This window comes from Nycticebus coucang, chromosome 19 (assembly GCF_027406575.1).
Source record: "Nycticebus coucang isolate mNycCou1 chromosome 19, mNycCou1.pri, whole genome shotgun sequence".
Lineage (NCBI taxonomy): Eukaryota > Metazoa > Chordata > Mammalia > Primates > Lorisidae > Nycticebus > Nycticebus coucang.
Genome location: NC_069798.1, coordinates 42,898,015 through 43,042,193, shown reverse-complemented (window position 1 = coordinate 43,042,193; position 144,179 = coordinate 42,898,015). Strand labels below are relative to the sequence as shown.

Sequence of the window (144,179 nt, the reverse complement as noted above, 5' to 3'; positions counted from 1 at the left end):
ATGTCATCGGACATGAGCTCTCTCAATTTCCCATTCCCACCTACCAAAATGACTACCTCACTTTTCTCTCCTTCAGTTTCATAGGCGATTTCCCCTTAACCAGTTCAAATCTTAACTCTTCTGATTTAATCCTAGACCTGCACTTGGATTTGGGGAATCTGAATTGAAGACATTTGGAGTGAGTAGCTGGCAACAGGAGGGCAGAAGCCAAAATGCACATGGAGAAAACAAAGCAATAAACAGAAGCCATGAATGAGTCAGAGTAATTAAAGCAGCAACTGAGAGGAAGCTGAGACTGAGCGAGAGAAACGGCCCCTCAATTGTATCTAATATCTCTGAGCATCATTCCTCATATATCTTGGTTTCTCCCTCCACCCTCACACCCCAATTATCTTTCCTGACTGTGTACATGGTTGACTCAACAAAGACTAATAAGGGAATATTTATAAAGAGGGAGCTTTTCTTTAATAAACCACATAAATAACAACAGACATAGAAAGCCCTTGGGAGACACTAATTAATTCTCAGAACTCCTAAGAGGTTTCTTTCCTTTAACATTAAGTAACAAGGAAAGAAAAATCTTGGCAACAACAGATGGATCTTCATCTTCTGGAACAGAACTTTTTATTCTTAACTCTGAATAAGCCAAGACTGATTGATCTATGTAGCTGATCCCAAACCAAACTGAATCGGGATAGTATTCTTAAACCTCCAAAAGCTTAAAATTAATATTAAAGAGAGAAATACAGTCTGTTTTTTACCATCACTTTTATCTTGAAAAATTGTTGATGCTACCTATTGTCTGCAAAATGAAACTCAAATCCTTATCTGTTGTTCAAAGCTCTACATAATTTGGACCCAGTCTATGTTTGCCGTCTCCTATCAAGATTCCTTGCCTACATTGTCCCCCTATTCTCTACCTTCTTGCCTTTACTGACCCCATTTTCCCACTAAGAAGGCCCTCCTTCCTTCCTATTTTCTTGCCTAAATTCTGCCCAACCCTTAAGATTTAGCTCAAGTCCACTCCTGGCCCTGGTTCTCCAAACCCTCAGATTTTTTTCCTTCTCTGAATTCTGTAAAGGTACTCGGTTTTCTGCACCAGTCCCTTGGCTGTCTTGTGTGCTGCCTTCTGTTTTTTATTGCTCTCTATATCTTCTGTGTGCCCAGTGAGACTGCAAACTCCTTTAGGGCGGGAACAACCAGTCCCTGTCCTACTTTGTACTCTTCTTAACTCAATAAAAGCAGCTGCTCCTCAAAGTGTTTTCTAATGCAAATGATTTGGATGCCTTAAATGTTCTAAATTTGTACACAGGTTTGTAGAGAACTATCAGGACTTGGGGAAGAATCAATATAGGAAAATGTGGCTGACCAAGCTAATCTTTCCTGAGCCAGCTCCACTCGTTGTCAGCACCCCTCCCCTTCACAGTCTGTCTCTCCTTTGCTTAGACACACAGATGCTTCTTGACTTTCAAATGTCCTTTTATTGTGTAGCTTTGCTCTAGGTCCAAAATAGGTTAGTTCCAGCACCAAGAGATGACTTGGGCAGTCATTTGTATGGTGCCACTGGGTTTAGGAATAAATGAACCTCAGGCATTGTGGCAGGCGCCTATAGTTCCAGCTCCTCAGAGGCTGAGGCGAGAGAATCGCCTAAGCCCAGGAGTTGGAGGTTGCTGTAAGCGGTGTGACGCCACAGCATTCTACCAAGGGTGACAAAGTGGCTCAGTCAGTAAAAAAAAAAGCTCGGCACCTGTAGCTCCAGTGGCTAAGGTGCCAGCCACAAACACAAGAGCTGGTGGGTTCAAATCCACCCCAGGCCTACCAAACAACAATGACAACTACAACCAAAAAATAGCTGGGTGTTGTGGTGGACACCTGTAGTCCTAGCTACTTGGGAGGCTGAGGCAAGACAATTGCTTAAACCCAGGAATTGGAGGTTGCTGTGAGCTGTGATGCCACAGCACTCTACCTAGGATGATAGCTTGAGGCTCTGTCTCAAAATAAATAAATAAATCTATTAAAGTCTTTCTTGAACTCTGCCTTTTCCTCAAGCTATTGCCCCTTCCTTTCTCCTTCTTGTCAATGCCAATCCCTTTTTTTTTTAATTTTTAGTTTCTCCTAGATTTATTTTCTATTTGGATCTCAGCTTCTGCCCTAATAGGGCACCATATTTAACTTGATTTTATATTGAATCAATGTTTGTTGTTTTGCATTTTATTTTGTTGAGTCCAAGTTACATATCTAGTTTCTTATTGAGACAAAGAGGTGCCTTTAAAAACAAATCACATTTTGTAGTTAGGGTAGATTAAGAAATGTTGCAGTAACAAAGAAAATCCTGAAAACTCACGCAGAAGCTTAACATTGTAAAAGTTTCTTTCTGGAGCATGTCACAGTCCAACATAGGTGAGGAGAAAGTTCTCTTCTGCGCTGTGGTTCTAAAAATCTTGATGTCTTCTACGATCTCCATTGGATCCACTCCAGTCAGACAACAATGCAAGCAAGAGGGAGTAGAGAACATTCCTTGCTGCTGGTGCTTCTTTTTTTTTTGAGTCAGAGTCTCACTTTATCACCCTCTGTAGAGTACTCTAACATCACAGCTCACAGCAACCTCAGACTCTTAGGTTCAAGCAATTCTGGCGCCTGTTACAACACCTGGCTATTTTTTGAGGTGGGGATCTCACTCTGGCTCAGGCTGGTCTCGAACCTGTGAGCTCAGGCAAGCCACCCACCTCGGCCTCCCAGAGTGCTAGGATTACAGGTATGAGCCATAGCGCCCAGTCTCATTTCCTGCTTCTTACTGCCTTAGCCTAAAAATGAAATTTACATTCTATTGGCCAGAACTTAAAAACTCAGAGAAATGTAGACATCTATTATACCTTAGGAAGGATCTGGAAATTGCTGAACATTAATAATTACCACCATATTATATCACTATGTCTTATAATTGCTTTTTCATTTTATCTATGTCATGGGATGTCCTTCTTTTTTTCTATAAGAGATTCTTTACAAAGCATGCTTGCTTTAATTTGGATCAATGCTTTTTAGGACTGTGGCTCTAATTTGGATCAATGCTTTTTAGGACTTCTTGCTCTAATTTAGATCAATGCTTTTTAGGACTGTGGCTCGCCTCTTAGATTTTTTTTGTTGACCGCTTAGTTCTGTCATTTCTTATAACTTGCCTTCTTTTTGTTTTTTACTACTGTATTTCTGGAGTGCATCTTTAAATAACTTTCTCTAAAAGGATACATGAAACCTATTTTCATTACAATAGAGGTTTCTTGAGGCCAGGGCTTCTGTCGTGTTTATTGTTATAGTACTATTGACAAAATAGTCACTCAATAAATATTTGCTGATTGAGTCTTCTACATGCTTGTAACTTGTTTTAAAAAATAATTTTTGTTTGGAAAAATGATAATTTTGTGTTTCTTTTTAAAATCTTTATTTTTATCCTCATCATTAGTAGACATTGGCTACAGAAGTTTTTTAATTTATTAAAATTTTTTTATTACAATGGATTTAGGGGTTCAAGTGGTTTTTGTTGCATTCATTAATTATATAGCTGTGAAGTCTGGGATTTTAGTGTACCTGTCACCCAAATGGTATACATTGTACCCAATAGGTAATTTTTTATCCCTTACCCTCTTCTACCTTCCCCCCTTGTGAGTCCCCAATGTCCCTTATACCATTCTGTGCGACTTTGTGCATCCATAGCTTAGCTCCCACGTATAATTGAAAACATACAGTGTTTGATTTTCCTGGCTGTAGAGTTTTAGGTTCAAAATTATTTTCCTTCTAAACTTTGAAAGAAGTATGCCTTTGTCTCCTACATTTGGTTCTAATTGGTATTTTATTTATTTATAGATAACATTGTTCCTCCCTTGAAGCTTTTTGAATCATCTCATTAATAACATGCACTCAAAGTTCATGATGGGTCCAGGTAATGGAATGTTCACGTTTTTTCAAGTCTTTGAATGCTCTTGTTTTTTTCATCTCTGGAAATTTTTGTTTCTTTCATTTCCTGTCCTGATTTTCTGTCCTTTTGAAATTCCTATTTTCCTGTTTTCTATCTTTCTGTCTCATATTTTCTGTTTTTATATTCTTTCCTATATTCTTGGAGATTTCCCCAACTTCCCATGAACTTTTTTGGAGGGCTATCAAGTTTTAATTTTGAGAATTCTTTCTTTTGCTTTGATTGTTCCTTTTAAAAAATCTCTGGGGGAATACTCCCTCTACTTAAATGCCTCTTAAATCACTTTTATTATCACTAATTAGGCTTCTTTTTTGCTGAATTATCTCTGTCCTCTTCTGAAGTCAGTTTGGTTTGGTTTTCATATTAGCTTTTCATTTCCCTGTTGCTCGTTTTCATTATGTCTTGGTTGGCTGCTTATATCTAATAACAGTGAACTTGAGTTCTGTGTATTTGTGAAAGTATGAAACCAACAGATTGAACCAGTAGGAAGCCAGTAGTCAAGCTAACAGCCTGCCTAACATAACAATAGAAAAGCCCTACCTCTCCTCAGTTAACTTGCCTAAGAGGAAAGTCCTTTCAGTATTACCCAGGGGCAAATGCCAGAGTATCTGCCATGTTGTCCAAGCAGGTTAGCAATCAGTACTGGAAGGCTACTACTGCATGTACAGATAATCAATTGACTCAGTTGACTCAATCAATTGCTTTCAACCCTGCTTCTCCTTCTGCATCTCTGTAGTATCGGCCAACTCTGAATTGGAAGTGTTTGTAAAATTCTTCAGGACAATGACTTCTACCTCCACTGCAACCCCTTGGGTTCATTCTGGTTCATAGCTTTATCCACTCTGTATCAATTGTTGGTATGCTTCCCGCCATTTGTTTGTTTTTCAGATATTATTGAAATTTACAGTCCTCCTTACCTTTCCTATTACAAAGTTATTTTTTATGCCTCTATAATTTAATGGAGCTTCAGGGAGAAATAAAGAGAAATACATGTATTTGGTGCACCATCTTGAACTGGAAGACAATCATACACGTTTAAAAACACCTGGATGATTCTATGATTTTCTGATCACCTATGATCAGTTGATTTGGAAACACTGACCTGAACTATCATCTGTTCTCACTTGCCCTTTATTTTAACCACTGAGTGGTTACTTGTGCATTTTTCCTACTAGTTGATGGGGGATTTTCTTCTGAGCAGAAACATGTCAATTATTTGTGCTCAGCCCACTGCACTTCATCCAATCCCTTGCATAATATAAGGCACGTCTTAGAACTATGATGTATTCTCTCTGAATAAAGGCATGAGCAAGTGAATGAATGAGGGAAGGAATAATATGCACTTGAGTGAGTGGTTTCTGTAGTTTTTATTCTGACTTTATTTACTTAGCATTTTTTGAAATAGAAGCAGTCAGCTATATATAGCCATTTGGGATCAATCCCCTTTCAAAATAGATAGAGGGACTCATTTTTATTTTTTAAAGAAACTTTCTATTTCCAAGAGCCCTATTTCCAGAAACATATCATAATGCACAAGCTTTCAGCTTGTGATCATTTAAGTCTCATACCAGGAATAGCTTATATGAATCCGTAAGAATGAATGAAGCTCTTCTTGTGGGATTTTCCTATCTTGGTCCCATGCTTATGTCAAACAGAACCCATTTGGATGAATTCTGCTGTCATAAACCCATTTAAACTCAAGTTGCTGTCGTAAACAGCAGGATTAAAAAGAAACATACCTCAGTCATCACGGATTCATATCTCAGACATAGACAACAAAATAAATATATCTATTAAATTGTATTATCAGGATAAAAATGTTAAAAACCATAATTCATTTCTGTCAGTATTAAAAAAAACTCCAAACTTTTAATAAATAACATGTGTCAGCATTATCCTGATGAACTATTTTTTAATGAATGCAAGATTAGAGATGCTGAGATTTAAGAAGCAGAGAGAGAGCAGAGAATTATTCTAAGATCTGACTTGTGAAAAATTTTTTTCTTGACCCCATACCTGATTTTTTAAATTGAGTTAGTAAAAGATTTTAGTCAGCTTAAATAGTGACTACTTTCTTCAATTAACAAATGTTTTTATTTTGTGTGAATGATTTGGGAATTGCAGATAGCATTTATGTCAGTCAGAATCATGGAGATACGATCAGCAATCCAAAGTGTGAGAAGTTCAACAGGACAAACGACACAGTTCTCTCAACAAATAAATTGCTTTCATTATTTGTCTTTCAAAGAGTGATTGGGCTGAGGAAGGAATAAACTGCAGAGAGGCAAAAGCAAAGCACACAGGCTTGTTGGGAGGATATTGCACTAATCTACGTAAGAGATGATGGTGGCTTAGAACAGGATTTTAGTGGATGAGAATTAATTATATTTGAAAATATAGTAGAATCTCCATAGTTGACCACCTCCCTACATTGATCACCTCCTTAAATTGACCTAATTTTCATAGACTAGACGAGTATGTATAAGTATAGTAGGCTTAGATTTTTATGTTGACCACCCTCTGTATGTTGACCAGTTTGTTACAGTCCCTTGGGTGGTCAACTTACAGAGGTTCTACTGAAGTTAGGTTCTATTGAAGTTAAAGTCAACAAGATTTGCTGATAGATTATATGCAGGATATGAGAGAAAAACATAAAGCCAATGGTGATTCAAGGTTTTTTCTCTGAATCACTGGCATTGCCATTAACTGAAATGGGACGACTGTAGGAACTGTAAGTTTCAGAAGGAGAATTAGGAGTTTGGTTTTGGGCAAGGTAAGTTTGAGGCATCTGTTAGATCCCAGGTAGTAGCTGGAAATACCAGCCAAAGTTCATGGGTGATTTCTGGGTAGGACTTGATTGGTAGTCTTGATTTGGTAGTCTTCAAGTATATAAACATTTTAAACCATTAGAATAAATTAGATCACCAAGTGAGTTACTTAAGATGAGAAGACATGGTGGTTCACACCTGTAACCCTAGTACTCGTGGAAGGCCTAGGTGGGAGGATAAGTTGAGGTCAGGAGTTCCAGAACAACTTAAGTAAGAGTGAGATCCTGTCTCTACTAAAAATAGAAAAAATTAGCCAAGTATTGTGGTGCATGCCTATAGTTCCAGCTACTTGGGAGGTTGAGGCAGGAGGATTGCTTGAGTCCTTGAGTTGGAGGTTGCTGTGAGTTAGGCTGACACTATGGCTATTAGCCTGGAACAACAGAGACTCTGTTTCAGGAAAAAAAAATATTGTGGAACAAACAATCCCCATATTTAGTGATTTAAATCAACACTGATTTATTCTCACAGGTCTGTGGATGGATAAGGGTTGGTTGAACTAGGCTGAGCTTTATGGTAATTTGGTTCTGCTTCACATTCATACTTTCCCCACAACCATGGACTAATCCAATCATGTTTTTTTCCCCCTATATTTCCATTCAAAAAAGTATGAATGGAAATCTCAGAGACACAAGAAAGAAAGCAAAATCATATAAGGCCTTGTTAGGAATCAGCTCAGAGCTAGCACAGCATCACTTCCTTTTTGTTTTATTGGCCAAAGCAAGTCATATAGCAGAACCCAAAGTTGAGGATCAACAAAATTATAAGGTATAGGCATTGATACAGAGAAAGATAAAAAGTTCAAGTTCAATAGTGCAATCTGTCATATGTCCAAGGAGTGAGTCCTAGTGCTTAGGATTTTAACTTAAAAGGGTTTTTAACTTGATTTTAACTTGAATCTTATATCTATCCTGCTCCCCGCATCTAATCTGGGGCCAAACATAAAATTTTCCTAGGTATATATATATATAATCTTAACCATTGTTCTCCTTTGCCTAAAGGAACTTTATTAAAGTACCACTTCTTTGATTCCTGCCAAAGGAATGAAAACATTGACTCTATATTCATAGTTACAAAGCAGGTCTGCAGTAACGTAGTCCAAGATGCCAAAGTGTGCCGTCTGTCAGTCCAAAGAGTAAATGTAATAAAACGAAACAAAAAACACCTTAAAGATGACAATTATAAGGAAATATAAACATCTGAAATTGGAAAAACAAAGTTCATCCTCAACAGTAGTGTCTGATAAGGAACTAACATGAATACATGAAGTCACATGAAATAGAAATCAGAAGTTCAGCACCAAACACCAGGTTCTAATTTTAAATAGGCCATAACTAGTAATTTTTTTCAAGCAGCTAAGATGCTTGAAAAAACTGATGCTTACTGTTTTTTGTTTAGGAACAGATTTTTTTTTTTTTTTTTACTATAGCAACCATTTTATAAATACATAATAAAATTTCCAGGCTTTTAAATTTCTTTAGAAGTAAGGACATCAAAGGAACAATTCTTGTTAAGCATATAATCTGCTGTTATCAGCTTAGGCTGCAAGCCTGGATTTTTTAAAAATAATGAATCAGATAATATAGTACTATTATTTGTATACTACTTTATATTTTAAGCTACTTTTATTAGATCCAGAGATTTTTGGAGCTCAAGGGGCCTCAGAGATGATAATCACCTAATTTTATAGATAAAGTAACAGAGACCCAGAGAGGTTAACCTGATTCTTTTGACAATGAAAGAATTGGATCAAGTGAGTTATAACCCAGTGGTGCCACTGGAATTAGTGGGGGGTAGGCATGGGGGGGCTCCACTCCATCCATGCATAAGTCTCCTGTCATCCTCCCTCCTGTATTCCTCTAGTAGATGATCTATTAAAAACTATGATACACTAAGCAACCAAAACTTCCGAACAAGTTCCCTCAAGCACCTCATATTCCTACCTTGCCTGAGGTAGAAATCCTAGAGTGGTCACTCTCCACCTTCAGGAATAACCATTCTTCATTATTTGGGGCTAAATGCTGTGTCTTCTCCCCCCCAACCCCCCGCAAATTTATATGCTAAAACTCTACACCCCAATGTGATATTAGGAGATGAGGTATTTGGGAGCTAATTAGGGTTAGATGAGGTCATAAGGGTGGGGCCTCCCAAAGGAGATTAATATCTTTATGGGTGCTAAGTGCCAAGAAAGCTTGCTTCCTCTCTCTCCATCATGTGAGGATACAAGAAGTCAACCATCTGCAACCTAGAAAATGGCTCTCACCAGAATCTGACCATGCAAGTGCTCTGATATTGGGCTTTCAGCCTGTGTAAGAAGTAAATTTCTGTTTATAAGCCACCCAGTCTAGATATATTGTTATAGCAGCTTGAAAGGACTAAGACATTCACCATGGGTCTTGATATTTATGGGCCTTGAAGAACAGGGTTGTTGGCATGCTATTGTTTCTTTTATTCCCTTTATTTTATTTATTTATTTATTGAGATAGAGCCTCATTATGTCACCCTCGGTAGAGTGCTATGGTGTCACAGCTCACAGCAACCTCAAATTCTTGGGCTTAAGCAATTCTCTTGCCTCAGCCTCCCAAGTAGCTGGGACTACAGGCACCCGCCACAATGCCTGGTTATTTTTTTTTTTTTGGTTGCAGTTGTCATTGTTGTTTAGACAGCCTCAGTGCATGTGGCCAGCGTCCTACTCCCTGAACTATGGGAACGGAGCCCCTTTATTTTATTTTTATATGTCTCTCTCTACCTGGCTTGCATTTAGGGCCAGATTTTGGAGACAGTGTTTCTGTACATCCGTGGGAAACAATACATCTCTTCTTCCCTGTACTCACTAACTAGCTGGCCTATTTAAGCTTAATTTCTTCTTTGGAGTTAGCTAATTATTCTTTGTGGGCCAGTGTCTTTCCAGCAGCAGCAACTCAGGACCTTCCAAAGTCTTTTCTGGGACTAAATGTGGTGCTTTTCCTTCTTTTATCTTAGAGAACCTTACGAAGTTCAGGAAATGATTATTTTGTGTACTTGCTCTCAAAGAATATCTAAAACTTAACATGGTCTAACTCAGCTTCACACTAATGTCAAAGATAAACAAATGCAGACAATTAAAGTGGTAACGACAGATTGTAATCAGCAAAATACTATTGCAATATAGAAGAGGGTCCAGTGCGAACTGAACTCAACTTCAATTCATACAGAAGTGACTGGGCATTTTAAAAGGAAAATGAAGGAGAAAGAGAGGGAGTTGAGTGGAGCCTCAGTAGAGTCAGGGAAGTAAAAATTACAAAGGACTGGTCAGTGAAAATACAATTAGGCCAGCCCTGTCTGTTAGCTGTCTTCCCTCAGACTGGGATATAGAGGCCCTTTCCTTCCTGTTGACTAAGTTTTTAAGGAATGGCCTTCAGGTCCTAAAGAAAGACACTCTTGTGTTGTAGAAGATATATACACACCTCAAAAGAACAGGGGAAGGATTCACAACTGTGACCCTTATGTTTGATGGTAAAGCTCCAAGAAAGGGAGGATCAGACCTATTCTATTCAGCTGGTTACAACAAAGAGTAAATTCTTTCCACAGCTTTGAGCTTTCTCAGACAAGCACACTGACAGGTTTGGGTCATTCTGTGGATGCAATTGTGAGCTTTTAGAAACTTCTTAGTGTTTAAGTCTTTTTAATGTGTGGGTAAAGGGTCAGACAAAAGTCATTTGTGTTGAGTCTACAGTTTTTCCAAGCCGAAGCTGAGGCCTGATGAAGGAGAAGACTCAGAGGATCCTGGCTGGAGTTTGGTCAAGGAAGAAATATTACTTGTAAGACATGTTATTTTATTTTAATTAAAAAAATTAATTTGTCAAAGCCCTTGTTCGTTCCTTCATCTGTAAAATGGGAATATAAACATCTCATACACCTTTAGGAGCATCTAATAACACTGTCCAGTACAAATATAGAATAAGTCTCATGTCATTTTCAATGTCTTTATAGCCATTTTAAACCAAAAAAAGTAAAAATAAACAGGAAAAACTAATATTAGCAGTATATCTTATTTACCCCAATATATTCAAAATACAATCATTAAGTCTTTGAAATCCAGTCTGTATTTCAGACTTGCCGCCCTTCAGCCTTCCAAGGGCCACCGGCGCCTACTGGGTAGGACCGCAGCGGTTTAGCGTGGGCGGTTCATAGCTGGAAGGGGCGGAGCTTCTCGGAAAGCGCTTTTTGGGCCCCTTCGGCTCCCGTAGGAAAGCGCCGGCTGTGGCAGCGCCACGTCCTCAGGGGTAGTGGTGGTGGCGGCGAGAGAGGAATCGGGGAATTAAGCTTTGGGCAGCTCCGGACAACCATGGCCTTCACCCTATACTCCCTGCTGCAGGCAGCCCTACTCTGCGTCAACGCCATCGCCGTGCTGCACGAGGAGCGATTCCTCAAGAACAGTGAGTGGGGGAACCCGGGCGCTGGCTGAAGTGGCGGTGGCAGAGCCGCCGGGGGTGCGGAACCAAACCGAGTAAGGGGACATCCTGGGGCAGGGACAGACGAACGGCTGGGGGTTTGCTTCCGAGTGAGGAGGGGGGCACTTTCTTAGACCGGAAGCTGAGTCCTCTCTCCAGCTTCGTACTCAACTGCGGTTGAACGTTCAGCAGAAGACCACTGTGTGCAGGCCCTGGGGGCCGGTGTGGGGCAGTACGGAGGTGCCCGAGGGACGCTCCTGCCTGCCATTAGGTTAGGCTAGGTCAGTAACTTAATTGTATTTTCCTCGTGAGGGCTTTTAAAGATCGAAAATCCGGGGCTTGAGCTTCGAGTTAAACAATTGGGGGGCGTGGCTCATTTTGGAGCACAGGTAAGTAGAAGAGTAAACTTAGTGGAGGCCCATAAGGGTTCCGGACTTTATGGAGATAATACAAAAGGGAAAGTGTTGGAGTTACCAGGACATCTAGCCATCTATGTTCCAAGAAAAGTTAATTCAGTCAGCTTACTGAGTGTCTACAATGTGCTAGACTCTCGGAATACAGAAATGAAGATACAAGTTACGCCTACCAGTACCAGTGATCTTCGTTTCTTTCCAGGCGAGCTGGTTTTCCTGTGTGAGGCACGACACTGCACGATGTGAATCATTTGTCACAGCATATCAAATATGTTTCTGTGAATCACTGAAACTCAAACCCGCAAGCAAGAGTGATTCATTTTATTGGTTGCTTCAGAAGAGATTTACTGAGCACCAATTATATGCCAAGCCCATACATTAGTGACAGCAGTGTCCTGCCCTTCTCATTGAAGTTAATCTAAATAATAACAACGAGTAACAAGTATGCAGAATATTATGAAAGAGAAATCAGGGAGATAGAGCCTGTGAATCTGCAAAAGCTTTGTGGAAGAAGTGTGTCTTATTTGAAATCTGATAAGTGAGTAAACATTAACTAGGTGAGGGTTAAAGGTTAGAAGTTGGAAGGTTAAGAATCTTGCAAATCCTTAAACAGTGGGCCTTAAATAGTATAGAACTGGTGTGAAAACTGTGAGGCAACTGAAAACATTGTCATAAGCAAGGCAATGACATGATCAGATTTGCGCTATTTTCAAGATCCTTCTGGAGAACAGATCACAGAAGAGAGAGGAGTGGATGTGGAAAGAACTGCCCTAAATAGGGCAAGTAGAGTTAGTTAGGTTTAAAAACAGTAGTAATAACTAATAATTAGCACTTATCAAGTGCCTTACATATATTAACTGATGTAATCCTCACAGCAAACCTGTGAGATAGGTACATTTCAGTGGGGAACCAGAAGTATAAAGACAGTAGGTAAATAGGTAGCTTTTCTAAGATTACACAGATAGAAAGTGGTAGAGCTAGGATTCAAACTTAGTCTGACTCCAGAGTCTCTTCACCAGTATATTATACAGAAAAAAGAAGAGATTTTGTGAGTTGAATTTTGTCCCCCAAAAGTTTGGTTGAGGTATCCTGGTACCTATGAATGTGATCTTATTTGGAGATGAATCTTTGCAGTTACAATCAAGTTAAGATTAGGTCATACTAAATTAAGTTGGGCCTTTATAAGAAGAGAGAGATACAGAGACACATGAATGGACACAGAGAAGAAGACCGTGTGACAGCTGACGCAGAGATTGGACCAATGTAGCTATAAGCCAAGAAATAAGGATTTTCAGCAACTATCACATGTTACAAGAGAGGCATGGACAAGATTACTCCTCAGAGCCCGCAGAAGGAACCAACCCTCTCACACTTTGACTTCAGACTTTTGGCCTCCAGAATTAAGAGAAAATTTTCCTCTTGGTTGGTGGTACTTTGGCATAGCAGCCCTAAGAAGCTAATCAGAAGATATTTTAAAAATAGAAAAGGTAGATCTTACTGTTGAACATTGGGAATGAAAGATAAAGTCAAAGATGTCTTGGTTCTCTGCCTTAAGCCACTGAGTAAAAGGATAGATACTACCTTTACTGAGTTAGAGAGTATTAAAGGAAAATTAGGGGTTGATAGTGAGAGACAAGGAGGTGAAGTGATAATAAGTTTTGGATATTGTGAGTTTGAGATATCTCTGAGATATACAAGTGCAAATGTAAAATAGTCAATTGGATTAAAGTCCTTAGAAGCACAAACCAGGGTGGAGACTGAAATTTGAATTTGTCAAGCATAGATGATAAATGAAGCCATGCGAGATGAAATTACTCAGGGAAAGAGTAGAGTACAATAAGAATTGGTGCCTGGGGCAGTCCTAGAATCTTCTGCAGTATTTTATGTTTAGGTAGAGATGGAAGAGCTGAGAACAGGCTAAGAGAACTTGATAAGTGAGCAAAACAGAGAGAAAGAGAAACATAGGTCAAGGATGTTCAAAGAAGGAGGGAAAGTACAATAGTGGGATGTTGCTGAGACGCTAAGTACAGCAGTCTCCCATTTATACGTGTGTGGTTTGGCTTCTGAGTTTCAATTAATTACCTACAGTTAACTGTGGTCTGAAAATAATAAATGCAAAATTCAGAAATAAACAATTCATAAGAAATTATAAGCTGTTCTAAGTAGTTTGATGAAAATCTTGCACTGTGTGGATATGAACCCTCACTTTGTCTATGTATCCATGTTGTATACGCTACTCATCTGTTAGTCACTTCATAGCCATTTCAGTTATCAGAACAAAAAAAATATATATAGGGTTTGGTACTATCCATTATTATTATTTTTTTTTTTTGTAGAGACAGAGTTTCACTTTATTGCCCTTGGTAGAGTGCCGTGGCGTCACACAGCTCACAGCAACCTCCAACTCCTGGGCTTAGGCGATTCTCCTGCCTCAGCCTCCAGAGCAGCTGGGACTACAGGCGCCCACCACAACGCCCGGCTATTTTTGTGTTGCAGTTTGGCCGGGGCTGGGTTTGAACCCGCCACCCTCGGTATATGGGGCCGGTGCCCTACTCACTGAGCCACAGGCGCTGCCCGGTACTATCCATTATTTAAGGCATCCACTAGGGCAAGGATGTCCAACCTTCTGGCTTCTCTGGGCCACATTAGGAGAATAAGAGTTGTCTTTAAATATTCAAACACTGACAAAAGCCAATGACCAAAAGAAGGTCTATGCATAATTTTCGTGATATCCACCACCATGGATATGCAAAAAGTCCTCACATAATAATCCTAATTATGCAGTGGCCTGTTCAGAGAGTCTTTTAAAATAATTGGGCAGGTCCCAAGTTTGTGATCACTAGTATAGAAAATGTATATATCTAAATAATAAAATGTCTTTGGTTTTTTTGGGTACTTTTTATTATAAAAGTGGGCAACATAAAACTAGTGGAATATTATACATTGTATTTGAGAAATTAATGCTACTCTTAATGTGCTTCATTCTTGAAAATAGTTGCTTATAAATGTAGGTACTGCCAAAAAGTGATAACATGAATAAGGCGTGATTGTGAAATGAGGGATATTTGTCTCTGGGAAGATAGGACCTATAAAGGTCCAGTAAAGAGACATGATCAAATTTTTTTTTTTTTTTTTTTTTTTGCAGTTTTTGGCCGAGGCTGGGTTTGAACCTGCCACCTCTGGCATATGGGGCTGGCGCCCTACTCCTTTGAGCCACAGGTGCCACCCCTGACTTGATCAAATTTTTAAGTTGAATGTCAGATTGCAGTTCTATGCATGCCATTTGAAAATTGATAGGTAACATATTTATGTTGAATGAAAATAGAATTGCAGGCTAGGAGCCTGTAGCTCAGCGGCTAGGGCACCAGCCACATACACTGAGGGTGGTGGGTTCGAATCCAGCCCAGGCCTGCCAAACAACAATGACAACTACAACAAAAATATAGCTGGGCGTTGTGGTAGGCACCTGTAGTCCCAGCTGTTTGGGAGCCTGAGGCGAGAGAATCACTTAAGCCCAGGAGTTTGAGGTTGCTGTGAGCTCTGACCCTACGGAACTCTACTGAGGGTGACAGTGAAAGTCTGTCTCAAAAAAAAGAAAAGAAAATAGAGTTACAAATGCACCAAAATACTAATTATTTTCCTGGAAATCTTGAAATCTGTTTTCAAATTCTTGCATCAAATCAAAAAAGAAGGCTGCATATTTTTTGCTGTTCACTAACAGCTAACATATGGAAATGCATAAAATTGTTTGCTTTAATTTGAGTTGCTGTAATTTCGGTTTCATCTGAAATGCTGTTATGGTTTGAAACATTGTATTGATAAGTTGGTTTTCACCTTGAATGTACACGTTTAACTGATTTAACCAAGCAGTTAAATCCACCAAAAATGCTAAATCTGTAAGCCAGTTTTCATTGTCACATTTTGGCACAAATTTGGTTTTTGATACCAAAACAACATGTCACAAATCATAAATTTTTTTCAGCATTTGGCCTTGACTTCCGAAAAGTAAATGAAGTTACCATAGTCAACGTCAGTACTTTTAAGGAACTCCTGAAATTGATGATGATTCAATCCCTTATGCCTATGAAATTCAAAGTCAATGATGATTTGCATGATGTTATCCATTTTAAAGCTTTTGCATATAAATTTTCTTGATGTACCATGCAATGACATTTCATTAAATGTGAGTTTTGGGTAGCAATTGTATAGCCTTCTATTAATTTTACAAGTCCCTCTTTTTACCTGCCATCATAGGTAAAAGGGGCATCATCAGTAAACTACACCAGATATGTTGACAGTGGAGAAAGAAAATTGCTTTAACATATTTTTTACTGCTTTGTGTAAGTCTCTTGATTCTGTTGTGTCTTTTAATGGCACTAAAGAAGCCATTTTGTCAGTGACATTATATTCATCATCAACACCTCTAATGAAAATGGCAAATTGAGCTGTATTTGTAGCATCAGTGCCATCCATTGCCAAAGCATAAAATATTTCAGGACTGAACTTTAAATGTTGTTTCTTTAGAAACTAACACTGTCCTGATTTACCAAGGAGGCATTTCCATGGTATATACCCATCGTGTGGACTCCCTCTAAGGTTTTCTCTGCTAAATCAGAGTTTTTCCATTAAATTTTTTATTGTCCAAATTTTGATTGACTTGTCTGGAGACTTTTCTCATTAACCTATACCTTTATTGTCCTTTTTAGTAGAATTTCCAGAGAAAGCTAAGTAAAAGTACATATTCATTATGTTTAACCAAAACCAGGCTTCTTGCTTTATTGTGCAGAGATGTTATGTTAGGTTTGTATGAGTGAGGCTGTAAACTAGTTAGAAGATTACCCCAGTCATTCTGCTTCCCCATAGAAATTTTCCTATAGCAGTTATACAGTTTGAAACACACACAACTCATATGGTCATTTCGTGTGTCATGTATGGCTAGAGAGGCCAGTACGAAATAATTTTAACCATGCTATCAGTAGTTAGGGGTTGATACTACACTTTGAACTTAGAAGACCAAAAGAGGACTGCCATATAGGGGAGAGTGCTGATTGAATTACCTGAAAGAGTGAGACAGATACATGGAAGAAAGAAATTAAAATAAAACGTGTAATACAGTTAAAGCAAACATTGATGAAGTAGCATGAATATTTATTTTTTAATTTTTTTTAGAGTTTGGGGTCTTGCTCTGTTGCCCAGACTGGAGTGTAGTGGCATGATGGTAGCTTACTGCAGACTCGAGCTCCTGGGCTCAAGTAGTCCTCCTGCCTCAGCCTCCAGAGTAGCTGGGACTACAAGTGTGTGCCACTGTGCCTGACTAATTTTTTTTATTTTTTTGTAGAAATCTTGCCCAGGCAGGTCTTGAACTCCTGGCCTCAAGTGATCCTCCCATTTTGGTCTCCCACAGAGCTGGGATTATAGGTGTGAGCCACCCACCTACCCAGCATAAGTATATTTCCCTGCCAGAAAGAGTGAAAAGGACAAAAAAGTAGATCCAGTGATGTTGCCTGGGTAAGATGGAAGGTGGCGGGTTCAAACTCAGCCCTAGCCAAAAAAAAAAAAAAAAACAGCTCTGTTGTGAACTTGAATTTTAAAGTAGTTTTATACCACAGCATACTTTAGTGGCTAAATAAATAAAAATAAAACACCAAGCAACTGCTATTTAGCCTTTTTTTTTCTTTTTTTTAGAGACAGGTCTGACTTTGTCACCCTCAGTAGAGTGCTATGACATCACAACTCACAGTAACCTCCAGCTCTTGGGCTTAGGTGATTCTCTTGCCTCAGCCTCCTGAGTAGCTGGGACTACAGGTGCCCGCCACAACGCCCGGCTATTTTTTTATTGCAGTTTGGCCCGGCCGGGTTTGAACCCTTCATCCTTGGTATATGGGGCCGGTGCCCTACTCACTGAGCCACAGGTGCTTCCCTATTTAGCCTTTATATCAACCAAATAAAAGATGGTTAAACAAAGTAGAATCTTATTTCCTGATATTTGGTTCTTTCATGTATAAAATAAAAACTTGTTCTCTGTATTCAAATTTAAGAGTAAGCATGTCAGAAATTAATTAAGTCCTGTAATATGAGATAGTGAAAGGTGGATCTGAAATGGGGCCAAAAGAACAAATTATAAAATGAGGACATGTGAGTCTTTTGAAGAATGTGTAAGGCAGGAGAAAAAGAACTACCATGTAAAGGTAAATAAATGATTTATTATATAATATCATAGAGAAATGACATAGTATAAAAGTTAAAAGTCTTTATATTAATGATGATTTGGCCAATCATGACTACTTTGTTATTTCTTCTTTTGGTTTTCTTTCTGTGCATCAATGTGCTTGAGAAATCTTCATTTCCTAATCTTTCCTCATTCTTGTTTCTATCTTCAATGTTTACCACTTGTTAAATATTTACAATTTATTGTTCATTCAAAAGGAAAATAGATAATGCCATATGTATATAACTAATAAAGCATTATTGTTACATGAAAAAAAAGTCTCTTTTATGGAGAATAAAGGAAGGAAAGGGCTAAATTTGTAACTTCAAAAAAAGGGGGAAAGGCTCAGCACCTGTAGCTCAAGTGACCAAGGCCCCAGTCACATACACCGGAGCTGGCAGGGTTGGGTTCAGCCGGACCCACCAAAAACAACAATGACAACGATAACCAAAAAATAGGCTTTGTTGGCGGGCACCTGTAGTCTCAGCTACTTGGAAGGCTGAGGCAAGAGGATCGCTTCAGCACAAGAGTTTGAGGTTGCTGTGAGCTGTGATGCTATGGCACTCTACCCAGGGCTACAGCTTGAGACTCTGTCTAAAAAAAAAGGAGGGGGTGCTGAACATGTGCCCTGCTGGCAGGCTAGAGCATGCTGAGGCCTAATTACGCTGTTCCAGGTTTGGATTATAACCCCAAGAGACATACTCCCAAACACCATAATTGCAAATGTTTAAATCCCGAGAGATCAAGATCCTTAAAGTTCAAGCCCAAAAGATCACAATCTTCAATATCTAAAATCCTGGAAGTCACAGTCCCAAGAGATTAAAATCCCAAATGCTGAAATCCCCCAAACCAAATTCTTTTGGAAAGAATCAGTGCGATTTCGTTTATATGCAGAAGGATAGGTACCGGTAACATTGTTACTTCCATTACGTTAGGTGGAATTATAGCCTTTTTTTTTCTTTATTTGCGTTTTGCAGAAAATTCAGAGGAGTAGATTGGCAATAAGATGTGGCAATGATGAAAACTTCATTTAAAAAATGTCATTTTCCTGTATTGGCATTCCTTCCAGTGACATTCCAGCAGTTTTTAATGAATTGAATCCTCATTGGCATGAGAAAGCCAGCAAAGTTACTGACTGGTTCAGAAATAATTATGCACGTGAGAGGATAGGAAGACACCAAATAGTGTTGCTGTTCGGTCACCAGTATCGTGGTCTGTGTATGAGCACATGTGGAATGCATTTCAGAATACCCAAAATGACACAGAATCATGACACAGAAGATGGAAAAATGTAATAGGGACTGCACATATTGGTATATATCAAATCATAAAATAATTTCAAAAAGAGCTTTCTTTTGAATTTGAATATGAATGCTTTCTCAGACAAGAGCTATGTCCTAAAACAAAAAAGTAGCTTTTTTTTTTTTTTTTTTTTTTTGAGACAGGGCCTTACTGTTTTGGCCAGGCTAGAGTGCAGTAGCATCATTATAACTCATTGCAACCTCAAACTTCTGGGCTTAGGAGTTCCTCCTACCTCAGCCTCCCAAGTAGCTGGAACTATAGGCATTTAGGTGTATAAATTTTTTAGTAGAGACATTATCTCATTATTGCTCAAGCTAGTCTTGAACTACCAGCTTCCAGGGATTCTCCTGTCTCCATCTCTTAAAGTGTTAGTATTACAGGCATGAGCCACCACCCCTTGACTATTCATTAGAATGTAAGACTTCAAATTAATGAACATGAAAACTGGCCAGCTTTTATGAATTATTTCCATGCAATTGCCCATACTCTACCCTTGTAAACTTACTCCTATAATATGTTTTCATATGTTAAATTTCTTTTTCTTTTCTTTTTCTTCTTTTAGATTTTTTTTCACTATCTTAAATTTTTGGCATTTTTTTTTATAATTCCTTATGCTATATATTTCATCTTTGTATTGTTTCCAGTATTGGAGTTATAAATTTTATGGAGATTTTTTAGAGAGTTCTAATTCATTTTATGTATTTTTTGTAAGCTTGACTCCATGAAAGTGTGTTATCACAATGTTAAATATATGTGTAAGCATTGTGCACATATATAAAAATGTTGCAATTTCCTCAGTAAATGAAGAGATGTTCTTTTTGTACATATGCATTTATGAAAAGTAAAATTTCTTGAGATCTCAGCTATTTGGATAACTACTTAATGGTGCAATAACCCATAGCAATTTTTGATCAAGCTCATGTAAAGGGTTAGTTAGGTTGTTTGTCCTGATACTTCAGATGACCACAGTTATAAAGCTGGGTGCACACAATCACCAACCATAGTGATGTACATTTATAATCTCTTTTGACCTATTTATAAATACAGTTCATATGCTCATAACTTATAACCATGCAAACTGTAATTAGTACATTTGAGTTGTGTTCTGTTCTTGCTTGCAAAAATGTGTCATTATTGACTATTTTATTGTGTAACATGGTCTATAAAGTGTTTTGTTGTGTTTTTATATGTTTCTCAAACAAGTACACTGTAAAAAATGTAAATAAATACCTTTTAAACTATTAAAAACAATTATTTTTCCCACATTTTGATCTTTCTGGATTGTGATTTTTGGGATTTTAGATGTTAGGGGTTTTGGTCTTTGGGATTTGATTAGCTTCCACTGTTAACCAGGATTACATTAAAGTTTCCCCATATAGGCCAGGTGTGGTGGCTCACACCTGTAATCCTAGCACCCTGAGAGGCCGAGGCAGGTGGATCACCTGAGCTTATGGGTTTGAGACCAGCCTGAGCAAGAGCGAGACCCTGTCTCTAAAAATAGCCAAGCATTGTGGCAGGTGCCAGTAACCCCAGCTAGTTGAGAGGCTAAGTAAGGCAAGAGAATCGCTTGAGCTTAAGAGTTTGAGATTGCTGTGAGCTATGACTCTATAGTACTTTACTGAGGGTGACAATGTAAGACTCTAAGAAAAGAAAAAGCCCAGTCCAGAAATAAATGGAAGAAATGAACATTTAAAAAACAATAAGAAAAAAAAATAAAAGTTTCCCCAAATGGGTGGTGCCTGTGGCTCAAAGGAGTAGGGCACCACCCATATGCTGGAGGTAAAAAAAAAAAGTTTCCCCAAATAAGGTGGACAATGATTCTCAGCTATAGAGTTTTTTTTTTTTTTAGAGACAGAGTCTCACTTTATCACCCTTGGTAGAGTGCCATGGCATCACAGCTCACAGCAACCTCCAACTCCTGGGTTTAGGCAATTCTCTTGCCTCAGCCTCCCAAGTAGCTGGGACTACAGGCACCCGCCACAACACCCAGCTATTTTTTTGTTGCAGTTTGGCCGAGGCTGGGTTTGAACCCACCACCCTTGGTATATGGGGCTGGCGCCCTACTCACTGAGCCACAGCGCCACCCATCAGCTATAGAGTTTTAATAATAAAGATTATGTTGGGTTTTATAAATTCTGAACTGAGTTCATTAATTACAGAGTTTGACAATATGCTTTGTTTTTCATTTGTGACCTGATAAATATTTTGTTTGGTAGTTTTTAAAAGGAGGGAAAAAAACCTACCAGAGTATCATAGTATCTTCCCTAAACTAGATGCCATGAAATAATTTAGACTGTAGTTTATTTTATAAAATCAGAGCACAAATGAAATAAGGTCATTGCTGCTATTAAAAGTAAAAAGAAAAAAACCCAAATATTTAACTCAGTTTTTTCTTTCTTTTCTTTTTTTTTTTTTTTTTAACATTTCAGATTAACATGAGGGTACAAATGATTAGGTTACATGTTTGCATTTGTTAGGTGAGGTCCCAGTTGTAGTTGTGTCCTGCACCCAGGAGGTGTGCCATATATCCTTACATTGTACCCATTAGGTGGGAGCACACCATTCCTCCTCTTTCTTACCCCTTTCCCACAACTTGAATTGAGTTTTTCCTCAATATTGTTTTAACTTTTCTTATAAGTCATATGACTTTATATTTTATGTCAAGGGCTCAAACTAATCTTTTAAAGATGACTAATGGAGAAAAGGTGAATGTATAAATTTTAACACAGTTAATCATTTTTATATTATACAGTTGGCTGGGGAACAGACCAGGGAATTGGTGGATTCGGAGAGGAGCCAGGAATTAAATCTCAGCTAGTGAACCTTATTCGGTCTGTAAGAACCGTGATGAGAGGTAAGAAATACCAGCAGAGCACTCTTAAAGTTTAATCTTATGCTTCAGAATAAGAAGCAAAGCTTCTAAGTATGAATACTATCACATACCCTCTTTGTAGTGGGAATTTTTTTTTCTCTTTAATGTGGCTGTACTGCTTGAAATATACTGGTGTTTTTCCTTAATTTGCCTCTTATTTCTGTGTAAGTCAGTAGGTGCAGATGGAATGCTTTGTGGTATCTGTGTGTTATCTGTCAGAGCTGAAAGACAAAATGATATTCTTGCCTTTTGGAAATTGTGGTGCCTTCAAGTTACAAGGGTCATATAGAGCATTGAAAGGCTTTTAAGAGAAAAATAAAGGACTCAAGACTATCAATCTGTTGGAAAATATTTTCCAGCAATTGAAGAAAGAAAATTTAAGGCCATTAAGTTATGGCCTCTTCTCTCTTTAATCACAATCTTGGATACAATGTTAAATAAATCCACTTGTAATTTAATAACAAAGCTACAGAATCTTCATTATACTGTATTTTTAATCTCAAGTGTCACTGGCAGCCTTGTGGGCCTGCTTCTGCCTGGGTCCAGTGTGCTTCTGTGTTCCCTGAGCTGCGCCAGCACCATCCAAAGACATTTCATATTGATGTAGTTGTGTGAGTGTGACCCTCATTCCCAGTTACATAAGCTCTCTCTTTAAATAAATTTTGGATTTTTATGATCTAGTGTATTTTTGAATGTTCTTCTGTTGTAACTATTTACAACATGATTGTGTTGTTATTCTGATATTTCAATGCTTCCTGGATGCTAGTAACTATTGCTTAACTTTTTCTCTCATTTTGCTTTATAGTAACAGATTGTTTTTCTTTTTTTCTTTTTTTCCCTTTGCAGTGCCATTGATAATAGTAAACTCAATTGCAATTGTATTACTTTTATTATTTGGGTAAGCATCAGTGGAGGAAATGGAGACTCAGAAGAAGTGTCGGCAGAAGTTACTACTTCAGTCATTGGAATATTCGTATCTTAGCAGGCTGACCTTGCACTTGACAAAAATGTAAAGCAGACAATAAAACCAGAGTTCCTTTTTATCTTTTTTTTTTTTTTTGATGTTGCACTTGTATTTTCGTTATAAAAAGATCAGATCATCAGGTGCAGTAACTTTTGAGGACTGGAATACATTTGGTTGCTGACTGTTAGTAATAGTTAATGCTCTGGTAAAGATTACTAAAAGGGTGCAGGACTGTTGCTTCTGTTTTGTTTAGATATTTTTCTATCTCTCACTTCTCAGGGATAAATTTTTTTCTTCAAAGTTTTGAGGTTCCTTATGACTTAGCCATGACATGAGAGTGATTATCTGCTTGGATAAAATTTAAAGGTTTTTTAAAAAAGCAATTTACTATATATGAAATGATAAGTAGGTAATTTGGATAGTTTTATTTTAAATTCTTGGGTTGACCATTTTGTCTATATATTGTCTCAGCTATCAAGAATTCAAATTTATAAACACTATTGAGGAGTAATATTTCTGACTTCAGGGAGAATTCTCATTTTGTAAGTCAGTCAGTCACATGATGATTAGTTTTTATTTAAGTTATTTTCATGCGTTTGTTATTTATTAATTGGCCTGAATACTGAGACCAGACCAGTGTCTAGAAAAGTCTGTACCCTTTTTACAATGATGACTTTTCAAAAGAATTAGCATAAATATTAGCCTGCAAGAACAATCCTAAACAATCACAAACTATATTAGAAAAGAAGATGATTTATCATGAAGCATTTACCTCCCCTAAAATTATCACATTTCCATTTCTTGGTGGAGTGTCACATTGAAAGATGTAATTCTTCATTCTCTCTGTCAATAGCATGTTCATGCTGGATAAGTTGTTTATTTTGTTTTGTTTTTATGCCTTAGACCATCTTGTGAGATTACTTGCCCATCCCATAATACAGTTTTATGCAGAAAGGTTGAAACTATGTAAATGGATTTTGTGGAAATTTTCAGTTATAATATTTTAAAGGGGTTGAATGGCATCTTTGTTTATTTGTAAAGAAAATTGGATTTCCAAGTCAAGCACTTGTGTACCTTAGAATAAACCTGTTAATGTTTACTGCCTTAATCTACATTTGGTGTGTAACATCTCTCATATATGTTCTTTGCTATAAAATTGCTGAGTATAGATTTAATGAAAGTAAACATTCATATTCACTTTTTTCTTTAGTAAATTAACTGAATTGCTGATATACAGAGGATTCATGAGCAATTTTTATTCCGTGATTTAAGTTACTTCTAAAACCATGAAGCAGGTATTGAATACCTGTTGGCCAGGCCTGAGTTAGAGATGGATGATCTTTGGGCTGTAGGCTTAAAGTTGGGCCAAGGAAGTATACCTGGAATTCTACTTGATTACGTGGCTCATGTGGGTAACATATTTTGGTATTTAAAGGGAGTGTGGGTTTTTTGATCTCAGAGTCGATGCAGTAGTTCAAGTTTGAGCCACTGCACAGATTCAGAAGAAGCCATTAATGGAGGGCACTACCATGTTTTTACATGTACAAGCCATATGACATTTTAAAAAGAAAGAAGAGACCTTGTCTGAGGTCATTTTTCATGTAAGATATTACAGCACTCCTTCATGTTAATTTAATTTTGGAATACTAAGTCCACTCTGGGGAGCAGTCATAGAAGGACAGGCTCAAAGTATTCTGTAGCAAAGTGAAGGAATGAACATCAAAATATTTCAGACCTGGAAGCCACTAACACAATTCCAGTCTTAATGTGGCGGAAAAGAGGTCTGGGAGCTTTCACAGGTTACCCCTCGTTTCCCAGAGCAGTTTTGATTCAGTAACCACAGTGTCTTATTTTAGAGTCTGATTGCCCACATCCTCCCCTTTATTCATTCTCCAGGTTAAAAATTTGTAATCATTCTGGACTCAACTATTTATGATGTTTATGGTCCGTATGTATTCTGGCCCTACCTCTGCATGCCTCTCAACTCTTGTGAAGGGTCTTGGCTCTAGTCTATAAAAGCCAAATTTGTACCCTAATCCCTAATCAAGTTCAGTGGTTTTCAAACATTGATTAACACCAGAACCAGACTGTCAAAGGAATTCTAACATAGAATTGTAATACTATCTACAACAGATAAATGTAGGCCATTTATGTATTTAATTAAAGCAGGAATGGGACCCAAAGGCTCACTGTTCAGCCTCTACCCCACGCTTGTCAAGCTTCTTAGGTGTTTCCACAAAACAGTAACTTTTCAAAATCATGACTACAAAGTATGTTGTAAAATCCCTGCTTTATGGAGCTGGGTGCAGTGGCTCACGCCTGTAATCCTAGCACTCTGGGATGCCAATGCAGGTGGATTGCTTGAGCTCAGGAGTTCATGACCAGCCTGAGCAAGACTGAGACCCCCGTCTCTAAAAATAGCTGGGTGTTGTGCCTATAATCCCAGCTACTTGAGAGGCTGAGCGAGGCAAGAGAATCCCTCCAGCCCAGGAGTTTGAGGTTGCAGTGAGCTATGATGCCACCACACTATCAAGGGCGTTAAAGCGAGACTCTATCTCAAAAAAAAAAATCCCTGCTTTATATACAGTAAGAATGGGCAATATGATTGTGCTCTGCAGGTGTATAAGGTTACTTGTGTTTATATCTGTATATACTCATGAAATGGAGAGAAAGCAATGTGTCTGAATAGTAAAAAGTAGGAGGCACGGTATAATTTACCAAACAAAACCTTTATTACGTCACTTAAGGCAAATAAACTTCCTAAGACCTCAGTAGGTTTTGATTACCTTAAAATTGGTCAATGACTTTCAGAACACAAATCTGGTCCAATGATTTACATACATTTTTTCAAATCATTAACCTTTGGTTCTAGATGTATCACAATCAAAGAGATGCTCTCCTGTAATAAAATCACTTTCTCATTGATTTATTATTCGCAACATAGATTTTGGTACTAACAAAAATGGAATTCTTTTTTGATAAAATTGTCCACTATCCCTCACTGGATTAGAGGTCAGATATTGTGAAAACATAGTGGGTAATGCCCAAGGGAATTAATAATCAATATAAATTCTAGAACCCTACTATTAGTGTTAGATTTTCACTCTTCCTTTGGGTTTTTTTGCACCATGTTTTTTCCAAATTTAGCCTCTCCCTTTTGAGGTTCCAGTCCTTCTGTATTCATTTTGCCCTGGGGCCAACATAATCATTTGATGAGTCTTTTTGTGAGGAGAAAGCCATTCTTTAGTCCTGTTTCATTACTCCACATAATAGTGAATTATACCATCAGTTACACTACCCAATTGTCCAAACCTGGAATCTAGTTAGTCTATCTTTTTCTTCTTTTGAGATAGTCTTGTGCCATTCCCAGGCTAGAGTACAGTGGCATGGTCAACTCATTGCAACCTCAAAATCCTGGGCTCAAGTGATCCCCCTGCCTTAGCCTTCGAAGTGGCTAGGACTACAGGCATGTACCATCACCATTAGCTGATGTCAGCTAATTCTTTCAGTTTTTGTAAAGATGGTACCAATGCATTGTCCAGGCTCGTCTCAGACTCCTGGCCTTAAGGGATCCTCCCAAAGCAATGGCATGAACCACCATCCCCTGTCCTACTAATTATCTTGATGCCTTTCTCTCCCTTACCCCAATCTGTCACCAATTTCAGACTCTTACCTCCTAAAGATCTCTTGCATTTGTCCTCTGCTTTGTTTCAGACATAGTTAAAGCATCTCTTCCTGTACCCCTATAGTAGTCTGTTCTAGATTTCATCCATTCTGGCACCTTTCCCATCTACTCTCCATACTCCAATACAAAGTATTCAGAAAAAAATGTATGTCTTATATTACTCACTTGCTTAAAATCTTTTGGTGGTGTTTTAATCTGGTCAAAGACTCAACTGGTTCAGAAAGGAAAACTAGAACTACTCAAGTAAGTGCCTTTTCCTTCAATGTGACCTTGTCGCATAAAAACAAAGCATAACAAAACAACCTTATACTTAGCAAAGATAAGTAAGAAAGAAAGACCCAAGTGGGGAGAAAAAGCAAAAGGCCCCAGTCCAGAGAACAGAAAGGATTACAGCTCACACCATGGCTGACTGCAGCACTGGGCCAAGGGGATATTGGAAGGTGTTCCCATAGAATGTGGGTCCTCAGTCAAGGGCAGAACAGCGATTTTATTAACGAGTTCCATCTGTGTAACCAGAATGTGTATCCTATTAAATCAGACTGCTCCGTGAGTTTGTTCCTTTAGTCATTTTCTGAGTGAGTACATAAGGGTGGCCATCTCTGCATTCAGTTTATTTAAGTCCAAATAATTTACCTGGATCAAGAGGAAACAAATACAGACCCCTAACATGTGTGAAAGGGTGGAGGTGGGAGGGATGGTTCTACTGCACCAAGATATAGCTCCCCCAGGAACAGTCAGGCAAAACATGCGGTACCTCTACCACAGGGAAAGAGGCCGGGTGGGGAACCACAGCGTGAAGTTTTGGAATAGCTAATGAGCGAAAAGAGGGTCGTAGTCTTCGAGGTAGCGGTCAATGAAGAAAAGCAGTTCTTTAGTCAAGTAGCTACGGAGGAAATGACTTCCGAGATTCAGAGATTTCAAGGAAAGTGTGATTCTGAGTTACCTACCGAGAATGAACAAGAAGTGGTGGAGGAAAAGAAAGCTCGGTTCAACAATACTGTGGAATGGACAAAGGTGGGGATTTTAGTTCTTCCTCGTGCACCTGGGCCCAGCAGGCAGAGTCCTTGCGGGAAAGTTTCAGGAACTTCCCTTTCTCCTCAGTGGCAGCGCAGTTGCAGGACTGGACTGGGTAGTGGGTGTACCAACCCTAAGCCGGCAGGGAACCCCGGGCAATGGTAGCACCGGAAAAGGCGGGGCTTCCGGTGCGGCTCAGGGCCATTTCCGGCGTCCATCTGGCAGCTGCCGGGCGCTCTAGGCCGGCTGCAGGGAACCGTGAGGCTTGCCGACTTTTCTAAGGACGGCGTGCGGAACGCGGGTGAGAAACCGCTCTAGGGCAGAAGAGGAAAAAGCAGAATTGGGGACGGGCTTGGTTGCCATCTTTTGTAACAGGTTTCGCGGCAATACGGGCGGCGTCCCTACACCACCCTTCCTGCGGTGGGCATGGGCAAACCCACGCGCTTGCTCTGTGAGGGTTGCCCCCCCACCTCGGCCAAGGCGCCACTGCGCGTGCGCGGAGCAGGGAGCTAGGCTCCGCTGGGCACCCGCTTGGGTATTGTTTTGGGTTTCCCGTGGGTGGGTGGTGAGTCCAGCGTATCAGTCATTTCTGGAAGCGTGCCCCTGCACTGTATTTCGAAGCTAGCGTCTCTTCTGGTTAGTTTGGCGTTTGCCAGACTGTGGAACTTGGTCTCGGACAGAGTACAGTGACCATTCGTGAAGGTGGAGGGATCGAAGTTGAGTGGGTGCAGATTTTGTTCTTGCATCCTTTCTACTTTCGAGACTGGGATCATGAGTTTAGTTAATTCAGAGCCTTTCTTTCTTTTTTTCTTTTTTTTTGTAGAGACAGAGTCTCACTTTACTGCCCTCGGTAGAGTGCCATGGCGTCACACAGCTCACAGCAACCTCCAGCTCTTGGGCTTACGTGATTCTCTTGCCTCAGCCTCCCAAGTAGCTGGGACTACAGGCGCCCGCCACAACACCCAGCTATTATTTTGTTGCAGTTTGGCCGGGGCTGGGTTTGAACCCACCAACCTCGGTATATGGGGCCGGCGCCCTACTTACTGAGCCACAGGCGCCGCCCTCAGAGCCTTTCTTGAACGCAAAGGCAACACCTGCCTTTCATCCACAAAGTCGAGAGTTTAGTAGAACAGAGGCGGTTAGGTCACCAGGACAGTGATAAGTCTAATGGGAGCACATTACCTCAGGGAAGGCACGCCAGAGGAAAAGATGCTTATCAGAAATTGAGGACTGGAGTTGATCAGGGGACAGGAGAGTGTAAGGGGTGAGAGTGTTAGAATACAGAGAGCAGAAGTGGTTTAAGACAAAAATCCCGCAGTGAGGGAAATTAAGTACAAGGACGCTTGGTTGACTACAGTGCCATGGAATTGGGTGCCAGTAGAGACAGGTGAGTTCGGGAGGTAAACTGGAACTGTTCTCTAGCTGTGTTCATTGTTCAGATTATTCAGAGAGCAGTGGGAAGCCACTGGAAGAATTTTAACTGGGAAGTGACTGAATAGTATCATTTATTGAGTTAAGGCAGTGGTTCCAGAAAAGTCTGGAAATTCTCTGGAAAGAGAATCTGTACACCCCAAGGGAGGTGAATAGGCATATTCTCATTCTGAAGAGCCTCGATCTTCCAATAGAAATTTTGTGTTTTATCCTAAGTATTTATAGCATATTTTGAATTGTATTCCACAATGTATCTTTATTTTGGTACACTTTCTTAAATCCTCAAGTTATATTAATATTTTAGGACTTTGCATCATATGTATCCTGTGATTTATTTATTTATTTATTTATTTTGGTCCTTCACACATCCATCATGTACTTGTCCGTCTTTTCCTCCCCAAATTTGCCCCCAGCAACCAATACATAGCCAAGCCTTTCTGTGAGTACAACACTGTTCATGATGTTTTACCTGTGTTACTTTCTTTAATCCAATCAATCATTAGAGGTGAGTGTTACTACTTCTACTTTAGTTATTTAGTTATTTAGTTATTTATTTATTGAGACAGAGCCTCAAGCTGTTGCCCTGGGTAGAGTACCATGGAATCACAGCTCACAGCAACCTCCAACACCTGGGCTCAAGGGATTCTCCTGCCTCCGCCTCCCAAGTAGCTGGGACTACAGGCGCCGCCACAACACCCCGCTATTTTTCTTTCTTTTTTTTTGGTTGCAGCCGTCATTGTTGTTTGGCAGGCCTGGGCTGGATTCCAACCTGCCAGCTCAAGTGTATGTGGCTAGCGCCCTAGCTGCTTGAGCCATAGGCACAGAGCCACTACTTCTACTTTGGCAATGAAAAAAACAGGCTAAGAGGTTAAAATTTCCCAAGTTCGCATAGCTAGTAAGTAAGGATTCATCCCAAGCATGTAGAACTCCTTTGTTCTTGCACTTAACCACTGCACTATTGCATTTCCGTGAATGGGTTTGGGGCTTTTCCAAATGGAATAGTCGTAAGAGATGATGATTTCAAAACTAAGATAGTTTTAGTAGTGATGAAGGTAAGTGAGTGGATTCAAGACTGTAAAGGAGGTGGAACTGATATAATTTGGCATCTGGATTGATAATGCTGCCAATCACTCATAAGGATCGTGGGACAAAAAACAACTTTGAGGGTGAAAGGACTTGTTGAATTGAGACGCTGGTGGGATAGTCAAGGATGGATGTCCCCTGAAGTATCTGGAAGAGTTCCTCTTGGGGTGAGAGAGGGAATTTGCTATTCTTCTTTACACTGACTATGTATCAGTTCTTTTTTTTTTTTTTGTAGAGATAGTCTCACTTTATCACCCTCGGTAGAGCGCCATGGCATCACACAGCTCACAGCAACCTCCAACTCCTGGGCTCAAGCGATTCTCCTGCCTCAGCCTCCTGAGTAGCTGGGACTACAGGCGCCCGCCACAACGCCCAGACATTTTTTGGTTTGCAGTTCAGCCGGGGCCGGGCTTGAACCCGCCACCCTCGGTATATGGGGCCGGCGCCTTACCGACTGAGCCACAGGCGCCGCCCTGTACCAGTTCTTTTTATGGTTCTTCTAACTTGCTCAGATTATGGGAGATGGTGGGATGGATTACTTTGCAGCCTTTATAGTTGTTTTGAGATGGTATTAGTATTTTACAATTGTATTTTATCAAATACCAGCTTGTAGTTCAGGTAACAAGTATTACAAAGGTTCAGACAAGAAGAGAGATCATGGCAGAAATGGACAAGTTAGTGGAACTAACTGAAGAATAACTATATTTTGAGATGTGAATGGGCATCTCATTTTTCTTTTAGGCCTCAGTCAATAACCTTGAACTATGCGATGTTCCCAAAGAGCATGTTAGAGGTTAAAAGGTATGTTCTCTGGAACTGACAAAAGCAAAGAACATAGGCTTTTTTAATGTTTTGGTAACATTAAGCCCATGTGCATGCTTCAGTACGGATTAAAATGATCAGTATTTAATATGACAGTTCCCTGGCTCCAAGCAGTACAGTTCTTTCTTTTGTTTTTCTAGTCTTGTTTATATTTTGTTTGTTAACCACTTTCAGAGGTAACATTTTTAATTTAGTATAGATGTCTCTCAAGAAGTTGGGTTTTGAGAGAAACAATCTTAGGTTCCTCTATATATAGAAAGAAAATGCTTTATATGCCTTTGTCCATCCTTTTGTGGTGTAGTTAGTGTATTTTAAAGTAAATAATTCTTGAAGTATTACACATCCAAATAAAGTCCCTAGGAACAGTCTAGACTTTTGATTAACAAGTTGTTTCTCCTCTTAGGCAGGTAATAGTTGATGCTGTGTTGATGTAATCCTTCATTTCAAGGTCATAGTAAAGATCAGAAATAGAACAACATGAGGACTCTTACAAAAGTGATCAGTTGAACCTTGATTAACTAGAGCTCTTAATGTCTTTTTTTTTTGTTTTTTAACCTCTGCACTTTTTTTTTCACCAGCAGTTGCAAGATAAACGACAAACAGAATCAGGGATTTACTTGAAGAACAAGTGCCTCAGGCTTGGGGGTTTTTACGATGAATGTATAGTAATTGTGTAGACTAACTTAATTTTTTATAACTATATTGCACATAAGAAAAATGACTGAAATTTAGCAAGACTGATATTTGCTATGAAATATGTAACACACAAAAGTATGTGAAATGTATGCTATATGTAAGTTTTTAATATATCCTATAGGTAAAGAATAGAGCATTACTGGGAAAGGATATTTGCATATTTTGAATCAGACAAACGCTTAATAACCAGGATCTGTACAGAACTTTAATTAATCCACAAGAAAAAAACCAACAATCCCATACATCAATGGGGAAGAGAGATGAATAGAATCTTCTCCAAAGACGACAGACGAATGGCAAGCAAACATATGAAAAAATGCTCATCATCCCTAATTATTAGAGAAATGCAAATTAAAACCACCCTGAGATATCACCTAACCCAGCGAGACTGGTCTATATCACAAAATCTCAAAACTGCAGATGCTGGCGTGGATGTGGAGAGAAAGGAACACTTACTTTTACACTGCTGGTTGGACTGCAAACTAATACAGCCTTTTTGGAAGGAAGAATGGAGAAACTTCAAAGAACTCAACCTAGACCTCCCATTTGATCCTGCAATCCAATTACTGGGCATCTATCCAGAAGGAAAAAAAAAACCTTTTATTATAAAGACACTTGTACTCGCAGCCCAATTTACAATTGCCAAAATGTGGAAACAACCTAAATGTCCTTCAACGCAGGAATAGATCGGTAGGCTGTGGTATATGTATACCATGGAATATTACTCAGCTATAAAAAAGTGGAGATTTTGCAGCATTTGTACCAATCTGGATGGAGGTGGAACACATTATTCTTAATGAAGCATCACAGGAATGGAGAAGTATGAATTCTATCTATTCAATTTTGATATGAAGACAATTAACGACAATGACACGGTGGAATATGGGGCAAGGGGAGAGCAGACAGAGAAGGAGGGAGGAGGTGAGGGAAAAGAAAAAGAAAACAAAAGAAAATAGTGACTAATTCTCACAAATTGGATTTAATTTTAACCAAAGTACATTACTTAAACATTAATTTTTATTTTTTTTATTTTTTTGTAGAGACAGAGTCTCACTGTACCACCCTCGGGTAGAGAGCCGTGGCATCACACGGCTCACAGCAACCTCTAACTCTTGGGCTTACGCGATTCTCTTGCCTCAGCCTCCCGAGCAGCTGGGACTACAGGCGCCTGCCACAACGCCCAGCTATTTTTTTGTTGCAGTTTGGCCGGGGCTGGATTTGAACCCGCCACCCTCGGCACATGGGGCTGGCGCCCTACTCACTGAGCCACAGGCGCTGCCCAAACATTAATTTTTAATTCAACTTGTTAATATGTTGTTTAGGATATTGCATCCTCATAAGTAACATATGTTTGTAATTTCCCCTTTATGATAATATGTTTTCTCCAATTTTAATATCAGATGTACCCAGATTAAGTAGTATGATTTTGTAGTATTTCTTCTTTTTCTATTGTCTGTAAGATTTGGCATGATCTATTTTTCGAAATTATCTTTTATTTATAAATATTAGTTGTCTATTTTTTGAGACTTAAAAAAAAGTAAGAAGTTAACTGATGATTCCATACTGAATCTCAGAGTCAAAGCCTTCTGTAATAGACATACTCTTACTTGACAATGCGAATATTACTTTCTTTGCATTATTATTATTATTATTGCTTAATATTTCAATGTAGCAATTGTCTGATTCCTTTTCTTTTCTTTTCTTTTTTTATTAAATCATAGCTGTGTACATTAATGCGATCATGGGGCACCATACACTGGTTTTATAAACCGTTTGACACATTTTCATCACACTGGTTAACATAGCCTTCCTGGCATTTTCTTAGTTATTGTATACATTCTACATTTACTGAGTTTCACATATACCCTTGTAAGATGCACCACAGGTGTAATCCCACCAATCACCCTCCCTCTGCCCACCTCCCCTCTCCCTCCCCTCCCTTTCCCCCTATTCTTGGGTTATAACTGGGTTATACTTTTCATGTGAAAGCCATAAATTAGTTTCATAGTAGGGCTGAGTACATTGGATACTTTTTCTTCCATTCTTGAGATACTTTACTAAGAAGAATATATTACAGCTCCATCCATGTAAACACGAAAGAGGTAAAGTCTCCATCTTTCTTTAAGGCTGCATAATATTCCATGGTGTACATATACCAATTTATTAATCCATTCATGGATCGATGGGCACTTGGGCTTTTTCCATGACTTAGCAATTATGAATTGGGCTGCAATAAACATTCTGGTACAGATGTCTTTGTTATATTGTGACTTTTGGTCTTCTGGGTATAAACCTAGTAAAGGAATTATAGCATCAAATGGCAGGTCTATTTTAGGTCTCTAAGTATTCTCCAAACATCCTTCCAGAAGGAACATATTAGTGGGCATTCCCACCAGCAGTGTAGAAGTGTGCCCTTTCCTCCACATCCACGCCCACATTTCTGGTTTTGGGATTTTGTTATGTGGGCTACTCTTACTGGACTTAGGTGATATCTCAGAGTAGTTTTGATTTGCATTTCTCTGATGATTAAGGATGATGAGCTTTTTTTCATGTGTTTGTAGATCTTGCATCGGTCTTCTTTAGAGAAGATTCTCTTCAAGTCCCTTGCCCACCCTGAGATGGGGTCACGTGTTCTTTCTTGTTAATACGTTTGAGTTCTCTGTGCATTCTGGTTATTAGACCTTTATTGGAGGTATAACCTGCAAATATTTTCTCCCATTCTGAGGGCTGTCTGCTTGCTTTACTCACTATGTTCTTGGCTGTGCAGAAGCTTTTTAGTTTGATCAGGTCCCAGTAGTGTATTTTTGATACTGCTTCAATTGCCTGGGGAGTCCTCCTCATAAAATATTCACCCAGGCCCATTCCTTCAAGAGTTTTCCATGCACTTTCTTTGTGTATTTTTATAGTTTCATGTCTTAAGTTTAAATCTTTTATCCAGTGAGAGTCTATCTTAGTTAATGGTGAAAGGTGTGGGTCCAGTTTCAATCTTCTACGGGTTGTCAGCCAGTTTACCCAGCACCATTTGTTAAATAGGGAATCTTTTCCCCACTGAATGTTTTTAATTGGCTTGTCAAAGATCAAATAATGGTAAGTAGCTGGATCCATCTCTTGGTTCTCTATTTTGTTCCAGACATCTACTTCTCTGCTTTTGTGCCAGTACCATGCTGTTTTGATCACTATGGATTTATAGTACAGTTTCAGGTCTGGTAGCATGATTCCTCCTGCTTCGTTTTTATTGCTCAGTAATGTTTTGGCTATTTGAGGTTTTTTCTGATTCCATATAAAAGGAAGTATTATTTTTTCAAGATCTTTAAAGTATGACAATGGAGCTTTAATAGGAATTGCATTAAAGTTATATATTGCTTTGGGCAGTATGGACATTTTAACAATGTTGATTCTTCCCAGCCATGAGCATGGTATGTTTTTCCATCTGTTAACATCTTCAGCTATTTCTTTTCTTAGAGTTTCATAGTTCTCTTTGTAGAGATCTTTCGCGTCCTTTGTTAGGTATACTCCCAAATATTTCATCTTCTTTGGCACTACTGTGAAAGGAATAGAGTCCTTGACTGTTTGTTCGGCTTGGTTATTGTTGGTATATATAAAGGCTACAGATTTATGGGTGTTGATTTTGTAGCCTGAGACATTGCTATATTCCTTGATCACTTCTAAAAGTTTTGTAGTAGAATCCCTAGTGTTTTCCAGATATACGATCATATCATCTGCGAAGAGTGAAAGTTTGATCTCTTCTGACCCTATGTGGATACCCTTGATCGCCTTTTCTTCCCTAATTGCAATGGCTAAAACTTCCATTACAATGTTAAAGAGCAATGGAGACAATGGGCAACCTTGCCTGGTTCCTTATCTAAGTGGAAATGATTTCAATTTAACTCCATTCAATATGATACTGGCTGTGGGTTTGCTGTAGATGGCCTCTATTAGTTGAAGAAATGCCCCTTCTATACCAATTTTCTTAAGTGCTCTGATCATGAAGGGATGCTGGATATTATCAAAAGCTTTTTCTGCATCAATTGAAAGAACCATATGGTCTTTATTTTTAAGTTTGTTTATGTGTTGAATTACATTTATAGATTTACGTATATTGTACCAGCCTTGAGACCCTGGGATAAATCCGACTTGGTCATGGTGTATAATTTTTTTGATGTGTTGTTGGATTCTGTTTGTTAGGATCTTATTGAGTATTTTAGCATCTATATTCATTAGTGATATTGGTCTATAATTTTCTTTTCTTGTTGGGTCTTTCCCTGGTTTGGGGATCAAGGTGATGTTTGCTTCATAGAATGTGCTGGGTAATATTCCTTCTTTTTCTATATTGTGGAAGAGGTTTAGTAGCATAGGTACTAGTTCTTCTTTAAATGTTTGGTAGAATTCTGACGTAAAGCCATCTGGTCCTGGGCTTTTCTTTTTAGGGAGATTTTGTATAGTTGATGCTATTTCAGAACTTGATATAGGCCTGTTCAACATTTCCACTTCATTCTGGCTAAGTCTTGGTAGGTGATATGCTTCCAGGTATTGGTCTATTTCTTTCAGATTTTCATATTTCTGAGAGTAGAGTTTCTTGTAGTATTTGTTAAGGATTTTTTGAATTTCTGAGTGGTCTGTTGTTATTTCATCATTACCATTTTTGATTGATGAAATTAGAGATTTTACTCTTTTTTTTCCTGGTTAGGTTGGCCAAAGGTTTATCTGTTTTATTGATCTTTTCAAAAAACCAGCTTTTGGATTTACTGATCTGTTGTATAGTTCTTTTGTTTTCAATTTCATTTAATTCTGCTCTGATTTTGGTTATTTCTTTTCTTCTGCTGCGTTTGGGGTTGAAGTGTTCTTCTTTCTCCAGTTGCTTGAGATGTTCCATTAAGTAATTGACTTCCTCTCTTTCCGTTTTCTTGAGGAAGGCTTGCAGTGCTATAAATTTCCCTCTTAGGACTGCCTTTGCAGTATCCCAGAGGTTCTGGTAATTTGTGTCTTGATTGTTGTTTTGTTCCAAACATATGGTGATTTCCTTCTTAATCTTGTCTATAACCCATGTATCCTTCAACATAAGGTTGTTTAGCTTCCATGTTTTTGTATGGGTATGCAGGTTCCTGTTGTGATTTAGTTCAACTTTTATTCCATGGTGGTCTGAGAAGATGCAGGGAATAATTTCTATTTTTTTAAATTTGCTGAGGTTAGATTTGTGGCCTAGCATGTGGTCAATTTTAGAGTATGTTCCGTGGGCTGATGAGAAGAATGTGTATTCAGTTTTTTTGGAATGAAATGTTCTGTAGATGTCTGTTAAGTATAGATGTTGAATGGTTGAGTTTAAATCTAAAATTTCTTTGCTTAGCTTCTTTTTGGAGGATCTATCCAGGACTACTAAAGGGGTGTTAAAATCTCCAACTACAATGGAAGTGGAGGAAATCGAGTTGCTCATGTCTGTTAGAGTTTCTCTTATAAACTGAGGTGCGTTGTGGTTGGGTGCATAAATATTAATAATTGAGATCTCATCATATTGAGTATTACCTTTAACAACTATGAAGTGTCCATCCTTATCCTTAATTATTTTGGTTGGTTTAAAGCCTATTGTGTCTGCGAACAGGATTACAATACCTGCTTTTTTCTGCTTTCCATTTGCCTGGAATATAGATGACCATCCCTTAACCTTGAGAGTATATCTGTCTTTTAATGTAAGATGCGATTCTTGTATGCAGCAGATATCTGGCTTGAGTTTTTGTATCCAGTCCGCCAACCTATGCCTCTTTAGAGGACAATTTAAACCATTCACATTAATTGAGAGTATTGATAAGCCTTTCAAGAGACTGATGGACATTTTTAATCCTTTTGCGACTGTGGAAGTTGGAATTTGATCAAAAATTTTTTGAGTGGGTTTATTTTTGTGGTGGAGAATTATTCTGGTCTTTATAGAGGATAGGTCTAAGAATGTCCTGGAGAGCTGGTTTAGTTGTGGCAAATTTCTTCAACATGTGAATGTCGTTGAAGTATTTAATTTCTCCATCATAAATGAAGCTCAGTTTAGCTGGGTACGGGATCCTGGGTTGAAAGTTATTTTATTTTAGGAGATTAGAAGTCGATGACCATCCTCTTCTAGCTTGAAAGGTTTCAGCAGAGAGATCTGCAGTTATTCTGATATTCTTCCCCTTGTAGGTAATGGTTTTCTTTCGTCTGGCAGCTTTCAGAATTTTCTCCTTCATATTAACTTTAGTGAAATTGATTATGATGTGTCTGGGGGATGTCTTATTTGGGTTGAGTCGTGCTGGAGTTCTGAAACTGTCTGCTATCTGAATTTTGGAATCTCTTGGTATGTCTGGAAAGTTGTCCTTCATAATCTCATGGAGAAGAGACTCTGTGCCTTGTGAAGCCACTTCATCACTTTTGGGGATCCCTATAAGACGAATATTGGTTTTCTTCAAATTATCCGAGAGCTCTCTGAGAGAGTGGTCTGTTTTTGCTCTCCATTTCTCTTCTTTGAGGCTTTGGGAGCGTTTGAAAGCTTTGTCTTCAATGTCAGAAATCCTTTCTTCTGCTTGCTCCATTCTGTTACTGAGGGATTCTACTGTGTTTCTCAGATCTTTGAGGGATGAAACTTCTTGTCTCAATGTGTCAAAATCTTTGGTCATTTGGTCTTTGAATCCGTTGAATTCTTGAGATAACTTTTGGAATTCTAATTCGATCTTATTTGCTATCCAGATCCTGAATTCAATTTCTGACATCTCAGCTATTAGTTTGTGCATGGGGTCTTGTGCTGTTTCTGCCCCGTTGATCCTTGGGGTAAGTTGATCTACTCTGATTATTCATATTGCCAGAGTTTTTCTGTTGATTTCGCCTCATGATTGTTTTTCACCGTTGCCTCTGGCTGTCCTCAGAGTTGGGGTGGTGTCTCTCCAAGATTAGTCTCCAGCGGAATCACTCTATTGTTGCTGGATCTTTGTAGGGACTGACCCTGTGTAGTTCCTCTGGGGCTGCTCTAGCTAGGGAGTTCTGGTTGTGGAAGCAGCTCCGGTTTGTGACACACCCGGATCCAGCAACAGGGCTGGGGGTAGTGCACACAGTTCTGGGAATGCCAGGCACCCGGTGACTTTGGCACAGAGAGCCCAAGGCTTCAGCAGTCTCTGGCCAGGAGAAGAGCTCTGCGCAGAGGCAGGGAGGGCTCCATAGGGCATGCAGCTACCAGAGGCCCTGTCCAGATGAACGGGCTAGTGTGGAAAGTGGAGGGAGTACTTAGGGTTGCGTGGCTCCCGCAGTTCCTGTTCAGGGAATGTGGAGGCCCTGTGGGTGCAGGTCGCCAGTCAGAGGTCACTGCACAGCTCTTATGGAGGTCTGGGCGGCGCCAAGCCCAGGAGTTTGAGGTTGCTATGAGCTGTGACGTCACGGCACCCCACCCAGGACAAAAGCCCAAGGCTCCAGTGTGCCAAAACCGTCTCACTCTGCCCCTAAGGATTAAGGCTGTAAGGCAGCTCAGTGCCCGCCTTTAGGCTGCTCAGTCAGTAGGTTACTTTGACCCGCCCAATCCTTGCTCTGAGACCCTGAGGACGGAGCTTGCGGGGGCAGTTCTTTCACAATGGCTTCCTGTGCCCAGCTCAGTGGCTCAGTCTGGGGCCCCAGACAATGCCCAAAATTCTCCACTCTTCTGCTCAAGCTCTCCCCAAGGCCGTTCAAGTGAGTGCCAAGTCCAAGAACACCGAAACAGTTCACAGGTAAGGCCTTTCCGGTTTGCAGTCTCACTGCTGCTTGTACTTACGGTTGCCGTCATGATTAGGTTGATAGAACACACGCAACCACTTACCAGTTTTCCACTGTTTTTGTCCTCCTCTTGGGGTCCAGAAGTCCCTTGCTGGCTCCCTGTATCCTCAAAGGGATGATTATGGGCAGATCCCACTGGCCAGAGATGCCTGGAGTCTTGTCTCCCCAGACTCACTGTTCCCAGTTGCAGGGAAGCTGTTACTTGGCCACCATCTTTAATCTCTCAATAGTCATGTTTTTATTGTGGTAAGGAAATATTACTAAAAGATACTTGGTGACCTTTTAAAAGAGAAAAGTAGCTTCTTGAACATATGCTTTCAAATTTTTTCATCAAGTTTTTATTTTTTTATGTCTAATTTCATACATTATTATTATTATTATTTTTGCAGTTTTTGGCCAGGGCTGGGTTTGAACCCGCCACCTCTGGCATGTGGGGCCAGTGCCCTACTCCTTTGAGCCACAGGCACCGCCCTAATTTCATACATTATTAACAACATAATTCGTTGCATTCATATAATAGTTGTGTTATAAATAATGTGTCAGAAATCCATCTAATATTTGTGTGGTTTGTCAGGCACATTGATTATTTAGAAAAAGTTAGAAGGCAAATTTAGTAACAAGTCTGTGTTAGTAATTTCATCTGGTAACATCATCCTCAAGGGAAAGTCGAATCTGTGCAGCCATTATTTGGGTCTTGGTTTTCCCAGCCACGGTATAAAACCAGTGTGTATAGAGAGATACGGTGGTTTAGGAGCAGATAATCTTGAAGGTCCTTTCTGGTTGTTAATTTCCTAATTTCTTCATTACTTAAATAGTTGTTTATTGTCACTTCTCTTATGCGTACACACACACACACATACGTGTCGCGACCCCTAAGGCCCTGGTCTCTGTTGCCGCACGAAAGAACCAGACATGACACGGATTAGAAGTACAAGCTTGGGTGAGGCGGGCTAACCTTAATTGCAAGGTAGCCCAGAGCCCCTTCTGCAACAGCTATTTATTAAGGTCATGCACAACAAGTGTGGAGAGTTAAGGTAATGACATACACAACAGGTGGGGAAAGTTAAGGTAATTACATGTGGGCTGCATGCGTAAGGATTGCCACGTGCTCTTTCCTCACACCCCCCCCCCATGAAGAAATACTAAGCATCAATGTTTAACATGTGCTTACTAGTGAATGATCAATCTTATCTCATTCCCGAACACTGAGTTACTTGGGGGGTTGCCCTCAAGAGGGCAACCAGGAGACTGTCCTGTTTTCAGTGTTTCCTTATAATGTGATAAGAATCAGCAGCTGTCCTTTGCAAGCATGGTGTCCATTCCTCTGCACACACGTATATTTTCCGGGTTATTTTTCTTTCTCCTCAAATCCTATCTCTTACGCTATTTTCATTTTTTTTTTGAGACAGGGTCTTACTCTGTCACCCAAGCTGAAGTGTAGTAGCACAATTACAGCTCTCTGTAGACCTGAATTCCAGGACTCAGGCAGTCCTCTTGTCTCAGCCTCCCAACTAGCTGGAACTGTAGGTACGTGCCATCACTCTCAACTAACTTTTTATTTTTTGTAGAGACAGGGTCTCGCTATGTTGCCCAGATTGGTTTTGAACTCCTGGCCTTAAACTATCCTTCCCTCAGCCTCCCAAAGTACTCGAATTACAGGCATGAGCCACTGCACCTGGACCCTTCGCATTTTTAGTAGAAGCATGTACAAGCTTTTTTTAATGAGAACACATATACTACAAAACTGTGTTCATGATTAGGAGGACAGGTAAATACATTATGGTATATTTACACAATGGATTACCATATAGGCATGAAAAGAAGTGGACTATAGCTACATGTGTTAATGTGGATACATCTCACAAATATAATGTGAAGTGATAAAGCAAGCTGCTAAGTGTATATAGAGTACATTAACATACATTAATACAACACAAAGCTTTTTTTTTTTTTTTTTTTTTTTTGTAGAGACAGAGTCTCACTTTATGGCCCTCGGTAGAGTGCCGTGGCCTCATACAGCTCACAGCAACCTCCAACTCCTGGGCTTAAGCGATTCTCTTGCCTCAGCCTCCCGAGTAGCTGGGACTACAGGCGCCCGCCACAACGCCCGGCTATTTTTTTGGTTGCAGTTCGGCCGGGGCCGGGTTTGAACCCACCACCCTCTGTATATGGGGCTGGAGCCTTACCAACTGAGCCACAGGCGCTGCCCGCTTTTTTTTTTTTTTTTTTTTGAGGCAGAGTCTGACTTTGTCACCCTTGGTAGAGTGCTGTAATATCACAGCTCACAGCAACCTCAAACTCTTGGGCTTAAATGATTCCCTTGCAGCCTCCTAAGTAGCTGGGACTACAGGTGCCCACCACAACGCCCAGCTATTTGTTTTTTTGTTTGTTTGGTGCAGTTGTCGTTGTTTTAGCTGGTGCCAGGCCGGGTTCGAACCCACCAGACTTGGTGTACGTGGCCAGAGCACTACCCACTGAGCTACGGGCGCCACCCTAACACAAAGCTTTTAATATATCACAGTCAGGAGGGTAGCTACCTTGAGCAAGGGTAGGAGGGGAATCATAGGGAGTTTACAGAGGACCCCAACTAGTCTGTGTTTCATTTCTGAAGCTGAGTGATGGATAAAGGGGGTGCTTGTATGGTATTGTACTTGATACCTTTGTGTATCAAGAAAAATTTCTTTAGAAAAACAAACAAATGGAAAGAAGAAATTACTGAATTAATGGATTCATTTTTTAACAAAAACTTATAATGAAGTCTAATCTCCTTTTTAGCTTTCATACTGTTCTGACTGAACCCCCTTTATTTTTAAACCACATTTTTTTAAGGGGAGAATATGCAAAAGGAAAGTTGTACATTACAAAGTAAGGAAACTATATCCTTACTACAAAATTACTGTGTAGCTTGAAATTTCCTCCTCCGTGAGCTTAAATATGAGTAGCTCCTTGGCCACATACGCTGTTTCAGGATGCAGCAGCAGATATGGGTGATTAGGATGTATTCATTACCAAAGATGAAGAAGACTTAGCTAATGATGTACCGCTTCTATCCACCCATTCTTCAGAGTACATTACTTGCACATTTAAAAACAAAATGAATGAATTAATTGTTCACCAAAGAATTACTTTAAGAAAGCTGAAAGTAAATAATATCTTTTTTTTGGGGTGGGGGGATCAGACAGAGTCTCACTTTGTAGCCTTCGGTAGAGTGCTGTGCCATCACAGCAACCTTAAACTCTTGGGCTTTAGCGATTCTCTTGCCTCAGCCTCCCAAGGAGCAGGGAATATAGGCACCTGCCACAACTCCTGGCTATTTTTAGAGATGCGGTCTCACTCTGGCTCAGGCTGGTCTCAAACTTGTGAGCTCAGGCAATCCACCTGCCTCAGGCTTTCAGAGTGCTAGGATTACAGGTGTGAGCCATTGTGCCTGGCATGAGCCACTGTAACATCTCTTTTAGCATTTTCTTTTCCTATAGTTTTAATTCAAGATAAAAAAAATTAACCCCAGGTACAGTGGCTCATGCCAGTAATCCTAGCACTCTGGGAGGCTGAGGTGAGAGGATCTCTTAAAGCCAGGAATTCGAGACCAGCCTGAGCAAGAGCAAGACTCTACTAAAACTAGAAAAATTAGCCAGATGTCATGGCAGGGACCTTTAATCCGAGATACCTGGGAAGCTGAGGCAAGAGGATTACTTGAACCTGGGAGTTTAAGGTTGCTATGAGCTAGACATGCCATGGCACTCTAGCCTGGGCAACAGAGTGAGACTCTTTCTCAAAAAAAAAACAAACAAAAAAAACCCCTAAGCATTATAAAAGTTTAATAGATCAAATTTTAGATTTGTGATTTTTAAAAACTTTTTTTTTACCAAAAAGGAAAAAGCTTAACACTAAGCAGTATCTTTCTGGATATGAATGATATTTTTGAAGACTTGCCGGTTTTTAATTGTCCATTGTTTTCTAAACTGTATTTTTAATTTCATTTGCTCTCTCCTAGGGCATGAAGGATGGCAGCGCGCCGTGCATTAAAGGCTGTTTTGGTGGATCTCAATGGCACACTTCATATTGAGGATGCAGCTGTGCCAGGCTCACAGGAAGCTCTTAAAAGGCAAGCTTTCTTCCAGTTTCCGCTGACAAATAGTGTTTGTAAGTGCCATTTTACCAAGGCAGGTCATTAGCTAAATGGATGGTTAAGATGGCATTTCACCAGTTTACCATATATACAGGAACTGCCTTGGGTTTAGCTAGAAAATGTGCACCTAGTAATATCCTGCAAACATTGTTCTCTCATCCATTATTAGGTTTGGCCTCTTGATCTAGTTTTTTCTTCTTTGTGTATGTATGTCTTAATTTCTAAGTCAGTAATGTACATTTGAGAATGAAAACTCAGGATTCTAAATGTGGAATAAATGGCATAGGGAAAATCAGTAGTGAATCTTGGAATCACAGAATGAAAGACACACATTTGCATAGTTCTGCCTTTTCCTACTTCACCTAAGATCTAGCATTGAGTGTGCAATTGCTCAAATAAAGTTTAATTAAAGGACTTGAAATTTTAGAATTATTTCCATCAACTAAATTTAATGCTTTCAAAGGTTAGCTCGTACTTCTGATGCGCTAACCACAGTACTAAAGGGGAGTCTAGATGCAGCCTGGGGATACACACTAAAAGTGTGTTAAGGTGAACTGAATGAATGTTTGTCAGGTGTCTTGAAAAAAATACACATCCACATAATAGAACTACTAACTGATATTAAGCCTCTTTATCCTGAAATAATTTAGAGAAGTTTTTAAAGTCATCAATACTTAGCATGTGGTGCTTAGTAATTAGAAAACCTAGTGACTAGTATCATAGCACCTGGTGTTCAGGCAAAAGATTGATAGAGAGTTTCCACTCTCTCCAACTTACCTTCTATTTGGGGAATCAGGAAATACAGACTTGTATATTTGGTAGACTTCAATTGGAAAGTGTCAATTGAGGTAAGAGCCAGGATGTTCATTTTGTAGGTGAAGAAATAGTGGACAACGTGTTTAAAACTAGAAGAAAATCAGTTGCACGGTTGGATTTTCTCTTGACTCCTTCACACGTCTCTGAGTCGGGCTTTCTGGGAGAAAAGATGCCTGTTGATCAGTGTGCTCCTGTTGGACAGAGTTTTTACTGCTTTAAAGCAGTTTTTACTGTTTTACTACCATGAATGAAAGAAAAATCTTTTTTATTTCTAGGAACAATGGCATCTCTAAGTTTTGTGAACTGTGAGCCTACAGATTGGTCTATTACTTGCACTGGCAGGTTTTCATCCCAAAGAAATCACTATCCTAGAACTGCCAGCTTTAGTTTCTATAGAAACTAACAAACTAGGGCAAGTTGAGAGACTAGTGAAACAAAAAGTTTTTTTTTTTTTTTAAAAAACTCATTAAAAATGATGTGATATTGTCATTACTTGTTCATTTTTAGGATAATAGTTATGTTGAAGTAATCAGTTTCTTTTGAGAAATAAACCACCATATTTAATATATTTTACAGAAAAACAACCACACAGATATTACAGAGGTAATTATTTAATCCTATACATTTACTTAAAGTTCTTTGGGTAAATACTTAAAAATCTCTTTTCTGTTTTATTTGCTCATTTGTTTTAAATTGTGGTTAGTGCTTTTGTGCCTTGTGGCCTTTGGGGGCAAATGTAAAATAGAAGCACAAGGATATTACTATAAAATTCTAAATTATAACTAAATTAAAATTATTTTTAAATTTTGTCTTAAAACTTTTAAGACCAAGAAAATAATTTTTATTTTTAAAAATGGCTAGACTATTACAAATATGTTCTCTGATACCTGCTTGCCAGTTTAAGTCTCAAAAGTAGGTCAAAGAATCAAATCAATCATGTATGTAAGTAGTTTCAGAGGAAAACACATTTTGGTTATCAAATTGAGATGTTTTTTTGAGCTGTCCGGGTAGTTTTTATTTATAAATTTAATAACACATTAGGGCTCAACCAGTTCTAAGAACATCCTGAGGTTTCTTCTGTTCTCTTCCTTGAGGAGGTCAAACACTGCCAGGACACAGACAGAGTTCTTGTCTCAGCTCTGCTGCTGCCCAACTGTTTAAGGCTGAGCAAGTCACTGAACTCTCGGCCTCAGTTTTCTCAGCTTTAAGAAGAGCGGGATGCACCAACATATAATCTCTAAGATGAGTTTCACTTCCCGTATTCTGTGAGCACAGTGGTTACTAGGCTTTGTATTTTGCTTTACTAAACTCTGAAGTAATATAGAAGACCCTCAGAAAAGGTAAACATAGTTTTTATAGTGTGACTTTGCAGCCTTTGGAGTTGAAGCTTCCCATAGCATGTAGATAACTTTTAAGTAATTCAGCATAGTTTTTTTAAGAAAGCCTTTTGGCCATAAAAGCACTTAGTGACTTATCCCACATTTCTACCAAGCCAGGAGGTGTTGCATGGCTACAGTGTAAAAGCTACCTGTTGACTCTGCATTTTACCTTTCTAGGTTGCGCAGTACTTCTGTAATGGTTAGGTTTGTGACCAACACGACTAAAGAGAGCAAGCAAGACCTGTTGGAAAGGTTGAAAAAATTGGAGTTTGATATCTCTGAAGATGAAATATTCACATCTCTGACTGCAGCCAGAAGTTTAGTAGAACAGAAGCAAGTCAGACCCATGCTGCTTGTTGATGATCGGGCACTGCCTGATTTCAAAGGTGGGGAACATTTGGAAAGATTTAATTAATATTTCTTTTAAGTCATTCTTAAAACTAGATGTTTAAAGATGGTTATTCCGATTTCTCCCTGTTACTATTGAAATGGTTGACAGTACTTATAAGAGTTGAATCTAAATTAGTATTTCTCAAACCTTTTGTGACTGTAATCCACAGTAAGTGAAACACATTACATAGCAACCCAGTACACATATATTTATATGAGCTTATCTATGCTAAACAGTACTTACTGTATAAGATGTATACTGTTTTCTGTTTGGTTTAGTTGACTGTTTGATTTTGATGCTCCTTAGAGCCCTCCAGTTGGTTTCACAATCTACTAAGGGATCATGACTCATGGTTTGAAAAAACACAGATCAAAATTAGAGTATTATAACCCTCATTCCAGGAGCCACTATATTAACTTGATTAAATCAGGTAAAGCAAGATCTCCTTGTTTAAAAATAGACATCATTCTAGATAGTGTGAAGTTTTTACACTGAACATGAAATTTTTTTTTTTTTTTTTTTTTTTTTTTTTGAGACAGAGTCTTACTATGTTGTGTTTGGTAGAGGGCTATGGTGTCACTGCTCTTAGCAACCTCAAACTTTTGGGCTTAAACGATTATCTTGCCTCAGCCTCCCCAGTAGCTGGAACTACAGGCGCCCACCACTACCCCCGGCTATTTTTTGGTTGCAGTTATTATTGTTGTTTAGCAGGCCCAGGCAGAGTTCAAAACCGCCAGCCTCGGAGTATGTGGCCAGCACCCTACTCACTGAGCTATGGGCGCCAAGCCAACATGAAATATTTTTTAATGAAGAGAGGGTATAATTGTTTTCTTTTTGGAAAAATCAATAGATTCTGGAAAAATATTATACTTTTATGAAACTTTGCCACATTGCTTTTAGATGATACTAAGAGTAAAATAACACAATATATAAAAATGAATATAAGTACATTCATTATTAAACCCTGTGATGGTTTACAAGTAATGATTAGAGAAGTTCAGCATGAGTATATAGTAGGGCAGGACCTTAAAACTCGTAGTAATAGGAAATACACTGGCATATCAATCAGAATTATTACTTATAAGACACAGAAACCAACTTTGGCTGAATTAAACAGAAAACAAATTTATTAAAAGAATCTCAATGCTGACAGAAATATGAAATGATACAATGCATAGCATAGGAATTTGGGAGTAGCTAACAAAATTATATATGAAGCAGCACTTGTAGGAATCTCTCTCTAAAATATAGTTACCAAAATACACAATGACACATGAACAAGGTTATTCATTATGGTCTTCTTATAATAACAAAAGATCGCAAACAGCCCAAATGTTCATTGGAAGGAACTGATTGAATCAACTGATAAATCCCCAAAGTGGAATACTTTGTAGCTGAAAAATAAGTAACGACAAGGAGTTCTATCTCTTGATAAGGAGTGATCTTCGTAAGAGATTAAAAAAGTGAAGTATAGAAAGCCTTACACATTTTCTCTGTAGAAAAATGAGAAGGAAATGGACATACGTGTGTATATGGCGTGTATCTATAAAAGGAAGCCAAAGAAGAGTAAATGAAAAACTAATAAAAATAGTTACCTAAAGGGGTAGTAAGAAAAGAGAGGAGGGATCAAGAGAGGAGACTTTTCTAAAAGTACCCTGATACATAGTTTTGACTCTATAACCGTGTAAATATTTCACATAATAAAACAATTAAAAAGTAAAAAATCAGTCCCTAAAAACTAAAAACAAATAGAAATGAACCTAATTCTATATCAAGTTGGTGATGTAACTATTCAGAGAAAAAAATTTCTTCAGTTCACTTTAAAATACAGTATTTTATATGTTCTTTCATAGTCGGACAAATGCTAAGAACAAAAGAACTACAAAGATCTTAAATCTCATTCAGTAGTCTTATTGCTATAAGCACTATTGGTATTGTTATTTTTTAAATTATAGGATAAAGGAAAGTAGTAGATAAGTATTTTTGGGACTCAAAGAGTTTAAATGTCAATCAAAGGGATATTAAAATCAAACAAGCTAAATAAAATCTATAACTGATTTTGAATTGAAATTATTAAATCCTTTTCTCTTTTAAAAATGCATATTATCTACCTCTTCCGCTGAAAAGGCCTAGAAACAATAACAGACAACCCAGTCCTTTGAATGGTATCTACTCCCATTTCCCACTACAGTTGCATAGAGAAATGACTGAGTCCAGATCTGGGCAGTCATTGATAAGATGAGTCTGGAATAGTTCATTGTGTTAGCAAGGAAACCGCTGAAGACTAATGAAGTCTTGTCTAACGGGTGGGAGCCAATTAAAGGGATAATCTGAGTATTAAGAAGGATAATGGAGTTCAGTGCATGGGCTCAGGCCTATAATCCAAACACTTTGGAAACCAAGGAAGGAGGATCACTTGAGCCTAGGAGTTTGAGGCTGCAGTGAGCTATGGTACCTGTAAATAGCCACAGCACTCCAATCTGGGCAACAGAATGAGACTCTATGTCTTGAAAGAAAAAAAAAGAATAATGATTGCAATGGATTGAAGCATATCATAGATATATTATAAAAAGCCATGAGTTCAAAGTGATACTCAGCCCCCAAAACATGTTGGTTACTATTGTAGGTTTCTAGGACAGTAACTTACTGCTCTGAAAACTTAACAATTTGAGGAAATAAACAAGTATTTATACTGCCTTCCATATTTGAACCATATTTTCAGTGGTATTTTCAGATAACCAAATATTTGATGAGAATAAATTATCTTGGAGCAGGGGGTGTTTTGTTTTGTTTTTTGTAACAGGGCCTCATTTGGTTGCCCAGGCTAGAATGCAGTGGCATCATGATAGCTCAGTGCAACCTCAAATTCTTGGGTTCAAGCAATCTTCCTAACTCTGCCTCCCATGTAGCTGGGACTGCAGGCATGTGCGACCACATCCAGCTAATTTTTAAATTTTTTTGTAAAGGTCAGGTCTCACTGTGTTATTTAGTTTGATCTTGAACTCCAGGCCTTAAGTGATCCTCCTATCTCAGCCTCTGAAAGTGGTAGGTTTACAGTCGTGAGTCACTGTACCTGGCTGTAGATGAGTTCTTTATAGAGAAATTCTAATTGGGAAGTGCAAAAGAAATGACAGAATTAGAAAATCACCATTTGGCAAGTCATAGTGAAATAGGCAACATCATTTTAAAAACATTAGGTGAAGGGGCTGATAATGAGGAGTTTCAAAATGGAGGAATCAGACTGATTATCACTTGAATCCCTTGGCTAATCTTAACATCTTTTTTTTTTTGGCTGGGGCTGGGTTTGAACCCGCCACCTCCGGCATGTGGGACTGGTGCCCTACTCCTTGAGCCACAGGCGCCGCCCTAATCTTAACATCTTAAAGTAGAATAACCAGAACTCCTGTGCTTCCTGATGTAGTGTGATAGAAAATTCATTGCGTTGCCTATGAAATAAATTTGCCTAAAAGTTGGATGTGAACTTGTGAAAATTCCATTGGGGATGTCCAACCTTGGGCCATGTATAGATTATTTGAGGCCTATTTTGCTTATCTTTGGTGTTGGATATCGTGAAAATTATACACAGACCTTTTTTTCCCCCACTCATCAGCTTTTGTTAGTGTTTATGTATCTTAATGTGTGGCCCAACTCAAGTCTTTCCAATGTGTGGCAGAAAAAAAAAAGATTGGACACTCCTTCTAGATATAATTATCAGTTTACATGAAAGATAAGGATAAAGGAACAACTTAAACAATATTACAGAGAATCAGCTAAATTCAGAATATGGGCCCTCTCCAGGATTACTGATCTAATTATACCAATAAGGGGAAAGGAGTGATGTGATAAAATGAAAACTAAGAAAAAACAATCAAATGCAACATGTAGACCTTGTTGGGATGTCAGTTTAGCGTTCTAAGTGTAAAAAGATACTTAGAGATGTGGGCTGCTCCTGTGGCTCAAAGGGGTAGGGTCCCGGTCCCGTATGCCAGAGGTGGCGGGTTCAAACCCAGTCCCGGAAAGGCTATGTTAACCACTGTGATAAAAATCTGTCAAAAGGTTTATGAAGCGAGTGTATGATGCCCCATGATCATATCAATGTATACAGTTATGATTTAATGAAAAGAAAAGAAAAGAATTATTAACTTCATTGATATAATAATATTTTTAAGTTCTTACCAGTTAAGACACTAAAATATGAAGAGTTGCAATGCCATGATATCTGAGATTCACTTTTAAAAGACTTCTAAAAATGTAGGGGATAACATTGTTAGTTAGACTGTTTGGAAAAAATAATGTAGGGAATGATAGATAGGGTTGGCAAAATGTTGATGGTTATAAAAGCTGGATGGTGGGTATGCCAAGACTCATTATAAATTTCTCTGTCTCTATATATATATGTAATAGAAATATATATAAACTTCCATGACAAAAAGAAAAAATAGGCTGTTTGTGCCCACACAAGAGAAAAACTCAATTTAATTCAGGTTGGGGGAGGGGAGGGAGGCTTGGTGTGCTGTCACCCAATGGACATAGTGGAAGAGTATATGGCACACCTGGCTGAGGGGCACAACTACCTGACAAACACAAACATTGTAACCTAATGTACCTTCATAATAATCTGAATTTTTTTTAAAAAGGGAAGAAAAATGTAGGCTGTTTGGGCAGCCCACGGAACTGCTGAGGAGAGCTGCAGAGTTAGACTTAGGAGGCTGTGCAGCATTGTGCCACACTTAGATATGGCACATTGTGCCATAGGTCACTGATGTCCCTGTGCAGCATGGGCTTCTGCAGCTCATCCTGTTGACCCCACCAGCAGTGCTGCCTCAGAATCTGATAGGATCAGTAGTCACCTCTTCAGAGATTTCTCTCTGTAGCTTTGTGTTAATAGCTTCCCATTCAAAGCCCCACGTGAGAGTTTCTGATTGACAGAGTCTCAGTCTTGTGCCAGCTCTCTTAGCTGGAACAGAGGCTGGGAACGGTACCTGGTAGTGAGAGAGAGGGAGTGAGCTCTGCCTCTCAATAAGCCTTATGAGCTAGTGAATTCCCTAATTATGAAAATGGTATTCAGAAACCGGGCAACCAAAAATAATGACAAATGCATTCTACAATCATTGTATTTCTGTTTTGGGACAAGCTAAAGGACTATAAAACAATTTTATAATCAGATTTATCTCCTTTTACTTTGAGGAATGTGAAGATTCCAGCTGTTTTAGCAGTGAGCTGGAGTTGGGATATATAAGCAGAGTCCCTGGTCTGGAAGAAATCTTTGTTATTCAGTCTAAGAATACATTTGCAGTACCTTTTATATTAGAAAATACCCAAGATAGATGGGTTTTTGAAAGGAATGGAAATACCTTTGCTAATACTGAATGTCTTTGCTAGTGGTAGATGGAAATAATAAAAAGAATTAACTGCCATGCTGGTTTATGTGAATGCTATTTTTATTTACTTCGCATTAATTTGATCAACACCTTGAATAGAGAGCCAAATATGTTTTTCTTCAGCTGACCAGCAATGGCCTTTTAGAGTGTAGTAGGAAAATAAAAAAAAAAAATTTGTGTGTGTGTAAAAATTGGTGTTAACTGGCAGTAAGATCAGAAAGAAAGTTCTTCATGCTTGATGCCTTAAGACGTCTGCCCAAAGCTCAAAAAACTTAAAGATAGGCAGCAATACCTACTACAGTACTACTGAGTTTTTGTAGAATTGTTAACATTTGGTAATAAAACTTGCCTGTTTAATCTCAAAAAAAAAAAGAATTAACACAAAATTACTTCAACTCTTACTGTAACCCACAATTTTATTTTCTTCCTCCAGTAGACTTTTACCAATTACTCAATACTGTAGCAACTGATAAGGAAGAAATTGGAAAACTTGAACATCTGTAGGCATTATGAGGCAAAATAGGAATTGGCATGTAGATAATCCTTGAAACTTAATCACACTTAATAACTGTAATAGTAAATGTGCTTATTTGATTGTCTTATCTGAAGTCTAGTTATAAGATTCCAAGGCCTTCAAACATGTTTTAATTATTTTAAAATATTTGTGAAACTAAAAGTAGGTCAGACATCGTCAAAAACTGTAGAATCTGCAGTGCATTTCATACTTATCATGAATGTGTTAACCTCGACTGTGTCAATTAGAAAGTCTAATTTCCCTTGCCTCTTAAATTCTCAGTCTTTCATCAGTAGCTATTGATCTGTTCTTGTTGATTGTAATCAGTGAAGCATTTTTAAGTCAGAAAGTGGTACTTCTTTTGAGAATATCAGGTTACAGTTTTCAATTAAGATTTTCTAGTTACTGTGTAACTATAAGACCATGTGCAAGGAATATGGAAAAATATTAGGAGATTCTCTCTCCCCCTCCTTCTCCTTATCTTCTACTATCTCTCTCTTTCTCTTAGACTTCCAAGGTACACTGGGCAATATAATCTCTTAAATTTTAGGTTATGGCTATAGAAATAGTTGCACTTGTTTGACTATAACTACTTTGTTATAAAATATGATATTGCTTTGAATTGCATTTCCAATAATTTATTTTCTTCTATTCACAGGAATAGAAACAAGTAATCCTAATGCTGTGGTTATAGGATTGGCTCCAGAACATTTTCATTATCAAATTCTGAATCAAGCATTCCGGTAATTCTAGCTATTTATTTTTCATCTAATCACATACTGTCCTTCTTCCCTTCTTTGGTCTTTGTCTTGTAAGGTTTAATGTGTTTTACTTTCTGGCTACTCAGATTGTACCTGAGGATAGACATTTTCATGATTACTTCAAGATCAGTATCAATAATATTTATTATTATTTTGACTTTGATAGTGATCAATAGGTTAAATGTGATCAGTGGGGATCTTTGGGTTTATATAATCAGTATTCTACAGCAGTAATTCATAATAAAATAGCAACTGTTAAAGCTAAAGGTTTTATCTTTGATTACTTCTGTGATTCTCCACTGACAGTACTAATCTCTGAAGGAAAATAGCATCCACCAAAAAACACCATATGTGACTCTCCAGTGAGAATCCAAGCCATGTGGAAAAGTTGGTACATTTGACCTTGTTTTCAGAGAAATTATTGGATAAGTGATAATAATAGTCTGAACTGGAATAGTGGCAGCAGGGAGGAAGAAAAATGTATCATCAACGTGGCCTGCTAGATGATTGGGTTTAGGGGTGAAGAGGAAATAAGTCAAGAGAATGTCCAAATTTCTAACCCAAGCAAGTGAGATAAGAGAACTCTCCATGTGGGACTAAGAGGTGATGAGTTTGGGCTGGGGCTGTTTGGCCTGGGGGATATCCAAGTGGGGATGTACCAATGGCTGTTGGTAGAAATACAGCTAATGCATAAGTTATAAATTTTCAGTTAGTGTGTATATTTCACTTAAGTGAACTTTTCACTGCTGCTTCTAAAGGGAAGACCGCGTCCTTGTTCTCATCCTTCCCAAGATAAATTGGATCAGAATGTACCTGCATCTGCTCTAAGGTGTGATTGTCTCTTTTTCTTTTGGCTATTTTATTTTTCATATCATGTTTTTTATTGTCAGACTACTAAACAGTGTAAGTTTCCTTTGAATTTATAACAGGTAAATAGCTTGAAATGCTACATAGAAATATATTGAACTAGCTTTTTTTAAAAAATTACTTTTTTTAATGTCCTGATAAATTTTTTGCAAGAATGCTATTTAAAAAAATCCTTTTCTTACCATTGCAAGGATCCAGAAGAGCCATTCTATTTTATACTTTATGTAGAGTTAATTTCTTGATACATAGTAATATATTCCAGAATTAAAATGTTTGTAAGAAACCTTACATTCACTGCCAGTTCCACACTGGCACATTGGAGCACAGATGTGTTCCAATCTGGGCACATTATTTGCTATTGGTCTTAAAAATGGCTATCCTTGTATAAAATCTATCTGACCAGAAATAGCACTTTGAAAAATCCACCTTTTACCCTATGGGCATGTTAATTTTAGATCCTTGGTTAATGGAAACCACAACTACTTAAAGCACTTTTATTTGTGATCGCTTAGTCACTCTGATAGTCAAGCCTTTTTTAAAAGAGCAAACTCACTTTTTATAGTTGCTCAGCATGTTTACTGTGATTATTTCCAGGACAAGCACTGCTCTAGCAGATTACTTGAAGATGTACTTCACTGTATATGATATTGAAATTTCTTTTGCTTTCACCTTCTTCAGTTATCCCACTTTAACTTCTTGGGGGGAATTATTCCACCTGCACCTTAAATAATGCCTACAATGATACTGCAGTCAGTTTTTATTTAAAATAGAAAAACTGCTATTTCTTCCAAATTTATCCCAGCTGCCTTTTATTCATTTCTTTAACCACAGAATTCAAGGAGAAGGTATTGATTGAATTTAGCTGGTAATTTGGGAAGGACATATTTAATAGGAAGTTGAGAAGTCTCTGTCTTAGATTAATACTAGGCTCAGGGTAATAAAAATGTATGTTGACATAATAACTTTGACTTTGTAAATTGCTCAGATGTCGTCTAATTAGTACACTTTCCTAACCATATTGATTTTTTTAAACACTGGATTTTACAGCATTACAGTGCACTTAATAGGTCAACTCTAATTTCACAATGCACTTAACAGCTGGGTGGAGAGTTAACAGAAGGATTTGGGATCTTGCCCTTCTTTGCATATTGATATTTCCACAGAGACCCTGCCTTCCATCCAATGACTGCAGCTGTTTGGAGTGTGTATGGCAAATACAGACATCTCAAATGAACCACCAATTAGTTAAATTACTATTTAGGTTGATAATGAGAACAAATGTCATTTTTTTTTTTTTTTTTTTTTTTTTGTAGAGACAGAGTCTCACTTTATGGCCCTCGGTAGAGTGCCGTGGCCTCACACAGCTCACAGCAACCTCCAACTCCTGGGCTTAAGCGATTCTCTTGCCTCAGCCTCCCGAGTAGCTGGGACTACAGGCGCCCGCCACAACGCCCGGCTATTTTTTGGTTTGCAGTTTGGCCGGGGCTGGGTTTGAACCCGCCACCCTCGGTATATGGGGCCGGCGCCTTACCGACTGAGCCACAGGCGCCGCCCAACAAATGTCAGATTTTAAAACCCATTCTCTACTAGCTGCCTTGAATGCCAGCTTCAGGGCATGCTGCATCAGAGCAGATACATTAGCCTTCTCATTACACTGCCTCTTCACTTTATTTTTAATGAGTAGGCTCCCCCCAAATGCATAGTACAGTCTTTCTACAAATATATTTTAAAGCATGAAGGGCATTGAGAATGGATTTTAAAGAACGAATTTGAGAGGAGATGAATCAGTTATAGGGAATAAATGTGATTTGGTTATGAATTCTATAAAACATTCAAATCTTAAGAGCCATTGGTAGCTTTTATCCTTTTACCCAATACTAAAAGATACAAAGAATAATGTAGGGTGGCACCTGTAGCTCAGTGAGTAGGGTGCTGGCCCCATATACCGGGGTGGTGGGTTCAAACCCAGCCCTGGCCAAACTACAATAAAAAAATAGCTGGGCATTGTGGTGAGTGCCTGTAGTCCCAGCTCCTTGGGAGGCTGAGGCAAGAAAATCGCCTAAGTCCAGGAGTTGCAGGTTGCTGTGAGCACTGTGATGCCACAGCACTCCACCGAGGGCGATAAAGTGAGACTCTAGCTCTTAAAAAAAAAAGAATAATATAATGAACCCTCATATCCCTATCAACCACCTTAAGAAGTAGAAATTATCAATGTGTTTGATAGTTCTTATGGATCCTCCCCAATTTTATCACCCAATGCCCATAGGTAATCAGGATTATGAATTTAGTGTTTATTATTTTCAGGGTTATGAATTTAGTGTTTATATTTTAACATATATGCAAATATCCCTAAATAGTACACAGTTTTATTTTTGCATGTTTTATAAGTATACTGTATGTACTCCTCAATTTGCTTTCTTCCCTAGTAATATTATATGATCATCAATATGAATGTCCGTCGCTCTTGTTCATTGATTTTCACAGCTGTATTGCTACTTCATAGTAAAGGGTTTTTTTCATCTTTGTACCTCAGTTAGAAACTCAGAGTTTGAACACTTAAGTAGTGAACCAATTATAATTCAATTTGATGATCACTATTAGGAGGAAAATACCAGGGCAAATGATCACTTAATAATCTAATCTGAGTATTAACAAGACTAAAAAAAATCTAATTTCAAAATCAGTATCTCTTCATTATAGAAAAGTTTAAATGCTTAAAAAAAAAAAGTTAAAAATTTCCTATAATCCTGCCACCTAAAGAGAATCGCAGTTTTAATATTTTAGCCATAGCTATTATTTCCATGCATATACATGTTCATATAAAAGTGAGAATGTATGTGTGCTATATAGACTTTTTTTTTTTAGAGACAGAGTCTCACTTTTATCACCCTAGGTCAGTGGTACTTAAAGCATTCCAACCATCCTAATGCTGCAATGTATTTTCATTGTTACAAAGGGGTCGCAACCCACAGGTTGAGAACCCCTGCCCCAAGTAGAGTGCTGTGGCATCACAGCTCACAGCAACCTCTACCTCCTGGGCTTAGGTGATTCTCATGCTTCAGCCTCTCAAGTATCTGGGATGACAGGCGCCCACCACACCTGGCTATTTTTTTGTTGCAGTTTGGCTGGGGCTGGGTTGCCACGGTTGGTATATGGGGCCAGTGCCCTACCCACTGAGCCACAGGTACCACCCCCTTTCCATATTCTTAAATATTATTCTAAAACATGTATTGCTGCAACATTTCATTTTAAGAAGCACAATAAGTAGCTTTACCACAAGTTTCCTATTATTGGTTTTTCCAGTTTTTTTTGAAGTTAGTTTTAAAAAGTTTCCAGAAGACATTTTTGTTTAGCAGTATTTATGATTTTCTTTAAGATTCCTTTTTTCAGAAGTATAGATGCCAAAGGAATTTGGTGAGAGGCAAACTGAGTAGAATTGCGTAACCTAGGAAAAGCCTCCCTGAATTAAGAATAGCTTGTCGGGCGGCGCCTGTGGCTCAGTGAGTAGGGCGCCGGCCCCATATGCCGAGGGTGGCGGGTTCAAACCCAGCCCCGGCCAAAACTGCAACAAAAAAATAGCCGGGCGTTGTGGCGGGCGCCTGTAGTCCCAGCTGCTCGGGAGGCTGAGGCAAGAGAATCGCGTAAGCCCAAGAGTTAGAGGTTGCTGTGAGCCTTGTGACGCCACGGCACTCTACCCAAGGGCGGTACAGTGAGACTCTGTCTCTACAAAAAAAAAAAAAAAAAAAAAAAAAAAAAGAATAGCTTGTCGCAGCCCCTAGTGCCCCTATGGCCCTGGACTCGATGACCATAGAAAGGAACCAGACCTGACGCGGATTAGAAGTACAAGCTTGCAGGAGGCGGGCTAACCTTATTTGCAGGATAGCCCCAGCAACCTCCGCAGTAGCCTTTTATTGAGACAGCACAAGACAGGTGAGGGGAGTGTTAGACAATGACTGCGTGCCTAAGGATCTCCAAGGGCTGGGGCTCTTTCTCTGCAATTCCCACAGCTGCAAATTATCTTGCTCAGAGGTCATCTCGCTCTTGGCGTCCTCTACAATAGCTGCTGTCTGGGAGCTTACTAAAATGTTATACCCAAAGATAAATGGCATCACAACTTTTGCATTGAAATGTTTAGGCGCCTGTGGCTCAGTCGGTAAGGCGCCGGCCCCATATATCGAGGGTGGCGGGTTCAAACCCGGCCCGGGCTGAACTGCAACAAAAAAATAACCAGGCGTTGTGGCGGGCGCCTGTAGTCCCAGCTGCTCGGGAGGCTGAGGCAAGAGAATCGCCTAAGCCCAGGAGTTGGAGGTTGCTGTGAGCTGTGTGAGGCCACGGCACTCTACCGAGGGCCATAAAGTGAGACTTTGTCTCTACAAAAAAAAAAAAAAAAGAAAAGAAATGTTTAGGCGAAGGCTTTTTGAGAATAATATTTTGAAGTTTTTATAATGTTGTCCTTCTTGTAATTGTTATCAGGCTGGGAGTCCTCCAAAGTCTTCACAGTGTGCAAAAATTTGTTTTTCAGTAGGAGATTCTTACCACCATAAATGGTTTTTGTTCAATGTTGCAGTGTTTTCTCCCCATCTCCTCCTTAAGATAAAATATATATTCAGTTCCTTCATAAAGGAAGAAAGGGAGGGAAGAAAATAAGCAATAATGGCCTCAGTTATTTACTGCATTTGTACAGTAACGCCTGAATCTTTTCTGAGTTTTAGTATGGAGACCTCATGGCCACCCTGGTCAGGAGGAATTCCAGAACTGTGTAGGAGCAGGGCTCAAATTAGAAATATTTCTGTCAGCTTTTTTGGAAGGACTGACTGCTATGAGGTATTCTTAATTAAAGTCCAGATAATGAAAATAAAACCCTTTGGAGATAAGAAATTGGTTAAGAATTTAGAACTTGAGTACTTAAAGCATTCCATTAGTACATGCAGGAGAATTTTATACACAGATCTGAAAATCATAGAATACAGAACTGAATTGAATATCAGAGTTACTGCTCTTATTTTGTAGTTTGTGAATTTTTTTTTTTTTTTTGAGATAGTCTCACTTTGTCACCCTCAGTAAAGTGCTATGGTGTCAGAACTCACAGCAACCTCAGACTTTTGGGCTGAAGCAATTCTCTTGCCTCAGGCTTTTGAGCAGCTGGGACTACAGGTGCTCACTATAATGCCTTTTTTTTTTTTTTTTTATTGTTGGGGATTCATTGAGGGTGTTTTTTTGTTTTTGTTTTTTTTTTAAGAGGCTGGGGTCTCGCTCTAGCTCAGGTTGGTCTCGAACTCCTGAGCTTAAGCGATCCTCCCGCCTCAGCCTCCCAGAGTGCTAGGATTACAGTGAGCCACTGTGCTCAGTGGAATATTCTTTTATGATTAAGGTAACTCTTGCTGTTCTAACTTGAAGTTTCACATGAATAAGCCACAAAAATGTATTTTGTTACTGATATTTCTAAATTGAGGTATTTCAAGGTATACAAATTTTAAGGATAATGTTCAATAAAATATTACTCATACATGTACCTATGTAACCTCCAGTGTGTGATCAAAATAAAAACCATTTCCAGCTCCCAGATGAACCCTTTTGCCACTCACTGCCACTCCTTCCTTACAGTAACCACGGCTCTGACTGCTGTTGGTGTTGCCACGCTGTGATCTCCACGTGAATGAAATCATACAATTAGAACCTTCTTGTCCCTTTTGAGGTTTTTTTAAGTTGTTGGATATAGCAGTACTTTGCTTTTTGTTTTGTTTCTTGTTGTTGTTGTTGTTATTATGTAGTAGTCTATTATATGAATATTCCACAATTTATTTATTCATTCTCTGTTAATGGGCATCTGGGTTGTTTCCAATTTTAGCTGTTATGAATAAAGCTGCTATGAACATTCTTATATACGTCTTTTGGGGGACATAATGTGTTCAGTTCTCTTGGGTACACATCTGGAAGTGAAATTACTGGATATTAGGGTAGGTGATTATTTAATTTTGGTAAATATTGCCAAACACTTTCCAAAATGAATGTAGCAACTTACACTCTCACTAAGCCACAAATGAGAGTTCTAATTGCTCCAACTTCTCCCCAGTCTTTTAACAGGCTATCTAATGGTAGCCATTTTGTGTATAAGTGCTGTTAGTTTCAAGTTTTATTTCTCTGATGAGTAATGTTGAAACCTTTTCATGGATTATTAGCCATTGGATGTGTGATCTTTTGTGATGTGCCCATTCAAATCTTTCACTTTTTCTGATTGGTTTAACCTTTTCTTATTGATTTGTAGGATTTTTTTAGTTTGTGACAGTTCTTTATGTGTTATATATTATGAGCCTTTAGTTGAGTATATGTACTGCAAATATCATACCCTGTGTTTTGTTTGCTTTTTATTTTCTTTTGAGACAGTCTCACTTTGCCACCCTGGGTAGAGTGCTATGGCATCATAGCTCACAGCAATGTCAAACTCTTGGGCTCAAGAGCTTCTCTTGTCAAGTAGTTGGAACTACAGGCTCCTGCCCCAGAGCCCAGCTAATTTTTCTATTGTTAGCAGAGAACAGGGATCTTGCTTTTGCTCAGATGGGTCTTGAACTCCTGAGCTAAAGCAATCCACCTGCCTCAGTCTCCCAGAGTACTAGGATTTGCTTTCTTAATGGTATGAGAACATAGAGTTCTTCATTTGGAAGGGAAGGGGGTTGGTCAATTTTTTTTGTGTGTGTGATTTTGATGGGGTCCAATTTGTTACTTTTTCCTTCTGTTCTGCTTAAGAAATCTTTGTCTACTCCAAAGTCATAAAGATATTTGCCTGTGTTTTCTTCTGCAAGCATTTTAGTTTTACGTTTGATAGTTAGAGGTAAGACTATTTTAAATTTTTTAAGTTGTGTGAGAGTTTATTTTTTTCCATAGATATTCAGTTGTTTAAGTAACATTTATTGCAAAGACTATTCTTTCCCCCACGGAATTACACTTGTCCTTTTGATACAAATCAAGTTACTCTGTATGACTCTGTAGATTCTTTATCCATATTTTCACCATCCCACACAATCTTGATTACTATAGTTTTTATAATGTTGTTGTTGTGGCAAGATCTTGGCCTGTTGTTGGAGACAGAGTGCAGTGTTGGTGTTATAGCTCCCTGCAATCTCTCTAAACTCTTGGGCTCAAGAGATCCTCCTGCCTCCGGCCTCCCATAGCTGAGACTGTTGGTGTTGCCACCATACCTCTATACAATTTTTTTTCATTTTTTATAGAGACAGGACCTCACTATTGCCCAGGCTGGTCTTGATCTCCAGGCCTTAAGTGATCCTCCTGCATTGGCCTCCCAAATTGCTAGGAGTATAAGCATGAGCCACCATGCCCAGCCTATATATAGTAAGTCTTAATATCTGATATTATATATTTTCCAACTTTATTCTTCTTTTTTTTTTTTCTGAGACAGAGTCTCACTTTATCGCCCTCGGTAGAGTGCTGTAGCATCACGGCTCACAGCAACCTCCAGCTCTTGGGCATAGGCGATTTTCTTGCCTCCAACCTCCCGAATAGCTAGGAGTACAGGAGCCCGCAACAATGCCCAGTTGTTTTTTTGTTGCAGTTTGGCTGGAGCCGGGTTCGAACCCACCACCCTTGGAATATGGGGCCAGCGTCCTACTCACTGAGCCACAGGCACCGCCCCATCTTTATTCTTTAAGATTGTCTTGATTATTCTTCATCCTGTGCATTTTGTATATATTTTAGAATCAACTTTTTAATTTTCACAAACAAGGCCTGCTAGAAGTTTGAAACTTTCATTAAATCTATGACTTTGGGTAGAATTACATCTAAGCAGTAAGTATATTACAGTCTATAAAAATGAAATATATGTTCATTTATTTTGTTTGTTTTGTTTTTTGTTTTTTTGAAACAGAGTCTCACTGTGTTGCCCTGGGTAGAGTGCCATGGCATCACAGCTCACCTCCAACTCTTAGGCTTAAGTGATTCTCTTGCTTCAGCCTCCCAAGTAGCTGGAACTACAGGTGCTCACCACAATGCCTGGATGTTTTTTGGTTGTAGTTGTCATTGTTGTTTGGTGGGCCTGGGCTGGATTCGAACCCACCAGCTCTGGTGTATATGGCTGGCACCCTAACCACTGAGCTACAGGTGCCGAGCCTATCTCCATTCATTTAGATTAGTTAATTTTTATATTTGCTCTCATCAATGTTTTATAAGTGTTTAGATGTAGGTCTTAGACATATTTTATTAAATTAATTTTTGTATTTCATGTTGTTTGATGCTATTATAAATGTTACTATGTTAAATTTTATGTATAAATGCTTGTTGCTAATACATGCTTAATTGGATTTTTGTATGTTAACCTTGTATCCAGCAACCTTCTTCCATGTACTTGTTAATTCTAACAATTTATATGTGGAGTCTTTTGTTTATTTATTTATTTATTTCGCAGTTTTTGGCTGGGGCCGGGTTTGAACCCACCACTTCCAGTATATGGGGCCGTCGCCCTACTTCTTTGAGCCACAGGCACCGCCCTATATTTGGAGTCTTTCGGATAGCATTTTCTACATAGACAATTGTTTCATTTACAAATAATGACAGTTTTACTTCCCTGCTTCTAATCTTTATATTTTTATTTCTTTTGCTTGCTTTATTGAGCTGTCTGGGACCTCCAGGACAGTACAAAATAGAAGTGGTGATAGATTTATAGACTAGACGGGTTATCTAATTTTTAAATTCAGGGGGTAGAACGTTGAATATTTTGCGACTTTCAGTATTTCATACTATGTTAGTAAGCTATGTTTGTTTCTGACTTCCAGTTATAACCAGAAATAGCAGTGTTGAGCTTGTCTTAGACCTTCTGTTTTTAATTTTTCATTTCTTCTTCTCTGAATGTAAAGTATTCTTGTAAAATTTCTATTTTATATGGAACACTGAGTCTTTTAAAAACTCATTACTTTTTTTAGTAATTAATGAGAGAGTTACTGTGTCGATATGACATTGGAGATATTCTAGTGGTTTCATTAATTACATGTTAATGTGATTTTCCTTTCGTGTTTTTTATAATTCACTAGTTTTAATTTGAACTTTTGGTAGTTTGGGTTTGTTGGGTTGATTGGTTTTAGGTTTAAACATTGAATGTTGATAATTTCAGCATTATTTTAGTTCAGTGGTTCTCAACCAGGACAATTTCGTCCTCTAGGAAACATAGGACAATGTCTGGAGACATTTTTTTTGTTGTCATAACTTGGGGGAGGGGTGCTGCTGGCCTCTGGTGGGTAGAGGCCACAGATGCTGCTAAACATCCTACAATATATAGGTCTTCCCCACCACAACATCCTACAATACAAAGGTCTACCCTATCCCACCAGGTATTTTCTGGCCCAAAATGTAAGTAGTGCTGAGTTTGAAAAACTCTGATCTAGTTCAACTCCTTCATTGGAAACTGAAGCCCACAAATGTAAAGTGATTTGCGGTTACTTATTTTAAGTAGTATAGATACTGTGTTTTCTCCATTTGTGAATAAGAATATTGTCATTACCATCAGATACTGATCAGATACATTAGTACCACAGGGACTGCGAAGTTCACATGCATCTTCTTGGTTACCTCCAAAGAAGATGAGCATTATTCCCCATTTTATAGGTCAGGACTTTGAGATATACCGTGGTTCATCCATTAATTAATATAATCAGAAAACATATTGAGAGGTAACTAGCCCTTTTTTTTTTTTTTTAAGTAGGAAATACAATGATGAAAAAAACTGTTGGGCATTGTAGAGGTTATATTTTATTGAGATAGATACTTCAAACGTAACTGGATAAGCATTATCAATTATGGCACATAATGAAGGAAGAAAGGAGGATGAGGTAAGAGATTGAGAATGTTTTCATTGATATACTGACATTTAAGCTGAAACCCGGCAAAGAAGCAGAAGAAATTATTATGAAAACATAGGGAGCCATTTCAGATTGAGGGAGCATTGTGTGCGGGCTGAAGCAGGAAAGAGTTTGATTTCTTTTGAGAAAATGAGAGCAAAGTATTGTGGTTGGAGAAAAGTTAATGAGATTAGAGATGTGTGGTTGCGGTTAGACAGGGCAAGTCTTTCTGGGCTGTGTTAAGAACTTTGATTTTATACTGTTTGCAATGACAAGCTATTAAAGGGTTTTGAGCAGGGAAGGGCATGATCCTATCTGTACTTTTAAACACTACTACTATTGCCCGTACAATGAATTGAAATAATAAAGCAGGAGTAGAATGCAAGAACCCTTTGGAAGCTGTTGCAGCCATTTCAGGTGAGAGAATAAGACAGTTTTAAGACATTTTCATTTTGGTTTGGAATTAGAAATTACTGGATTTGCTAAAGAATAGGAATGTGGAGGTGGTGAGGGAACGTGAGAAACCAGGATGACTTCTAAGCTTCTGGCTTGGGTAATTAGGAGAAATTATTGAGATGGGAAAGATTGGGGGAGAAATACGTTAGGAGACTGAAGTGAAAGGGACTCCCTAGTTTGGTGTTAGACACACAGGTGGTGTTTGACTTCATTTAAGCTGCAGTGTAATTTCTTTTGTGCATGTCCATCTTCAGAGGAAATGGTGAAAAGTTGATCACCCTAGAGAGGTTAAGTTATTTAAGACACCATGGGGTACAGAGATAACCTCATTTTATTGTGTTTCATTTTATTGCACTTCTTAGATATTGTATGTTTTACAGATTGAAGGTTTGTGGCAACCCTGCTCAAACAAGTCTATCAGCACCATTTTTCCAACAACATTAACTCACTTTGTGTCTCTGTCACATGTTGGTAATTCTCAGCAATATTTCAAAGTTTTTCATTGTTGTTATATTATGGTGGTCTGGGATCAGTGATCTTTGGTGTTATCAATTGAATTGTTTTGGAGAGCCACAAATTGTACCCAAATAAGATGGCAAAATTAAACAGTAAATGTTGTATTCTCTCACCAACCAGCTGTTTCCCCAGAGGAGTCATACATCTCACTTCAAATCAAAAGCTAGGAATGATTAAGTTTAGTGGGGAAGGCATGTCCAAAACCAAGATAGGTCACAAGCTACGTCTCTTGTGCCAAACACTTAGCCAAGTTGTGAATGCAAAGGCAAATTAGTGAAGGAAATTAAAAACACTATTCTAGTAATGCACAAATGAAAAGAAAGTGAAACAGCCTCATTGCTAATATGGACAAAGTTTTAGTGGTCTGGATAGAAGATTAAACCAACCACAGCATTCCCTTAATCCAAAGCCCTAACTTTCTTCAGTTGTATGAAGACTAGGAGAGGTGAGGTAGCTGAAGCTAGCGGAGGATGATGTGAGATATGAGGAGAGAAGCATCTCCATAAATTGGCATAGAAGTGCAAAGTGCTGATGTAGAAACTACAGCACATTACCCAAAAGATCTAGCTAAGATAATGAAGGTACCCACACCAGACAACAGCTTTTTAATGTTAACAAAACAGCCTACCATTGGAACAAGATGCCACCCACGACATTGATAGCTACAGAGAATTCAGTGGCTGGCTTCAAACCTGCAAAGGCCAGGCTGACTCTCGTGTTAGGGGCTAATGCTGCTGGTAACTTTAAGTTGAAGCCAATTCCCATATTTGCAATTCAAAAACTTAGGGCTCTTAAGAATTATGCTAAATCTACTCTGCTTGTACTGTGTAAATGTAATAACAAAGCCTGGAAGACAGTATATCTATTTACAGCATGGTCTAATAAATAGTCTCAGCCCATTGTTAATATCTGCTGCTCAAAAAACCAAAACAGACTCCTTTCAAAATATTTCTGTTCATTGACTATGCACCTGGTCACACAAGAGCTCTGATGGAAATGTATCAGGAGATTAATGTGTTTGTATGCCTGCTAACACAGCATCCATCCTGCTGCCCATGGATCAAAGTCATTTCAACTTTCAAGTCTTAAGGAATATATTTTGTAATGCTTTCGCTGCCATTGACAGTGATTCCTCTGAATGGATCAGGGCAAAGTAAATTGGAAACCTGGAAAGGGTTGACCATTCTAGTGCCATTAAGAACATCATGATTGATGAGAGGAAGTCAAAATATCAACAGTAACAGGAGTTTGGAAGAAGTTGATTCTAACTATCCTGGATGACCGTGAGGGCTATGAGATTTCAGAGGAAGTAATTGTAGACATGGTGGAGAGAGAACTAGAATTAGAGCTTGACAATGTGCCTGTATGGCTGTGATCTCATGATAAAACATGAATGGATGAGGAGTTACTACTTACAGATAACTAGAATTAGAGCTTGACAATGTGCCTGTATGGCTGTGATCTCATGATAAAACATGAATGGATGAGGAGTTACTACTTACAGATAAGCAAAGAAAGTGGTTTCTTGAGATGAACCTATTCCTGGAAGGTACTGAGGAAGATTTAGAATATTGCATAAACTTAGTTGATGAAACAGCAGGAGGGCTTGAGAGGATTGACTCTAATTTTGGAAGTTCTACTGTGGGTAAAATTCTGTCAAATAACATCACATGCTACACAGATCTTTTGTGAAAGGAGTTGTCAGTTGATGGAGCAAACTTCATGGTTGTCTTATCTTCAGAAATTGTCACAGCTGCCCCCACCTTTAGCAACCACCACTCTGATGAGTCAGCAGCCATCAACAGCAAGACAGGACCTTCCAGTAGCAAAAAGATTACAACTCCCTAAAGGCTCAAATGATCATTAGCTTTTTTTTTTTTTTAAGGTATGTACATTTGTTTTTAGACATAATGCTATGGAGCACTTAATAGACTACAGTATAGTACACATATAACTTTTATATGCATTGAAAAACAAAAAATTTGTGTGATTTGCTCCACCGTGATACTTACTCTTTTGCAGCGATTTGGAAGCAAACCTGCAGTATCTCAAAGGTGGACCTGTGCCTGTAGAAGAATGCTAGGTTGGGTTTCAGAATTCCCGGGTTCCAACCTCGGTTCTGTCTCTTCATGGTTTATGTGATTGATTGCAGCCAACATCTCTGGATGATTTCCTCCTCTGTAAAATGGGGCATGTTGGATTTGGTGTTCCTTCAGGTCTCTTTCATTAATACTCGATGCCTCTGAATTTAAATTATCTCCTTCGCTTTCTCTCACTACTCTGCCTGAGATTTTATATGACTCCCTGGCTAGTATTTTTTTTTACAGTTTTTCCTTCATGCATGAAACCTACAGCCGGAGATTTTGGGCCTTGTTTGAGCCTTTTTTCTGTACTTCAATGGGCTTATAGTTAGAAAATTTTTAGATTTTTCTACTGATGCATTATTTCTGGTACCAAAAACAACTAACATAGTCCTTTTGTGCTGCTATAACAGAATACCCGAGACTGGGTAATTTATAAAGAACAGAGATGTATTTCTTGTACATCTGGAGACTGGAAAGTCCAAGGTCAAGAGGCCTATATTTAGTGATGGCTTCTTGCTGTGTCATCCCTGGTGGAAGGGCAAGAGAGTACATGAGTGAGAGAGGGAGAGGGATCAAACTCAAAACTTTTGATCAGGAACTTATTCCTGCAATAACTAATCTACTTCAATAATAGGATTCACTAATTCATGAGAGCAGAGACTTCATGACCTACTCACCTCTTAAAGGTCCCAACACTGTTGCATTGAGGATTAAGTTCCTAATATATGAATTTGGGGGGGGTGTTGTGTGACCCGAGACGCAAACGAACAGCAGCTTTGCCATGGGTGTAAACTCGCTCCTGTAATGATTAAGTCAAGAAACGGACTACACGGGATGGGATGGCATGTAGCGAAATTCTTTATTCAGGGTTTTGATTTTATACCTTTCTAGTCAGGTACACACTTAATCTATTATCTGTTAGTTTCACTGTTACCTCATTTTACCTATCTGAAATTAACTTGAAAGGAAATATCCTGTTACCATATCAACACAATCACTTTTGCAGTAAACATCTTCTTCTAAACACTGACTAATCTCTGGGCAGGTATCTAAATAAAGATCACAAAGAAGAAAGTAGCCACAGGGGAACAGAGTTAATGGAAGAGTATCTTAAAGCATTCACTCAGTATGAAGTAACAACTGTGTCTTTTTCTCAGGGCAGAGCACCTATAGACCTCTGACAATATGTTGTTAACATAAGTCAACCCTCTGGCTGAGGAAGAGCAGCATGCCCTTTGATCTCAGGCTTCACAGGGGCTCACAACTTCAGAGAATGGGCTTGTGGAATTTTTAACTCTAGGCAAGTCAATTCTGCGTGTGTCCCGGGGGCCCAGGTCCCTTAAGCCTCTGGAAAAAAAGCAAGCCATTTTAAACTCAGACTGAGTTCACTTTGTGTGCTTGATATAGGATATGTTTATTTCTAAATATTATCCTACAGGGGGACACATAGTAACTAACAAGTAATCATCTTTTGTTGCCCTAATACAGTGGTTCTCAACCTTCCTAATGCCTCCTAATGCCGCGACCCTTTAATACAGTTCCTCATGTTGTGGTGACCCCATAAAATTATTTTCATGGCTACTTTATAACTGTAATTTTGCAACTGTTATAAACCGTAATGTAAATATCTGATATGCAGGATGTATTTTCATTGTTAAAGGGATTGCGACCTACAGGTTGAGAACTGCTGCCCTAATAAGTATAAAAATACTCCAAGTATTGGGTGTCTATTTTTAATATAAAAAAAATGTTTAACTACAAAAGGTCTTCTATTCTGTGCCCTATAAACATTTACCTCTCAGGCCATCCTGAGTATGCCTTGGCTCTTCAAAGATTCAGTAAAGCTGGCTGGGCGTTGTGGTGGGCTCCTATAGTCCCAGCTGGGCTGGCTGAGGCAGGAGGATTTCTTGAACCCAGGAGTTTGAGGTTGCTGTGAGCTATGATGATGACACCATGGCATTCTACCCGGGGTGAAAGAGTGAGACTCTCTCTCAAAATAAATAAATCAAATAAATAATCAAGTTTTTAAAAAAGATTCAGTAAAGCTCATGCTGTGCAGAGAAGAATGGTAGAAGCAGGGACTGTAGAAGCAGGAGAGAAGCGCCTAGTACAGAGCTAGTTCCCATTTAGGGAAATGCAGAGGAACCCATAGTTCAGCTCTTCCAGGGCAGGCACTAAAGTACTGCCCGAGAATTAAGTACACATCAATCAAGCTGGTAAGTCTTATCCCCAGTTAATATATACTATAATAAAATATTAACAAAGCTAAATCAAATGAGTTTTTAGTTTAGCTGTGTAAGTGGAAAGCAATTTTGAGGTCTGTTGCATAAAGAATTTCAGTTCCGTGGTGGAGTAGCAAATAAATGGGCCTGGGGGTGGGGTGGCAGGAGGCAGACAGAGAAATCCCGTCAGCTCATTGCTGTCAGCTGTGAGTCTTTAAGACCAGCAGCATGGCTTTGCCTTGTTTCCTGACAGTTGGATTTCAAGATCTGCTTTACAAAATGAATTTGTGTTAATATTAGAGAGTAAATTTGAAGGCTCTGTCCTGTGCTGTGAGTAATAAGTAGTAACTAATAGTAAGGCTCTGTAATAGTCCAGTATTGGTTTTTTTGTAATAAAATAATCATAAATGTCTAAATCTTCTATCTCCCACAGGAAAGCATTTCCATGCCCACTGACAGGAGTAATTTAGCAGTTTCATAGTTGAGCACTTAATTACTCATAAATGTGAAGGGTAAGATGTGATGAATTCTTCCTCGATGGACATACTAAATATTTTAACCAAGTTGATGATGTAAAGTAAATTAAGGTAGTGAGATCACTTACATTGGTTAAAAGCAGTTTAAAATACACATTGTGTCCCACATGCCCTTAGCTGATTATGTGAGTACTTCTGCCACGTGACTAAAGGGTGCATCCTTGAGATGTTGACAGATGTTTGGGTGTGTTGGTTTGGGGAGGTGGGTATCATTTGTGAAGATTTTTCAATTTGTTTTGGTTTTTTGCCTGTCACTAAGAGGATCCTTAGCTCTGTGTAGCATTTGCTTCTCAAACTAATGTGAAAACTCTTTATTCCCTTTTGTTTGGTGTGAGAGTGTTGTTTGTCCCATATCAGGACAAAGGAGGGGACTTGACACCCAAAGCTCTCCTTAACCCTTGGTAGTCTGTTCTTCTGGGAAGATGATCTGATTTGTAAAGTAATGTCAAAAGCTAGAGGATAAAGAGGTAAAAATATAAACAGAAACTCTTTGTAAAACGCTCTATTAAATTTCTGGATTAAAAAGGAACTTCTTTCCTGGAGTAGAGGAAACAGGAATTTGAATATTTTAGGAGTTAACATGTCACTACAGTGACTATTGTGTAGTACTGTAAAAGGCTCAAGAGCCTCCTGCCTACCATTAGGGAAGGTTGAAACAACTTGTCTCATTAAGTTAAGCTTCTTCCCTTGAGTGTCTTATTTAGCATTAGTTCTCTTAATTCTCTTTCCCTGGTGATTTGGGTAAAATGAAACCACTAAAGGTAAAAGGTTGACGCAATCCCAAATTTAATAATCTATCACCTTACTTTAGTGTATCTGAGTGTAATTCCCAGCAGTTCTTCGTGAATTCATTAGAAGACAGCAAGTCATTAAAAGTTAATAAGAAACTGTTTGTTTCTGTGCATGTGAATAAAACCTCTTTGTAAGTCTGACATTCTCTCCCCATCATGAAAACCTCGCTTTTAGCCAATATTCATTTTCTCTCTCTCTAGGTTACTTCTGGATGGGGCACCTCTGATAGCAATCCACAAAGCCAGGTATTACAAGAGGAAAGATGGCTTAGCCCTGGGGCCTGGGCCATTTGTGACTGCTTTAGAGTATGCCACAGACACCAAGGCCACAGTAGTGGGAAAGCCAGAGAAGACATTCTTTTTGGAAGCATTGCGGGGTATTGGCTGTGAACCTGAGGAGGCCATCATGATAGGAGATGTAAGTAGAAGAGCCCGGGAGGTGCTGTGGACTCATCTGTCAATGATGGGAGAACTGTTTTAGGGAGGCAGACCTTTACTGATGGTAGGTGGTATAAACAGCTGCCTATAAAATGGGCTTCCTCATAGATGTTAGTGATATTTTTCTAAGGATCTGAAATTTTTATTATTTCAGACATTTCTCCCTAGTGTAATGGGATATATATAAAACATAGATATAAAATTCAAAAACCATCTATTAGAAGTTAATTAAATGCTTTATATGTCTTTTGGAGGAAAACCCTGACACAATTTTTTTGAATGCTACTGATTCAGAGAACAACCTATACCTAAAGAATTCTACCATCGGCTCAGTGCCTATAGTACAGTGGTTACCGCGCCAGCCACATACACTGAAGGTGGCTGGTTTGAACCCAGCCGGGGCCAGATAATCAACTGCAACATAAAAGGCAGGTGTGCATTGTGGTGGGCGCCTGTCCCAGCTACTTGGGAGGCTGAGGCAAGAGAATCGCTTAAGCCCAAAAGTTGGAGGTTGCTATGAGCTGTGACGCCATGGCACTTTACTGAGGGCTACATAGTGAGACTCTGTCTCAAAAAAAAAAAAGAAAAAAGAATTCTACCATCATTGATCTTTTTTCTTGGCATATTCTTTAAAGAAGAACCCCAAACAGTGGACCACAGATAGCTAAAGCTATTGATCATCACAGCTCTTAGAGTGACAGGGCTGAGCCTGGTTATGATTAGAGGCCCTGGCCAGTCACTGTGGCCATGGGTATCCTGGGCAAATGTTATTTCCTGTGTGTCATGATGGGGAAGGAGCTGGCAAGCACACTACGTCATGTAAGTTGGTGACAAGGATTATATTCAATTTTTAAATAATGACATGTCAAGCTGGGAGGGACCATCATGACTATTCTAAACCTCTTCATTTTATAGACTGGGAAACTGAAGTCCAAAGAGGTCAATTTTCACATCTGAATTCCCACAGCTAATTAGTAGCACAGCTGGAAGTACATAGAACCCAAGCTTCTGGACTCTCTCCCAGAGGTCTTATGATGGTGGAAGTGTATCACAGTCCTCCTGATTTCATCTTCTATTGCTATAAGCATTCCCCGGAAATCAAATAGGATAATCATTGAACTCAGTACTATCTGAGAAACTGTCTTTTCATTCACACCTGTTCCTCTTAGCAAGCCTTAATCTGCCTTTCTTAGACAAATGTGTCTGAAGGAGTGGTTATCCTAGATGGAGACTTGAGAATGCTTTATCCCAGGAGTGCTGGTACTGGGACAGGATGGAGGTGGGAAGGGCATGTGACAGTTGTGCTCAGCTGAATGGGAGATTGTTATCCAGGAAAGTGGAAGCTCTTTCCCTCCTTTCTTCAACTACTTTTCCCCACCTTCCTCTTCTCCTCCCTCTCCCTCATTTCTTCTTCTTCAACTGCATAAGTTTAGCTGTAACAGGAAACGTTTAAGTTGGACCCTGAATGAAGATTCTTACATTCTGAAACTCATTGCCAAGGACTGTTGTTGAGCAATATTAATGATTTTTTTTTTTTTTTTTTTTTTTTTATTGTTGGGGATTCATTGAGGGTACAATAAGCCAGGTTACACTGATTGCAATTGTTAGGTAAAGTCCCTCTTGCAATCATGTCTTGCCCCCATAAAGTGTGACACACACCAAGGCCCCACCCACCTCCCTCCTTCCCTCTTTCTGTTCCCCCCCCATAACCATAATTGTCATTAATTGTCCTCATATCAAAATTGAGTACATAGGATTCATGCTTCTCCATTCTTGTGATGCTTTACTAAGAATAATGTCTTCCATGTCCATCCAGGTTAATACGAAGGATGTAAAGTCTCCATTATTTTTAATGGCTGAATAGTATTCCATGGTATACATATACCACAGCTTGTTAATCCACTCCTGGGTTGGTGGGCATTTAGGTGGTTTCCACATTTTGGCGATTGTAAATTGAGCTGCAATAAACACTCTAGTACAAGTGTCCTTATGATAAAAGGATTTCTTTCCTTCTGGGTAGATGCCCAGTAATGGGATTGCAGGATCAAATGGGAGGTCTAGGTTGAGTGCTTTGAGGTTTCTCCATACATCCTTCCAGAAAGGTTGTACTAGTTTGCAGTCCCACCAGCAGTGTAAAAGTGTTCCCTTCTCTCCACATCCACACCAGCATCTGCAGTTTTGAGATTTTGTGATGTGGGCCATTCTCACTGGGTTTAGATGATATCTCACAGTTGTTTTGATTTGCATTTCTCTAATATATAGAGATGATGAACATTTTTTCATGTGTTTGTGAGCCATTCGTCTATCATCTTTAGAGAAAGTTCTATTCATGTCTCTTGCCCATTGATATAAGGGATTGTTGGCTTTTTTCATGTGGATTAATTTGAGTTCTCTATAGATCCTAGATATCAAGCTTTTGTCTGATTGAAAATATGCAAATATCCTTTCCCATTGTGTAGGTTGTCTCTTTGCTTTGGTTATTCTCTCCTTAGCTGTACAGAAGCTTTTCAGTTTAATGAAGTCCCATTTGTTTATTTTTGTTGTTGTTGCAATTGCCATGGCAGTCTTCTTCATGAAGTCTTTCCCCAGGCCAATATCTTCCAGTGTTTTTCCTATGCTTTCTTGGAGGATTTTTATTGTTTCATGCCTTAAGTTTAAGTCCTTTATCCATCTTGAATCAATTTTTGTGAGTGGGGAAAGGTGTGGGTCCAGTTTCAGTCTTTTACATGTAGACATCCAGTTCTCCCAACACCATCTATTGAATAGGGAGTCTTTCCCCCAAAGTATGTTCTTGTTTGGTTTATCAAAGATTAGGTGGTTGTAAAATGTTAGTTTCATTTCTTGGTTTTCAATTCGATTCCAAGTGTCTATGTCTCTGTTTTTGTGCCAGTACCATGCTGTCTTGAGCACTATGGCTTTGTAGTACAGACTAAAATCTGGTATGCTGATGCCCCCAGCTTTATTTTTGTTACAGAGAACTGCCTTAGCTATACGGGGTTTTTTCGGGTTCCATACGAAACGCAGAATCATTTTTTCCAAATCTTGAAAGTATGATGTTGGTATTTTGATAGGAATGGCATTGAATAGGTAGATTGCTTTGGGAAGTATAGACATTTTAAGAATATTGATTCTTCCCATCCATGAGCATGGTATATTCTTCCATTTGTTAATATCCTCTGTTATTTCCTTTCTGAGGATTTCATAGTTTTCTTTATAGAGTTCCTTCACCTCCTTCGTTAGGTATATTCCTAGGTATTTCATTTTCTTTGAGACTATGGTGAAGGGAGTTGTGTCCTTAATTAGCTTCTCATCTTGACTGTTATTGGTGTACCCAAAGGCTACTGACTTGTGGACATTGATTTTATATCCTGAAACATTACTGTATTTTTTGATGACTTCTAGGAGTCTTGTGGTTGAGTCTTTGGGGTTCTCTAAGTATAAGATCATGTCGTCAGCAAAGAGGGAGAGTTTGACCTCCTCTGCTCCCATTTGGATTCCCTTGATTTCCTTGTCTTCCCTAATTGTATTGGCTAGAACTTCCAGCACTACGTTGAATAGTAAAGGTGACAGAGGACAACCTTGTCTGGTTCCAGTTCTAAGAGGAAAAGCTTTCAGTTTTACTCCATTCAGTAGAATATTGGCTGTGGGTTTGTCATAGATAGCTTCAATCAGTTTTAGAAATGTGCCACCTATGTCTATACTCTTCAGTGTTCTAATTAGAAAAGGATGCTGGATTTTATCAAATGCTTTTTCTGCATCTATTGAGAGGATCATGTGATCTTTATTTTTGCCTCTGTTAATATGGTGGATAACGTTTATAGACTTGCGTATGTTAAACCAGCCTTGCATCCCTGGGATGAAGCCTACTTGATCATGATGAATGACTTTTTTGATGATAAGCTGTAATCTATTGGCTAGGATTTTGTTGAGAATTTTTGCGTCTATGTTCATGAGTGAGATTGGTCTGAAATTCTCCTTTTTGTTTGGGTCTTTTCCTGGTTTTGGTATCAGGGCGATGTTTGCTTCATAGAATGTGTTGGGGAAGATTCCTTCTTCCTCAATTTTTTGGAATAATTTCTGCAGTACAGGAATAAGCTCTTCCTTGAAGGTTTGATAGAGTTCTGGAGTGAAGCCATCTGGACCAGGGCATTTTTTGGTTGGAAGCTTTTTTATTGTTTCTTTGATCTCAGTGCTTGAAATTGGTCTGTTCAGGAGCTCTATTTCTTCCTGACTGAGTCTAGGGAGAGGGTGTGATTCCAAATATTGATCCATTTCTTTCACATTGTCAAATTTCTGGGCATAGAGTTTCTGGTAGTATTCAGAGATGATCTCTTGTATCTCTGTGGGGTCAGTTGTTATTTCCCCTTTATCATTTCTGATTGAGGTTACTAGAGATTTTACTTTTCTATTCCTCGTTAGTCTGGCCAATGGTTTATCTATTTTATTTATTTTTTCAAAAAACCAACTCCTTGTTTCATTAATTTTCTGAATGATTCTTTTGTTTTCAATTTCATTGATCTCTGATTTGATTTTGGATATTTCTTTTCTTCTACTGAGTTTAGGCTTAGATTGTTCTTCTTTTTCCAATTCCATAAGATCTCTTGTGAGATTGTTGATGTGCTCTCTTTCTGTTTTTCGAATGTAGGCATCTAAAGCGATGAATTTTCCTCTCAAAACTGCTTTTGCAGTATCCCACAGGTTTTGGTAGCTTGTGTCTTCATTGTTGTTATGCTCAAGGAAGTTAATGATTTCCTGTTTTGTTTCTTCCTTCACCCATCTGTTATTCAACAGAAGATTGTTTAGTTTCCATGCCTTTGGGTGGGGTCGAGCATTTTTGTTAGAGTTGAGTTCCACCTTTAGTGCCTTAAGGTCTGAGAAGATACAAGGTAAAATTTCAATTCTTTTGATTCTGTTGATATTTGTTTTGTGTCCCAGGATATGATCAATTTTGGAGAATGTTCCATGGGGTGATGAGAAGAATGTATATTCTTTATCTTTGGGATGGAGTGTTCTATATGCGTCTATCAAGCACAGTTGTTCTAGGGTCTCATTTAAGTCTCTTATATCCTAGTTTAATTTCTGTTTAGAGGATCTGTCCAGCTCTGTAAGAGTGTTAAGGTCCCCTGTTATGATGGTATTATCAGATATCATATTGCTCAGACTGAGTAAGGTCTGTTTCAAGAATCTGAGAGCATTTAAATTGTGTGCATAGATATTTAGAATTGAAATGTCTTCTTGTTGTAGTTTTCCCTTGACCAATATAAAGTGACCATCTTTGTCTTTTTTGACTTTAGTTGCTTTAAATCCACATGTATCTGAAAATAAGATTGCAACTCCTCTTTTCTTCTGAATTCCATTTGCCTGAAAACTTGTCTTCCAACCCTTGACTCGGAGCTTTAATTTGTCTTTTGAAGCCAGGTGTGTTTCTTGCAGACAGCAAATGGATGGCTTGTGTTTTTTAATCCAGTCAGCCAATCTATGTCTCTTCAGTGGGGAATTCAAGCCATTAACATTTATTGAGATAATTGATAAGTGTGGTAGTATTCTATTCGTCTTATTTGGTGAGAGTCCATTGCTTAGTTTTATCTTTTGCATCAGTGTGGAGGTTTGATTCTGTCCTTTAATTTCTGAGTTCTTACTTTGCTGCTGATCCATTGTGGTGGTCAGTGTGCAGAACAGGTTGAAGTATTCCCTGTAGAGCTGGTCTTGTTGTGGCGAATTTCCTCAATGTTTGTATATCCGTAAATGATTTGATTTCTCCGTCAATTTTGAAGCTTAGCTTAGCAGGGTACAGAATTCTGGGCTGGAAATTGTTCTGTTTAAGTAGATTAAAGGTAGATGACCATTGTCTTCTTGCCTGGAAAGTTTCATTAGAGAAGTCTGAAGTCAATCTGATGGATTTGCCCCTGTAGGTCAACTGGCACTTACTCCTGGCAGCTTGCAGAATCTTTTCTTTTGTCTTGACTTTGGACAGGTTCATCACAATGTGTCTTGGAGAAGCTCGGTTAGAGTTGAGGCGTCCTGGGGTCCGATAGCCCTCTGAAAGCAGTGTGTCAGAATCTTTGGTGATATATGGGCAATTTTCTTTTATAATATTCTCTAGTATGGCTTCCATTCCTCTGGGGCATTCTTCTTCCCCTTCTGGAATTCCTATAACTCGTATGTTGGAACGCTTCATAAAGTCCCATAATTCTGACAGTGAACGTTCTGCTTTCTCTCTCTTCTTTTCTGCCTCTTTTACTATCTGAGTTATCTCAAAAACTTTGTCTTCTACCTCTGAAATTCTTTCTTCAGCATGGTCTAACCTGTTGCTGATACTTTCCATTGCATCTTTAAGTGCCCTGATTGACTGTTTCATTTCCTTCAGCTCTGCTATATCCTTTTTATATTCTTCATATCGTTCATCTCTTATTTGATTCTGTTTTTGGATTTCCTTTTGGTTATTTTCCACTTTATTAGCAGTTTCCTTCATTGTTTCCATCATTTCTTTCATTGTTTTCAACATGTGTATTCTAAATTCCCTTTCTGTCATTCCTAACATTTCTGTATAGGTGGAATCCTCTGCAGTAGCTACCTCATGGTCCCTTGGTGGGGTTGTTCTGGACTGGTTCTTCATGTTGCCTGGAGTTTTCTGCTGATTCTTCCTCATGGGTGATTTCTTTATCTGTTTCCTTGCCCTAATTTTCCTTTCACTTCCTCTTGCTCTTTAAGTTCTCGTGCCTGTGGAAGTTGCGGGTGGGTTTAGACGGATTGAACACACGCGACCACTTGCCGGTTTTCCACTGTTTTAGTCCTCCTCTTGGGGTCCAGAAGTCTCTTGCTGACTCCCTGTATCCTCTCAGGGGTGATGATAGGCAGATCCCACCAGCCAGAGATGCCTGGAGTCCTATATCCCCAGACTCACGGTGCCCAGATGCAAGGAAGCTGCTACTCGGCTGCCATCTTGCTCCGCCTCCACCAATATTAGTGATTTTTGAGGGGAAAAAACCTTTCTTCAGGCATGATCTGAATGAATCCTGTTTACAGACAGGACGTGGCAGAATTGATTTTCTCGATATTTCTTCCAGTCCGTGGATTTTTAATTACCTTGCATTCATTATTACACTCAAGCAAATATATTTATCCCTCTCTTGAATAAGAATTGTGTAGAGGAGCTCCTTTTTCATACTCATCTGTTATTCCCAAATGTGAAATGAGCATCAGACAGTCGCAGGGTCTGTTTACCGGTACTGATTTGACTTGATGCTAGCTATCTGTTATGGACAATGGATGGGAAGTATGGATAGTATACTACATGGACTAAAAAAAAAAAAAATCTATCTTCTGAATCTATTTCATTCATTGCAGTTGGATTTACTTTAAAAGCTGCCAAATAGGTAGAATGCTTTTTTCCATGATCCGTTTAAAGAGGAGGTAGGTGTATGTGTGGCAGAACATGAAGAATATGACTTTGCTCTCTGTGTTTGGTTACTAGGATTACAACTCTTTTGTACACTTTCCTCCTGTTACTTTCTCTTTCTAAATGTGGTATGCTTCCTCAGAACATTGCATATGGGTCTGCCCTTTTTTACATCTTCCTCAACCATGGGATTATAGTTGGCCGTCTAGCCTAGTAAATCAAAGTTGGTGAGGTTTGCTGGCTAGCTAACTGAAATCACTGGACTAAATGCTTTCTTATTGCTTTTCTAGGATTGCAGGGATGATGTTGGTGGGTCTCAGAATGCTGGCATGCTGGGCATCTTAGTAAAAACTGGTATGTATCTTCTATATAAGCCTTTAGTAGGCTTGGCACCTGTAGCTCAAGCAGCTAAGGCACCAGCCACATATACCAGAGCTGGCAGGTTCGAATCTAGCCCGGGCCTACCAAACAACAATGACAACTACAACCAAAAAGTAGCCAGGTGTTGTGGTGGGTGCCTGTAGTCCCAGCTACTGGGGAGGCTGAGGCAAGAGAATCGCTTAAGCCCAGGAGTTGGAGGTTGTTGTGAGCTGTGATGCCATGGCACTCTACCCAGGGTGACAGCTTGAGGCTCTGTGTCAAAAGAAAAAAAAAAGCCATTTGTAAAACATGATGGCTCAATACCTAATTGCTTAAAGAACAATCTTTTCAGAAATGGCAGAGCCCTGGGCACTTTTATTGTTTTTCTGCCACAAAGCAGAAATAAAATGGGTTTAGGATTATAGGGGGAAAGACCGTGAGAGAGGGTCTGGCTGTATAAACCTGATCAGGACTCAGGTTTTTTAACGCTTATCCAGAGATAATCATACGTAGTTGACAATTAGCATTTTTATGATTTCCTGTACATACAATTCACCACACCGGAATGGAACAAAGGACCATGGATTCTGGTGAGCTATAAAAATACCTTTTATTTGTGTGTTGGCTATAAGATGATGAAGTTCATCTCTTTAGGAACTGGCCAGCTTAATGATCTGATTCTTTGTGTTACTATTTTTCACTTTTATTTCTTCTTTTTTTTTTAATAAATTTTCTAATTTTTTTTTTTTTTATGATGGAGTCTTGCTCTTTCTTGGACTGAACTCCTGAGCTCAACTAATCCATCCACCTCAGCCTCCCAAAGTGCTAGGATTACAGGTGTGAGCCACCATGTATGGCTGTATGGCACTTAAAAATATATATACAAAAAACTTTTTTTCTTGTCTTTTCACTTACTGTTTTTAGTAATTAAAAGTTTAGGAAGTTATATCCTACACCAAAATTGTTTGTATGGTTCCTCATATAAATTTAGGGGAAAGGAACAATCTTGCTAGGGGGTATTTAGCTAATACAGTAAGTATTATGACTACCCTGGACTGGATAAGTGTCATGGTCCTGATCGCAGCTCTGCATTGACTAGCTGTGCAAGAATCTGGTTGAGACTCTTCCCTTCTCTAGGCCCTTCAAGAGTGATGGGGTCGGCCTGGTCCCATCTGACCCTCATAGTAATCCATGTGGAGTCCTTTCAAGGTAGGGAAAGAACAAGCATGGGAGCTGTGAGTAGGGTTGACTACTGTTGCTTTAGGAACGTACAAGTTTTTTTTTTAATCTATAGTGAAGAGGTCCCTGCCCTTTACCCCACCTCTAGATGACCCCTGCTACATGTGGAATAGCACATGACAGCCAGAAAATCTTTTCCAAGGATTGTCATTGGGCTCTTATAAATCAAATAGCAGACAAATGGTTCCATAGATGTCTGTCTCTGTGAGTTCATTTGCCTGGTTTCCTATAATGGTAGTTTCCTATTAATGGTAGTTTTAAACAGTAACAGTAAATTTTCCCTTTTGCGAACAGTAACAGGCTGTTCACAAAAGGAAAAATTTAAACATAAAAGTCATGAAAGAGTTACCATTGGGAAGTTTTTAGAAAAAGTAACTGTGATGTTGTTGAAGAAAGTGTGGTTGTATAAAAGCTATTTTGACTTTAAAAATAGAAATAAGAATATGTAATTGGAGCTATAATTGAATGAGAAGTATGTGGCAAGGTTCCATAGGAACTAAGACTGAAAAAACCATCTTCTTCTTGTGGGGCCTGGAGTGAACCACTGGAGCCTTGCAGATATCGGCTGGAATCTAATTGCTCTAGAATGAAAACAGTGGGTTTTTGTCATTTCTCTGTGAAAGTGATCTTCCCCTTGCTAGGAACATTATCATACTCTTATGATAGAAGCACATAAAATAAAGTTAAGAAAAATAACCACACTCCCCTGTATCTTTATATTCAAATTCTTGCCTTTTGCAGTTTTATTTTCTGGTTATTAAAGAAAACTTCAGGTAACTATTTTTGCCCGTGTGTATTATTCTCCTGAATGTTATCTTTCCTTGCTCGTGTGAGTAAGGATTTACACTAAGCTGCACAGCGCGACCTATCCCAGCTCCCCCTGGCTGGTCTCCACTGGCTCTGCCTTCTTTTCTGACTGGCAGTTGGTTGTGACCAGCCTACCATGGAGGCATCACCAGTTTAGTCTTAGAGAAGCCAAGAGCATAATGTAATCACATCTAAAATGTGTAATTAGTAAAGCGGCTAAGTCCAGCTCATGAAAACAGGCGTATTTGTACTGTTGATTTTTGGTCATGAATATGCCCCCTGTTCTAAAAGCATGCAGAACAGCCAGCTCCATGGATAAATGGTAACTTGTGCAGTGCAACATTACTAGGCTTCCCTGTGTCTAAAAGTTACTGTAAATATTTTAATGCATAGTCAACAATAAACACTTTTTTTTTTTTTTTTTTTGTAGAGACAGAGTCTCACTTTTATGGCCCTCGGTAGAGTGCCGTGGCATCACACAGCTCACAGCAACCTCCAACTCCTGGGCTTAAGCGATTCTCTTGCCTCAGCCTCCCGAGTAGCTGAACAATAAACACTTTTTGTGAATAGTCTCGAGCAGTTGTGTTTCTCACTGGGCAACACAAAGTAGATGCTCAGTGTACTTTGCTGATTTATTTGGTAATAAGGCTTTTTGGCTAATCCTAACCAGAATGTATTTCTGCTTATCATGTAAAACAATCCTTTAGGGAAAAAATGGGATGTCTCTGTCTTATATCATCAACCTAGCCTCCTGTATCCTCCCTCCACTCATCATTTACCCACAGGGAAGCACAAGTTGCTGCACTGAGTAATTCAGACTGCTTCATTGGCTCAGCCAACACTGCTGAGCACCTGCTGTGTGCCAGGCACAGTGCGAGAACTAGAGCATACACCTAAGTTAATTGTGTCAATCTGTACTTTAGGAACCCCACCTGTTGAGCCAGACTAAGCAAAAGCATTCTAGAAACCCTAATTTCCATGGGAAAAAAAAAATTATGTACTTCCCCCTTGGGCCAGGAAGTAGGTCGTATAGCAGTAGTCAGTCACTAGTTTGCCTATGAGACCCAAGTAGAAACCTTGCAGAGGAGTTTATACTTAATAGGATTTCAGCTTGAGAAAAAAACTCAGTGGAATTTGCTACATGGACCATATTCTGGGCAGGTGCCTTGAGAGTGCCAATGTGAGTGAGGTACATATTAATTACCTCTGTACATTTGATGCTGGTTCCTTTCTGGTAAGAATTTATAGTCAGCAAGGTAAGAGAGGAAACGTCTTCAGCACAATACGAATGTGTGGAAAGTAGAGGTTTTCATGCTTTGCATTTGCCAAGCAAAGTGCCTTAAAGCAGTAGTTGTAGAGAATGGTGGGCCTGTTGTTGTGGGAACTGGGCTTAGGCACCGAAAACTGGAAAAGGCAGAACAAATAGCAGAGATCATAGAAAAAGGGATGAGAGAACAAGGAGAAAAAGTGCAGAGCGGAGCAGCAGTCTACATGTCTTCCCTCCATTCCTTCTTCCATCCAGTCTTTAAAAAAATATTTATGGAATAGGACGGCGCCTGTGGCTGAGTGAGTAGCGCGCCGGCCCCATATACTGAGGATGGTGGGTTCGAACCCAGCCTCAGCCAAACTGCAACAAAAAACAGCCATGCATTGTGGCAGACACCTGTAGTCTCAGCTACTTGGGAGGCTGAGGCAAGAGAATCTCTTGAACCCAAGAGTTTGAGGTTGCTGTGATCTGTGATGCTACAGCACTCTACCGAAGGCAACAAAATAAGACTCTGTCTCTAAATAAATACATAATATTTATGGAATGTTTACTGTGTGCTAGTCACTGTGTTAGGTGCTGGGAGTACACTGGGGCATAAAGCACACAGAGTTCCTGCTCTCAGAGAGCTTCCTGTCTTAGATGTGAGACAGACATTCAAAAAATGCATAATTACAAATTGTTCTAAATGTTGTAGAGGAGAGTGAATAACACCATGGGGATCCAATTTCAACAGGAAGAGGGGGAGAGAGGCTGACCTGAAGCATGCAGAAGGTAGTCAGGTGAGAAGAATGTTCTAGGCCTAGGGAATAGCAAGTGTGAAGCCCTCAAAGGAGCCAGGTCCAGCCTAGGACTGCAGCCTGGTGGCTTGGCCAGATGACAGCGGGCCTGGAAGGCAACAGTAGAGATTCTGGATTCTTCCTGAAGGGCATTAAGACCCATTAAAGGTGTTTAAATAGGCACCATGTGCCTTCTGGTTTACATTTGCAAAAGTTCTCAGTGACCACTGTATGGAATGATTGCTGTGCTGTGTTGGGCCAGGGACAGTAGGCTGTCTTGAATTCGAGATAATGGAGAGTTAGACCGCAAGCCTGTCATGTGGCGCCTGCCTCATGGCTTATCCTGCCTGGCTCAGCCTGGGAGCATCCTTCACGGTCTCCACCCCAGCCCTGGACACTCGGCCTGGCAGCAGCACACGCTGTTCCCAGTCACCCTCCAGAGCTGAGTCGGCTGCCCTCCGGGGTCTGGGCTTCCCTTTTAAAACATGGGTTTAGTCACCTGTCTATCATTACGGTTGAAGGTAGGGCAAAGAAAATTTTGTGAACTATGAAGATTTGAAGGGAACTTCAGCTGTCTGGTGACCTGGTACTGGGTGACTGTTCATTCTGAATGAGCAGAAGGCCTGGGAAAATGCTGAAAGTGACATTTCTTTGCATGGCGTCATTGCATCCTAAAGCCTCAGTACAAGGTGCTTTGGGAAACAAGCAGCCCTGATTCTCTAGTAATTGTGGGGGTGGTTCCTTGGTGGCTGGGTGCTCTCAGGCTGTGATTAGTTTGGCATTCCAGCGGTAGCCTTTGTTCACTGGCTTTACTTTTGTTTTAGGGAAATACCGAGCAGCAGATGAAGAAAAAATTAATCCAGCTCCTTACTTAACTTGTGAGAGCTTTCCTCATGCTGTGGACCACATTCTACAGCATCTACTATGAACCACTGTGTGCATCTGAAGCAACTTGAAACGCAGCTTTTAGTGTCTGGAACGAATCCCTTACCAGCTCAGCGCCAGCACCATAGACACACACCACTCAGTGCTGATGGTGTTGTAACCCTCTTTTATTGTGCATTAATTAGAAAGAAAGGTATTGAATTGCAGCCAGCAACTAAGCCTCGCTAATCCCTTTTGTTTTATTTTGTAACAAAAGATGAGACCCAAAGAAAGGGAAAGCTGAGATTTTTGTGCCATTCCTCTTAAAATATTCATCAGGTTGGGCAGGCCTGGGAGGGAGAAACTACTGCAGAGGAAATGTTCTCTGCTATCTTCTCACTGGAAAACAGGGAGAGGAAATTCAGACTGTAAATAAAATTGAATGGTGGTTTTTAAATTATAAAGTAATCCATTAAAAGGTGCATTAGGCTGTAGTTTTAATATTCACTTCAACTGTGAAATCCATCAGAAGTGCCAAGGAGAGTATGAGACATAAGCAGCCAAGCAAATTGTCCTATAGCTGGAGTGATACAGGAATTTGCTTTAACAGATGTTGAAAACTAGATTTTCTACTGTATTCCCAGCATGGGTGACTTCTTTTTCTCTTCATTAGCCAGAGATGACTAATTTAAATTTAGAACCAGATTTTAATTTAAAATAATATTTCCATTAATAACCTATTCATTGCAGATACCTATTATACTGTGTAACAGTTGTTTTGGAAATTTTATGTAAAATTAAAACTATCAGTATTTTACAGATGTTTTAATTAGACATTGTTATTAACAGGAACAGTGCAGAAACTAAAATCAAGCCTTTAATGTCTTATAGACCATGCATTTTTGAAGTTAGTGTCCACCAGGGTCCTATTAACTGTACATTTGCAAGATTTCATTATTTTTGCCTCTGACACTATGGGAAAAATCTTTTAGACGCTTTTGGGACAGATTCAAGCTTTTATGTACTTGGTTACTACAGCTGTAAAATGAAATCTCATCTTGTAGAATGGATTATTCTTATGTTAAACCCACCAAAATGAAGGGGACTAAATAGGTAATGATTTTCCTAGTGCATTTGCATAGTGTGATAATCCTGGGCCTCCACAGTTGTTTTACGGGGCTCTTGGGCATTGAATTATTAGAATGTAATTGTACATCATTGTAGTGTTCACCGTATTGAAACTCACCCTGATGTTAATGAGCTTCTGGTTTTGATGCTTGTTTAGAGATCAGCTTGGTCTTGGATGGAAGGAAGGGGAGCTAAATAAACGATAGTCTGCTGAGCACTCTGTTCTTGTTTTTGCAAACACCCCAACTTAGAACTCACACATCCTAGGCTATAAAAGACAGATGTAGTATGACTAACACTCCAAATCAGAAGGACGAGTGGGGAGGCCAAGCCTCCTTGCCTCTCACACCTCTCTCTTTATCTGGGAAATAGAGATAATGATAGTATCTACCACACAGGGTCGGTGTGAACATTAAATGCATGAGCCACGTGTGCTGTGCATTTGCCGTGATGATGATGCAGGTGAGCAGGACTGTCCACGGTTAGTAATCTGAAAAGGGTTGGTAAGATTTATCTCTATAGTTATCTCAGTGGAAGGTCTTTCTGAAGATTAAGAGGGATACCCTGCTATATCCAGACTTCTCAGGGCAAAGCCACATACGGAGAGAATCTCACACAGAGTGCTGTGTGGCACCTGGTGGGTGGGCTGTGCTCAACTTTGGCCTGTTTCCTGGGGGCCTGGGTCAGTTTTGCCGTGGAACAAGCATTCCCAAGTGTTTACTGGTTACTGTGCACTGAGTGCCCTGATTGTCATGGGAAATAGGTGTGTAAGAAAAGGGGGGGGCGGGGTTCCCTTGAGGACCCTTTCTAGTTGAAGAGCTAAAGAGAATATACAAGACATTACTCAACATTGTGAAGAGCCAACTCCAGTGTCTCCTCCTTTGATGTCTTCTCCTTGATGTCCGCGCGGCACTTGTTAGAGTGTGCATACATCTTCACATGGCTCTGCTTCCCCCAGATAGGACTGCATCACACAGGCACTCAGATGGCTAGTGAACCAATAAAAACTGACTGTAAACATAAGAATTCAATGCTAGAAAGCATAGATGTGGGTAGGGAGGAGAAACAGTTGCATTTTAGACTTGATGCCTGTAGGGTAGCCCCCATTAGACACTTGGAGGTAATGGATCTGGTGCTCTGGAGACAAGTTAGAGCTAAAGCTCTAACTTCACTCAGGAAGTGAACAGAGGAGCAGGAGTGGGTCAGATCTGCGCATAATGTACCCAGCTGGGAGAAACAGCCTCTCTCCTTTCCTCCATCCTTGTATATTCTACCTGTGGGCCATGAACATCTTTATTTGAGATACTTATTAAGCATACAGGGCTTGCTACCCTGCACACAGATTCATGAGGATAACTAAAAATCTGTAACATTCCAATCAATGTTAGTCATGGCTCGTTACTCTGTCATGGGCCTCATGGAGGAAATTTAATAACTGACATATCTGAAGGGCCTCATTTTCCAGCCATCCCATTTAAAGGGCTATTTTGTATTATCCTTAAGGACAATGTTTGCATCAGTTTTACTGTCATTCTGTTCTGGGCCAGAAAAGGGACCAGGTGACATCTTGGGAATAGAGAGGTTATTAGAGAACACTCATTGTTAGGAGTTGGTCGTCTCAAATCTGCTGGGCACCAGGTCCATGTGCAGTGGGAGGGGGACAGACAGGTGGTCCCACCCACTTCTCACAAACCTCCAGAGTCAGCCCCAGGCTTGTAGGCACTCTACCTCCTAGTGTTCTCAGTCTATCAGAGCTGATGGCCAGGACAGCAAAAGGGTGCTAGCTCACCCCACTCTAAGTGACAGTTCTACCAAACTTCACCTATTGCTGTGATGTCAGAAATTCCCTGGAAATGATAATGTCTGTCACTTCACCTTTTAAAACTTTAAGTAGCACGTTGAACAGAAAAGTTAAAAATGCCTACATTGATTATGTGCAATTGGTTTTGGATCAATGGTTCATGTAGAATAAAACTGAAGTCCCTGGGCACCTATAATAAAGAATTTGAAAACTGCACTAATGTGTTTCACTAAAACCCTACCTTGAGAAGTAGGATACCTTTATGACATTAGCAGTTGTTTGCATAGGGATGTGTTTGTATGACCAAGTCAAAAAAACTTTCTTGAGCATAAACACACAAGGCCTTTGCTGACTTGTGTATCAACCAGTCATCAATGCTTTCTATCCCAAAGCATGTTGCCATCTTTAAGGAGCAGCAGCAAGGTCCCAGAGCACCAGAAATCATGTGTCTTAATACAAACTGTCTGAACATCAGTTTTGATTTACTTTTTTCAGTGCTTACCTGTCATACAGAGCTCAACTGTTTCACTGGCTGATGTGCCTGAGAAAATCAGATATTTATTAAATATTTCCTGTAGGTAAAAAGCAGGAAGACAAAGCTGAAGGTAGTGCTTGCTCCCAGGTTGCATGTCTTCTAGTTGGGGAACTGAAGCAGGCAAAGATATATCTGATGATACAAAGTGCTCCACAAGTTCAAAATGGTTTTATATAAATCCTCTCGGTGAAGAGGCCACCTGCAGAGAGCTGAGAGTGTAGGTACAAAAGCCACAACTTAGCGTCTGAAGCACATGCAACGCTCAGCCTTTGGCCTATGCCATTTTAAATAATGTTTTATTCATTCAGTAGGAGTGGGAAAAAAGTACCACAATTATGCAGCTTACATTTGAGGAAGGTAAACAGTATACATATGCACATACACGGCTACCTAAAGCGGTGAGACCTACCCATAGCGATGACGTAAGGGTACAGCCTGCAGGAATGCGGTTTGGTGCACCTGGGCCCTGCAGGTGATCTGAATGAGTGCCAACAGCCACGAGAATTCTGCAGGCAGACAGCTAACCTTAGTTGCCAACATCTGAGATTGCATCAGGAGATTCAAATGCAAATCAATTACAGGGTTTTCTAGGATAATTGGAGGAGCTGGCAATGTTGGGTGCAAATTTCCATGTTCATGTGGAGCTGAAGTCACTGCTGTGTCCTTCGAGGAATCGCTAGCCCTCTCCAGCTCACCACAGTTCTCACCCCGGCCTTTCCTTACACTCAGCTTACTTGACTCATTTGCTACCATGTTTCATGCTCCTAGAGGCCTTTGAGTTGTCACTTCTGCTTTAGAAGAAAATACCACATGTTGGGTTAAGTTAAATCTTCCAACAGCTACCAGGCCAATCTCCTATATAAATTTACACTTTTAGCGTACTTTAAAAAAATAACCATAACCAACCTCTAAAACATAGCAGGTAAATCCTATGTGTTGGTCTTTTTTTTCTAAAAGCCCCACTAAGAGTAAGGAAATGAAGAAGGGATGAGCCGCAATGGACAGCTCACAAAAGGATAGTAGAGGAGCTGCCAGTGGACAAAAAACTAACAGTAATTTGGAAGGTGGGAAGTGGGAGGCATGTTTTTAACTAAAATCAGTGCAAATTCATCCTCAAGGCTTAGAGGTAGCAGGTTGAAAGTGAGGGGCCAGGGAGGGTTGAAAAGTGAGGAACTGGTTAAAAGCTGGAGCCCCAGAAACTCGCCCCCACCCACAGCAGCCAAATGACCATCCCTAGCCAAGGCAAGCGTGGGTTTTTTCCATTATTCTCTGGAAAAGTGGAACCATGGGATTAAGGCCTCAGGGACAGTGGGCATGGTGGTGGGCCGTAGTGAAACACAGGGCTGGGAACAGGAATGAGGTGTGGATACGCTCATTCTACAGTACTCCTCTGGTCCCTGCTCCCTTGGGACACCAGGACCAGAGTGGAGATAGAGGGAGTTGAAAGCTTATCTGGTACGTTTGGCCATTTGGAAAAGAATGCTGATGGGCACCTGATGGATCTGCAGAGTCGAGGACTTATGCTCATGAAGAAGTCTAATTCCAGCTTAAACTGAAATCTTTTCTATTTTAAATTTGTTGTATAAGGTATATTTTCAGTGTGCTACGTTTTCCACAAAATGACATTTTAGAATAATCCACTCAAAACAATACCAAAAAAGTGCTTTGCTTTTGCTTAAAAGGGTAAAATCCTTTGCAATACTTAGCTATCAAAAATGCCCCCTTTCCTGGAAGTTTCTACCCTCTGGAGGAATCTGCCTACAGGGGTGAAGAAAACAAGGCAAGAAAAAGAATAGATAATTTTCCACAGGTATGATGAGATCTAGTTTAAGAGAGAAGTGGCGTTACTTAGTGGAAGCCTTAACATGTATCAGGAGTTGAAAGCAGATGCCTCGGATTGTGGGTTTCTGAGGGAGACACTTCTAAACTGCTTATAACTACATAAGAAAGGGGGGAGCCTGAGAACAGGGAAGACTCTAGAAGCTCAGGTGCCCCATACGGAGACCCTGCTTAGCATCTGAAGCAAATACAGCACTCAGCCTCAGACAAGGGTGTGGCAATGGAAAGAGAAGGGCATAGCACACTGAGTGTGAGATGTGCAAAGTGTCGAAAGACACTTGGGGGTCAGAACTCCAAACCCTCAGGTGCGGAGCTGGTGGTGATAGTGTGTAGTCACCCCTGCTATTAGCTCTGAAATCAACATACTCTGTGACACTTCTAAGCGGGACTATTTTGGTTGGGGGTTGCTGGTTGGGGTCAGAATTCGGGGAGCTGCTGAGGCTGGTGGGGGTCAGAATTAGGGGAGCTGATGTGATTCAGAATATTGTCAAGAATGAAAGAGAGGCAGACACATTCCCTCCACTGCGCCTCCCTTAACCACTTTTAAACTGTTGCCTGGTCAGTCTGTCAAGCTTAACCGATAGCTGTTGCCCCAAGTCAGCCCCAACCTGTGCATGGCCAACACAACTTTTCTAACTACAGCTTTTCCTCCTAAAGTTCACAAACGAGGAATATTGCGGGAAATTATTCATGAAAATTTTATGAAATCTAATTGTAAGGAAAATTTCCATTGTCTGACCTAACAGCACACATACATGTATGTAGTTGAAATCTTCACCGTTCTGCTGACTTCAATAATGATAAATTAATGAAAATATCTCAGAGTCCCAAAGAACACAGTTGTTGAAATTAATCCAGTCTTTAAGAATAACTTTCTGTTTTCCATTCCACTCATTAAGTTCTTTTCTCACTCACACAAATAAACTTGGGGACCTCTGAAAAGCTCCTCCCTTTCTTCTTAGTGGCCAGGTCAGGGTGAATGTGATTTCAAACAGACTCGAACTCTCTTTGCCAGGCTGAGTATCTCTGAGTCATGTTCTTTGCTGAAGGTTTGGTGTGAGCTAGCACATCCAAAAAGTCGGCAGTGGTCACTGTATCCAAGTGCATCCCAGGTAAATTGCTGCTCTCTAGGTTAAAAACACAACAACGACAGCACAACAATCGACCTCTGGTGATCAATGCTCTTGAAATGCTAATAGACCTTCTTTCAAGACAATGCATAATGCAGCATTCTTAATGGTTAATGCAGCAAAAGGCAAGACTACAGAGGACGGTGGGGGTGGGGGTGGGGGTTCTTTAATGTGCACCTGAGTTAGCCCCTAAAGGCCAGACAAAAAATGGTGACTCAAATGTATCGTTATTAAAGTATTATTTAATATTTATATAGTGCTTCAAATGAATCTAGCCCAGCATCAGAATGTGCCAGAGAAATAAAAGCCTGAGCCCTAAAGAGTTTATCATCTGCGAGCAAAGTCAATCCCACACAGAACACCAAAGAAGGAATGTGCTGAGTGCGTGCAGGATGATGATCTGACCAAAGAACGTATTGCAGGTATAAAGAGCACCAAGAACGGGCTCCAGGCTCCATCTGCTGGCGAGAGCAGGACTTTTCAACACAAATTTCTCTCCCAAAGCACTTTCATAGAGATCCCAACCATACCTGACTGGTGATTTTCAAGCATGCTGAAGATCTTCCTCACAGGCCTCATGGCTGCCTCCCTGCAGACCAGCTTAATGTCTGAGCCCGAGTAGCCCTCAGTTTCCTGAAACAGCCACAAACCCAGCCATTGGTCAGCAGGCAGAATACTGGTGGCCATTACACTCTTACAGGCAGGGCCAGGGATTGGAAGCTCTGTTTAGATTCCGTATCTGTCACCCATCAACACTAGACACCGATTTTCAGATAAATAGTGCTTGAGGAAAAATGCTACAAATGTGTTTGGATAACTTAAGTAGCTGGGGAAAAAATAAACTTCCGAACACCATCCAAAAATATTTTAAGATGCTGGTGAAAGACTGAGGCACCTTGTGCGCAAATCCAAGGATGATCAAATTCGGTAGGAACCTTTGTTCTTTTAACTGCCCTTGAGAAACCTCAGAGAACCTCAAGTGTTCACCCAAAGCAGGCAAGGTTTCTACAACACACCCTGGGAAGGGTCACCAGTAATAACAGAGGAGATTTTCTGTTTGTGAAAGATTTTCATTTAATCATTACAATAATCCTTAGTGGCTTACCTGATGCCCGTTTTACAGATGGAGACACTGAAGCTCAGAGAGTAAGTGACTTCCCTGAGGTAACACAGCTAACAAATAGCATGGCCAGGACTTGACCATAGGTTCTGAGTCTAAACCCTATGCTAGTTCCAGAACCTCACATTGTTTCTCCATGCTTGAATCTTTCCAAGTGACAAAAAGCTAATTCTTTGATGAAGAAGAGGCCCATTGAATTGCTGGGGAAGCTTGGATCTTTTCTAAGTGTCTCAGGGTCCTAATGGTTCATGGTAAGACCCTGTCTAGAAGATGATCACATGGTGGCCCCTTGGCCTGCATGCATCTCCTCCAGGCAGCCCACCTGGCTCAGCACACTGTAGTCCAGGTCTGTGCGCAGCTCCAGGGCTGTGCTTTTGCTCACAGGGGGCAACCAGTGGTGGATCATGGCCTGCCTGGCCTCCTGGCTGGGGAGACCAACCAGAATCCTCTTTTCCAGGCGGCGTAACATGGCACAGTCCAGCTCCCTGAAATCACATCAGAAACAGCTGGATGGGGCAGCAAACACACTTCTTAAGCAACAACTATATTTTAAAAACAAGTTAGTATTGCAGGAAGCAATTCTGAATTTTAACTATCACTCTACATCTATGTCTGAGTTGATGGGACAGTTACTTTTTCTCCTGTTTGGAGAAAAAATTGGTATAAGAAAAAGAAGGGAAAGAAAAGAGGGAGGAAAGAAAAGGAAGGGAAGGAAAGAAAGTGGGAGGAGAAAGGAAGAAAAAGACAACATATCCTCAGAAAGAAACATTCCCCCCAAAAACTTCTCATGCAAAGGACATAGTTTTAGGTGACTTTAATTTGAGGAGGGGGCTAACTAACAGCTACCAAACATGAGTTCATTGCAGTTATAACATGAATTATTCAATCTCATCTTTCCACTGAGTAAATTATTCCTGAACAATAACTTGGGCAGTCTTCCAGAACTCTCATTCATTCTGGAATGAATGACCAACTCATTCCATTATGCTGGTGGATGTAGGGCCAATGCCCCTTCCTTGGTGCTCAACATACATGTGAATACCTGGTTCTCACTCCCTTTCAACTAGTGGTTTTAGCATCTATTAATGATCTTTGTCCAAATCAATTATTTCACTAAAGGTTGCAAATGGTGATTTTTGAATATATTTTTCATTCTAAAGGTATTTGGAATTATTGCAGAATTATATAGACCTATTACTCTGTATGTAAAGTAGAGCTTTCCCTCACCAACTAAGGCAATTTGGTTACTCTGAAATCCATGCCTTTTGTCAACAAATCATTTTGAGTGTGTCTGTAAACTCTTTATATGTTAGCTTTTCAAGTTCTTTGAGGGGAGGGAAACATCTGTTTGATTTTCTAGGATAGAAATCAGGAAATGCTTGTTCATCAGCCTGGTGTAACCATTGATAGAGTGTCACAGTAAAAACATTGTCACCAGATATTTCTCATATATAAAGATACTTAGAATGTCCAAAGTGCCCTCCCATTTTTCTTACTCTTATTCTGAATGTATGTTACAATATTTCCTTTTAAATTGAAAAAAAAAAAAAAACACAAAACGCCATACTTCCAGGAAGCATATAGAAATCCAAAATTGGACTAACCAAATTTCTTTAAAGATTTTGCCTTTTCTTCGCCTATTATTCCTCTATGCCTGAGCTGAGAATCCGCAGTCCAGGGCTGCCTCACTGGCAGTAACAATTATTTGCCTTGTTCTTTATCAGTTTTACCTGGTTAAAATTCATCTCACATCAGAGATTCAGCCACTTCTTCCCTTGCACAATCATCTTCCTCTCGAGGCCAACATTTATATTCAAGGCACAGGGTCAAGGAAAAGAAAAGAGCATGCTTCACAACAGAACTTCACCTCCCATTCCAATCCATGCTGAGCTCGTCTTTGCTTCAAGAGGCCTTTGCTTGTTCTCACACCCAATAATAACATGCAGCCAGCAGGCATCAAAACGAGGCCCTGATTTTTGATTGGTCAGTGCTCATACCACACTGGTTGCTCAGTATTTTGAATATCACCCCTGTCCATAAGCTGCAAAGATACATTGTCCTTCATATCCAAGGACATTGCAGTTGAAGGCTGGCCATGTTATTAAGGTTAAAATAAAAACACTTACTTGCTGATCAACTTTTTTTTTTTTTTTATTGTTCGGGATTCATTGAGGGTACAATAAGCCAGTTACACTGATTGCAATTGTTAGGTAAAGTCCCTCTTGCAATCAGGTCTTGCCCCCATAAAGTGTGACACACACTAAGGCCCCACCCCCCTCCCTCCATCCCTCTTTCTGCTTCCCCCCCCATAACCTTAATTGTCATTAATTGTCCTCATATCAAAATTGGGTACATAGGATTCATGCTTCTCCATTCTTGTGATGCTTTAATAAGAATAATGTCTTCCACTTCCATCCAGGTTAATACAAAGGATGTAAAGTCTCCATTTGCTTTAATGGCTGAATAGTATTCCATGGTATACATATACCACAGCTTGTTAATCCATTCCGGGGTTGGTGGGCATTTAGGCTGTTTCCACATTTTGGCGATTGTAAATTGAGCTGCAATAAACAGTCTAGTACAAGCGTCCTTATGATAAAAGGATTTTTTTCCTTCTGCGTAGATGCCCAGTAATGGGATTGCAGGATCAAATGGGAGGTCTAGCTTGAGTGCTTTGAGGTTTCTCCATACTTCCTTCCAGAAAGGTTGTACTAGTTTGCAGTCCCACCAGCAGTGTAAAAGTGTTCCCTTCTCTCCACATCCACGCCAGCATCTGCAGTTTTGAGATTTTGTGATGTGGGCCATTCTCACTGGGGTTAGATGATATCTCACGGTTGTTTTGATTTGCATTTCTCTAATATATAGAGATGATGAACATTTTTTCATGTGTTTGTGAGCCATTCGTCTGTCGTCTTTAGAGAAAGTTCTATTCATGTCTCTTGCCCATTGATATATGGGATTGTTGGCTTTTTCATGTGGATTAATTTGAGTTGTCTATAGATCCTAGATATCAAGCTTTTGTCTGATTGAAAATATGCAAATATCCTTTCCCATTGTGTAGGTTGTCTCTTTGCTTTGGTTATTGTCTCCTTAGCTGTACAGAAGCTTTTCAGTTTAATGAAGTCCCATTTGTTTATTTTTGTTGTTGTTGCAATTGCCATGGCAGTCTTCTTCATGAAGTCTTCCCTCACGCCAATATCTTCCAGTGTTTTTCCTATGCTTTCTTGGAGGATTTTTATTGTTTCATGCCTTAAATTGAAGTCCTTTATCCATCTTGAATCAATTTTTGTGAGTGGGGAAAGGTGTGGGTCCAGTTTCAGTCTTTTACATGTAGACATCCAGTTCTCCCAACACCATTTGGGAGTCTTTCCCCCAAGGTATGTTCTTGTTTGGTTTATCAAAGATTAGGTGGTTGTAAGATGTTAGTTTCATTTCTTGGTTTTCAATTCAATTCCAAGTGTCTATGTCTCTGTTTTTGTGCCAGTACCATGCTGTCTTGACCACTATGGCTTTGTAGTACAGACTAAAATCTGGTATGCTGATGCCCCCAGCTTTATTTTTGTTACAGAGAACTGCCTTAGCTATATGGGTTTTTTTCCGGTTCCATACAAAACGCAGAATCATTTTTTCCAAATCTTGAAAGTACGATGTAGGTACTTTGATAGGAATGGCATTGAACAGGTAGATTGCTTTGGGAAGTATAGACATTTTAACAATGTTGATTCTTCCCATCCATGAGCATGGTATGTTCTTCCATTTGTTAATATCCTCTGCTATTTCCTTTCTGAGGAGTTCATAGTTTTCTTTATAGAGGTCCTTCACCTCCTTCGTTAGGTATATTCCTAGGTATTTCATTTTCTTTGAAACTATGGTGAAGGGAGTTGTGTCCTTAATTAGCTTCTCATCTTGACTGTTATTGGTGTATACAAAGGCTACTGACTTGTGGACATTGATTTTATATCCTGAAACATTACTGTATTTTTTGATGACTTCTAGGAGTCTTGTGGTTGAGTCTTTGGGGTTCTCTAAGTATAAGATCATGTCGTCAGCAAAGAGGGAGAGTTTGACCTCCTCTGCTCCCATTTGGATTCCCTTGATTTCCTTGTCTTGCCTAATTGTATTGGCTAGAACTTCCAGCACTACGTTGAATAGTAAAGGTGACAGAGGACAACCTTGTCTGGTTCCAGTTCTAAGAGGAAAAGCTTTCAGTTTTACTCCATTCAGTAGAATATTGGCTGTGGGTTTGTCATAGATAGCTTCAATCAGTTTTAGAAATGTGCCACCTATGCCTGTACTCTTCAGTGTTCTAATTAGAAAAGGATGCTGGATTTTATCAAATGCTTTTTCTGCATCTATTGAGAGGATATTGTGATCTTTATTTTTGCCTCTGTTAATATGGTGGATAACGTTTACCGACTTGCGTATGTTAAACCAGCCTTGCATCCCTGGGATGAAGCCTACTTGATCATGATGAATGACTTTTTTGATGATAAGCTGTAATCTATTGGCTGGGATTTTGTTGAGAATTTTTCCATCTGTATTCATGAGTGAGATTGGTCTGAAATTCTCCTTTTTGTTTGGGTCTTTTCCTGGTTTTGGTATCAGGGTGATGTTTGCTTCATAGAATGTGTTGGGGAAGATTCCTTCTTCCTCAGTTTTTTGGAATAATTTCTGCAGTACAGGAATAAGCTCTTCCTTGAAGGTTTGATAGAATTCTGGAGTGAAGCCATCTGGACCAGGGCATTTTTTAGTTGGAAGCTTTTTTATTGTTTCTTTGATCTCAGTGCTTGAAATTGGTCTGTTCAAGAGCTCTATTTCTTCCTGGCTGAGTCTAGGGAGAGGGTGTGATTCCAAATATTGATCCATTTCCTTCACATTGTCAAATTTCTGGGCATAGAGTTTCTGGTAGTATTCAGAGATGATCTCTTGTATCTCTGTGGGATCAGTTGTTATTTCCCCTTTATCGTTTCTGATGGAGGTTACTAGAGATTTTACTTTTCTATTCCTCGTTAGTCTGGCCAATGGTTTATCTATTTTATTTATTTTTTCAAAAAACCAACTCCTTGTTTCATTAATTTTCTGAATGATTCTTTTGTTTTCAATTTCATTGATCTCTGATTTGATTTTGGATATTTCTTTTCTTCTACCGAGTTTAGGCTTAGATTGTTCTTCTTTTTCCAATTCCATAAGATCTCTTGTGAGATTGTTGATGTGCTCTCTTTCTGTTTTTTGAATGTAGGCATCTAAAGCGATGAATTTTCCTCTCAAAACTGCTTTTGCAGTATCCCACAGGTTTTGGTAGCTTCTGTCTTCATTGTTGTTATGCTCAAGGAAGTTAATGATTTCCTGTTTTATTTCTTCCTGCACCCATCTGTTATTCAACAGAAGATTGTTTAATTTCCATGCCTTTGGGTGGGGTTGAGCATTTTTGTTAGAGTTGAGTTCCACCTTTAGTGCCTTATGGTCTGAAAAGATACAAGGTAAAATTTCAATTCTTTTGATTCTGTTGATATTTGTTTGTGTCCCAGGATATGATCAATTTTGGAGAATGTTCCATGGGGTGATGAGAAGAATGTATATTCTTTATCTTTGGGGTGGAGTGTTCTATATGCATCTATCAAGCACAGTTGTTCTAGGGTCTCATTTAAATCTCTTATATCCTTGTTTAATTTCTGTTTAGAGGATCTGTCCAGCTCTGTAAGTGGAGTGTTAAAGTCCCCTGTTATGATGGTATTATCAGATATCATATTGCTCAGACAATGTGATTGCTCAGCAATCATATTGCTCAGCAGAGTAAGGTCTGCTTCAAGAATCTGGGAGCATTTAAATTGGGTGCATAAATATTTAGAATTGAAATGTCTTCTTGTTGTAGTTTTCCCTTGACCAATATAAAGTGACCATCTTTGTCTTTTTTGACTTTAGTTGCTTTAAATCCACATGTATCTGAAAATAAGATTGCAACTCCTCTTTTCTTCTGAATTCCATTTGCCTGAAAACTTGTCTTCCAACCCTTGACTCGGAGCTTTAATTTGTCTTTTGAAGCCAGGTGCGTTTCTTGCAGACAGCAAATGGATGGCTTGTGTTTTTTAATCCAGTCAGCCAATCTATGTCTCTTCAGTGGGGAATTCAAGCCATTAACATTTATTGAGATAATTGATAAGTGTGGTAGTATTCTATTCGTCTTATTTGGTGAGAGTCCATTGCTTAGTTTTATCTTTTGCATCAGTGTGGAGGTTAGGTTCTGTCCTTTGATTTCTGAGTTCTTACTTTGCTGCTGATCCATTGTGGTGGTCAGTGTGCAGAACAGGTTGAAGTATTTCCTGTAGAGCTGGTCTTGTTGTGGCGAATTTCCTCAATGTTTGTATATCTGTAAATGATTTGATTTCTCCGTCAATTTTGAAGCTTAACTTAGCAGGGTACAGAATTCTGGGCTGGAAATTGTTCTGTTTAAGTAGATTAAAGGTAGATGACCATTGTCTTCTTGCTTGGAAAGTTTCATTAGAGAAGTCTGCGGTCACTCTGATGGATTTGCCCCTGTAGGTCAACTGGCGCTTACTCCTGGCAGCTTGCAGAATCTTTTCTTTTGTCTTGACTTTGGACAGGTTCATCACAATGTGTCTTGTAGAAGCTCGGTTAGAGTTGAGGCGACCTGGGGTCTGATATCCCTCTGAAAGCAGTGTGTCAGAATCTTTGGTGATGTTTGGGAAATTTTCTTTTATAATATTCTCTAGTATGGCTTCCATTCCTCTGGGGCATTCTTCTTCCCCTTCTGGAATTCCTATAACTCGTATGTTGGAACGCTTCATAAAGTCCCATAATTCTGACAGTGAACGTTCTGCTTTCTCTCTCTCCTTTTCTGCCTCTTTTACTGAGTTATCTCAAGAACTTTGTCTTCTACCTCTGAAATTCTTTCTTCTGCATGGTCTAACCTGTTGCTGATACTTTCCATTGCATCCTTAAGTTCCCTGATTGACTTTTTCAGTTCCTTCAGCTCTGCTATATCCTTTTTATATTCTTCATATCATTCATCTCTTATTTGATTCTGTTTTTGGATTTCCTTTTGGTTATTTTCCACTTTATTAGCAATTTCCTTCATTGTTTCCATCATTTCTTTCATTGTTTTCAACATGTGTATTCTGTTTGTTTTTTGTGGTTTTTTTTTTTTTGGCCAGGGCTGAGTTTGAACCCACCACCTCCGGCATATGGGACTGGCGCCCTACTCCTTGAGCCACAGGCGCCGCCCTCAACATGTGTGTTCTAAATTCCCTTTCTGTCATTCCTAACATTTCTTTTCAGGTGGAATCATCTACAGTAGCTACCTCATGGTCCCTTGGTGAGGTTGTTCTAGACTGGTTCTTCATGTTGCCTGGAGTTTTCTGCTGATTTTTCCTCACGAGTGATTTTCTTTGATCTGTTTCCTTGCCCTAATTTTCCTTTCACTTCCTCTTGCTCTTTAAGTTCTTGTGCCTGTGGAAGTTGTGGGCGGGTTTAGACGGATTGAACACACGCGACCACTTGCCGGTTTTCCACTGTTTTAGTCCTCCTCTTGGGGTCCAGAAGTCTCTCGCTGACTCCCTGTATCCTCAGAGGAGTGATGATAGGCAGATCCCACCAGCCAGAGATGCCTGGAGTCCTATCTCCCCAGACTCACGGTGCCTAGATGCAAGGAAGCTGTTACTCGGCCGCCATCTTGCTCTGCCTCTCTCGCTGATCAACTTTTTTTCTTTTTTTTGTAGAGACAGAGTTTCACTTTATCGCCCTCGATAGAGTGCCGTGGCCTCACACAGCTCACAGCAACCTCCAACTCCTGGGTTTAAGCGATTCTCTTGTCTCAGCCTCCCGAGTAGCTGGGACTACAGGCGCCCGCCACAACGCCCGGCCATCTTTTGGTTGCAGTGTGGCTGGGGCCGGGTCTGAACTCGCCACCCTCGGTATATGGGGCCGGCGCCCCACCGACTAAGCCACAGGCGCCGCCCTCGCTGATCAACTTTTAAATTAACTAAGACTGCACTTAAATTTGGGAGTGAAACCAATCACCTCTGCTGCTTCTTGAAACTCCACTAAAACAATACTGAGGGGGGTTTTAAGGGCATAAACCTACAAAAGCAAGGACAGTAAGAGATGAATTGATGGAAACCAAAATGTTAAGGCTGGAAAGCATAATGGTGAGTAAAAATCAACTTTTCAGAACTGAGAAGCTGCTCTAAATTATCAGAAATGAAAGCCAAGAAACAGTCTGATTTGAATCACAGAATCCCCAAGAGACTTGGAATTAGCAGTATCTCATACCTTTAGAGGAAAGGGTCAGGTAGGTTGAAAATAAGGAGATTGGTTGACAGTTTGTATAAGAAAGACTTAGATCACAGATTACTTTCCCACCTCTACTAATGAAGGAACTGCCTCTCCTATTTCTCAGAAGCGGGTAAGGTGGAGAGTCTCTAGGCTGGGAACATCAGGCACAAGTCAGAACACTGGACTGTGTTGAAGCAATGAGTTGAACCATCTCTGGATTATTGGAAGCCAACCTCTTACTCTCCAGGCAGGAGATTGCAAGAATCTTCTACAAATCTGACCAGAGAAAGAGAAAGACCCAAGGACACTGATATTGGTGGTTCACAATAGCCCAGTCAGATCCCAATACATAGAGCCCATAGTTGGCCTTTCCTACCCACCAAGAGCTTCCCGTGGGTTTTTTTCTTAGTGTGTCTGTCCTTGTCAGGCAGCCAAGGAGACTCACATCTTTGTAACACCTCCAATAGGGAGGCAGAGCCCCAGACAAGTAAATGGGTGGGGGGAGGGGGATAAAAAGAATCTTGAAGGAAATAGGATTCTTCAGGGAAATGTAACTTCAAAAAATGAGTATTCTTGGAGACCGATAAGAAAATATTGTTGTGAAACAAGAAGAATGTCTTAGCCCATTGTGTGGTGCTATTGATATAACAAAATGCCTGACACTGGGTAATTTATAAAGAACAGAAATTTACTTCTCAGTTCTAGAAGTTGAGAATTCAAGACCAAGGCATTGGCAAGTTTAGTATCTAATGAGAGCCTAGTTTCTGCTTCAAGATGCTATGTCCTCCAGAGGAGAAGAATGCTGCGCCCTCATAAGATGGAAGGCAGAAAGCCCTTTCATAAGGACATTAATCTATTCATGAGGGCTTCACCCTAATCATCTAAACATCTCCCAAAGGCTCTACCATTCAACACTGTTGCATTGGGGGATTAAGTTCAAAACCATGTTTGGGGGGATGCATTCAGACCCTGGTAAAGAGAATGCAGTTTAAAAAGAACATTCAGAGAAAAACAACAAAATACAATTACTTGAGAACACAAAATATGGTAGAAGAAATTAAAAACACAGTGGAAAGTTCAGAAGGAACTCTGAGCTGGGAAATCTGCTGTAGAATAGGACAAGAAAGATAGACATAGAAAGAAATTCCAAAAAAGAAAGAAAATATTTCAAAAAATATATGACATACAAATAATAGGAGTTCTAAAAAAAAGAGAATAGAGAAAATAGAGAGGAGTAGTCAATGAAATAATTCAAAGAAATTTTCTGGAACTCTAGGAAATGACTTTCTGGATTTGAAATATTAATAAAAGCTAATGATTAATATTTACTAAGCGGCAGGCACTATCTCAAGCATTTTACAGGTATTAATTCATTTAATTCTCACAATAACCAAATGAGGTAGGTATGAAGATTTTAACTCAGTGTGTTTCTGAAGTCTGTGCCACAGTTAACTGTAAGTGGATTCCGAGTCACATCGTGGTGACACTTCAGACCCCAGAGAGCAAGGAAGGATCATAAAAGCTTCCCAAAAGAAAAAACAGGTTAGATAAACAATAAGACTTCTTAACAGCCATATCGTGAGATATGAAAAGAAAATAGAACAGTGCCTTTGAAATTCTGAGGAAAAATAATATCTAATGTAGAAATCTCATGATAAAACAATCAATTAGCTGGAGGATAGAATAAAGATATTTTCAACATACAGAGCCTAAAAAAAAATTACTCATCTACCTCAAATTCTGGAGGACTCCCAAAGTAGAGGATAAACCAAACCAAAGAGCTATAAGGGATTTGAAACACAGAGGGTATGAGAAGAAAGAGAAGGCATCTCTAGGATGAAAAGATGAAATCCCAAGGTTTCCTCTACATATGAAGCATGGAGGACAATCCCTTCCATTTAGAGCTCATAAGAAGGCTCTGGAAGACATGGCTCCAGAAGATGAAATTGACAGAATACCTATCAAGAGTCAATCCAGACAGCTAGCAGAGTTGCAACTGAATTAAAGGGAAGAGAAGATGAAGTGAGGAGCAGAAGAAAAGGAGGAAGAGGAGGTGCAGATCTTTTAACAGGGAATAAAACCATGACACCCACGCTTTAGAAATTCAGTTCAGTTAGGTGATATTTACCACTTCTGTATTATCTCTGCTAAGCCTCCCATGTATAGAAATGAATAAAACAAATCCTCAGCTAATTTTTTAATAAGTAAAAGTGATAATAGGGAGGATTGGGCCTTGACCTGCAGAAATGTCACTGCTGTAAACTTCAAAGACAAATTAAGACTCGATATCAGACTGAAAACCAGGAAGGAAGGGAAAACAAGCCCTTAGAAATGGCAATGCTGGGGGTGATGAGCAGTTGCCATTTTTCTTCCAAGGCCTTTCCTTGGACCAGCTGCTTCCCCCTACAAAGCAAGGGACTGCAGGTCGGTTCCTTTGTACAGGCACCTTTGTGTTGTCTCCTTCCCATCCAGACTTCTGATTTAAAGGAAGACCAGAATGCTCTGGGAAAATGGAGTGGAGCAGAGAGAGGTGGGAAAACAATCCCTCACTATAGATGTCTGTATTGATCAGTGAATGCCCTAAAGCAAGAGAGTCACCTCAAAACTGCTTGTGGGCACAAAATAAGTGCAACTCTCTGACAGCCAGGCCTGATGAATGCACTTTTCATGACATCAATAATAATACAATCATACAAGGGAGGAAATGGAGGACAAATGGAATGTACCCAGGAATCATTCTTTATGCCAATATATTTACAGGAAAAAACTTAACCTGTGACAATCCTTAGTTATTTTGAGTTTTAAACCTGGCTATTCTGTTCTCATGTCTCCTTTCTTTTGGTTTTTTAGTGCTTCCATCACCTCAAAGGTCTAAACAACTAGCAAGCGTGAGATATGTAAAATGTGTGAAATGCAGCAAATGCTTACAGACCTCAGAGCCTGGCCCACCAGACCTACGCCCACTGCTGGATAAAAGGTGCAGCAGCCACTGGCCACCTCCATAGTTCACATGAGTTCCTTGTGTCTGATCACCCGAGTGCATGCACCAAACTTTCAGGTACCTGCCCAAGTCCCTTGTCCTCTCTCCCCTGTTAAAACACAAGTTTTCTGAAACAGAGGTCATTGCAAGTTTTACAGAATTTGGAAGCAAACATAATTCTAATTTGTTCCTTCAATAGTTAAAGTATATTAAGTGCAAAGTATCTTAGCATGGTAAGAGAAAGCAGACTTCAGTTTTGCAAGCAGTCTTTGTAGTATGTCCATAACCACCATGAACTGAATAGTCATGACCATCCTTGAAGAGCAGATTAAGTGATTGCAATATCCCCTGGTTACGAATGGAGAGCCAATGATTAAAGCATTGTCTTCCACAGAGAGCCCTGTATCAGCTGACCTCTCCTCTCCCTGCAATTCCCACTTGGGCCAAAGTGGTCTGCTTGCCATTCCCTTAATCCATTTTTTCCCATCCTAGTTCTGAATTCCTAGTCACTCCATTTCTTTATGTGGAGCTTCCACTTTGTCTATCAAAAGTCAAGTCATGTTTACATGCCCACATCAAGTGTTCTCTACCTTATAAAGGCTTTTACACACACACACACACACACACACACACAGAGTCTGAAAATTAAGTCTGCAAACTCATTCTAGAAAAAGTGCTACATACCTCATTGCTGAATATCACAGATCACAGCTCGGTAAGGTTTCATAACCTTGGTTTATCAGTGTCTCACAGCTGTGTTCCTGTTGACATGTGTCTTGCTGAGTGGCACTCATTATTGTTTTTACATGTTTTTGTGTACTGTATAATGACAGCTCTTATGGCCTTTCCAGAAAAAAGTTCCAAAATTGCTTTGAAGGGTGAACTAGATATTGGTGTCAGTGCATGGTTTCCCTAGGGGAGAACTTCAACGGTGACTGTAGTGATATTCAACAATGAGGAATGTAGCACTTTTTCTAGGGTGAGTTCATGAACTTAATTGTCATATTGCGCATTTATAAGTCATTAGAAATTGCCTCTCCCTGGTGTATAATTTTCTTCTACTCATTGTCTGTCCCAGTCACATGGTGCTGGCTATATCCTCACCTCATAGTTACCTGTGCTCGTATCTCATCAATTGTCCCATCAGGTTACTAGATTCCAGCAGCTGAGGATTATAGACCACATGTCTTTGATCCCCTCTCACTCTATCCTGCAGAATACTCAATAGGTACTTAAGAAATACCACTTGCAAGATGAATGAACTTGGTGCAGAGGCACTGGCTTTGAGTTAAAGGACATGCTTCTTTAAAATCCTGGAGTTATCTGGTTTGTTGAAAATTAGTGTTTTATAATCATCATTAATTCTCATTAACAGAGAAAGGCAGCATCAACCTGGGTAATGTATTTTAATCTTTAGTGGAAATAATGAGTTCAGGGGATGAGTCATTCAAGTCACTTAGTGGGGCAAAGAGGAGTTGACAGGTGTGGCCTCCAGGGGACGCCACTTCTTATTCTGAGCAGGGAGCTCACAGGCGTGAGGCTGGGGGACTCAGCAGAAGAGTCTGCAACAAACAGTTCAGTTTATGTCCTACTGATGTCTGGGTTGAAAGCATCATTTCTTTATAAAGAAGAATGAAAATTACTTCTAATTACTCCAATATCAACAAAGAAGATATATTCCTCAATTACTGTTGCCCAAAAATGTACTATCAAAATGGCAGGAAAAACAGGAAAGGTCTGTTTCCAGCAAAAAGACAAATCAGATATCCAGAAATCTTTTGTTACATAGCCCTTTACAAGGCTCAATTAATTATAGGAAATGCATGACTGAGCCCATGAGGAGGTGAGGCCAAAATTCTCAAGGACCAAAAACAAAGAAAAAAGCTGAAAATGAAAATTAGGCAATTGAACTATGTTGATGTGGGGGTGTTTACCTCTTGGTTACCAAAGATAGCATAGAAAGTCTTGGGACCATTCAAGATAGGAGGTGGAGTCAAAGTCCACCAGGTAAAGCCAAAAAACAGTTTTGCTGAAGAATGCACACCTACTATGAAAGGGTAGGTTAGGAAATCTCCCCAGTAGCAATGAAATGCATCAAGGAAATTTGTCTGTCTTGCACTTTGAGGTGAGAAAAAGTCTTCACAGATTAAATCAGAACCACAGACCTATCCTCATTGGCATGCTCCAAGAATCCTAAGCTAAGAAATTAGGTTAAAGTAGCACAAAGCCTAATGCAGTCAAATATAAATTTTCTCCAGAGGAACCCAGGGAAGACTCCCATGAATAGAGCCCACTTTATTAATGTTTAAGCTCACCATCTAAAATCACAAAACACATAACAAACCACCATGAATGGAGAGTCAGCAGAAGAAACTAACAAGAGAAATAGACTCTCTAATATGGAGTATAAAATAAATTATATTTAAAATGTATAAAGAGGGAATCAAAAATATGAACAATAGACTTTCCCTTCTGACCAAGTGACCCAGTCTACTCTTTTACAACCCAAATCCTCTGGATATAATATAACATACAAACATAGAAAGACCCTGAAAGATGGAAAGAGGAGGAAGCCTCAGGGCTTGAGGAATGACATGGCAGCGAATGCCCTGGGTTTTCTTTTTGTCTCCCATCTACCCTGATGGGGTGCTAGAGAAGCTTACCTCTCAGAACTGGTAACATGCAGACAAAAATACCCTAGGACAAGTCTGCTCTCTTTAGCCAAAGGTCTGGGAAAAGACAGTCTATCAGAACAGAAAACCATACTACCTGGCCTACTCCAGCCAAACACTGAAGGGAAAACCTCCCCCACTCAGTACATGGGGCCAAGCTGGGCACTGAGTTCTGGTAGCAGGAAGAAGCATGGTTCAACAGGGTGGCACCAGATTAATGGCCCTCAAAAAAACAAAAGAAAAAAGGAAAGAACAGTCAAATAAATTATGGCCACTCATACAGTAGAATTCTAAATGGGATTAGGCAGTTTTTCAAAATTGTCTACAATATACAGGATGGCTATAAAGTTCATGTGCAATTTAAAATAGTGTGCAATTTAAAATTGCTCACATACTTTATGGCGACCCTGTATTAGTGGAGAATGAAAAAACAGACCATAGAACATACATAGGTACCCATTGGGTGATCACAGTTTTTGTTGTGTGTGTGCTCTACACACATACATGTACATGCATAAAAGAATCTAGAAACATTTCTATAATTTTTCATAGTATAGTTGCAAGGGACTTTGTTTTTAAACAATACTAAAACATAAAACACGATTTTTATAATGAACATGTATTACTTTTCTAAATAGCCAAACAGCAAAAACTATTTTCCTCTTGGGAACAAAAAAAAACTTACCACAGAAAGATACACAGGCAGATCATAACAAATAACTAAACCATTTTCACTGGACAGATAGATAATACTTGTATCACAGTATTCAAATTCTGAGTATATTTTCTGGTTCTCAAATTTTCTATAAAATCGTTATAATGATTTCATAATTTTTAAAATTTGGTTTTAAATTTACAATTTGTCAACCTGTATGCGCCCTATTAACAAGAAAAAGGAATGCCAGTGTAGGTCAGGTTGAAAGCTGTTGATGTCTGATGGAATCAGAGCAAAGTGCGAATGCAGCCAGGGCAAAGAGCTACTACTTAATGACCTTGCCAGTCATCACGTGCCCGCCACATTGGACCAAAAAGTTCTGCACAACACACTTTTTCCTGGCTGTACCAATACTACCTGCAAACCACATGTGGAAAATTGCCCACTTGGTATTATATGGGATGATAAAGTTTTGTATGGAGAGAAGTAATTTCAAGAAAAACAATTTGACCACTGTTGGGCACAAAAATACTAAAAAGCCAGCATGCATGACTGAACACAAGTACAGTGAAAAATGCATTCATTAGATCAGGGTGATGGAATATAAACTAATGTCTCCCAAAAAGTTTTCAGCTGGGACACTGGTCTTGTGAGATGCTCCTGGAGGAAAGGACTCTGTCTGGAGTCAGACATGTATGGACTGACTGCTTTATCTTGTCTTTCATGGAGAGTCACAAGCACAATCCCACTGTAAAGGCACTGGGAAGTCTTGCCCCAAGGGTAAACCAATTGAACTGCCTTTAACCTGCATCGCTTGAACACATTTTTTTTTTTAGAGACAGAGTTTCACTTTATGGCCCTTGGTAGAGTGCCATGGCATCATACAGCTCACAGCAACCTCCAACTCCTGGGCCCAAGCGATTCTCCTGCCTCAGCCTCCAGAGTAGCTGGGACTACAGGTGCCTGCCACAACGCCCAGCTATTTTTTGGTTGCAGTTCAGCCAGGGCCGGGTTTGAACCCGCCACCCTCAGTATATGGGGCTGGCGCCTTACCGACTGAGCCACAGGCACTGCCCTCTTGAACACATTTTTATTTTTTTAAAAAGCCAGGGTTATGTGTGCTGATATATTTTTTTAAAGCCAGGGTTAAGGGCGGAGCCTGTGGCTCAAGGAGTAGGGCGCCGGCCCCATATGCCAGAGGTGGTGGGTTCAAACCTAGCCACGGCCAAACACCAAAAAAAAAAAAAAAAAAAAGAATTTCCAAAAAAACAATAAATAAAGCCAGGGTTATGTGTGTGATGTGCTGATTGATCCATTCAATCACAGGCATACATTGTATAGAAACACCACGCCAGAGAGGAGAGGGTTCCTGTGGTAAGAAGTCATTTTACATAGGTAATAGAAAGGCAGCCAGTTTAGCCAGGCACGGTGGTGCACTCCTATTGTTCCAGCTACTCGAGAGGCAGGACGATCACTTGAGCCCAGGAGTTCAAGGCTGCAATGAGCCAGGATTGCACCATCATATTCCAGTGTAGGCAACATAGCGAGACCAGGAAAAAAAAAAAAAAGGTAACCAGGTTAGTAATTGGGTTTCAAATTTAACTGAAAAAGTAAGTCATGTGGTGATGGCACAGGTGAGCCTCTGCTGATGAACAGCTCACTTTTCCTGCTGATTTTCCTGCAAAGGAATTAAGACTGTTCCCAGTGCAATTGTCTCAGAGGTGTTGTGTTTTCTTGTAAATGTTAGGAAGGTTTAAGGATTTTTTTTTTTTATCCAGAGCTTGGTCATACCAGGTATCTTATTTTTAAGAGGGTTGCTGTAATTTCTAGCCATTTTGCAAACAGTAAGGAAAACATGAGTTTCAGCATGCTACACTCATCATCTTCACATCTTATTTGTCCCAACTACCATAGATTTAAATAGACATCTAAAGATAGCATTTGCCTTAATGGCTGTGTTCAGTATTTTGTTTCCCTTTGGACCGCTAGGCCTCAGTGTGTGAGTACTCAACAATCAAGATGGGTCAGATTAGTCCTAATCTGCTTGCTAAATTTCTTACATGGCTATTACTTTAAGTGGTAATATTAAAGATGCAACATTTGTTATTCCTCTCATAGTTTATTTCCACCTCAAATGACACAGATGAGCTGTTGTTTCTTGCTTCCTCCTCATCCTTTCTAAGATGCTCTAGACCCAAGGGAAAATTCTCTTGGGAGGAGAAGCTGTGAAGAAACAAAGCCTGCCCTCCATCTTTCTGCTGAGCAAGGAGAAAATGATTGCTTCTGAGAGAGAAGGAATGTGTCTAGAGAAAATGTTAAGTTAACAAGCAGTAAAGAATAGCCTAGTGCCCTGAATGATGGAATTGATTAGAACTGCCACTAACCATAAAGAATTTATTTGAGGGGTTTAAGTCTGTGTTTTTACATAGTTTGGTGTGGTTTAGTTATTTCCCCCAGAAGGACAGATTGCTCAAATCAGATAATCTCTTCCCTCATCAAAGACCCTGAACCCAAGAAAAAGATCTATCCCAATACTCTTGACAAAAAATGCACGATTTCAGTGGTTCTCAACCTTCCTAATGCTGCGGCCCTATAATACAGTTCCCGTGGGTCTTGACCCACAGGTTGAGAACCACTGCACTATTTCCTCACAGAAGGACTTTGGCAATATGTCATAAGAGAGTTCAGAAAATGGAAACTCTTTGATACATTAATCTGTCCTAAGGAAATGACCAGAACTTTAGTCAAAGTTTTTTTATGCAAAGAAGTTCATTCCAGTGTTATTATAACACAGAAAGGTTGGGATCATCATATATGTTCAACAGGAAAGGAATGACTAGCTAACTGATAGTATATGCACATGTGGGAATTTGGGGCAGCCATTACGAAATCCAATTTTCAAGGGTTATTTAATGACATTAGAAATGTTCGTGCTATGATGTTAAGTAATGAAATCAGGACACTAGTGGGAATACAAAATGGCACAACCTCTGTGGAGGGAAATTTGGCAGCCTCTACCATAATTTCATGCACATTAGCCCTTTGAACTAGCAAATCTGCTTCCAGGAACCTACCCCAAAGATACACCGTCAGATACACAAAGTGTTGTATGCACATTGTTGCTCATTGCATTGTTTTTAATAGCAAGAGAGTGTTACCCCAAAGGCCTGTCAATAGGAGGCCAGTGAGATAAATAATCAAATACACAAAATGGAGAGCTGACAAGTGTTAAGGGAGAATTTTATGTACTAATGTGGAAAGACCTCCAAGACCTTTTGTTAAGATAACAAAATCATGATACAGAAAAATTATGTAAAATGCCATCTTTTGTGTAAGAAAATAAAGTTGTTATGTTGTAGCTTTTTAAAAAACCTTTACAGTTTAGCTACGGAATATGTGTCAGCTTGTCTCTAGGTAATGTCTGTCGTTTTCTTCCATGAGTCCAGTCATCCTAACTAGGGGTGATTTTGCGCCCCCCTCCTCCGCCAGGGAACACCTGCAGTGTCTAGACGTTTTGGGGGAGTCACAACCTGGGTATACTACTGGCATCTAATGGGCAGAGGCCAGAGCAGCTGCTAAAACATCACCCGATGCACAGGACACCCCCATGGCAAAGAATTATCTGGCCTAAAATGTTAGTAGTTCTGAGATTGAGAAATCCTGCATTCACTCTTCCATCTTAGTTAGGCTAGGTCAGTACCATTTTCCTCATCAGAATGTTACTGTTATGACAATATTGGTATTATTACTGAGAAACTCTGTTATAAACACAAATGTAAAACATTTGTATATGTTTGGGTAAAGTGAAAATTATATTACTATTGTCAAGAACTGAGATTTTCACAATTAAAGATACAAATATAGAAAATCAAGTAATTTAAATAAAACCTCATAATTTTAAATTTGAATGGAAAATACTAGAAAGGACTCATTATTTGCCATTTTTTAAAAATTATGTGTTTCCTAGCTCTGATCAATCAAAAGGCCAAAAAGCCATAGTAATTCAGTAACAAAGAGCACCCCTAATTACAAGACCATGATCTCTAAATATCCTTTCCCACTAATAGAAACTGGAGCTTTGTGAATAAATGGCTGCTTCCTGGAGCAGAAGATACAAATTGAACCAGGGTCATCTTGTTCAAATTGTTATGCACAGGAGCCTCTCAAAAACCATACCACCAGACAAGTCAAATTTAAAGAGGAATCCTTTTAATGAAGAGCCAGCCAGCGACTGCCTCATTGTCCCAACATGAGGTTTCTGAGAGCAGCCCTGAGTGCCTAAGGTTTGGATTTTTAAGGTTTGGATTTTTAAGGTTTGGTCTGTATCCTGGTTGACATGAAGGCTGCTCAGGTGCATCCAGATAGGTTAGCAAGCGTTGTACAGAAGTAGAATTTTGCAGTTAGTTAATTATACACCTTTGTTTCAGTAATTTCCCCACCTACTATTTCTTAAAGGTCAGTTTGGGGACAGCTGGTACCTCCCAGTCCATTTCTCAGGGATTTAGTCAAGCAAGAAGTCAGTGAGCACTTTCTCATCTATAATGGGAGTGAACCAGACTTACTCCATTTTGTTGAGGGCTTGTGGCCCAGAAATTTTTCAGGAGTTAACTGGTATTTTTCCACCTTAGCCTAGGCCTAATACTAGTATAAACTATATTTCAGGATAACCAAATAACCCTATTGGATAAGGGAAAGTTTTATTATAGAGAATAATTCCAGCTATCGATCAAAAGAAATGATAGAATAACATCCTTCCTGAAATGATTGATTGAGGCAACATCATCAGTGGATGCGAAAACCAATTATGGGAATTGTGCACTGGAGGAGCCAGGCTGACACACCTCAATCCCCCACTCCATCTTGGCATCACCATGGCAAGAAGACTTGACATACTTCTAGATGTAATGTACTGTGATGGACACAGCATTACCCATGAAGTGTGTGTGCCAAAAATATTCTATTGATCCTGCATATAATTACTCTGACTTTTAGTCTAGAGTAATAATAGGAGTAAGAAGAACAAAATAACTACTACTGTGAGGATACAATGAGCCAAATCCAGAGGGTCTGGACATTCTGCAAGACAATCTCCCTGGCAAACAATAACTCAGTGGCAAGTGGGGGAAAAAAGGAGGCAGTCAGTTTCAGATTAAAAGAGACTTACAAGAGGCTGGGCATGGCAGCTCATGCCTGTAATCCTAGCAATCTGGTAGGCCAAGGAGGGAGGATCCCTTGAGCTCAGGAGTTCAAGACTAGCCTGAGCAAGACTGAGAACTTGTCTCTAGTAAAAATAGAAAAATTAGCCAGGCATTGTGGCAGGTACCCATAGTCCCAGCTACTCAGGAAGCTGAGGCAGGAGGAGTCCTTGAACCCAGGAGTTTGAGATTGCTGTGACCTAGGCTGAGGCCATGGCACTACAGTCAAGGAAACAGTGAGACTCTCTCTCTCTCAAAAAAAAAAAAAAAAAAGGGCTGGGCATGGTGGCTCATGTCTGTAATCTTCCACTCTGGATCACTTGAGCTCAGGAGTTCCAGACCAGCCTGAGCAAGAGTGAGACCCTGTCTCTAAAACAAATAATAATAACTGGGTGTTGTGACAGGTATCTATAGTCCCAGCTGCTCGAGTGGCTGAGGCAAAAGGATGGCTTGAGTCTACGAGTTTGAGGTTTCTGTGAGCTATGACGCCACAGCACTCTACTGAGAGCAACAAAGTAAGACTCTGTCTCAAAAAAAATAAATAAATAAAAATAAAAATAAACTTACAAGAGTGAACAACTCCAAAGTGCAAACCTCATTTGGATACCCATTCACAGAATCAATTGTAAACATCTTTGAAACCATATGGGAAATCTGAATATAAATAGTAAAGAATCACTATTAATTTTATTAGGGGAGATTAAAGATGGCGGCCGAGTAACAGCTTCCCTGCAACTGGTCACGGTGAATTTGGGGGGATAAGACTCCAGGCATCTTTGGCTGGTGGGATCTGCCTATAATCATCCCCTTGATGATACAGGGAGTCAGCAAGAGACTTCTGGACCCCAAGAGGAGGACAAAAACAGTGGAAAACTGGTAAGTGGTTGCGTGTATTCGATCGACTTAATCCCGCCGGCAACCATAAGTACAAGCAGCAGTGAGACTGCAAACTGGAAAGGCCTTACCTGTGAACTGTTTTGGTGTTTTTGGACTTGGCACTCACTTGAACTGCCTTAGGGAGAGCTTGAGCAGGAGGGCGGAGAACTTTGGGCATTGTCTAGGGTCCCAGACTGAGCCACTGAGCTGGGTCGCAGGAAGCCATTGTGAGAGAACTGCCCTGGCAAGCTCCGCCCTCAAGGTCCCAGAGCAAGGATCGGCGGGACCTAGTAACCTAGTGACTGAGCAGCCTAAAGGTGGGGACTGAGCTGCCTTACAGCCTTAACACTCAGGGGCAGAGTGAGACCGGGTTTTGGCACACTGGAGGCTCGGGCTGTTGCCCTGGGTAGAGTGCTGTGGTGTCACAGCTCATAGCCACCTTAAACTCCTGGGCTTGGCACCACCCGGAACTCCATAAAGCTGTGCTGCACCCCCCGACCCATGACCAGCACCCACCGGGCCTTCGCATGCCCTGACCAGGAACTGCGGCAGCTGCGCAACCCTGCGTCCTCCCTCCTGTGTCCTCCAGGCCTCCACATTGGCCTGTACATTGGCCAGGGATACTGGTAGCTGCATGCCCTCTGGAGCCCTCCCTGCCTCTGCGCAAAGCCTTTCCCCTGACCAGAGACTGCTGGAGCCTTGGGCTCTCTGTGCCAAAGTCAATGGGTGCCAGGCACTCCCAGAACCGTGCGCACCACCTCCCGCCCTGTTGCTGGATCTGGGTGTGTCACATGCCAGAGCTGCTTCCACAACCAGAACTCCCTAGCTGGGGCAGCCCAAGAGGAAATTCACATGGTCACTCCCTACAAAGATCCAGCAACAATAGAGTGATCCCGCTAGGGTTTAATCTTGGTGAGAACCTCCCCAACTCTGAGGACGGCCAGAGGCAATGGTGAAAAACAATCATGAGGCAAAATCAACAGAAAAACACTGGCAATATGAACAATCAGAGTAGATCAACTCCCCGAAGGATCAATGGGGCAGACACAGCACAAGATCCCATGCACAAACAAATAGCTGAGATGTCAGAAATTGAATTCAGAATCTGGATAGCAAATAAGATCAAATTAGAACTCCAAGCAGAAACCCAAAAGATATCTCAAGAATTCAACAAATTCAAAGACCAAATGACCAAAGATTTTGACACATTGAGACAAGAAGTTGCATCCCTCAAAGATCTGAGAAACACAGTAGAATCCCTGAGTAACAGAATGGAGCAAGCAGAAGAAAGGATTTCTGACATTGAAGACAAAGCTTTCGAATGCTCCCAAACTCTCAAAGAGGAAGAGAAATACAGGGCAAAAACAGATCACTCTCTCAGAGAGCTCTGGGATAATTTGAAGAAAACCAATATTCGTCTTATAGAGATCCCCGAAAGCGATGAAGTGGCTTCACAAGGCACAGAGTCTCTTCTCCATGAGATTATGAAGGAGAACTTTCCAGACATGCCAAGACACTCTGAAATTCAGATAGTTGACAGCTTCAGAACTCCAGCACGACTCAACCCGAATAAGACATCCCCCAGACACATCATAATCAATTTCACTAAAGTTAATATGAAGGAGAAAATTCTGAGAGCTGCCAGAAGAAAGAAAACCATTACCTACAAGGGGAAGAATATTAGAATAACTGCAGATCTCTCTGCTGAAACCTTTCAAGCTAGAAGAGGATGGTCATTGACTTTTAATCTCCTAAAACAAAATAACTTTCAACCCAGGATCCTATACCCAGCTAAACTGAGTTTCATTTATGATGGAGAAATTAAATACTTCAATGACATTCACATGTTGAAGAAATTTGCCATAACTAAACCAGCTCTCCAGGATAGTCTCAGACCTATCCTCCATAAAGACCAGCATAATCCTCCACCACAAAAGTAAACCCACCCAAAAAGTCTTGATCAAATTCTAACTTCCACAGTTGCAAAAGGATTAAAAATGTCCACCAGTCTCTCGAAAGGCTTATCAATATTCTCAATTAATGTGAATGGTTTAAACTGTCCTCTAAAGAGGCACAATTTGGCTGACTGGATACAAAAACTCAAGCCAGATATCTGCTGCATACAAGAATCACATCTTACATTAAAAGACAATTATAGACTCAAGGTGAAGGGATGGTCATCTATATTCCAGGCAAATGGAAAGCAGAAAAAAGCAGGCATTGCAATCCTGTTCGCAGACGCAGTAGGCTTTAAACCAACCAAAATAATTAAGTATAAGGATGGACACTTCATATTTGTTAAAGGTAATACTCAATATGATGAGATCTCAATTATTAATATTTATGCACCCAACCACAACACACCTCAATTTATAAGAGAAACTCTAAAAGACATGAGAAACTCAATTCCCTCCACTTCCATAGTAGTTGGAGATTTTAACACCCCTTTATAGCAGTGCTGGATAGATCCTCCAAAAAGAAGCTAAGCAAAGAAATTTTAGATTTAAACTCAACCATTCAACATCTGGACTTAACAGACATCTACGGAACATTTCATCCCCCAAAAACTGAATACACATTCTTCTCATCAGCCCACGGAACATACTCCAAAATCGACCATATCCTAGGCCACAAATCTAACCTCAGCAAATTTAAAAAAATAGACATTATTCCTTGCACCTTCTCAGACCATCATGGAAAAAAAGTTAAACTCAATAACAACAGGAACCCATACCCATACAAAAACATGGAAGCTAAACAACCTTATGCTGAAGGATAGATGGGTTATAGATGAGATTAAGAAGGAAATCACCAAATTTTTGGAACAAAACAACAACCGAGACACGAATTACCAGAACCTCTGGGATACTGCAAAGGCAGTCCTAAGAGGGAAATTTATAGTACTACAAGCCTTCCTCAAGAAAAAGGAAAGAGAGGAAGTTAATAACTTAATGGAACATCTGGAGAAGGAAGCAACTGGAGAAGGAAGAACACTCCAACCCCAAGCCCAGCAGAAGAAAAGAAATAACCAAAATCAGAGCAGAACTAAATGAAATTGAAAACAAAAGAATTATATAACAGATTAATAAATCCAAAAGTTGGTTTTCTGAAAAGATCAATACAATAGATAAACCTTTGGCCAACCTAATAAGGAAAAAAAGAGTAAAATCTCTAATTTCATCAATCAGAAACAGTAATGATGAATTAACAACAGACCCCTCAGAAATTCAAAAAATCCTTAACAAATACTACAAGAAACTCTACTCTCAGAAATATGAAAATCTGAAAGAAATCGACCAATACCTGGAAGCACACCACCTACCAAGACTTAGCCAGAATGAAGTGGAAATGTTGAACAGGCCTATATCAAGTTCTGAAATAGCATCAACTATACAAAATCTCCCTAAAAAGAAAAGCCCAGGACCAGATGGCTTTACATCAGAATTCTACCAAACGTTTAAAGAAGAACTAGTACCTACACTACTAAACCGCTTCCAAAATATAGAAAAAGAAGGAATATTACCCAACACATTCTATGAAGCAAACATCACCTTCATCCCCAAATCAGGGAAAGACCCAACAAGAAAAGAAAATTATAGACCAATATCACTAATGAATATTGATGCTAAAATACTCAATAAGATCCTAACAAACAGAATCCAACAACACATCAAAAAAATTATACACCATGACCAAGTGGGATTTATCCCTGGTTTCTCAAGGCTGGTTCAATATACGTAAATCTATAAATGTAATTCAACACATAAACAAACTAAAAAATAAGGACCATATGATTCTTTCAATTGATGCAGAAATTCATTCAATTGATGCAGAAAAAGCTTTTGATAATATCCACCATCCCTTCATGATCAGAACACTTAAGAAAATTGGAACAGAAGGAACATTTCTTAAACTAATAGAGGCCATCTACAGCAAACCCACAGCCGGAATCTTATTGAATGGAGTTAAATTGAAAACATTTCCACTTAGATAAGGAACCAGGCAAGGTTGCCCATTGTCTCCATTGCTCTTTAACATTGTAATGGAAGTTTTAGCCATTGCAATTAGGGAAGAAAAGGCAATCAAGGGTATCCACATAGGGTCAGAAGAGATCAAACTTTCACTCTTCGCAGATGATATGATCGTATATCTGGAAAACACTAGGGATTCTACTACAAAACTTTTAGAAGTGATCAGGGAGTACAGCAATGTCTCAGGCTACAAAATCAACACCCATAAATCTGTAGCCTTTATATATACCAACAATAACCAAGCTGAAAAAACAGTCAAGGACTCTATTCCTTTCACAGTAGTGCCAAAGAAGATGAAATATTTGGGAGTATACCTAACAAAGGATGTGAAAGATCTCTACAAAGAGAACTTGGGGGCAAGACATGATTGCAAGAGGGACTTTATCTAACAATTGCAATCAGTGTAACCTGGCTTATTGCACCCTCAATGAATCCCCAACAATAAAAAAAAGAAAAGAAAAGAAATAGCTGAAGATGTTAACAAATGGAAAAACATAGCATGCTCATGGCTGGGAAGAATCAACATTTTTAAAATGTCTATACTACCCAAAACAATATATAATTTTAATGCAATTCCTATTAAAGCTCCATTGTCATATTTTAAAGATCTTGAAAAAATAATACTTCATTTTATATGGAATCAGAAAAAACCTTGAATAGCCAAAACATTACTCAGCAATAAAAACACAGCAGGAGGAATCATGCTACCAGACCTGAGACTTTACTATAAATTAATAGTGATCAAAACAGCATGGTACTGGCACAAAAACAGAGAAGTAGATGTCTGGAACAGAATAGAGAACTAAGAGATGAATCCAGCTACTTACTGTTATTTGATCTTTGACAAGCCAATTAAAAACATTCAGTGGGGAAAAGATTCCCTATTTAACAAATGGTGCTGGGTGAACTGGCTGGCAACCTGTAGAAGATTGAAACTGGACCCACACCTTTCACCATTAACTAAGATAGACTCTCACTGGATAAAAGATTTAAACTTAAAACATGAAACTATAAAAATACTTGAAGAAAGTGCAGGGAAAACTCTTGAAGGAATCGGCCTGGGTGAATATTTTATGAGGAAGACTCCCTGGGCAATTGAAGCAGTATCAAAAATACACTACTGGGACCTGATCAAACTAAAAAGCTTCTGCACAGCCAAGAACATAGTGAGTGAAGCAAGCAGACAGCCCTCAGAATGGGAGAAAATATTTGCAGGTTATACCTCCGATAAAGGTCTAATAACCAGAATCCACAGAGAGCTCAAATGTATTAGCAAGAAAAGAACACATGACCCCATCTCAGGGTGGGCAAGGGACTTGAAGAGAAACTTCTCCAAAGAAGAGAGACGCACAATCTACAAACACATGAGAAAAAGCTCATCATCCTTAATCATCAGAGAAAAGCAAATCAAAACTACTTTGAGATATCACCTAACTCCAGTAAGAGTAGTCCATATAACAAAATCCCAAAACCAGAGATGTCGGTGTGGATGTGGAGAAAAGGGCACACTTCTACACTGCTGGTGGGAATGCACACTACTACGTTCCTTCTGGAAGGATGTTTGGAGAATACTTAGAGACCTAAAAACAGACCTGCCATTTGATCCTATAATTCCTTTACTAGGTATATACCCAGAAGACCAAAAATCACAATATAACAAAGACATCTGTACCAGAATGTTTATTGCAGCCCAATTCATAATTGTTAAGTCATGGAAGAAGTCCAAGTGCCCATCGACCCACGAATGACTAGCAAATTGTGGTACATGTATACCATGGAATATTATGCAGCCTTAAAGAAAGATGGAGACTTTACCTCTTTCATGTTTACATGGATGGAGCTGGAACATATTCTTCTTAGCAAAGTATCTCAGGAATGGAAGAAAAAGTATCCAATATACTCAGCTCTACTATGAAGCTAAATTATAGCTTTCACATGAAGGCTATAACCCAACTATAGCACAAGACTATGGGGAAAGGGCCAAAGAAGGGGAAGGGAGGGGGAGGGTTATGGTGGAGGGAGGGTAATGGATGGGGCCACACCTAAGGTGCATCTTAGAATGGGTACAGGCAAAACTTACTAAAGACAGAATACAAATGTCTACATACAATAACTAAGAAAATGCCATGAAGGCTACATTGAACAGTTTGATGAGACTATTTCAGATTGTATATGAAACCAACACATTGTACCCCTTGATTGCACTAATGTACACAGCTATGATTTAACAATAAAAATAAATTAAAAAAATTTTGTTAGGGATGATAATAACATTATCACGTGATAATGTATGATTATCATGTGGTAATTATGAAAATGTCCTTATTTTTTGTAGATGTATGCTGAAATATACACTGAAGAAACAACATTATAGTTGAATATGATTTAAGATAGTGCATCAAAAAAAGCTGGGAGCGGGGGGAGCAACTGTAAATGATAAAATAAATTGAGCAAGATTGCTGTTCATTGTTGAAACTGAGAAATAGTGGGTTCATTGTGTTTTCCCCCTTCCTTAGAATTCATTTGGAATTTTTCATAATAAAAAGTATTTTTAAAATCCTAGCAATGCTAAAGGATATATGAGTTAGACATACTGATTCCAAGGTACATTGTAATGATACAATCTACTTAAAGAATCCAAGTTCAAAAGCATATGTATATTTGCCAGCTGACATGTTGAGAAGCGTATTTCTGGAAAAGCCCTTCTAAATTTATTTATTTGTTGTTTTCTGTTTTTTTTTTTGTTTGTTTGTTTGTTTTAGCCTTCTGAAACCATTTATTTGGGTGTAGGGAATTGCAAAAGCACAATTACTCAACAAATTCCTAGGTATTCACTGGGAGCAAAGGGCCCTCTATTTTTTTTTTCTTTACTTTTTTTTATTATTGGGGATTCATTGAGGGTGCAAAGAACCAGGTTACACTGATTTGTTAGGTAAAGTCCCTCTTATAATTATGTCCCACCCCAAGAGGTGTGTCACACACTGTGACTTCCCACCCCCCCCTCCTTCCTTGCCTTGCTCCCCCTTCCCCACCCCCACCATGTAATGGGTCATCAATTGTCTTCATATCAGAATTGAGTACACTGGAGTCTTACTTCCCCATTCTTGTGGTGCTTTACTAAGAAGAATGTGTTCCACCTCCATCCAGGTTAGTACAAAAGATGTAAAGTCTTCATCTTTTTTACTGGCTGAATAGTATTCCATGGTGTACATATACCACAGCTTGTTACTCCATGTATCAGTCTCCCAGGGCACAGACCTTCCCTCATTTATGCCTGAAATTTTACAGCTACACTCATACCCCAAGTGACTCTGACATTTACCTCCAGAGGTTATGACTGACCTTGTTTCAAACTATAAAGGACAAGAGATTCCCTCCCTAGAGGATTTCATGTCACATTTAAATGATGAGTTGGGTCCCTGTTTGGACTCCACTTTTAACATTTTATAGAGATATATACAGTATGTCTTCAAAATGTAAAATGCTGATCTCCTCGAGCACAATAGAGAAAATTTTACAGATCTAAGGAGAGATGGAGCCAGGTTTAAATTAGGAACATATTTTAAATAACAGGTTACATGAAAATTACGTTTTCTTTTCAGCAACTTCTTATTTGGGGTCTGAGATGATCAGCATGCACTACAAAGGAGTTTCTTTTTTCATCTTTGAATGTGGAAAAATAAATGAGTAGGAGGGGGTCAAGCGAGTGACACAAGGCCCAGCTGGGTTACAAGGTTTGTTGACTTTGGGTAGGTAGATTGACCTCTTTGACCTTATTCCATCTCTGAGAATGGGCAGAACAGCCTTACATACAGCTTGAAAGAAATAATATATGTGAAAATATTCTTAGAACTATAAAGAGATTATAAATTGTTTTTTAAATATACTTTCCAAGTAGATATTGTTTTTCCCTAGTCAACATCTCTTATTTCCCAATTGCATTTCTAGAATCATTCTCAAACCCACTCTGGGATATAGTTTGAATAGAAGACTCTAAGTGCAGTTTATATTTTCAGTTGGAGATTATTTAGCTTCCTTTTTACTGTTCAACATTCAAGATTTTCCTCCTAACTTAAAACAAATTTAAGACCAATAAAATCCAAATAGATTATTTCTAGAATATTCTTTGAGTCCTGGCAGTTTTAAGCATTTTATAGTTCTATGCCAAAGTCCTGCTTAATTTAAACATACTACATAATTCAGCTTTGAACTCAAACTGTCCATTTAAAAAATTGTCAGCAGTAGCCCTGCACTGTGTTCTCCCTTTTAGAGCAAATCTTTCCTGACAGAGATAGGAAGGATTGGAAACTCAAACAGTAAAGGCTTCAAAGTTGATCTCTCTCCCAGGGCTGGAACCAAACAATAAGGCTGCATCTGAGTGGTTAATATAAAATGTTTACTTGTACTCAGTGGCTTCTGGAAGTGTAATGTACTCTCTTGATCTCTTACCATGGCAGGTTAGAGGCTGCTAAGACAAACACCAGATCGTCTGAGCGTGCCAGCCCATCCATCTGCACCAGTAACTCTGTCTTCATCCGAAGACTTCCTTCATGTTCTCCTCTGCAGAGAGACAAGGGGACATGATTCACCCATGTGGCAGAGCCTTTGCCCTCATGCCAAGAGTGGCATTCATGGCAATGACCCAGTCACTGTAGGACAGGTTCCATTCTGATAGCTAAAGGAGTCTCTCATACTAAGAGTTAGGGAAAATGAGCACTTCGATATTATTTTCACATACAGAGTAATTGAAAGGAAGTAAATGAATATAATGATGGCATTTAAAAGAAAACCAAATGTTGGCAGTGAATTAGAAAATAAATGAAGGGTAAACAGTGTCACAGATAGATTAAATGTGGTCCAGATGTGTCTACCTGCAGCATTATTTACCCCTTTAAGAAATGACATAATTGAGAATAATCCTTTTCATTCATATAGCAAGCATGAAAGTATTTTCATAAGCAGCATTTAAGTATAATTTGTAGATCTAAATTGTTCAAGAGAGATGAACTACTAACTGAATCTGTTTCACTCTCTTCTAATAAGAAGCAAGATAATGGGGGCGGCGCCTGTGGCTCAGTCGGTAAGTCACCGGCCCCATATACCGAGGGTGGCGGGTTCAAACCCGGCCCCGGCCAAACTGCAACCAAAAAATAGCCGGGCGTTGTGGCGGGTGCCTGTAGTCCCAGCTACTCGGGAGGCTGAGGCAAGAGAATTGCTTAAGCCCAGGAGTTGGAGGTTGCTGTGAGCTGTGTGAGGCCACAGCACTCTACCGAGGGCCGTAAAGTAAGACTCTGTCTCTACAAAAAAAAAAAGAAGCAAGATAATGAAATAGAGCCTCTGCTTTTCATAGGAGATTGGGGGTAGTTTTCTGTGCAAATTTGCCCTCTAAGCCCCCCACCACCATTGCCAAAGACCCAACCACCAAGAAAGAGCACACTGTGGGGACCTGAACAATCCAATTTGGGTTTAGATACTGCCCACATTCATCAGACTCTTCTTCCTCTTCACTTGCATAGATCTAGTTAAAAGGTCAAAAAAATGCCTTTCTTGGGCAAATGACATTCAGTCTCCCATCTGTGATGGTGTGGTGGCAACCCAAATTAGGTATATGGTTTTTGGAGGTCTATGCTCCTTATTACTCATATCTTTTCCTAAGGGAGAAGACGCTCTCACAGTACACTTATATATTTAGCATTTGCCCATAGCTATGATTCTTTTAACATAATATAATCTAAGAATTCTTCAGAATATCTTCCCTTATTCTCTGACCACTTGAAGACTCTAAAACTATAAGACTAATTTTTGAGTCTTCAAGTTCCAAACAAGGAAAATGAAATTCAGGGCAAAACCTGGAACAATTAAAGGATAGTAGATGAAGGGCAAGCACAGTGGCTCATGCCTGTTATCCCAGCACTTTGGGAGGCCAGGGTGGGAGGATCACTTGAGGCCAGAGGTTCAAGACCAGCTTTGGCAATATAGAAAGATCACATCTTTTTTTTTTTTTTTTGAGGCAGAGTCTCATTCTGTCACCCTGGCTAGTGTCATGACATCATAGCTCACAGCAACTTCAGACTCTTTGGGCTCAAGTGATTTTCTTGCCTCAGCCTCCTGAGTAGCTGGGGCTACAAGTGTGCAACATTACGCCTTGCTAGTTTTTTTTGTTTTTTTTTTTGCAGTTTTTGGCCGGGGTTGGGCTTGAACCTGCCACCTCCGGCATATGGGGTTGGTGCCTTACTCCTTTGAGCCACAGGCATCACCATAGTTTTTCTATTTTTAGTAAAGACGGTCTCTCTCTTGCTCAGCTGGTCTCAAACTCCTGAGCTTAAGCAATCCAACCGCCTCAACCTCCCAGAGTGCTAGGATTATAGGCATGAGCCACCATACCCGACTGGAAGACCTCACCTTTACAAAAAATTCACTGAGTGTGGTGGCCCATGCCTATAGTTCCAGCTATTGGGGAGGTTAAGGTGGGAGGATTGCTTGAGCCCAGGAGATCAAGGTTGCAGTGAGTTGTGATCATATTGCCACTGTACTCCAACCTGGGTAACAGAGCAAGACCCCATCTCTAAAAAATAAATACATGAATGAACAAATAAATAAATAATAGTTGGAAGGTTTTCAAATTAGCCCAAATAAGGTCTTAGGAAACCCTGGAGATAGAGATCAACATAGTGAATGTAAGAAGGAGCAGGTAGGTCACCATGGTTAGGAAAGTGAGGTGGACTTGGTCTTTGCAGAGAGAGTGACTAGGGTGTTCTGGTAGGTTCCCAGCTCTGCCTGTGCGGTCATCTGCCCCCAGCAGACCCAGTGTAGAAAGGCAGAGCATCACCCTGGGGCTAACAAGCACCAGGTAAGCTGGGGATAATGTCCCATTTCCATCAATTGCATGAATCCTTTATTATTTGGGTACATCTTTGTGTTTGTATTTTCCTGCTGAGAAAATGGTTTCCAGCAAGTAAAATTTCATAAGTTATATTCTAGTTATACTTCCAACAAGCTAATTATTTGCTTTTTATTACTATTAGTTCTGCCTTGATCACAGACCATTAAAGGTCATTAATAAATGCAGCTGTGTTGAGATTTCCCAGAGATCTCTTTTTTCAAGCCAAGGATTCCAAATTTAGTAAATATCTTCCAAAAAAAAAAAAAATACCTCTGACCAAGACAGAAAGCCAGTCTTAAAAACAAATGAACAAAAGAACAAACCCAGTACTCAGCCTTTTGGAAGCACAAACAGGCTTATTACAGTATTAAGAAGTGTTTCTTCCTTCTGGGGACATTGGCTGACAATCTTTAGAGATAACATATGTGAAATATTTAAAATCAAACATGTTGAGCCATAACCTAATGGCATAGAGAAAGGGTGGCATCCCTGGCCTCACATACCGTTAAGGACTGACTCTCAGGAGTGACATATGAACTTTGCCCTTCATAGTGGCTGAGTGGGCAACCCTGCTCCCCACAGGCAGCCCTTGGGCTCCAGAGGAGTTGGTCCCAGCAGCTATTCTGAGCCAGCAGACCATTAGGGCAGCCTGGGATCCTGGGGCTGTATGATCTCTAGGCCTGAAAACCACACTGTGGGGAAGGGGGAAGGGAAGATGATTTTTTCCTCCGGTTATAAAAACTACTTAAATCAGCTATTCAGTTAGCAGGATCTAATTTAAAGAACTTTCTGTGTGTCTGCAGAAAATTTGTGGGCTTATTAATAGGCTCATTCTGCTGGTAAATGTTGATGGGCTTCCGACCATCAAATACACTTATAAGAGGGGAGAAATTATGACCAAAAAAAAAAAAAAGCCCTGTCTGTTACCCAGGAGCCATGCCTCTCTGACTCATCACTGACTCCAGCTCGTCCAGGAAGATTGTGGAAGGCGCGTGATAGCGGGCAAGTTCAAATAGCACCTGGGTGAGGAAAAGCAAGCACATGTTCAAATTCAAATACTTAAAGTCCTCAGCTGCTCCCAGAGTTTAAAAGCTTAGAAATGACTGTAATAATAAACATTCATGCTACACTCTGTTATTTCAGAATAACTTTACAGTCATTACAATTATTTCTTCTGACCACTATCCCATGGGATTGAATGGTCCAATTATTTTCATTTATCACTTAATAAAATTAGATCTACAGAGAGTAGATAGTTAATTCAAGGCTACCAGGGAGAGCTTAAGATAAAGCTCAGTTCCAAAGCGTCCAGCTGGTTAATTAACCCCTTAGATACCCCACCAGTAACATGTTCAATAACATGTTCCATATGGATACATAAAATCATTTGATAAATTTTCCCTTAACCTTTGGAGATAGTGGAAGGTTTTTTTTCGAAGGTAGGACTGCTGGGAAGGGACAGAGTTCTACTCATGGGTAACAAGGCTAAAGCATTTTGCTCCTCCACAGGGTAATGGAGTAAACTACCCTCAATATTGCTGTTTGGTAGCTCAGGTACTAGAAGGCAATTCTTGATTGAATAAGATGTTCTATTCCAGAATAAAATAAAATATTACAGACTGAACAAGAACAGAAAAGAAACTAGCAAAAGAACAGACATAAAAAAACAAAATAAAGAGCTCTAAAGGGAGATGTGGTATGGTAGTGATGAAAAGAATATAACAACATAAACCTGGTTTTTTTTAACCCTGAAACTGATCTCTTGAGCATCATATACAATTCTTCACCAGTTGATGGGAGAAAGCAGTAGAGATTTAGAAAAGAATAGAGATTCTTTAATAGGCATGGGGGATTTATTCTCCATGTCACTTAGCACTAGCAAAGCAACACACAACAAATGGGGGGAAGGGCTCAGAGAAAGCCAGACTGTGTTTTCATGAGCAGCAGCAGGTCATCCCTACAGGTCTCCCTATCACCAACTGGGAAGATCCTCGCCTTTCCCCACTGCTTGCCTGTGTGGTTCACCCAAGCTTATGTGCCAGCATTTTCCTTTTGCAGAATCTTGTTTTACTGGAACGATTGACTATCTCTAATGAACTCAGAGAACAATGGCATCGCTGGGACACTCATCGAAAATGCCTTTTAGATACGATAGAGACCACCTAATTAGAAGTAAATTACTTTTTTCCTTACCATACAAACACAAAAAACTTCACTGTACTTGACATTTGGGTGATTTCAGCAACATTTTTTTTTTTTTTTTTTTTTTTTTGTGGTTTTTGGCCGGGGCTGTGTTTGAACCCGCCACCTCCGGCATATGGGACCGGCGCCCTACTCCTTTAGCCACAGGCGCCGCCCAACATTTGGGTGATTTCAATATAGCAATCTACCCAAAGGACAATGGAATATTAGAACCCTTTATTAGAACCATACATTTTTTTTTTTTTTTTTTGGTAGAGATAGAGTCTCACTTTATTACCCTCGGTAGAGTGCGGTGGCCTCACACAGCTCACAGCAACCTCCAACTCCTGGGCCCAAGTGATTCTCCTGCCTCAGCCTCCCGAGTAGCTGGGACTACAGGTGCCCGCCACAACACCCGGCTATTTTTTGGTTGCAGTTTAGCCGGGGCCGGGTTTGAACCCATCACCCTCGATATATGGGGCTGGCGCCTTACTAACTGAGCCACAGGCGCTGCCCAGAACCATACATGTTTTTAAGAAGCTCACTAAGAGGGCAGAGAGACCAAGAACCTCTCGTAAACCAAGTCTCTATACTGCCCACTCCATTACTCTTTCCAGTCCCAGAGAATACATAGAGTCCCAGGTAAGTGCTTCTGCAAGCATTAGTCTAAAATTTTCAGAGGTACTTAGAGGAAGTTAAATCATACAATTGGGGGAGGGGGATGTTGAGAGATAAAAGCTTCAATAGGTATATGTATTTGCTAAAAAGACCACTCAACCATTCAATGGCGATCAACTTCTAAGAGGCACCAACATTAGGAGGGGAGGGAGGAACATAACCCAAGGGTTTCCTATAAATAACTCTTTAATTGGAATAGAAAGAGAAACCAGTGGTAGAAAAAGCTTCTCCGATTTAGGCGAAGGTACTGAAGAGCCCGAAAGCTTTGTGGTAAGGAGCCTGACAGCATGACCAAGAATTTCCAGATGAGGATCTTCCCAAGAGCTCAGAAAATAAGAAGAAAATAGTTTCTGAAAGGATATGGTAAAATATCGTTCAAGGTTAGCAGAGGCTATCTGTTCTGATTCTTCTTAAATTATTTTTTTAAATTTCCAAAATAAAAAGGCATTTCACAGAAAAAAGAAATACAAATATTTTCTAAACCTATGAAAACATGCTCAGGTTCATTCAGAATCAAAGAAACACCCATACAAGCACTGAACTATTGAAACGCACATTTAATCCCTGAAATACTCTATTGCTTTTCACTATCAGATTGGCAAAGATTTTTAGAACTTTTTTTTTTGGTGCAGTACAGCATTGGCCAGGGTGTGGAGAAGCAAACAAACTCACGAACTACTGAAGGTGATACGTTAAGCTGATAGAGCCCTATTGGCTGTCAGTCTGGCAATCAGTGATTTCTACTCCCTCGGTCTCAGCAGTTCAACTTCATAGAAATTGTCCTACACTACCATATGTATGTAGAAGACTGCCCACTCAAGCTTTGTTCATAATAGCAAGAGACTGGAAACAACCTAAATAACCATTAAAAATGATTGAATATATTTTTATACATCTGCAATGAACAACCATTAGACATATAAAAGAACAAGTTTAATCTAAGTATAATAGTGTGGAACAATATTCAAGTTATTGTTAAGTGGGTTGGGGGAAAGCAAGGTACAGAAAGGGACGTATAGTAGTATGTTCTTATACTTAAAAAGGAAAAGAGATATAGAAATAATTGTTGATGTTAATGTAGATACAGATAAATGTTCTGGAAGGCTATACCAGTAACTCTTAATAGTAGTTCCCTACAAGGGGGAGAGAGGTCCAGAGGCTATATACCCTTTTGTACTTTTTACAAAAGCTAGCTACTTTTTAAATATATAGTAAAGGGAGGAGAGATAATAGGAATAATTTCTTCACTCTTAAAATTCTAACAAAATAATACTAAGCAGAGGAAAACTTTAGTTAAATACAATGCTCACACAGGATAGAGAGTTCTTGTTAATTGACCTTTCTAGCTATTCAACATTAAACAAGAAAATCCATGTAGCTTCGATCTTTTTTAAGGACATTCATAAAATATCTGAATCCACTCTTCTGCCTAGGTAAATCCTGTCCAGGGATTACAGTGTAATTTTTCCTTGTGCACTCTCCAGTGTCTCGTACTTATGGTTCTAAACATCAGTTTTCATGTCAGAAGATGAATCTAAACTGATTCTAGGAGCATCTTTTAAAAGTTTTGTTGTTATTTAGCACACAGAAATGGAATGTCAGAAAAGGTCTTCCAGCTGATAAGAATTCTAGTTAGTTGAATTCCAGCTACAGTCATACCTCAGCACACATGGAAGATTGGTTCCAATGCCTGGCCGCCACCCCCTCCTGCAGATACCAAAATCTATGTATACTCAAGTCCCACAGTGGCCCTGTGGAACCTGCCTGTACTTGGGTTTCACATCCCTCAAACAGAATATTGATAGAAAAAAAATTCTCTGTAAGTAGATCTGTGCAGTTCAAACTGTGTTGTTCAAAGGCCAACTGGAATTGAAATCTAGCTAACTAGATCACATGGAAACCACAACTGTAGGTGTAGGTAAACTTACGCCCCATCTTTGGAACTGGTCCTGAGTTAGACTTAAGATGAAAAGCAAAGAAATAGAAGATATCAACACAGATTTCTACAAGTTAACAATCCTGAAGGGGTAACAAGAATTCATAAAAGCTTATACATTTGAAACAACTTGAAAATCATATAAAAGTAAATAATAGGCTATTTTAGGTAAGTCAATTGTTTAAAAATATTCTGACTTCTGAATAGGCCATAACATTTTGAAAATAAGTCATCCAAAGAATATAATTTAAGCATAATATATTAGGATAATAGTTTTTCAGAAAATATGGAATATTTTACATTCACTTAGTATTGATTACTTGTCTGTCATTCTACAGAATATGAACAGGATTTACGAGAAGGACCTATCTTACATTAAAGCATAAACCATAACCAGGAGTTCACTTAAGATGACTAGAAGATATAGTACAATTTTATAATATAAAATATACCATAAACTATAAATGATATATTGTAAAAATGAAAACTCATCCTACATGCTATGGGCACTGTGGAGAAAAAGCTGCTCAGAACACCTGATAGAATAATTAATTTTGATGTGCCTTGATTCATCCTTTGAGTACCAAGTATGGGGACAGCACACAATAGCAGACTCACAATGAATGTTAACTGAACATATTGTATGTGTTTAATAATAAATGCTTCTTGGAAGAAGAAAAAACAGGGCCACTTCAGAGACTATGGCATTTCCCCCCCCCAGCTTCCATTCCTAAATTGCATGGATCAAAAAGGGCTGTTGGTCAAATTCTCAAAGGAAGAGAGAGCATGTTTTGCTGATGGGGGAATGACTTTTCCACATGTAATAGTCAATCCATTTGCCAGGCTTTTGGTAATCAAGATCCAGGATAAAATCCAACACACAAATCACTTACAAACAAATAAGCTCTAACTTCATTTTGTACTACCATATTCCTCTAGAACTTATTTTTAAAAATCAAAATTAAGAATTCCTACCCGAACAAGTTTTTCTGAATCCCCTCTCCATTTGCTGACAATAGTGGATGCAGAAATGTTAAAGAAGGTTGTTTTGCATTCAGTGGCCACAGCTTTGGCCAGTAAAGTCTTTCCAGTACCTAGAGACACATGTGCATAAAAGGTGAGTGTCACATAACACTATTCCTTCTGCTTACAGACGGAAGTCAGTCTCACACTCAAAGAAGGAAGTGGCTACTCAGCTCTCATTTGCCCCATCCTGAAGTGGAGACAGAAAGGGGCAACTCATCCTTTGCACACACACTTAACTCCAAGACCAAAATTGAAAGATCTGTTTACCTGGAGGGCCGTACAGCAGTAGTCCTTTCCAGGGAGAAAGAATTCCTGTAAATAGCTGTGGATACTACAGGAACAAGGAAAAAAGAAGAGGCTGGTACTCATATATCAGCCTACACACTCTTAGCACAGACATGATAGGAAAGGTAGAGCAAAAGCAGCATAACCTGGCCAGGAGTGGTGGCTCATGCCTGTAATCCTAACACGAGAGGCCAAAGTGGGAGGGTGGCTCGAGCTCAGGAGTTCGAGACCAGCCTAGGCAACTTAATGAAACCTTGTCTGTCCGAAAAATAGAGAAATTAGCTAGGTGTTGTGGTAGGTCTCAGCTACTCAGGAGGCTAATGCAGGAGGATCACTTGAGCCTAGGAGTTGAGGTCACAGTGGGCTATGATGATGTCGCTGCATTCTAGCTGAGGTGACAGAGTGAGATCTTGTCTCAAAAAAAAAAGCTGCACAATTCTAAAATTCAGGTCTTCCTTTTTTGTTTAAGATCATGGTCTTTTGTATGTATCTTATTTATCCTATTTGATATTCTCACTTGCTAAGAATGCCTTACTTAATTTTTGTGGCTTCTTAAAAGAGCAATTTTTTTTAAAGGAAAAAAAAGGCATATCCTGACTGTCCTTTCATATAGGCATAACATCATTTCCCCCAGAGTTCTATATGCAGAGAATTTGGCAATCTTTTGAATGTTGTAAAGCATGTACAAACTTTAAGGTAAATACTAAAACCAACTAATAAAGGTATATGTGTGATGAAGTCTTAGAAGTTGGGAACATTCAGTGGCAAATTCATTATGAAGCTCTGACCCCAAATAGGTTGTACATGGACTTCAGTAAATCTCATCCATAGTTCAAATTCAGTCTGGGGAACCGGGTGGCCATACTTGGTGGAGAATGGTGGTGAAGGCAGCCAACAGAGGGAAAATACAGTAAAATTACTACTAGCTATTAACTTCTAGATAATGCTCCTATCAAACCTCAACATCATATATGTTACTTATAACACCATTGAGATAACATATCCAGAGAATTTTAATGAAATAGTCTAACCTTTCTGGGAGTTTTATGCTATAGGTTCTAGTTAGAGGAAAAGGTGAGTAAATTTCTATTAATTCTGAACACCAGCATATTCCTTACACTCATGTCTGAACACAGTAAGAAAGAGAAAGAAAAGAATCCAAATTTAGTGATTTTTGTCTCTTAGAACAAAACATCCAAAAAATCAGGTGCTGCACAGGCTCAGTAGTAAGAATGAACAGGTTATTCAATAAAATAAATTTATAATCCTGACTCTAGCAGATTACAGAAAACAGCCACAAATTATTTGCAACTCATTTCATTGAGAGATGGAATCTATTTTGTCCAACACTTGAATCTGGACCTAGCCTTGTAACTTAGGCCAATAGGATATTGCAAATATAAGAAGAGATTTGAAAATGTAAGACTAGCAAATATAAGAAATAAAAGAAGAGACATGAAATATGCTCATGAATTAGGACTTGCTCTTCCTTGCCTCTTTCTGAGAACTTTCTGCCTCCACATGAACAGGACTGGGCTTACCTGCTAGGGAATGAAGGCCAGGTAGAAAGAGACCTCAGCTGTCCTGTTGATCCCAACCTTTCCAGTCTCTCCATCTTTTTCAGATACTCTGGCTGATGGCCCATACATGTGATTAAGACAAGCTAATAGTACTATGTGGAAAAGAGATGAGCCATCCCAGCAGAGTTCCACCCAAACTTCCTACCCACAGTATTAAAAACAAATAAATGATTGTATTTTTAAGACACTAAGTTGTGGGGTGGTTTGCCACATAGCAAAAACTCAGTGCTATACCGCCCCATTTGAAAATCAAACATGAAAAGTCTCATTTTTCTACTTTTCTACTCATTTTGTCAGATGCACAGAGATTCTTCAGTAACAAGTAAGGAGCACAACATGCTGGCACTGCTGGTCACTGTTCTGGAAGGGAATGTCTAGTCTTCATAACCCCAAAACAAAGTCCCAGATAATGTGGGGGATGGGGGCAAGGGGAGGATCTGTAGAAACAAAATGATAGACCCTCTCTTACAAGAAGTATTTCGACTATAGTAAGCATAATTTTAGTGAGTCAGGCTAATGTGAATCATTACGACAAGTCCTGTATACTACTGAGTCTTAGATCTTAAAGTTTCATTGAGGCCAGATACCTGTCTTGAACCAACTTGTAATACAATTTTAAATTGCCTAGAATAGACTAGGCTTTGATGCTCCAGTGCTGAGAAAGTATTGTAACACAGGCAAAAAGTTAACTTGTGGACAGAAAATCATGCTGCTGGGTGTATGACACACAGCTTGTCCAATGGATAATGAACAGAAATGAGTCCCAAGAGGTTTCCATCCTTACCCTTATAGGATATACAACAGCTTCTTTGACTAACTGCTTGGCTGCATCAAGTCCAATAATGTCATTCCACTTTATGTTTGGATTATGGAGATAAATGTCCTGCAATGCACATTTGATCATTTTGTTAAAACTAATGTTTTCCTCTACAGCTATAATAAACATGGGAGCAGTGGAATACTTGACTTATAATAGGATATAAAGCACTGGTGATAAAAATTTTCATATTAGATATGTGTATATGTATCTATCTCTCTATATATATCTACATTGCAATTTTGGGTCAGTTCACCAAAGGCATGCTATGAAAATATTCAGTGATTTTCCCTGAAGGAGATATTGATAACACAATATGGTACTTTTAGGGGGGAAAAAATTTCTAACAATATCTTAAGTCAATAGCAAACGATGCTGATTTATGACCATAATTAAAGAAGCTACAGACTATGCCTTCAAATTACATTAGGTTTTACTGCAAAATATAGTTCCTAGCCAGTGCCTGGCCTCCCTCTTGCTCCTTGATCTCACAAACACTTTTTTAATTTGTTGCATAAAAGAGATAATGCTCCCCTGAAACCAATTTCTCTTTTTTCCCTAGTGATCGTTCTCGACATCCAGCAGAAACAATTGCTTCAGCAAAATTCAAGGAAACTGACAACCTAGTGAAAGTGCATAGTAGAGCCCTATAGCAACCATTGAGGGTAATCAATTAAGGCAGCTTTTACTGATAACTAATTTACAGTTTCCAAACTTCAATTTCACAAGACGCCTCAGAATAGTCACTAAGGGGCCTTTCTCAGTAGGAGTATTTCAGGCAAACTGAATATCTAGAGTGTTACATGAAAAAAAAAAAGCCTACTTTCTAAAGTCATTCTGAGTGACTCTAGAAACTATTTTTATATTTCTTTAATTTTTTAATAAGAAAACATGCACATAGTTGAAGAATAGAAACACATTTTTTAAATGTTGATGTGGTCTTTGTGCCTACTCTTGTCTCCCACCCACTCATTCCCTCCACCACAGGAGTTTCACTTTTATTAGAGAAACTATTTATGCAAGTGCTTTGGTTGCATTTAATATACATAATCAATTCTTTTTTCTTTCTTCTTCTTCTTTTTTTTTTTTTAGAGACAGTCTCCCTTTGTCGCTCTCGGTAGAGTGCTGTGGCATCACAGTTCACAGCAACCTCCAGCTCTTGGGCTTAAGCGATTCTCTTGCCTCAGCCTCCTGAGTAGCTGGGACTACAGGCGCCACCACAACACCTGGCTATTTTTTGTTGCAGTTTGGCCGAGGCCGGGTTTGAACCCACTACCCTCGGAATATGGGGCCGGCGTACTTCTCACTGAGCCACAGGCGCCGCCCCATGAATAATCCATTCTTGGACAGTGTGAGGGAGAGAAGACTCAACCTCCCCCACCCTATCTTTAGAGCCTGGATCTTCACTGCAACCCCAGCAGCCACTTACGTTCTCAGTACAGCCCTTTCTTAGAGAAGTCCTGGCACAGTGAAGATCCATCTACCTTCCTATTCAAGGCATCCGCAGATAGTAACAATATTTCTTGCCTTCCTCTAGAGTGGACATTTGAGTTCCGCAAGACAGGATTTAATTTCCTGACCAAAAATTCCTGCTTATATCAATCCAAAGTTACTAGTCAGAGCTCAACAGGACTGTCTGGTGAGGTGGTGAACTGTTACTGCCAGCACTCAAGCAGGGGGCGGGATGACTACCTCCCACGGTACTATAAAAGGGATTCCAAATGGAATTGTTTCGGGCCACTCCCACGCTACAGTTCTATCCTCACTAGTCATGTTATCCTTTTGCAAAAAGGGTAAGGAGACTATTGATTTTTGTGGGTATTAAAAATACTATGCTCTGCTCTCTTGTGCATGCCAGTCACTGTAGCCTGCCTCAGTCCCTTGTCCCGTCCTACTGGTAAAAACCGCATGGCTGGCCTCCTCACCCATTTCTTTGTTCTCTCCCCACCTCGCTGTCATTGGAACAAGCCATCTACAAGCACATGTGATGATCCCATCTCCCGATAGGGGCTTTTCAAAGGTCCTGTCTCCTAAAGGCCAATTCTCAGCCTTTCTTCAGGAACCCTGTTTCCCACCACAGCCTGTGTCTCGGGTGGGTCACAAACAATGCAATTTCATACAAATAGTCCTTTGTCCGGAATGCCTTCCACCCTCTTTCACTTTTTTTCACAGAGCTATTTCCTGTGGCTCTTCTTTCACACTCACCTCCCCCTCAGTGTTTGGCAAAAAACATCCCTCTCTCCTTCACGCTCTCATGCGCCTTGCCCATGGGACAAAGAATGTGTCCGACTAGGGTCCCTTTGTGTGTGTTCAGCCCCCAGAACGCATCTGACACATAACAGGCACGAAACGGACGCTCAACTGAACAGAAACCGCGAGGGCATCTGTGCGTTTGGGGGATCATTTAAATACTTCTCTGAGCTTGCCTAAGTTTCAGTCTTCAACTAAATACAAGTCACTCAAAACTAGAAAAGCATCCTATAATCAAGAATCTATTCCATCCCCCAATCAACTTGCGGAAAGTCCACACAGCTAGAAAGAGAAAGATCTAGAAATCAAATGCAGGTTAGCTAATTCCAAAGCCTGGTCACTAACCAAACCATTAAGAATTACTGCCTTTGATTCCAGGGTGCAAACTTGAAACATCAGTAGTCTGGAAGGTAAACTCTTTCCTACTAATCTTGTCTTTCATGGAAATTTTTAATTTTATAGAATTCCCGGCATCTCTGTCTCTAGGCTTTGACTTTTTAAACAAGACACAGACATACTTTTTCATCCTCTAAGAGGCTTTCTTTCCTTGATACTTGGCTCTGCTATAAAACCCTTCGCCTGTCCCTTCATTACTTCATTACTATCTTTCTCTCTCTTGGTCTTCTTGGCCTCTATTGTGAGATGGTGGGCTTTTTATATAGTAATTTTACGATTCTATAATTTATTTATCATGCATTATTGTGCCTCTAAACAATATGAGTGCCTTCACAAGTGGGGGCACTTTATAAATAAATGATCATATTTATTGTTATTAATAAAAGAAGCAGCCCACAATGCTCCAGAAGCCTCAGCCTGCCTCTGTAAATTTGTGAATTGAATATCAGATCTTACCCGACTCACAACCGTTGCCAATTCTCGCATCTCACTGTTCATACCAATAAATGCACTCAGAGGTTTCAGCAATCGTTCCTGATGATAGGAGCAGAAAGGCTCACGTTATAATATTGCTTCATAATTTAGAAAGAAACACAGGGCCTAGATCTCAGTGAAACAAACAGTGGCAAGTTGCTATGACCTTCGACTTGATCTTAAGGTTTCATCATACTGAAAATTACATTTCTAAAGTTCATCTGGATGTTGGCAATTTGAAAGATGAATGTCACATCTTAGCCACTTACTGAAGGGTCTGGGTTACAGTTGAAGGTGTTCAAGGAAAGTTCACTGGCTTCTCCTTTGATAGCATCTGTGATCAGCCCTCTGAAATCAATGATTTGGCCCTGAAAAGGAGAAATGGTTGTTTATACCATGAAAACATGAGAAAAGACTCTCCTTAGTAGCTCAGCCTCATTAAATTAAGACGCATTTATGTACCCTGGTATACACGTACAGGGCAAACTTAAAGTTAAGCTTTGAAAAGAACCTAATATTGAACAAGATATTTCCTCAAGTTGGGGCACTCCTTAAAAATTTGTAAATAAATTGTTCATGTAGACATGAATAAAAATTCTTCAGCCCTTCTCAGTCCTCTTCCTTATGTGACTACTTCTGGGTATGGTCTCTTGTCCTCTTAAAATTACAGTCACAAAAGAACTCACTGGCACAAGAGTAACAAGTGTTGCTGTCTTCTGACTTTAATTCATATTCAACATTCAATAGAGTACCTGGTACAAAACAGGTGTGCAAGGTATTTTGTAAGGATTATTTGTAATTCTTATACTGCTTCTGCTAGTTGGGAATGATATTCTAGTTTCATAGATATAAACGTAAGTTCAGAGATGTTATGTAATTTGCCCAAGGATACACCACTAACAAGTGACTTAAGACCAGGATTCAACCTGTCCTTCAAATATCCATCTCCCAAGCCCATACTCCTTCCAATGCCACCCTGTCTCCCTTAGAAGAAGGACGAGAAAAGGCAAGGATGTTTGCAAAAATCAATAACAACAATAGTCAATATTTATTGTTTATTCAATTCTATGCACTGTATTAAGGCTCTGCTTTAATTATGACATTTAAAGGTTTAAGGTGGATACCATGATTATTTCCATCTTGCAGATGAGAGAAATGAGACTTGGAGAGATTGTAAGCAGCTTACCCAGAGTTATACAGTGGGGAAGCATCTGAGCTGGGGTTTAAAACCTACACAGGCCAACTCCAAATTTCACGTCCTTAAGAATAGCACACCTACTAATCTGCAGAGGGTTTTGGTTTCCTGAGACCAGGGTTCCCAACACAGCAATGGTAGATCCACTTTGGAGACTTCCCCCTGGCCATATACCCTCATACAGCCTAAGAACATTTGAAATGGTAGGGAGAAAACCATCTACTTTTACCCTGAGGACATTTCTGCTAGAAAGATAATTTATAGCCAGACTATTTCAAAGGTTAAGTGCTGGGTTAAATAGTCCCTTCCTGGTGACCCAATCAGAAACAGCCATTCATATCAATATGAGGCATTCACAAGATAAACTAACGCCACAAAATTACTAAGTGCAAAGGTGATGGAAGACACAACAAAAGCAGTGAAGGTGAACGTGGACATATTTCTCTGTGAGAGGCACCAATTCTAATACTATCATCACCAACCATTACCCATCCCATTAAAGCCCTTAAGGGTAGTCTATTCAGGCCAGCGAGGTGGCCCCTCTTGAGTTCCAGGGACATGCTCCAGCCGATCCCACTAAACTCACACACAGAAAGTTCAGTTTGCCTGAGAAGAGCTGGCCGGAGCTAACTCAGCAATCTGGTGGGGAGAGCTTGATTAAAGAAAAGAAAGAAGATTTCTTAAAGAACTATAACCTCAGGGCAGCACCCATAGCTCAGTGGGTGGGGCGCCAGCCACATACACTGTGGATGACGGGTTCAAACCAGGTCTGGGCCTGCTAAACAACAATGACAATTGCAACCAACGAAAAAAAATAGCCAGGCGTGTGGCAGGTACCTGTAGTCCCAGCTACTTGGGAGGCTGAGGCAAGAGAATCACTTAAACCCAAGAGTTTGAGGTTGCTGTGAGCTGTAATGCCACAGCACTCAACCTAGGGCAACAGCTTGAGAAAAAAAAAAGAACTATAACCCCAGAGAGTACAATCAAGAGAAATATGGTACTTTTCATTTCCAAATGACTTGTTTTGACATATTTTTGACTACATCCACTCAATCTAGGTCTTTTCTGTTTGAGAAATTATTATTTTCTTCTTGTTATTTATTTATTATTATTTAATCCAGATGTGAGATTCCTTATGAAAAGGTCTTAAGTAACTTAACTTTCCTTATTCACAAAAATAATGTTTTTAATTTTCATTTTTGAAAAGAAAAATAAATTTCCCCTTTTGGCATTAGATTCATGGGTTCCACTTACTCTTCGTGGGTGAGTATCTTCCTCTCTGCTGTCTTTGTTGATTTTTGATATATTTAAGCCAAAGTCAGCACTCTCCTGGTAGGTGTTATTAACCTCCTGAACAAAGAGAAAGACCTGAGAAGTCAGCTGTGGGAAGCTGCAGGGAGATGCTAGTCGCAACTGCCTGCTCTATCCGACTATGCAAAATCTGGGGAAGCCCACGTGTAATTTAGCCACCTTTGTGCTGACCCAAAAAGATGAATGTGGAATGAGCTGTCCCTGGGGGACTGTGAAGACACCAGGCCAAGGGCTCTGAGCAGCTGTAACAATGGAGGAAACACTTGTGCTTCAACCCATCCCCACTTAATGGCTTTTCTTTTCTCCCTTAACGAATGCTGTTTATTTATTTATTTATTTATTATTATTTTTAATGTTCTTTTTTTTGTGTGTGTGTGGTTTTTGGCTGGAGCTGGGCTTGAACCCGCCAACTCCGGCATATGGGACCGGCGCCCTACCCCATTGAGCCACAGGTGCCACCCACGAATGCTGTTTTTGGCCAAGCATGACTGAGTTTGGAGATGAAGCAAAGCCAACTAGCCTCCTGTGAGATTACTCCTCCCTCTCCTCCCTTCCCTCCCACCTGAGTCAGGCCACGGCAGCCAGACCATGGAGCCTCCTTGAGAGGAGGGTAAGAGATGCCTTTTGACCAACTGAGTTTTTAGGGGCGTGTGTGTGTTTATTCCTTTCTATTCTGCCAGGCATCTTTGACAATGAGTTTTTCCTTTTCTCAGTTTTTAGTGGTCCTCTTTGAAACCTGGAATGTTTTGTCCTAAATAGGAAGGTTCTGGACCTGGATGTCTGCTGGGCTCTCTCCTCTTCCTGCCCAGAGTGGATGAGGTGGGGACTGCCCATGTGCATTTTGCCTAACTCTGGATTTTGACTATCCCTGGATTACACTTAGGGATCCAAAGATATGCTCTGGGAAAGGAAGACCTACTGCCTCAGGTTTTTTTTTTTTGGGGGGGGAGGGTACAATGTGCTGGTTTTATATACAATTCGAAATACTTACAATAAACTGGTTAACATAGCTTTCACCACACTTCCTTAATTATTGCATTAAGACATTTATACTCTACACTTAATAGACTTGTGAAATGCACCATAACAGTCACCTCATGTGGGAGGATGGCCCTCTGCAACAACTGAGCCCTCCTGCTCTGAGTGGGCCCCACCTCATGCCATTGAGCCCAGACATCCAGAGCTCAGACCAGAACAAAGTTGGGCAAGGAGGAAGTCCCCCCACTTAAATTAAGAAGCAGTAGGAAATCTAGGGATTTGTTTGTGGTTTTAACACTGCATACTGTAAGAAAATCTTCAATGAACTCACACAGCAATTTTAAAAACATAGGTCCTCAAAAAAACAAAATACATGTAACTTTTTTCTATAGGGTATTTCTCTTCCAGGTGTGACGTTACCACAGTCAAACCAAGTCATCCTGACCTGTTTAGCATGCTCCTTATTGAGAGATCTGGTGTCCCCCGACTTCCCAGGTGTGGTTTTGGACCGTGGCCTCTGTTGATTAATCTTGGGAAGATTTTGACTACTGTTGCTCATCACCCTAAGAGAGGGAACAAACAAAGGCCTTGGAACAGTAGTTCTCAACCTTCCTAATGCTGCGATGTATTTTCATTGTTACAAAGGGGTCTGGACCCACAGGTTGAGAACCACTGCCTTGGAAGAAATTACTGTAACCACTTAATGTGAAAGAAAAAAACAACTAATGTAGCAAACTTAAGAAAGCTCTTGAAAGATAAACACATGGCCCCACCAGGCTATCTGCCTACCAGGTCCATCCTGGCCCTGATTCCTGCCAGTCCACTCCTCAGATTTTTCTAAGGCCAGGCTGGAGGGTTCATCTCCTCCTAGAGGATCCTGGTTCAACCTCTTCATCTGTCCTTCACACAACATGGCTTCAGCCCTTGAGCAAATAGTTTTAGTTCCTAACAACACATTGTTTTACAAGCATTATTCCATTGTTCCTTCCACTTCCTTAAGAGCAACAGCAAGCAAGAGAGAGAAAGGTGTGAGGGGAAGGAGTCCCCCAGCTCAAATTTAATAGCAGTAAATCTAGGGATTTTCCATGATTTTAATCCAGAAGACCTGCTTTAATATGACCAAGAGTATTGGTGTGCAAAGCAATGCAATTCATCTTCAATCAGTGCTAATGATTGTAAAATTCTTCCAAACACGGAACGAAATTCACCCCACTTTAACTTTAGCCACCAGTCCGAGGTATGCCCTGCAGAATTCTGGAGAGAAAGCCAAATGTATTTTACAGGGGGAAGACCATTCCTGGGTTAATCTGAGGAGCCCCTCCCCATGTCCTCAGTTGAAGTTACTCATCTCCAGTTGCTCTGGATGTTCCTCAAGTTACCTGGCTCCCTTATTCTTCCTCATCCTGTCACCTTCCCTTTGTCCACTGTCTTCTGATGGGAATACAGTCACCTTATGCTTTTTGGACACTGTATTTCTATTGATGAAACCTGAGGCCACATTAGCAATCATGTCACACTGTTGACTCAGGTGTAATCACCTGCAGTTAACTCAGATTTCTAGGTCTCTGATTTTGTAATGGGTGAACTCTTTGTTATGACTCTTTCATTAAACCTTATTCCATTAAATTTAATTTTGTTACCTTGAACCCAACTCCCAGATTGTCAAAACCTCATGGAATCCTAATTCTATCATCTGTCACATTAGATGACCCTTCCTCCTTTGGGTCCTCGGCAAATCTGTAAACTGGGCATGCTGTCTGGTGTGAGACACGAGATTAGGGAAAGACATTTGGATTTTCTATACCAGTTCCACGACACAACATCTCATTTCCATAGCCATCTTTGAGTACAAACTTTTCCATAGAAACACTATTCACTACTTTCCTAATTACCTGTCCAACTCTAACTTTCTGCTCAACAACATTTACACCTTTATACCTGCCATGTACAGACATTTACTCAAAGAAGATCTGAAGGAACACCACCCTGTCAAATGTGCCACTGTCCTCTAGCCCTAAAAGGGGCAAAGCACTCCACCACAACTCACGGGATGTTTGCTGGGACAAAATGTTGAGGAAGTTCCAGGCATGAATTTGTGGCTAAAAAATAATCGGGATCCAAACATGCTCTGGAGCTGGCCTCTTAAGATGCTCCTATTCATGAGTTATCATTTGTTACTAGAGTCTTACTAGGTTTATGGAACTATACATAAAAGTATAACACCTTCATCAAAACTATAAAACTGTCTCCACAGAACAGCGCAAAGCACAGCTAGCCTGAGGCAGAGTGTTTCTGTGTTATCAAGAAGCGTGCTTGGGCTCCATGACCATTTTCACAAGCTATGTCCACAGCCCTCAGAGCTGTCCTTATACTTTCCCTCTGAGGCTATAGACAAAGTCACAAGAGCAGGGAATTTAGTGGGGGCATATGGCACTCAGACCTCTTGAGAGCGTAATAAGTTGTTTGTGATCACCGTGCAAGTTTTCTTTTTCCACCAGCATTTAAAAAAAAATTTTTTTTTTTGAGACAGAGTCTCACTATTGCCCTGGGTACAGTGCTGTAGCATCACAGCTCACAGCAATCTCAAACTCTTGGGCTTGAGCAATCCTCTTGCCTCAGCCTCCCAAGTAGCTGGGACTACAGCTGCCCACTAACATGTCCAGCTAGTTTTTCTATTTTAAGTGGAGACAGGATCTTGCTGTTGCTCAGGCTGGTCCTGAATGACAGAGTTCAAGCAACCCACCTACCTCAGCTTCCCAGAGTGGTAGGATTACAGGTGTGAGCCACTGCACTACCACAGCATTTTAAGATTTTTAACATTTTGTTTGCTGCCTAAATGGCTGTGTGGCTCCTGAGAGAAGCCTGCTTAAACATTCCCCTGAGATTTAGGCCTTATACTAGCAACAACCCACAGGTCCTGATGCCCCAAAGTTGACCATACCCCAGCAGCAGCACCCTAGCCCCTGAATATTTCTGAAAAGCCTGTGACAACAGGGTTTTGGGGGGGAATGGAAAGGGAGGAGTAGGGAGGACACTGAGGCAGGAGGGGGACCTTGTTGGAGAAGGTGTTTACCCAGAAGGGCTGAGAGGCACAGGGGCTCCCATCAGACGCTGCGAGTCCCAAATGAGATTAGCGTTGAGAAGTCAGACAGAATGTAAGAGGAGCAAGAGAGAAGGTGGGAAAAGCAAATGGAGAACAAGCCCCCACAGGCTGGCACTGGAGCAGGTGGAAGTGTGAGTGTGAACCTCTCCTCCTTAAGAAGTTCAGGGCATGTGATCTGAGAGTGCACAGAGAGATTAACTAAATGATTAAAAATGGGAAATAATATTTCTTGAGTGTTCACTATGTGCCAGGAACTCAGTATGTGTCAGAAACTTGCTCCATGCTTGCAAATAGCAGAGCCAGGAACTGAGCCTGGGTCTTTTAACCACTGAGGCCCATACTTGCCATATCACAGGCCCAGAAAAACAGAGCATCACTGGAGGTGCTTATTTGTGGTAAAGCCAGGAGGACAGACAGACATTGACCCAAATCCCAGACAGCTGTAATATGAGGGGAATCCATGGCTGAGCCCAGCAAGGTCTCATGACCACAGCTGGTATTGCTGGGAGATGGTGACAGGGCTGCACTGGAGAATCTCCTGGAAATGGATCTTACACACTCTCAGAGGTGAGTGAATCAAGATGAAGTACCCATTCACTTTACCTTCGGGTCTTCCCTCCACTTCTTTGTGGTAAATTATTTCCTGCTGTGACAAAACAAACATTGAGAGAAAAAGGAAAGAATTTAATTTTAGGAGAGAAAGTGATTGTTTCAGGTCTGTTTCTCCTTTTACATTGTTCTTAAAATATGTGCTATCACTCACTGGAATTCAGAGACTCCAAGCTAGTCTCATCTAGAGAGAAGTGAATTTACCTGTGAAGGGAAGAACCTTGGTTTCTCCAGCATCTCCATACAGAGAAAGACCCCAAAGGCCTCACATATTAAATACGCTGGACCTGGTGGCAACTCCAAAATGGGCTAGTTTTACAGCTACCATTTCATAAATTTTCTGAACTTGACACCATTTTGCTACAATGCATGGGACACCAGGATAATTGCATGAGTCTGGCAGGAACCACTTAATCATACTCTGCCAGTTTATTTTATTTTTTAATTTATTTTTTAATTTTTTTATTAAATCATAGCTGTGTACATTAATGGAATTATGGGATACAATGTGCTGGTTTTATATACAATTTGAAATACTTTCAGCAAACTAAGTGAACATAGCCTTCACCACATTTTCTTAGTTATTATGCTAAGACATTTATATTCTACACTTAGTAGATTTAACATATATCCTTGTAAAATGCACCATATGTGTGGTCCCACCAATTACCCTCCCTCCACCCATCCTCCCCCACCCCTCCCCTCCTCTTTCCCCTTCATTTTGGGCTGTAGTTGGGTTATAGCATTCATATGGAAGTGTGGGTGCTTATAAATTGGTTTCATAGTAGGGCCGAATACATTGGATACTTTTTCTTTCATTCTTTGAGATACTTTGCTAAGAAGAGTATGTTCCAGCTCCATCCATGTAAACATAAAAGAGGTAAAGTCTCCATCTTTTTTTAACATTGCATAATATTCCATGGTGTACATATACCACAATTTATTAATCTATTCATGGGTCGATGGGCACTTGGGCTTCTTCCATGACTTAGCAATTATGAATTGAGCTATAATGAACATTTTGGTGCAAATATCTTTGCTATAAAGTGATTTTTGTTCTTCTGAATATATACCCAGTAGAAGAATTGCAGGGTCGAATGGCAGGTCTACTTTCAAATCCCTAAGTGTTCTCCAAACTTCTTTCCAAAAGGAACACATTAGTTTGCATTCCCACCAGCAGTGCAGTGCCAGTTTATTTTAAAATGGAGATACTGTGCCCAATATCATGACAGAATGTATCACACTAGATGAGAACTAGCTGTCTGGAAACAAGCTTGTGTCACTACCAGTGCCAATCACTCTGTGGTTAGTCAATGCTTTCTCTTCCAGACTCAGCTCTAACAACCAGCCAAGGAAGCCGAGCTCTGAACCCTGAATTGGAAAGGATCCCAAATAAAATATCTCTTAGACCCTTTCTAACTCTGAGATTTGGCCCTGGCTGTTTTTAATTGATGCTCCTCTTGGTTTCCGGGTCCCTACATGAAATGTTAAAGTCTGTGGCTTAACAAGTGCCTTGTAAACAGGACAATGATCTCCCTTGGTTTATAATTACTTCCCCCACTTACGGACATCTAAGTCAATGATACTACAGAGCCTGGGGCCTTCACTTTAGATCTTTCCTCCGGCCAGCCTCCTTGACTGCTAACCTATATTGGTTCTTTGCATTATATTGATCATTATCTGGATTGATGGCTTTCAAAAGCATTTCATTATCTATACATGAGCTATTAGCTTCCCCAATACTCATTTTCATGTTATTTTCAAGATAGATAATAGGTCTTCCTAAAAGAAAGTCTTCTGTTGTTTATCCTCTTTCAATAGCTCTTTTCATCTCTGAAGAAATTAAAGTAATATTGGTCTTCTGAAAAGTACCCGTGATACACTGGGGTTTTGTTTTCATGGCCCTGTACACATTCCTTAAACAAATGCCAACGTGACTAAAGGGATGCCAATGTCCAGATGTTAATGTTTCAATGTTGTTTTTTTTTTTGAGACAGAGTCTCACCATGTTGCCCTCAGAACAGTGCCATGGTGTCACAGCTCACAGCAACCTCAAACTCCTGGGATTAAGCAATTCTCTTGCCTCAGCCTCCCAAGTAGCTGGGACTATAGGCACCCACCACAACTCCCGGCTATTTTTTTGGTTGTAGTTGTCATTGTTGTTTGGCAGGCCCGGGCTGGGTTCAAACCCGCCAGCTCTGGTGTATGTGGCTGGCACCCTAGCCACTGAGCTACAGGTGCTGAGCCTAATGTTTCAATTTTTTTGCATAGGATCTAGGAGGAGCTACACATTTTTTCAGGTCTACTCTTTCAGTGCAGGGTGGGGCTCTCCAACTATGTGGGAATAAGATGAGGAAGAAACACTAACTTAAAGATAAGAAAAAGACTTATTTCTAGAAAATAGCCATGTACCTGTATCTGATGCCTTTTTGACAATTTTGGGGTACTTCTGAAATTTTATAAAATAATAGCTTTCATATTCCATTAAAATAGTTTCAAGATCAACGTTGTCACAAACTTCAAAGTGTCGTAATCCCAGTTTAGTTTCTTGCTCCAAAGCATTAGCCGTATCAATATATCTGGCAGTTGCACAGAAGAAGGAAAAACAATTAACTCCACATAAAAAGAATAAAGACAGGAATTACAAGTCCAAATAGATGTAGCAAAAGATAAGCCTATAGAAAATAGTACATTAGATGAAAACTGTTACATACTAGGAGCTTTGACTGTAAAGAGCCCCACATGCATTACATAATCCAAATATCCAAATATTGACTCTCAAAGTAGTTGCCTCTGGGAGCTGCATACTTATCTGGGGATGTTACCACTGTTCAAAATGTTTTTGGAAGTGCTTGAAAGTCAAATAAATGAATCGACTAAGTCTAGTAAGAAAACGTCTTGTAATTTTTTATTCA

The 144,179-nt window shown here is 39.7% G+C and overlaps 3 protein-coding genes across 4 annotated transcripts; 2 read left to right on the top strand and 1 right to left on the bottom strand.

Moving 5' to 3' along the window:
* The first annotated feature begins 11,022 nt into the window (after window positions 1-11,022).
* On the top strand, window positions 11,023-23,063 carry IER3IP1 (immediate early response 3 interacting protein 1). The gene is made up of 3 exons (XM_053571236.1): window positions 11,023-11,210; window positions 21,901-22,002; window positions 22,867-23,063. The coding sequence occupies exons 1-3, from the start codon at window positions 11,120-11,122 to the stop codon at window positions 22,920-22,922; spliced, it is 249 nt and encodes an 82-aa protein (XP_053427211.1). The 5' UTR covers window positions 11,023-11,119; the 3' UTR covers window positions 22,923-23,063.
* A 20,414-nt stretch (window positions 23,064-43,477) lies between these two features.
* Window positions 43,478-84,650, top strand: HDHD2 (haloacid dehalogenase like hydrolase domain containing 2). Its single transcript, XM_053571237.1, has 6 exons — window positions 43,478-43,578; window positions 45,975-46,183; window positions 52,742-52,826; window positions 70,360-70,576; window positions 78,286-78,349; window positions 83,269-84,650. Exons 1-6 carry the CDS (start codon window positions 43,478-43,480, stop codon window positions 83,370-83,372), a joined length of 780 nt encoding a protein of 259 aa, XP_053427212.1. The 3' UTR covers window positions 83,373-84,650.
* Window positions 84,651-87,717: 3,067 nt separating this feature from the next.
* Window positions 87,718-143,843, bottom strand: KATNAL2 (katanin catalytic subunit A1 like 2). Of its 2 annotated transcripts, none has more exons than XM_053571234.1 (14): window positions 143,677-143,843; window positions 141,259-141,301; window positions 137,998-138,115; window positions 136,518-136,613; window positions 134,338-134,436; window positions 134,051-134,128; window positions 130,916-131,014; window positions 128,534-128,597; window positions 128,216-128,334; window positions 123,373-123,464; window positions 120,012-120,122; window positions 91,184-91,346; window positions 90,272-90,374; window positions 87,718-89,738 (listed from the first exon to the last, which is right to left on the bottom strand). In XM_053571234.1, the coding sequence occupies exons 1-14, from the start codon at window positions 143,747-143,749 to the stop codon at window positions 89,599-89,601; spliced, it is 1,398 nt and encodes a 465-aa protein (XP_053427209.1). In that variant the 5' UTR covers window positions 143,750-143,843; the 3' UTR covers window positions 87,718-89,598. The 2 variants fall into 2 exon arrangements, with proteins under 2 accessions (XP_053427209.1, XP_053427210.1); XM_053571235.1 differs by having other exon boundaries at window positions 141,259-141,298.
* Between the last annotated feature and the right edge of the window lie 336 nt (window positions 143,844-144,179).

What these genes read in the sequence shown, in the direction of transcription:
- HDHD2 (XM_053571237.1), top strand. Translation starts at nt 43,478, where the DNA reads ATGGCAGCGCGCCGTGCATTAAAGGCTGTTTTGGTGGATCTCAATGGC. An exon ending in GGCACTGCCTGATTTCAAAG is followed by an intron (nt 46,184 to 52,741) that starts GTGGGGAACATT and finishes TTCTATTCACAG; the next exon opens with GAATAGAAACAAGTAATCCT. An exon ending in GGGCATCTTAGTAAAAACTG is followed by an intron (nt 78,350 to 83,268) that starts GTATGTATCTTC and finishes CTTTTGTTTTAG; the next exon opens with GGAAATACCGAGCAGCAGAT.
- IER3IP1 (XM_053571236.1), top strand. Translation starts at nt 11,120, where the DNA reads ATGGCCTTCACCCTATACTCCCTGCTGCAGGCAGCCCTACTCTGCGTC. An exon ending in GGAGCGATTCCTCAAGAACA is followed by an intron (nt 11,211 to 21,900) that starts GTGAGTGGGGGA and finishes TATATTATACAG; the next exon opens with TTGGCTGGGGAACAGACCAG. An exon ending in TGTAAGAACCGTGATGAGAG is followed by an intron (nt 22,003 to 22,866) that starts GTAAGAAATACC and finishes TTCCCTTTGCAG; the next exon opens with TGCCATTGATAATAGTAAAC.
- KATNAL2 (XM_053571234.1), bottom strand. Translation starts at nt 143,749, where the DNA reads ATGGAATATGAAAGCTATTATTTTATAAAATTTCAGAAGTACCCCAAA. An exon ending in CAAAAAGGCATCAGATACAG is followed by an intron (nt 141,302 to 143,676) that starts GTACATGGCTAT and finishes GTTTTGTCACAG; the next exon opens with CAGGAAATAATTTACCACAA. An exon ending in TGGCAACGGTTGTGAGTCGG is followed by an intron (nt 131,015 to 134,050) that starts GTAAGATCTGAT and finishes TGTGCATTGCAG; the next exon opens with GACATTTATCTCCATAATCC.